We start from the raw sequence: 144,179 nt of genomic DNA, 5'->3' as shown, positions 1-144,179 counted from the left end.
AAGGTAGTGTTGAACACCATTTCCTTGTACGTGCTTTTCGTGGAGAGCGAGTGGGTGAAATCTGTACTTCTTGTCGTTTCACACGCGATTTACTTCACGGCGTTTCCAGTTCGTACTCCCTGTTACCTCTGACAGCTTTTTCTCTTTTTCCTCTTGTACTGGTTTACCTGGGCCTGTTCCCTCAAACAGTGTCCCCTTCTACTGTTGTCCTGTCTCCTCAGACAGCGTACACATCTTCTTTTGGCGGGGGTGTTGCCAACCAAACGCGCTCATTTTTCACGCTCTTTTACCTGGCAGACGGTGAGTCACGCACGTATCTAACTTCTGTGCTTGCCCCGTGTGTAGCCTACCCCTTCAGAGGTCATTCTAGGCTGCGTGTGACACGCATACGTTCATTGTGTTACTGGATGCCACAGCGTAGTGCAGGGTTTTCCATCAGCACACGTGGTCTAGGAGGGGTATTGTGCACGTTCCTTAACTTTTTTGGGGTGCCTGTGCGTTGCGTGACCCGTCATCTTTCCCCAGGGGTGTCATATAGCCTTGCCACTGCACTAGGGTACGAATACCATCTGGTACCCAACCCCTTTGACACCCAATTGCCCAGGACAATTGTGCACACCGACTCCCATACGCACAATACCATCAGTGCCATGGTTGGGAGGCGTGCAAGCCGTAAGGGTGGCAAAGGTGGCCGAGCCACACGTGGTGGCCATGGAGGATCCACTAGGGGACGTGGTTGTGACTTGCAGGGTGCCCCTGCCCCCCCCCCCCAGTCTGGAGGACCAGTCAGGGACACCCATGCCCCCCCCCCCCCAGTTGAGAGTCATGTGGCTGATACCAACCCTGATCAGCCCTTGTCGGACCAGGCCATTGTGGCACCAGACCTGTCCGAGGGTGATCCCATCGCTGACATCCAGGTCAGCAGGTCCACTGCACGTGCACCGGTGCACATTGGTGTCATCAGGGCACGCGCATCTATGCCAGATAGGTCATCTGCTGGCCCCCGTAGCCAGGGTGTGGCTCCATCCACCCCACCTCTCATACACCCTGCCAAGACTGTGTCGGTCCTAGTTCATGCACCTCAGATCAGGCCTGACCCCATCCCACTACCCCCAATGCCTGCACCTACTCCCATGCTGAGTGGGCAATCCCACACACCCAGTACTGAGTCCACCACGGCTCCTGCCCCTAGTGTCCACAGCGGCGTAGGACACTCTGGATCCCCACCCCCTTCCAAGCGCAAGAGGAAGAGTGCACGTCCGGCACAGGCTGATGCCCCAGGCACGGCTGCACAGTCCGGCCCATCAAGGAAGCCAAGCTTCACAGACGCCGAACTGAATGCACTTGTTCAGTATGTGTCAGATCATGATAGGGAAATGGTCATCGTTGCAGGGTCCAAGACCACACATGCCAGACGCCAGGCACACTGGCAGACCATTGCTGACAGAATAAGTGCCCTTGGAGTAGTGAGGCGCACAGCTAGTGATTGCCAGAAGCGCTGGAATGACCTTAAGCGCAGGGCAAAGGATAAGCTGGCCTCAAGTCATGCCGCAACCTTGGTGACTGGAGGTGGGTCCCCAGCACAGGAAATAGAACTCACACCACACGAGTCCGTAGCTGGATCCTACGTCACCGAGGGACAACTCCAAGGTGTGGGAGACCTCCCTGATTACGAGGCATCATCCGGTGAGTGCACATGCATGTGTGTATTATCCATGTGCATGGTGTGTGTGTGAAGCATTCATGTTGGGTGCCTGTCAAGGGGGTGTGTGGCAGAGTTGATAGTGGCACCCATGTGCCTCATCCAGTATGTTCAGTGCAACACCATCTGCCCACAGCACTATCCCTACTGGCAACAGTGCAGATATGGCCCGACACCATGGAAGTTGCCCTTGAATTGTCATTTTGTCACTACATTGTTGCTCATACTCCCCTGTCTATTCATCTGATGTCTTACATACCATTCCTATACTTTCCCCCAGCCATTCAAGTTTCATCTTCACATGCCTGACATGCAATGATACCACATGCTAATGCATCCTCTGTATATAAATGCCAACCAACATGCTGTCATACAGTGGATGTTGCCTTGACATCCACCTCCTACCTGTGGGCTTTGGTACCGTCTTGTTTCGAGCCCCATTCCCTCACACTCCATGCTGCTCTTCATGGTCTATCTTCCATGACTTCTACAGTTCAGACCATCGTGCCCTACTCACGACACCTGCTTGCCAAAAGTCAAATGAGGGCACCCTGCCCTCCAATGCGACCCACCCTATTGCTGACCAGTGCATCTGAGCCTACTCAAAGCTAACTCTCACTGACATCTGCTCATACATGCCTTTGCCTGTCCCATAGACCCTTCACATGGTCCCTGTCCTCTCTCCTTGCTCCTCTTCCACCATCAATGGTGGGACCCGTTGGGGTGTACTCCTGGCCTCCTTCCAATCCTCAGAGGCCACTATTGATGTGCATGGTAATGGGAGCGTCTCAGTCCAAGGCCCTTAGGCCAACCTCAATCTCCTTGAGAAATGCTACCCACATCTCATCAACTTCCTTACCTCTCCTGCTGTCCCCCCTCCTCTCTCCTCATCAATCCTGCACTGCCTCCCTGCACCCTCCCATGAACCTTCTCCGCCTCCCACTCCAACTCCTACACATGCTGCACCTCTGATCTCTAGCACTCCCCGTAAGTCCTACAAGGCTGTCAACCTCCTCCACAATTACACTCCTTTCACTGCGGCTGCATCAGGCATTCCTCCGATATCTGTCACTTACATGAGGTTATGCACCTTGACATCCTTGGTCTCATGGAAACATGTCTGACGGCCAGCTCTGTCTGCATCCTTCACACACTCCTACCTGATGTTCAGGAGACCCTCTCCTTGGCCCGCCACTACTGTGCAGGGGGGGTGTGCCCTTGGCTTCCCTGAGGGTATTCCTGCCACTGTCACTCCTACTTAGACCTACTCCACTCTGGAATGGCTTGTGTGACGTCTCTCTCCACCACACCTTGACATTCTCAAACAGTGCGTACTGTGTCTGGGAAAACTGGTCAAATGTACTACTTCCTTTCTGAGTGTCCTCACCTCTCCTCCTCACTCATGTCCCCAGACACAGAAATCCTCATCCTTGGTGCTGTACGCATCCACCTGCATGCTTGTTGACGCCCCCACGTGACCTTTCTGTGACCTCAGCAACTCCCTCTCACCCTCTAGACTCCCGTCTGTCCCTACTCATTCTGCAGGGCACACTCTTGATGCTCTGATCTCATCTGACTTTCCCCTCTCCGTCCATCTCTGCACTCCTCTCTCCTGGAGTGATCACATTCTCCTCTCCTCCCAGCTCACCCTCACCACCCCACAGGCAAAGCCACCCTCACCACTGTCACACACCTTCTTGGTATTCCGACCCATGAAGTGTGTGTCAGTCGAGGCTCATGCTGCCAAAATCTCCCCCCCATCCAGCTCCCCCTTAGGCTCACTCCCATCCTGACAGGGCCCACTCCATGCTCCACTCCATGTCAGGTACACTGGATGTCTTTGCCACGGTCATGACCACCTGTCTGAAGCCCCATGCCAATGCAGAGTCCTGGCATGACTCGGATCTTGTGAACCCAAACCACAGGTGCCGGGTGGCAGAGAGGGAATGTCCTGCATCATGGCCATCCTCTGGCAAACTGGCCTGCCACATGCTCCAAAGGCAATAGCGCCTCACCCTTTTCACCAAGATGAGATCCCCAATCCAAGGGCACATATCTGCGGCATGTGACAACTCTGCAGGACACATATAAATCTGCAAGGACCTTGCCGAGCCAGATGCAGTGTGTACCTCCCCTGTCCCCTCCGAGCCCACAGCACTGCATGATTGTCTCTGTACCCCTATAGGCCACCCCCCCAGCACTTGTCAGCGCCTAACACCATCTGCCCTTGACGTCAAGTCCTACTTACCTTGTACAGCACTTCCAGCCGCCACTTCCCCTTGCACTTCATTGTGCCACCCACCCCTGCACTTGCGTGACATGAATGACACCAGCACCAGTAGGATTGTTGACTGGCATCCCCTTCTGCCCCACCACCCCTCAGTGCTCCGCTGTACCTTCATACATTTCTGGACCGGTGCTTCACGAATGCAATATGAATCCTTTACAGGTGATGGGGAGGTGGAATCACATTGTTTACTGCATTTTGTTGATGTAGACAAGGCACTGTGCATCGTGGCCAATTTGGACTAGCAGATCCATGTACAACATGTATACTTATTGATGTGACGATGCAATATCATGACCAGAGTGGTTGAAATCCAAAAAAGTAGCCCTCCTCTCCCTCTTCTCTTGGTGGCTATGTCACATGCCATGTGTGTGATGGCATGTGCCTTTGACATGGCAATCACCGGCCAATGTGTGATGGCAGTGCTAGGCAGCATGGTGAGCAGGCGTTGCTCTCCAATCTGTACATTGTATGCCCTGAGCCTCCCCTACAGACCCAGTGATGGTGAATGCATAGGAGGTCTCCCAGTCATGTGGGACATGTGTTGTAGAACTACTGCCTCTGTTGTTCATCAGCCCTTGTTGCATGCCATGGTGCTAATGCCTGTTTCCATTTTTCTCTTTCATGTCTTTGCAGGGGACGAAGCACTTGTTGATGCTGGGGATGTGGTGGTTGAGCCGTCCCAGGAGGGCAACCCGGGCCGACCTACCACAAGTGAGGGACGTGGTGTGTTTGTGGGTGAAAACCCACAAGTGCTGCAGGTCGTGCTGTCGAGGGGTGTCTCTGGGGGTTCCTCCCCCGAGCAGTATTCAGGTGTAGACTCGGAGGATGACACCTATGTGCAGTCGCAGGTGAGTGTTCTTGGGAGAGAATCTCCTCTGTCCGACCCACCTGCAGCCGGGCCATTGCCCTCAATGGGGATGTCAGTGTCGGCAGATCAGCCTCCGGTGGTTACGGATGCAGGGCCACACCACCCAATCTCTGATCCTGTTCCTGGGGCTGCAGATCAGAGAGGGAATGCAGTCCTGCAGCCTGAGGCCTTGCCGGCACAGCAAGGCGCAGTCCGCCTTGCCCCAGGCAGGTGTGGTGCCCGTCAACGTGGTGGCCGTATGCCACCTGGCAATACCGTTTGGGAGCAATCCATCTACGGTATGGCCACCCAACAGGCAGCATCATCCGAGATGATTGCACAGGCCATGGATAGGGTGGCCACTTCCATTGTCCCCCCAGAAAGGCTGATGGAGCGACTGGAGCAGGCTACAGAGTCCATCTGCCAGGCACACAGGGAGGATATGTTGGCGTCCAACATGGACAGGCGGGCGGCACTGGCGACTCTGCGGGAATCACTTTCCATGGAGTCCCAGCGCCACAGGGAAGGCCTGAGGGAAGAACTCCGTCACCTCAGGTCGACCCTGTTAGAGCTTGAGGCTTCATCCCATAGAAGGACAGAGGAGCAGCTGGAGCGTCTGACACGGACGCTCTCGGCCGAGATGCAGGCAACTCGTGCGGAGGTCAGGTCATCCCGGGAGTTACTGCATGGGGACCTCCGCATGATTATAACCCAGAACCAGAACTACCAGACCCGCCTGCTTGCAGCCATGGAGGAGCAAACTCGTGCTTTGCGTGGGCTGCCTCCCATTGTCACACCATCTTCTGAGGCAGCTCCCCCACCTCCAGAGTCAGCTGCAGGGTCTGGCCAGAGCCATAGCGACTCATCTCCCACAGCAGAGTAGCCGTGTGGGCCACAAGCCTATGGGGTGTTTTCGTTTCCCATGATCCACACAGGTGGATTGTGGCGTGCATCCTGTCCTCGGACCTCATAGGTGGCCCCCCCCCCCCCGCCGGCCCTTTCATGGCCATTTTTTCTCATTTTTATTTTTATTTTGCAAGAGTGTTGCCTTGTGTGGGTACCTGGGCATACACTGTATTGTGGCTGGGCACATGCAGGCTTGTCCTGAGTTTGGTTTCGATGCTTGGGTAGCAGACATCCACACCCCTCCTGCTTCCGTTTCCATGGGCTTGCAAAGGGTGTGCCCAAGTGACAGCAAATTACACGGTGACATTGGACTCCCATGAGCTGTTGGCCAGTCCATAGTCAATACTGTGTAGACATTCATAGTGTTCATTGTTGTTGCACCTAACTATGCATGATGGTTTGATATGTGCCTCTACTTACATATGTTGCTCATGTTTTGCAGGTATTTCACACAGATCTTCACAAGGGCATACTCTCTGGAGTCAGACTACATGTCGGTAGATGTGCACTGACACTTTTGCATGGCGCCATCACTGTACATCTGGACGGTGAGGACATACCAGCAGAATCAGGTAATGAGACTACCATTGATTACATGCATTGTGTCTTGTTTGGGTGGGCTTCAGGGTGGGTTGGTGTGTAATTTGATTGAAATTACTCTTACACAGGTGTGTAGTAGTGGCTCCAGGGCGGTTAGCTGCTCAAGTGCGGCTATGTTCCATTTGGGGCACTGCTATTTGTGACACTGGTGTCATGTTGTGATGGCCAGTTTGTTTGCTGTCACATACCATGACATGGTGTCCTCAGTGGCGGGACTGTGAAGGGAATGGGTGACATGGCAATGTTGTCATGTAGTGAATCGCCTGTGGCAATGCATATTTGATTGATGGAGTTGTGTCTTTGCGTTGTGATGCATTGCTGGTGTATGTGTAGCTAGGGGTGCACACATATTGGCACTTCCATGTTAACAATCTCAGGCTGATGTGTATCTGACAGTTTATTGTCAAGTAATTTTCAGACATTGTCAGGTAGTGTCATCATTGATTGTCTGATGGTATGTGCCAGAGCAGTGTGCACTAGCCAGCACTGTGATTCCTAGGTGAAGAAGTTGGCCACCAGTTGCGTACGGGCTGCCTCCCCCCGTGCCCTTTCCCCTCCCATGCGCAGCGGGTGTGCATGTGGTTGTGGATGTGGGGGCACCACCATGTCCACGGGCAGGCCCCGGCGTGTTGCAACGTTGTGCAGGACACATGCTGCCACTATGATCCTGCACACTATTCGGGGAGCATATAACAGCTGCCCGCCAGAACGGTCAAGGGAGCGAAAGCGTGACTTGAGCACTCCGAATGTGCGCTCCACTATGCCCCGTGTTGCAATGTGGGCTGTGTTGTACCTTACCTGGGGTGGCGTGGTGGGGTTCCGGATTGGGGTCATCATGTGGGGGCTGATAGGGTAGGCACTGTCCCCTGCGGAGGTGGTGATGGGTATCATTAGTGGTGTTGTGTCATGACCCAGTATCTGACATGCATGCATGTGCAGTGGCATTCATGCTCACCAAGCAGCCATGTATCTCCATGCTGGCCAGCCTCTAGGTCCCGGCATAGGGTAGACATTCTGTAGATGAAGCTGTCGTGGGTGGACCCTGGATAGTTGGCATATACTGATGTGATTATTCCCTTGGCATTGCATACAACTTGCACGTTGATGGAATGCCAGTGCTTGCGGTTTCTATAGATGTGCTCTGTTGCCCTGGGTGGACGTAGAGCCACATGTGTGCAGTCAATTGCACCAAGCACTTTGGGGAATTGAGCTACACCATAGAATTCCTGGATGCACGTCCGCCTTTCTGCATGAGTCCTGGGGAGATATATGTGCCTGCGGACTGATGGCCGTGCAGTGATGATGTTCAAGACCTGGTGTAGGCAGCGTGACTGCGTGGCCTGTGACACACCACCCACTATGGCACTTGTCCGCTGAAAGGATACAGTGGCCAAGAAGTGCAGTACATTCAGGACCTTCTGCAGGGGGCTGAGTGCTTGGGAGCACAGGGTGGGTGATGTGAGGTCATCCTCCCACTCACTGACCAGGTCCAGTATGATGTGTGCTGGAAACCTGTACCTCCCATACACCTGGTCATCAGGCATCCCGAATAGGCTGGTTCTGGGTGTGAATATTCTGGCCCTGACTCTCCTCCTCCTCCTCCTTTGGTAGCCCACTGCCACTGCTGCTAGGAACGGTATGTTCATCCTGGCATCTGGCTTGTTTATTGAAAAGTGCGCAAATTAATGCCTTGCGCGTGTTGTAGGTGAGCGTGTGAGCCTCGCACCCCTGGAATCGAGTTCCCACTCCAATCGCGTGTGGAAATTCCCATGCAGCAGGCATACAGGTGCGCTGACGTACTTGCTTGTGTAAGTGGCCGCGCACCCCTGAAATACACGTACTTAGGCCAATGGCGTGTACGCGCACTTTTGGCCAATTACACGCGATGAAATACACGTACATAGGCCAATGGCGTGTACGCGCACTTTTGGCCAATTACACGCGATGAAATACACGTACATAGGCCAATGGCGTGTACGCGCACTTTTGGCCAATTACACGCGATGACACTCTGACGTGCAGTATTTCCACGTGTGCTCCGTCTTCACGTGCTGAGTGGGGAACGCCCGTGCGGATCACGTCAGACGCGCTTACGCGATGAGGGACTCTGGTCCAATAGAATCGCGTATGCGTGCTGACGCACTTACGCGCTAAGGGCCTTTCCTCGGATTTCACGCTGACGTGCAGGAATTTCACGTGCCTAATCACTCCGTATCAAGCTGGCCACCCGAAAACACACGGAACACCACGCTCCTGCCCCAAAGGCCGAGTTACTGCCCCCCCAGTGCCCTGAGCAGCCTCCCACGTGCTATCTGCTGCTGCCTGCCTGCCTGCCTGCCTGCTGCCACCGTGCCCTGCCATTTGGTGCCTGCACATCAGCCATCTGCAAGGGTCCAGTTGCTGTGTCCACCCCTGCTGGAACTGAAGACTCCCAACTGGGATTACATCGCTCCACAGCCCAGCCCCAGGACCCAGTTGCCCACCCACACCTGCCTCTGGGGTTGCCATGTCGGGCACTTCTACATCTGGCACCAGTGGCAACCCCAGGCCAGAGGGGCAGAGGGGCACCAGCTTCACTGCCACCGAAGTTGGTGTCCTGGTGGAGCATGTCCTGGGGCAGTATGATGCCCTCTTTGGATCGTCCCGCGCCAGCAAGGAAGGACGGGAGAGGATCTGGGCCGACTGTGTGGTTGCCATCAACGCGGAGGGGGTGGCAACCCGCAACGTCTTGAAGATCAAGAAGCGCTGGGAGGACTTGAGGTCCAGGACCCTTGTGAAGGCCCGGCGCCTCGTGGAGGGGGGCCGGGGCCACATGAGTTCCATCCAGAAGAGGGTCCTGGAACGCGTACGCCCAGCGCTCCACGCCCAGATCCTTGAGAGGGAGACCCGTCTGGAGTTGAGCGGTAAGTGTCCAAGCATCACTGTGTGAGACAGGGCATGTTGCGGTGTGCTGGTTCTATGATACTTGCCTGTATGTGTGCCATGGGCCATGTATGCATGTATGTGTGCTGGGACATCATGGTAATGCATGTGCGACCAGTGATGTGTGACCCACATGGTTGTTGCATGTGTTGAAATGCCTCATGGGGAGCACTATGCAGATTTGGGACATGAGAGCATGCCAGTCTCTGTACCTGGACATGGATGGGGGTGAAGGATGGGTGCTGATGCCAGGTACATATATGGTAGCCATGTCTGTGTGCCTGACCTGCATGTCTGTGACTTGTGCATGCCATGGATGCATGACACATGTGTGTGACAATGCACAGATTCAGTGACGCACCCAACTTACCCTTGTTTTGCCTGTGTTCGGTGTGATTGGGGCCAGATGGATGTGACTGAGGTGAAGTGTGTGCATGTGATATGCATGAGCCATGATGCATGTGAGTTACATATCATTGAATGTTTCAAGAGTCAATTGGACATGCATGGAAATGTGCATGGCATGCACCATGCCTGTTACTGTGTGTGTTTTGCCTGGACTGACCCATGTGTTGTGGAGGGACATGATGGAAGTGTACTTTGACAGGGGTGCTCATCTGCTATTGCTTCCTGTCTAGGGGACCATTGTACAGTAGCCTGATGCGTGTGTCCTTTGTCTCCCTCTACGCAGCGGCTAGTGAAGAAGAGGGCGGAGACGGCGCTGTGGAGCAAGGCGGCGGGGATGCCCCCACGGCTGCAGCGGAAGGGGTGGGTGAGCCCCCACAGGGGCCTGCTACGGCGGGAGACGGTGAGGAGCCATCCAGGTTGGTGGTTTGCACAGAGGAGGAGGAGGCCGACACTGGTGCACACATGGGGCCTGGTGGGAGCATCCCTGCTGGTGCAAGTGGTGCAGTCCAGGGCCAGGGGCAGGAGGCAGCACAGGTCACCGTGTCGCTGTCCCTGACCCTGTGAGTGCACCACCATGCACCAGCAGGGATGCCCCGTCCCAGGCCCGTCCGCAGGTAGAGGGGATGTCCATGTCAACTGACTCCCCTCCACCTGTGGCAGGTCCTGATTGGGGTCGCGATGCGCACGGCTGTGATTCGTGATGCCGTGCGTGCTTCCCGGGAGGAGCACGCACGTCATCACGAAGTGCACCGTGCCGACGTGGCCCAATTGGGATCGGCCATGTTCGGGGGGTTCCTGCATGTGTTGGCCAATCTGACGGCCCTCTCCTCCTCTGTGCAGGCTATCCACCGGTCGTTCTCCTTGCCGTCTTCCGGCCCAGATGCCACCATGGCCCCCTGTGGACCTGCCCCGACCAATGCAGCCAGCTCGGTGGGGATCCCATCCCTGCCGCAGTTGGGAGTCGGAGGTCCAGCAGGGGTGGACGACACAGCAAGTGGACCCCAGCAGATGGAAGATGTGCCGGCATCATCGGGCAGGGCACGTGCACGACGGCGTCGGTGGTTACCATCAGCCTGGATGCCGTCGTGCTGGCAGAGGCAGTGGCGTCGGAGGCAGCAGCGGGCTCGACGTGGGAGGCATCATGGCTCAGGGCCATCAAGATCAGAGGGGCAGGCATCGGCCGGAGGGCAGGGCAACCCTGGCATGGCGGTGTGTTCCGTGTGGGAGGAGTTTGGCCAGCGGATAGGTGCGGAGCGGCAGCGGGCGGAAGAGGAGCGGCTCGCCATGGCCAGGGCGGAGATCTCCATGCATCAGGCATTGAGGCGGGCTGAGTGCCTCGAGGAGGCTCGCAGGGAATTTGGTGAGCACATGGGGTTGTCCCTGCGAGACCTCGGGGCCAGGACTGAGTCCCGCCTCCAGGACATTGACATGGAGTTCGAGGATGCCCTGGCCAGCATCACCAAGTGAGCCGCAGGACTAGCCCGCTGCCTTTGTATATAGTTTTTTAGTTAGTTAGTGCTAGGTTTCCTTTATTTCTTTTTATTATTTTGGACCGCTTGGACAATGGCCACTTTTTTGTACATATTTTTTTAATTAGTTAGTATTAGGTTTCATTAGTGGTGTTGGGCTCATGGACCCTTGAACATTCCTGTATATATTGTTATTTTTTGGGAGATACATTTTTTTAATTTCATATTGTTTACACCATGTCGTAATGGTTTTTCTTTGATTTCATACTACATGTGTTTGCTTTGGTCAAAATCTATTGATTTTTCTATCCTTTGTTTTTTGGTTTCTCATTTTTGTTCCCGGACATGGACCTTTTATTTGCTTTGCCAGATAGTTGTATTAGTTTACTTATTTATTTTTTTAATACATTTTTATATTATCTTACACTTGTGTCATTTTTTCTTTGGTTTCTTACATGTCATTATATGGGTTTTGACATTCACTTGCACCCATTGTGTATGTGTGTGTGGCGGACATGTGTTCTTTTGCATACTTGCCTTTGGGGTTGTGTCATGTGATTGCATTCACTATGTGGGTGCATGCAATCCTTGCCTGGGTGTTTGTGCTGGGTATGCTGGCCATTACTGCCATTATTGTGTATCGTCAGGACCAGGGGCCAGGGGGACATGGGTGGGGGCCTGCTGGCAGGTTCCCCACAGTGCTGGGGGTGGGGGTGGTGGGAGACATGGGTGGGGGCCTGGTGGAGGGTGCCCCTGGTGGATGGGGGGTTGGGGGTGGTGGGAGACATGGGTGGGGGCCTGGTGGAGGGTGTCCCTGGTGGATGGGGGTTGGGGGTGGTGGGAGACATGGGTTGGACATGGGTGGGGGCCTGCTGGCAGGTTCCCCACAGTGCTGGGGGTGGGGGTGGTGGGAGACATGGGTGGGGGCCTGGTGGAGGGTGTCCCTGGTGGATGGGGGTTGGGGGTGGTGGGAGACATGGGTTGGACATGGGTGGGGGCCTGCTGGCAGGTTCCCCACAGTGCTGGGGGTGGGGGTGGTGGGAGACATGGGTGGGGGCCTGGTGGAGGGTGCCCCTGGTGGATGGGGGGTGGGGGGTGGTGGGAGACATGGGTGGGGGCCTGGTGGAGGGTGTCCCTGGTGGATGGGGGTGGTGGGAGACATGGGTTGGACATGGGTGGGGGCCTGCTGGCAGGTTCCCCACAGTGCTGGGGGTGGGGGTGGTGGGAGACATGGGTGGGGGCCTGGTGGAGGGTGTCCCTGGTGGATGGGGGGTGGGGGGGTGGGAGACATGGGTGGGGGCCTGGTGGAGGGTGTCCCTGGTGGATGGGAGTTGGGGGTGGTGGGAGACATGGGTTGGACATGGGTGGGGGCCTGCTGGCAGGTTCCCCACAGTGCTGGGGGTGGGGGTGGTGGGAGACATGGGTGGGGGCCTGGTGGAGGGTGTCCCTGGTGGATGGGGGTTGGGGGTGGTGGGAGACATGGGTTGGACATGGGTGGGGGCCTGCTGGCAGGTTCCCCACAGTGCTGGGGGTGGGGGTGGTGGGAGACATGGGTGGGGGCCTGGTGGAGGGTGTCCCTGGTGGATGGGGGTGGTGGGAGACATGGGTTGGACATGGGTGGGGGCCTGCTGGCAGGTTCCCCACAGTGCTGGGGGTGGGGGTGGTGGGAGACATGGGTGGGGGCCTGGTGGAGGGTGTCCCTGGTGGATGGGGGGTGGGGGGTGGTGGGAGACATGGGTGGGGGCCTGGTGGAGGGTGTCCCTGGTGGATGGGGGTTGGGGGTGGTGGGAGACATGGGTTGGACATGGGTGGGGGCCTGCTGGCAGGTTCCCCACAGTGCTGGGGGTGGGGGTGGTGGGAGACATGGGTGGGGGCCTGGTGGAGGGTGTCCCTGGTGGATGGGGGGTGGGGGGTGGTGGGAGACATGGGTGGGGGCCTGGTGGAGGGTGTCCCTGGTGGATGGGGGTTGGGGGTGGTGGGAGACATGGGTTGGACATGGGTGGGGGCCTGCTGGCAGGTTCCCCACAGTGCTGGGGGTGGGGGTGGTGGGAGACATGGGTGGGGGCCTGGTGGAGGGTGTCCCTGGTGGATGGGGGTTGGGGGTGGTGGGAGACATGGGTTGGACATGGGTGGGGGCCTGCTGGCAGGTTCCCCACAGTGCTGGGGGTGGGGGTGGTGGGAGACATGGGTGGGGGCCTGGTGGAGGGTGTCCCTGGTGGAAGGGGGTTGGGGGTGGTGGGAGACATGGGTTGGACATGGGTGGGGGCCTGCTGGCAGGTTCCCCACAGTGCTGGGGGTGGGGGTGGTGGGAGACATGGGTGGGGGCCTGGTGGAGGGTGTCCCTGGTGGATGGGGGGTGGGGGTGGTGGGAGACATGAGCAGGTGTGCAGGGTAGTTCCCTGTGGTGTGTGCTGCCTGCAGGGGCCGTGGAGGGTGTACAGGTAATGCCTGGGAGCACACAGCCAATTCGCGTGTGGAACTTCCCGCGCACTCCTGCAATCCACGTACCCGGCCATATCGCGTGTGGAACTTCCCGCGCACCCCTGAAATCCACGTAGCCGGCCATTTCGCGTGTGGAACTTCCCGCGCACCCCTGAAATCCACGTAGCCGGCCATATCGCGTGTGGAACTTCCCGCGCACCCCTGAAATCCACGTAGCCGCCCATATCGCGTGTGCAACTTAACGCGCACCCCTGAAATCCACGTAGCCGGCCATATCGCGTGTGGAACTTCCCGCGCACCCCTGAAATCCACGTACCCGGCCATTTCGCGTGTGCAACTTCCCGCGCACCCCTGCAATCCACGTACCCTGCCATATCGCGTGTGGAACTTCCCGCGCACCCCTGCAATCCACGTAGCCGGCCATATCGCGTGTGGAACTTCCCGCGCACCCCTGAAATCCACGTAGCCGGCCATTTCGCGTGTGGAACTTCCCGCGCACCCCTGCAATCCACGTAGCCGGCCATATCGCGTGTGGAACTTCCCGCGCACCCCTGAAATCCACGTAGCCGCCCATATCGCGTGTGCAACTTAACGCGCACCCCTGGAATCCACGTAGCCGGACATATCGCGTGTGCAACTTGCCGCGCACCCCTGTAATCCACGTAGCCGGCCATTTCGCGTGTGGAACTTCCCGCGCACCCCTGCAATCTACGTACCGGGCCATATCGCGTGTGGAACTTCCCGCGCACCCCTGGAATCCACGTAGCCGGCCATATCGCGTGTGGAACTTCCCGCGCACCCCTGCAATCCACGTAGCCGGCCATATCGCGTGTGGAACTTCCCGCGCACCCCTGCAATCCACGTAGCCGGCCATATCGCGTGTGGAACTTCCCGCGCACCCCTGCAATCCACGTACCCTGCCATATCGCGTGTGGAACTTCCCGCGCACCCCTGCAATCCACGTAGCCGGCCATTTCGCGTGTGGAACTTCCCGCGCACCCCTGAAATCCACGTAGCCGGCCATATCGCGTGTGGAACTTCCCGCGCACCCCTGAAATCCACGTGTGCAACTTACCGCGCACCCCGGTATGCACGCACACGTTTATTTTTTCTCTCTGCGCGTGTCTGTGTTTGTGGGTACCCCTTTGTACGTCATTTGTCCTGGAGGGCCACAGTATTGGACATTGATCATGTCTGTATATAGGTGCTATTTGTTGGCGCACCTTTTAGCGCACATTTCTTGCAGGCGCAGAGACGCTACCGCCTGCTTTCTTGTGGCGGTCGTGTTTGTGCCTGTTTGTGCCTGTGCGCTGCTTTGAGCGTGCGCTTTTTTGCCCTATTCTATTCCATGAATACGTGTTGCATGCGAGCGTGTGGGCGTTCCGCGCACTTGCCTCCTAAACTTTCCCCGTGCCGCCCACATTCTTCCCCATTCCGAGTGTTGTGCCCCATTTTATTCCCCATTCCGAGTGTCCCGCCCTGTGTCCCGCCTACTTTAGAGCTGTGCGCTGCGCTCGGAGTGATGGCGCAGTGGCCGTGGCGCACGACGTTGGTTGACCTGTGCGCCGGCCTGCGCTGCGCGTTTTTTCCGCGCACGTCCTCTGCTTTTCTTGCGCAGGGACTTCCATGAATCGACGTGCGCTGGTTTCCCTGCGCTTTGCGCTGATTTTAGGCGCAGCGCACGTATTGGCCCCTCTGCGCCGGGATTTTCGGCGCACATTTATTCCATGAATCGGCCTGTATACCTTTACCTGTCAAAACTATTTTTTGAAACTTTGACTGGACACCACCTTTACAGATTGTGGGCTCTAGGATAGAATAATCTGTGCCGCCAACTCTGGTGTAATGGTGTGGTGGAATATCCAGAAGGGGGGCCAAGTCTGATTAGAGGTTTCTGAAGGGCTGGTAGTGGATGATTTTGTTCTGAAGGATCTCAGGTACCGTATTATGGAGGGTTTGGTGTTTGATGCATATGGCTTTGAAGGTTACTCTTAGGCTAACTGGGAGCCAGTGCAACATTGTGAGTGCAAGGGTGATGTATTCTCTAGGTTAGAGGGCAAGGGGTAGTTTGGCTGCTGTGTTTTGGATACGTTGAATTTTCATAAGCTGGCATGCACAGATGCAGAGATAGAGGGAGTTTGCATAGTCAAGGTGAGAGATTATAATGCCCAGTATTACAAAGACTCTGTGTGTAAGAGCGATAATGGATGATTTGTTTTGGGATGCGCACGTGGAAATGGCAGGTTCTGGATACAAAGTTGATGTGCTTTGAGAGAGATAGGTCTGCGTCCCTGTGTCCATGCATCCAAGGTTGGGGGATCATAGCAGTTTAGTAGCACAGTTGGATCTCTGATTTTCCTTGGAATGAGGATTAGGTGGTTGTTAGTCATCCAATGGTCGATGTCCGACAGACAAGAGGTGAGTTCTGGAGGTGGGAAGGCTTGGATCTTGGGGATTTTTAAAATTATCTGCATCTCGTCTGAGTAGTTGTATCAGGTAAGGTTATGTGAGCCGATGAGTGCTGGTTGTGGGCTTAGATAGAGGTTTAAAAGGAGAGGTGAAAGGGAAGCTCCTTGTGCCGCGCTTTTGTGACTGGACAGGGGGCGGAGGAGAAAGGGGAAGGGGAATGATTTGTGAGTGATTTCAAATAAAAAAGGTGATCCAGTTAAGGGCAACGTCTTTGATGCCTAGGGTGAGAAGCCAGATTTTCAGTATTGTGTGGTCCGTTGTATCAAAGGCCATGGTTAGATCCAGGAGGATGAGTGCGGCACACCGTTCTGAGTTGGCAGGTCATTTTAGCTCATCCCAGATGGAAACCAGAGAAGATTCCATTCCTCAGAGCGGTTGGAACTCTGATTGGGCTGGGTCGAGGAGACTATTGGCTTCTGTAAAAAAGGCCACGTTGCTTCAATGCCGGGCGGGCTATAAGTTTGGCACTGAAGTAGGTATTGGAAATTGGGTGGCAGTTTGATGAGTGAGTGGATCAAGGCAGAGTTTTTGAGAAGTGGTTTTACATGAGAGGTTTTGAAAAACTCTTCACACAGTTATTTACAATGGAGCATGCCATGCTGCCAGCACAGGTGGAAGTAAGGATCTTTTTTAGAAGGGCCAGTGGGCAAGGATCTCCAGGCGAGCACAAGGGTCGGCTAAGTGCTAGTAGGTTGCTGATATTGGTCTGGGAAAGAGGGGTGGAAGAACGGAAAGTAGGTTGGGAGGGCGAGTAAGGGTTTGGGATTGTGGGGAGTTTGTATGTTGATGGAGGGTTCAGAGCTAGTTTTGTGCTTATGGTGCAGTGTTTGTTTGTTTGTTTATTTGTTTATTAATAATGCGTGCCAGACCCAAGGGTATCAGGGCGCAGGTACAAGGATATTTTCAGCTTATGGTTACTTAGTTACATAGTTGCATAGTTGCATAGAAAGCAATATTTACAAAGTTGCATAGATAAGAAAACAGTTTGACTTTAATAGTAAGGAGACTATATACAACAGGGAATTTGCACAGAGCAGGCATAGAGGATAGGGAATGTGTGTTCAGCATGATGTGGGCATGTTGGTAGTGGTCACTGGCATTAGTAGTCCAGGTTAGAGGTCATTTTCTTTGAACCACTTAATGATATTAAATCTAGAGTAGGTTTGGTCTGCCCTCAAAGAGTGGGGGACGGAGTTCCAGAACTGAGCTGCTTTGACTGGGAAACTACTTGCCCCTGCTTTGGTCAGTTTGAATCTTGGGACTGTCAGACAGTTTGTGTTGGTGACTTTGGTAGGTCGGTTGGATGGTTTTCTATTAATTCTTTAGCAGGATTTTGTCACTAGTGGAAAACCAGCTATTCTGCCTCCTTACCTCTGAGATGTGATCTTTCCTAGCTATGCCTAGTGCTGCTCTCAGAGCGTTATTCTGTAGTGTCTGGATTTTTCTAATGATATATTTATTGGCTCCTAGATATAGGGTGTTACAGTAGTCCAATTTGGACAGGATTAATGCTCTAGCCAAAGAGGTGCAGCTGCTTTTGGATTAAAAATGGTTTGGCCGCTCTAATCCATTTACAGGTGTAGGTGGTGGAGGAGGCCATCACATTCACCTGTTTGGCCAGAGTATGGCTGGAGTCCAGGTAAAAGCCTAGTGTTTTAACCTCCTTGGAAACCTTGATGGTGTTACCATCAATGTCAAAGGAGGTGTATTTGTATATACATTTGTTGAGATTAGGCATAGTCCCAAGAATGATGAGGTCAGTTTTGTCATATTTCAGGCATAGACCATGGAGTGCAATCATAATCCCCAGTAAGAGGTATGAGAATCTGGGTATCATCTGCATAGTTAGTGTAGGTGATACTGAGATGATCCAGATCATCAAAAAGGGGCTTAATGAATATATTATACATAGTGGGGGAGACGCAAGAACCTTGAGGGACTCCACATGTGATGGGGATCAGGTCTGCTGCTGCTGTGGGCGAGAAGACTCTCAAGGTCCGGTTGCTTAGAAATGATTGGATCCAGACTATTGAATTTTGAGAGACGTGTGCTGCTGAGTCGAGGTGGTTACATAGGACCTTGTGATCCACCAAATCAAACGTTCCTGAGAGGTCAAATTTCCCTTTGTCTCTCAGCTCGTCTATTTGGGCCTTGGGGTCAATTAGTGCTGTCTCAGTGCCGTATTGTAGCCTTAATCCTGATTGCCAAACTCCTAGAAGCTGGTTCTGCTCAAGGTACTCTGGTATTTGGAGGTAAGCTACCCTGTCTACATTTTTTAGGTGGAATGGTACAGTTGATATAGGCCTATTGTTGGTGGGTACAGATTGATCTAAAGACTGTTTCTTAAGTAGCGGAAGAACCCAGGACTCCTTTAAATTATTTGGAATGATGCCTTTAGTGAAAGAGGCATTCATTAGTTTCGAAATCAAGTGTGCTAAATCTCTAGCCGCATCTTTTATCAGTTGAGCTGGGAATTTGTCTCCCAGACAGTTTGAGGGTTTGAGGGATAGTATGATTTTCTCGTCCTCGAAGATTGAGACTTTAGTGAAATTGAAGCGTAATGCTGGTTTGGGTGGAGCTGATGGCATGCTAGCTTGTGTAGCCGTGATGGGTATGTTTAGTTTTTTATTGGCTGTTTTATCTTGGAGAGTGGAGAGTTTTATCTTTTGTTGGTAAGGGCCTTCTGTATATCGGAGCACCAGGTTTTATCTTTTACACAGTTGTCTGGTATGGGGATTGGATTCTCAAGCTCTTTCAGGATAACAAAGAGTTCCTTTGTGCCTGAATTAGCTTGCTGGGTACTATTGTTGTAAGTTTCCTTTTTAATGTGCCATATTTCCTTTTTGTACTTACTAGAAATATTGATAAGGTGAGCTTTATTTGCCTCGGATGGTGCTTGCCTCCAAGTAACTTTGCTTTTTAGTTTTTGCTTTCTCAGGGTTTTCAGATATGGGGTGAACCAAGCATTCAGATGTGCACTTTGTTTGCTTTTTCTTGCAAGTGCAAGGTTATGAAAGTGAATGGATAGTTCATCACAGAGAGCTTGTGAGTTTGGGGAGGGGTTGTTAGGCAGATGGGGGAGTTGAATTCTCCTAGGATTTTGTGGAGTTCTCTGCATGGATTTTTGGAGTTGAAGATTCTGTTCCCATAATGTTTCCTTTTTGCTTTCTTGATTTTGTCCAAGTAGACCCTGTTCAATCTTGCAAGAACAGTTGTGTTAAGAGGAGAGTGGGTCGTCCTTCAGGCTCACTCTAGGCAATTCTTGAAAGTTTAGAGCTCTTTGAGGCAAGAGTGTAACACTTTTGGTGTGGGGTCCATCATCGGGAGGGGCAACGGAATGGTGTGTAGGGTGTAATAGCTTAGCAGAGCCATTGGTCGGAGAGATCGATGGAGGGGTATCCTTCCTTGCAAGTGAGGTCTGGAAGTGTATGAAGTAGGGAAGTGGCCAGGTCTAGCCTATTTAGCAACAGGGCATATGTGGAAAGTGTTTCTGGTAAACTGTTCAAGCTTTCCTGTGGCTATACCGCCTTCAGTTTCCAGATGGTCAGTAGTATTCACTTTTAAAACCGTATCTGACTCAAATTTTTGAATCCTTCCACAAATTGGCATGTCTTTCATTATGATTACTCAATCACTAGTCTCAATGTCGGGACATCCCAGTAGACATAGCATCAAAATCAAGGGTCTGCTTTCGGCTGTGGTCTCTCACAGGTGTTGACATGTGAAACCCCTTTACTAACCATAGTCTTCATCTCATATTCTCCTAATATCAGGTCATCAGTTTGCCTAAATCAATTGCTCTATGTCCATTGTCTACCCCTCCAATACAGAAGACAAAAAGGTTTATGTTATGACAGGTGTAATGTAGGTCAACATGTATTCATAATGTAATGCTGAAATTTGTGTTCTCAAAGAATCATGTACAGCTCACCCCTAATTTATGCCTGACAGAGGTCATGCCAGAAATCAGTCATATTTACAAAGACAACACATATGCACGCACTTTTATATGTGCAATGAGTAGATTGCACAGGTATAATTGACTATCTTTTTAACGTACTACCTATGTAAAATGTATTTTACTTCTCTAAGTTAGCATAGTGTATCTTTACTGTTGTCATTTCCTGCACCCATCCAGCTATGTCCCGCCTTCTAACTATCCATTACGTTCTGTGCTTACAGTTGTGCCCATATTCTTGTGTAATATTAGGGCATTCTTTTTGGGGAGCTGTTCCTTTATTTTCAGCTAGATCTGGGCAGTATAAGCCCAATGCATACACACTTAAAATGCCACAATGCATATGCATGACTGCTAACTTTTATGACCACGTTTGAAGACCACTTGGTATTGTTAACTTTGTTTTGGTTAATAAGAACAGGTCTTGCTACAGTCATGCTCAGTGTCTCTCCCAGCTATGGCTTCTGAATCTGTATAATGTATCTGTATTGGTGATGTGGGAGCGAAAAGAGGGCGATTCGTTTTGAAGTGTGGCAGTTGCCATGCAATCCAGCTATTCAGACAGTCCTCTGTCGGTGCTCTGCAATCACTGTTTCCTCTGCCATCTTTCACTGTCTCCTAATAATGGACTGCAGTTGCAGGGCAGCCTGTATGTTGGTTTGGACTTCTCTACTGCTCTATACTACTTTCACTTTCCCTTACTCTCAGAGTGATAGGTTGAAGAATCATCTTTGCACTGGTGGTGACAGACATTTTGACAGAGGCCCATGCTTACAGTGGAAATTGCCAACCTAGTACCCGTTGGAACTGTCTAAAGAGCACAGGCAAAGATGACATTGTGTTTTTTTCATTGTGGCTCCTTTGTTTCTATTGAGGCTCCTCTGGTTATTTTTACATTTTAGATATGAAGGAATGGCCATTTTGATCTCCCTGTTAGGCTCTAGGTCACCCAAGAAGTCCACTTGTTGGGAATAGTCGTACTATGTCCCACCCTTAGATAGCCGGCATCTCCTGAACACTCAGATGTTGATGTGAAATCCTATGTCGATGCTGCTGCTCGGGTGATTACCCTGGTGGTGGTAGCTTGCTGAGCTGCAATGTTGCTCCTCCAAATTGGCTGCTGCTTTGAGAATGCGCATTTGTTGCCATTCACAAGCGAGCGGATGGTACTCAGAGAAACTGCAGTAGGGAATTATCTGCGGAATCCTTCGCTTCGAGCAAGAAAGAAAGAGAGAAAGAGAGAAAGAGAGAAAGAGAGAAAGAAAGAAAGAAAGAAAGAAAGAAAGAAAGAAAGAAAGAAAGAAAGAAAGAAAGAAAGAAAGAAAGAAAGAAAGAAAGAAAGAAAGAAAGAAAGAAAGAAAGAAAGAAAGAAAATGGAACGCATGTTTTGATCAGCCAACGGAAACTTTTCACTGGTGCAAGTGCAAAGTTGCATGGTATTAGCCGGTATCAGCACTAGGGCAACGTTTGCCCTATTTCTAAAAACACTTGGAAATATTAGAAAACCATTGCACCGTGACAAATGCAGTCTGGAATGGAATAAGTATTAAGGCAAAATGTGCCCTGTTGCAAAAAAGATATACTTTCACTTTCTTTTTGCACCAGGGCAAAGTTTGCCCCAGTGCTATTAAGGAATAGTATTAGCACATGGAAAAGCGTTACCCCGGTTCTAAACTGCATTAAAAATGTATCTTTTTTTGACTAGAGTAATTTTTGCCTTGGGGCTTATACCATGCCAATCTGCACTTGTCATAGTGCAATGATTTTCTAATGTGTCCCAGTTTTTTAAGAAATGGGGCAAACTTTGCCCTAGTGCTAATACCGTGCAAACTTTGCACTTGCACCGGTGCAATGCTTCTATAATCTGGCCCTGGTTTCATAGCTCTGTGATATGATTGTCAAGTTCAGACAGACTTTTGCTTTCATCTAACAGCATTCTGCAGCCTTGACCTTCTGGGCACAAAGAGGAAGGGGGAGTGCTGCTAGTGCCAGCATCCAAACTGTGGTTTGCTGAAACAGCTAAGACTGGATGGATGTTCTCCTCATGGCACAGGGTCCGTTTGAAAATATGCTTTGTAGAAAAATATATAGTTCACTCAAACTATTCTGTCTAAAGTGCAAATTCCATAAACCCATGGCTCCCTGCAACAAAGGAATATGATAAATTCACAAAATAATTATTTTGAATATCGAATTTCTACAGAAGATAGCAGATCTCCAAAGGTCACCTAGAATACCGTGCATAGTCAATAATCATTTTCGGCTTTAATTATATTGAGATTGAACGTTTTAACACCTCGCGAGATATGAACGTATTCGATGTCGCTAGTGTCAGCTTTTTACAGACTGTGCAATAGAAGACATTAGGGAGCAGAACGATGATTAACCTTAATGACCAACACATAAGTGACTGGCTTTGTGAACATTAAAAAAAAAAAAATCAAAATATGAATATAATGGCATTTTTTAAAACAGATGCAAAAGTTGGTTTAGAACAAAACTAAAAAGAAAAGAACCGTTTGGTGGTAAAACAAGGTTATGACATTATGTTAGGATGTGAAGTGTCACCAGACAAATTCAGACGGAAATCGGAGCAGGTTAAATAACCTTATTAATCTTAGCTCAGTACAGCGAGCTGCACTGGCACTTCATCTATCTCTGCACCCCCAATGACATTATCCCTTTTGCCCCTTTAAGGCGAATGGGCCTCATTACGAGTATGGCGGTAGCCATGCCGCTAAAAGCTACCCCCATACCGGGTACCAGGTCCGGGTCCTGCAAAAGGTAACATAACGGGCCATTCCGACATTGGAGGGCCCGGTAAATTCCTTTTGTGGGACCCGGACCTGGTACATCCCCATTCCCATTTGAGCCCCCAGAGGGCTCAATGGGAATGGGTAGGATGCTAACAACGGCCTGTTAATGCCAGGCCCGTTGTTAGCATCCTGGACTGCTAGCGGGTCCCGCTAAGGACGCCTGGTCTGACCAGGCGTCCCTTAGTGGGACCCACAGCTGTTCTCGTAATAGGGTGGCCCATAATAAACGGTGCCGGTCCATTACCGGCACCGTTCATTACGTGGCTGCCAGAGTCCTAATGAGGCCCATTGTGTCCCTACCCAGTGTATTGCCCTTTTAACATGGACCATGACTGTGTCATGACACAAGCTAATAAAAGGAGCCTCTGCAGACACGTGCACCAGAACGGCTGCAGACTCCCAAAGAGGAATCTCTCTCTCATTCATTAGGCCCCGAGGCCAACAACGTGTGAGCACGGGCCTGCAGGCCATGATGTTGTGGGACTCTCGTGCCAGTACGGTGGCAGAAGTCTGCATTGTCGTTAGCATGGCTTACCCTGCCCCCACTGCAGATGGTGCTGGAGTCCCATAGAACCATGGGCCATGCTGCATGTCCAAAGCAGGCCCCAAGCCCCAAAAACACTGGGCCTCCAGAGTGGGGATGTCCATAGCACCACAGGGGCCTGCTGGATGTCCATATCAGGCCCCCATAACAATGGTGACCAAGAGGAACCATGCAGGGCTACCTGTCCCAGCCGTTCCAGAGTTTGTCTCTCTCTTTATTTTTTTGTTTTGTGGTAGGAGAGGTGCTGTCCCCTCTGGGGGAGAAAAAACAGCATGCAGCATCCATCACCGCAAAAGGAGGAGACAAGCTGTCCCCTGTTGCAGGAGGGTAAGCACCATGCAGCATCTTTCACCGCTAATGTGAGGGAGGAAGAGTGGCAACAAACGACAATGCGGGATCCCTTTCTGTGAGTCTCCGGCAGGCGGTGGAGAGTGCCCAGCAGCTAGCCGGCAGACCCCTCCCCGGTCATGCCCTCTGCAGAGAGGGTGCTTGTGTGGCCAGAGAGAGGGGCAGCCCGCTGGACTGTGGCATTGCCAGAAAGCATCAGTAGACTGCTCCCGCCGATGCAGAATGTGCTGGTTCCAAAAGCACAGCGTCGCCAGGGAGGTGTAGAGTACAGCATCGCTGGGCAGGCGAGGCGTCCTGAAGGGAAAAGAAGAACCGTGGGCCACCCTTGCCACGAAGAGGAAAGACCAGCCCCACTGCACAACGGTGAGGTGAGGTCCTGCCTCGCGGGCCCGGTCCATGCTGAGCCCGACCCTGCCCACAGGCCGACCCTGCACATTGTCAGCAGCAGCAGCCCTTGCATCACCACGAGCCGGGGGAGCGGGGTGAACGAATAGGCCCCCACAGCGCAGTAAAGAGGCAGCATCCGCAGCCCTGAAAGGGAGAGAAAGAGATGTCCCGAGCCGGTCGGTGAATATAGTGAATAGAGGCTGCCCACTTCCATAAGTAAAGTGGGCAGCACTCTGCTGTACTGGAAGCCGCTGTGTACAAAAAGGGGGGGTTTATTGTGCAGGCAGCCGTGTGTCTCCTCCTATTGGGACATACATACATCACTTTGATGCCCCTAGCACCAGACCTCCTCAATCCAGTACATTAAATTAGGTTCTCTTGTCTTGTACTAATGCTCTGACCCTCTATATGCACACATTACAAGTATTCCAATTCACATTCCAAACGCAGCTCCCCGGCCCCGTGACAGCTCCTTTTCTGTCCCACAGGGCCGTTGACGGGCTACAACGACGCTGGCCCTTCTGAGCGTACGCGTCGACTGCACGGTGCTCCTCCGAGCATGCACACCACTCAAGTGCAGCCATTCGCCTCGCTCAGGCTCTCTCGGCAGCTCCCCTCCCAACACACGGGGCCGATGTCAGATATCTATTACGCCGGCCCCGTGTTATTCTACTGCGCATGCGTGCTAAAGCAGCTTCTGCATTTAGACGCATGCCCAGTGCAGCACAACGACGCACAGCTCCATTTTTGACTGCAGAGGTCAGACGGAGCGCCAGATCCCTTCCAACACCCGAACAAAAAGGTAAATGATCTGGCTCCCCTGCTATTCAGTGAACCAGTTATAGTCTGGTTCCCTAGGTTCCATATAGCTAAAACCAGGCACAATTAATGCCGTTTTTCCGATTTTTCTGTTTTTTCTGTCCTACTGTCCAGGCAGACGCTTGCAGCTCCTTTCCGATCCAGCATGCTAGGCTCTCCCCAGCACGCCATTTTTAATCCATACCTTGCATAGCAGCATCAAACCACAATGGGGTTGGTTTGCAGCACCACCTAAAGGTACTTCACACTTCCATTACTTACTCACTCCATGGTTATATCATTGGGCAAATGGAGGGGGGTATTTTGGATTTATAGTTTTTTGTATTTTATGTCATATCAGAGCCACTTTAGAGCTTTGCTTCTCCTCTATCTAGTATATTGTGGCACAAGCCCATGTACTCACAGAGGAGCATTTTATTGCATTTTATTCCATTTCTACTAGCCTCTGGCATCTATCCAGAACCCAGGCCGGTGTAAGGCCACTCTCTGTTTACCTTTTCAAGTCAACTAGACATGTTCTCTTTAGTTTTTATTAAAGAGTCTTGTATCCTTGTGATAGTGACATGTGTATGTACATGCCCTTTAACCACTGTGCATCTTCTACATTTTTGATACTCCACTTTAGTAACTCGAGTTCCCCTTAAATCTTTCACAGGGAACTCCACTCCTTGGCTCCATGAAGAAGGCTGTGACCCACCAAAGCCGAAACGTCCTGGGACTCCTTCACCCTAGTGGTGTGACGGGATCCCCCTTAAATCTTAGTTGAGATTTATTTCAGTGACGTCGATCAACTACTTTTTTGGTCACCCTTTAGCCTGGCTATGATAGACCCTTCCAAGGTCTTTATACATTTTGAGGATTATTAAGGTTACACCAGTTACATGTTTCATTGGGTAAACCTGGTATTAACCCATTGGGTAAAACCGTCTTACAGTTAGAAAAACATAAAAACAGAATGTATTAGTGGCAACATGATGCCTTTATACTACTGTCTTGTTTTGGATCAATGTTAACACAGCACATGCTTGTATGAACTGACTTTATTTTTTGTTTCATGCTTTGCACCTATACTGGTTTGTATTTTGTTGTATGATTTGGGGTGACATATGTGCACCCTTTTGTATGATACTTACAATTCCTTCATAAAATGTTTAAAGAAATAAGGACAGCCACTTAATAAAAGCTGTTCTATTATAAACTAATGATCTAGCACATGTGGATTATTACCGTTGTTTTTCATGTACTGCCATCTTTGGTAACTATATAAATTGTGACACCCAAAGATAGTATACTGTCTCTAAACTTACACTGCAATAAATAAACTGCAGCTATCTTAGACTTCTCCAGTCAGGACAAACCCCCCCTTTTTGTACACATATGTTAATAGCCCTCAGTCCTGAGTCTGGTTTGGGCTCTCCGCCCCGTATATACTGTACTGGAAGCCGCGGCTGCATCAATACCAGACCGCCGCCGGTGAAATATGCAGCTGCATGTGGGAGCTTAAGTGGAATTGCTCCGGGGTCAGAGCGGGAAAAGGGAAACATCCCCAGGCCATCGGCGGTGAAGTTTCCAACAGCTCCACATCGGAGTATGAAGTGAAGGTGGCCCCCCCCCCACCCCTACACTCCTCGGGCTGCCTGGTATTGAATAATGCCAGGATATCAGTGCTTCGTGTGTCGGGCCAAATGGAAAAGAAACAAGGATCTCCATGCTAGTTCCCCTGCAGGTCCCAGACCAGATGTGCCACCCCGAACAGTAATCCCGGCTTTCTGGCGGTGAAAGAAAGAAATACTGCTAGCTGGTGGAGTGAGAATGGACATGCTCCAAGATTCTGAGCTTTTCAACTGGGAAGAAACAGGGATTAAACAACATGGCTGCCAGCAGTTTGTGGCCCCATGCCTGAATGTCCTGGGGTGCTTGGTGGTGAAAGCATTAATTTGCTCCATGGTGGAGAACTATGTGTGCAGGCATAACATCCACCTCGGGCCTCTGGCTGTGAACTGTATACACTTTGATCAGAGCCCTGGAAGAAAATTTGTGCAGTGTTCCAGGGCGATGAAAGCAAAGTAATAAGAAGCCCCACTGCAGAATGTAGATCCTGGTCCGTCAAGGCGGAGAATGGGAATGGGCTCTGTCTCGAGCGAAATGAAGGATCAAGTGCTCCATGCGGGCGCGCCTTTATGATCATGGGCCTCAGGACGGTGGAGTGCATCATTGTGAATGGTCCTGTGTCCTGACACTCTGCCACTGGTCTTGCTGCCTGTCCTGTAAGTAACTACTGCCTGGGGGAGCAGAAGAAGTGGCCCGACACCCTGCCACTGGTGTGCACACCTTCTGCTGCTGAAATAGGTAGTCCCACCACACTGCCACTGATGTGCGCCTGCCGGTACCAAGCCAACAACCTTTTGCCTGGAGAGAGATGTGTGTTTTTCCAGGTGAAGAATGAGGACCGGCCACAGTCAACAGGACTGAGCTACGCTGCCAGTGTATGAACACCAAGTCCAGGCCTTTCTCAGATCGCCAACAATAAGCTCATCCCACATGGCGCCCACTACCCTTCGGTGGAAGTGAGTGCCACAATCAAGAGTGGGTGTCAGATCTGCCTGGACCCCGAGACTAAGTGGGTGAAATAGATCACAAGCTCCATTCAGCATAGGGCGCTCCTCCCCAAACAAGACCAGAAGGACAATATCTATCCCAATGGAGACAATGAAGTACGAGTTAGCACATCCTCGCTCACTTCCTGTCTGTCACAGGCTCATACTGCCAAATTGTCACCTGTATTTTGTGGCTCCAGATTTGTCAGATGGGAGTATTCCCTGTAGAATGGCATGATGACATCTGTGGAGGGGGTCATGCACCCACACGTAACCCTCTAACATTACAACCGTTTTGTCAACAGTGGGCTTCCGAGGGGTGCGAGCTAAATAAACCAGATAGGGATGCATACTGTAACAAATGCTGTGTGTGTGTTTGCAGGCTGAGGACTGCAGCAAAGAAATAAGGACACTGCACATGATCAGAGGTGTTCCTCCTACACTCGATAAATCCTGTGGTAGGACCCCTCACACAGGCTAGTGTGCCCCACACCTGCACAGCGTGCCATGCAAGTAAACAAGTTGGTGGCGTCAAAGTGAAGAAATTGGCGAGGACCTGATATTCTGCCCCCGGTGTCACCCAAACTCCATACCAAGTGGCATCGTCGTCCTGCCATTGGCATGTGCACTGCCAGGCCCGCCATCCATGGACAAGGCCGATGTGGCCCTGAGTGCGATTCTTGCCAGCCCCGAAATCAGACAACACTTGCTCTATCTACAGCATTGACTCCTGCCTGGGGGAAGGACAAGAAGTGGCCCGACACTAGGTCACATATTGTCATCCATGTCTGCCCAACGCAGACCTCAAGCCCACCACCCAGAAGAAGTGCTTGGAGCCAGAGAGGGTTGTAGCCCTACATGAGTGCTTGTGCTCCCTCCAGTTACCCGACAATGAAGAGACACCCCTGACCTTTCGTCATCACGCGGCGCGGCCGGTATGCTTGGCTACCTGCGTCTCGCCAACTGTCCGACATCAAGGGACTAAGCCGATGTGGCCCCTGGCGCCCCCGGGTGAGGCTTTACCAGTTTTTGAACTGTAACATCAACGAACCTGGACCGGTGGGAATGACTATCCTGAATGGACACTGCAACCAAGTGAACTGGTCTCCTGCAATCCTGCAAGGGCCCGGAGAGGATGCACTAACCATGGGCCTCATTACGACTCAGGCGGTAAGGGGTTTACGGCGGCGTAAACAGCGCCGACCCTTACCGCCTGATTCCGAGGTCCCTTAGCGCCATGGAGCTTTTAACACCTGCTTTTAGCAGGTGTTAAAATCCATGGCGCTAAGGGACCTTGATGTTAATTACGCCACCGTAATTTACGGTGGCGTAATTAACGCCTTCCCCACTCCCATTATGCCCTATGGGGCAGAAATGGGAATGGGGAAGGGTAAATGGGGATTGGGGACTTACCGCCCCGCCAACCTCGGAATGGGGCGGTAAGTCCGCCAACCACCATGGCGTAAACGTAGTTTACGCCATGGTGGTAAAGGTACGATCCAGGCGGTAACTTACCGCCTGGGTCGTAATGAGGCCCCATGTGTTTAAATGCCGGAGGCCTGCACAGAAAGCATGTGTTTAAAATGGTCCCAGTTAAATGTATGTGGAGGTGTATTCCCGTAAGTTCGTAGGCATGCGTTAAATGGTGCCAGCATCTAGCAATGGCGTCATTCAGTGGTAGAAGTTCCACTGGCTCCAGGTTAATAAAGGATTTTGAAATATGTTGTCGAACTGTCAACATTTCCACCAGCAGTTCGACAACAGTGACTGTCACTTGCGGAATATGTGTTGATATATGTTGTATGTCTATAACTATGCGATCCCCATGTGTGTAGCAGTGGCACATCCGATTTGTTGTTGATTTTACGATTCTGAAGTCGCCTAAGTAATGTTGTTCTGTAATGGGGGAGGGTATCGTTTATGTTTTAGTAACATGTGTTTGTTTGTTATGGAAAAGGAGGCGTGTGACCCTCCCAAGTGTGTTGCCCCTTTAAGGGGAATGTGTTCCTCTCCTGTGTAGTGCCCTTTTAACATGGGCCATGACTGTGTCATGGATGGCCAAGCTAATAAAAGGAGACTCTGCAGACATGTGCACCAGAATGGCTTGAGACCCCCAAGGAGAAACGAGCAAGTCTGTCTCTCATTCATTAGGCCTGCAGGCCCACACCGTGTGAGCACGGTCCTGCAAGCCAAGATGCCGTGGGACCCTGGTGCCAGTACGGTGGCAGAGGTCTGCATGGTCGTGGGCATGGCTCGCCCTTCCCCACTCCAGATGGTGCTGGTGTCCCTTAGCACCATAGGGCCTGCTGGATATCCAGACCAGTCCCCAACCCCCAAAGTCACTGGACCTCCAGAGTGCTGACGTCCATAGCACCACAGTGGCCTGCTGGATATTCATACCAGGCCCCCACAACAATCCCTGCATCTGTGTCAGCCACAACGGTTCATTTAAGCAATGCACCCTTGGCTGTCACAGGCACAGGAGAGCTGCCCGGATTGTGACTAGAACCAGTGCAGTCAAGGGATACACACGCCACGGAAGTCACCACAACACACCTCCCCCTTAAAATCACAAATTTAATACATAATCTCTCCATTTCCAGGGAACACACCGTAATCTCAAAATCTTCTAAATTCTCTTACTTTCCCTCCCATCATTCCTTGGTGCAGACTCTTCACTGAATTCAGACACAGACCGCAGCAGGTTAAGTAACCTTTATTAATCTTAGCTGCGTACAGCGAGCCGAGCTGACGCTTCATCCGTCTCTGCTCCCCCAACGACTATATCCCTGCGTCAGTGTCAGCCACGAGGGCTGATTGAAACAATGCACTCTTGGCAGCCCGGGGCACAGGAACGCTGGCCAGACCGTGATAGCCGCGCGTGCAAGCAAGGGCTACATGGGCCAGGGAAGTCACCACAACACATTGCAAATTGGATGATAAGTGATACACAACATTTAAAAAACGAACATCTGTAGAAAAAGCATGTTTGGAATGCCAACATTGAAGTACAAATGGTCACTTGACCGTCAACACAATGTAAACAGCGCAATAGTGGGAATGTCAATGTTAAATTACACAATTCCAATTTAAAATATAAGTCATAAAGCACCCTTGAAAAGGTATCCGTATGGGAGTTTGTGGATCGCGTTCTCACCAAAAAAAAGAATGCTACAAAATGGTGGTTACTGGGGTGTCCTCTGTGAAGGGTTGCACCGACCCTTGATAGAAGAATAAAGACGGGGTGATGAGTGTCCCTTGTGAAAGGTCTCCCATTGACCCCAAATTGGAGAATGGTTGCGTGTCATGCATGCCGGAAGAGTGGTGCAAGGAACGCGATCAGAACATTTTAAAAAGATGCTTGTGGGAGCTGAAGCAGTGAACCAGTTAAGGTAAAGGGGTTGAAAAGGGATGGGCAGGGTCTTGTTTCCCAGAAAAGTGTTGCACGGAAACATAACCCCAGTCCCTTCACAATACTCACTTAAAATGATGCAGTAGCTTACATTAATTCTGTATCTGCATACACTACATATCGGCTTCACAATTCAATTCTGTATCTGCATACACTACATATCGGCTTCACAATTCAATTCTGTATCTACATACACGACATACCGACTTGTGAAGTCGATAGTGTGAGATGAAGTGTAATTTGCTGTATGATGGACTTTGTATTGCTTCATTTGTACTGAGGGTTTGTACCACAACTTTGTTGTTTTCACCATGTGGAAACTTCACCATTTTATAGGTAGCCGTAACCTTTACTTGTTTTATGAATGTGTTATTTTTCCACTGATGATATGGAAGCGGTAGGTACTACCTTAAAAACGGTGATGCCTATACACAGTGGGAATGCCAATGTTAGTGTAGAAGCACTCACAACACATTACATTTTCCCTAATAAATAGCACAGAGTACATCACAGTACAAATGAAATCTTAACTCACAGGACACCAGTATTTGACAAGACTCAATGTAATAATGTCCTGGAAGTAAGCTAGCTAATATTTAAAGGGGGTGATGTTAAACAGTAGTGGAGGGTACGTCAAGGAGCTCTTATGCATGGAGAAAACAGCATAAGAAAAGGAATTTATCCCAATAACCGTGACAAATCGAAGAGGGGCAAAACTGGCATGTAGACCAGTTTTCTACACCACCCCGTACAATACCTTATCCACCCATCCATCCCCAGTTTTAGCCTCAGGCATAGTGTGCTTTTGCTGGTCCTGTTTTGCAGTGCTGAGTATTGATGTTCCCTTTTTTTCTTTTTTACCTTGCCATTTGTCAAATTAATTGTTAAGATTGCCTTCTTAAGTTGCCCCCGTAGTGTAGAAGAAGAATTCTACCCTACAATGTAACCCTGTGTCTGGATACAAGTACACCAGCACCAGGGATCAATTGTTTGGAAGAATGGACCAAAAACGCGTGGCAGAAGACTCCCTCGTGTGTGAGCGTTTTCCAGTTGACACAAGGTAAAGCTTTTTTGTGTCGAAATCACAAGGAGCAGAACGACAGCTGTTACAACACACAAGAAACAAGAATCCTTAATACTCACACACAGTGAATCGAAAAGCAGAAACAAACATAAGGACAGACACTCTTACCATGGGATTGATAGCAAGTATTCCATAGACAACCAATGCTCCAGTAAGACCGCCAGGTACAGGGGTGTAGGACTATTCCCGCTGGCACGCGTACGCCTAGGGGTTGGAAGTACAATACCCGACGAAACGAGGACGCTCCGATCTCAGCCCCTGATGGCACCACGGCAGTCTCTAGTCCGTACCGGGGAAGAGGAAAGGAGTAGTGTACCGGCAGTCTAATTCAGGAGCACTGGTCACGTGGATCCCAAGAAACAGGAGGCAATCCTATACAGTCCACGTTGATGACGAGTTATAAACAATGTTGATCAGGCGAGAGGCAATAGCAATCCATAAGGCAGTCCAGGTCCGTATTTGAGGCAATTCACAAAGACAAAACGTGAGGCAAAGCAATCCTGGAGGAGTTCCGAGTCGGCAACGGGAAGTTTAGAGATGATCAAAACGTGATGCAATGGCAATTCCTGGTTGCGGTCCAGTTTGGCAACAAGGAGTAGCGTAGCAGAATGGGTATATTTCTGTGGGTAGGCTGGGAGGATGAAAGGAGCAGGCAGGCCGCAGGTAAGGGGGAGAGCACAGACAGGAGGAGGGAGATCCATGGGGATTCCAATTACGGGAGCCGTAATTTCGAGGAAACTCAAAGTGCAAGGCTGAAGCAGGAAAGCAGGAAGTGAGGCAGAGACAGGGAGGCAAGGGGTCAATAGCAGGCAACAAGACTTGACACAGGATACGTAGCAGACTTCAATTCAAAATCAGAAGCAACGAGTTTTCTGCAGGCTAGCGTTTATCTAGTTGCAGTCACATGACCGGAACTTGTGGCTGACGTTGTGCGGGTCGACGTCCCTGCCCTAATTTCCATGGCAATGGCCAGTGCAACAAAATGGAGGGATCAGGCTTTACCAACTTCTTGCGGCAGTGAAGTTTACAAGGAATACGAAGGGATGATGCAATGTAGACTGTCCCTGTTGTGTCTGAGACGATGGGGACGGTGCTAGCCTAGTTTGCATCCTAGTGATCCCAGACCGATTCCTGACAGTACCCCACCTCAAAGAATGCCTCCCTCTACGGGAACACCAGAAATCTTGTAAAGAGGTCAGAGCATGTATGTTTTCCAAAGGCTCCCAAGTCCGGTCTTCCGGACCATACCCTTTCCAGTCAACAAGAAAGAGACGGATACCACGACGAACCTTGGTGTCCAGAATCTGATGAACCTCATACTCATCCGATCCAAGCCAATAACAGGTAAGGGACGTTTCGGGACCAGTAACTCGAGAACCCCCTTCAACAGGTTTCAGAAGCGAGACATGGAAAACAGGGTGGATATTCCAAGTGGAAGGAAGCTGTAAACGAACAGCTACCGGGTTAATCACTTCAGACACCGTGAAAGGACCAGAGAATCGTGGCAGGAGGGAGCTGCGACCAGGTAGGCGCAAATTCCATGTGGATAACCAGACCTGCATACCTCGGGAGTAAGCTGGAGATGCCAATCCGCATGTCGTTTACTATTCCGTTGGGCCTCCAACAGGTGTTGTCTCACTCGGGAATGCAAGATCGTAAGTGATTGGACACAAGAATTAGCTGCTGGGTTACTGGATCCAGAGGACAAAGGCAATGGCAAGGTACGTGGATGATGTCCATAAAGAGCAATAAATGGGGTGAACCCTGTGGCCGTATGCAAAGAATTATTATACGCAAATTCAGCCAAGGCCAAAAAGGATAACCAAGAACCCTGGTGATGGAGCAGAAGACAACGGAGTTATTGTTCCAGAGTTGCGTTGATTCTCTCAGTTTGCCCGTCAGTCTGAGGGTGATAGGCGCTGGAATACCTGCCTTCAGGGGTCTTGCTAGGTCTGGAAAAGACCCGGGGCTACGCTGATGTCAGAGCTGTCGGGACTGGGGGCTAGCCAGCCGTTTGGCTGTAGCTCCTGAGATTCTATCCGGGGCTACAACCAAAAGACCAGGGGCTATAGCCCTCTTAGCCCCCCCTAGCAATGCCTCTGCCTGCCTTCTATGCCCATGGACAAAGCGATAGTCCTCCAGAAACGCAACGTGAATTGTGACCCCCGATCCGTGACAATGACACTAGGAAGACCGAAACGCTGGAACACATGAGTAATTAACAGGTCAGCTAGGACTGGGGCAGAAGGCAATCCCGAACAAGGTATAAACAAGGCTGACTTCGTTAAGTAATCAACAACAACCCAGATGGTGTTGTGGCCATTGATCTGTGGTAAATCCACAATGAAATCCTTAGATATCATAGTCCATGGCAACCTGGGAACGGGCAAGGGATTCAGCAACCCCATAGGTTTCGCATGAGATGACTTGCCTCCAGCACATACAGCACAAGTCTTCATGTATTGGCTAGTGTCAGACTTCATGGTAGGCCACCAAGTCCATCTGTCTAGTAATTCCATGTTTTTTCTAATCCCTGGGTGTGCAGAAAACTTAGAAACATGGCACCATTTTAATGCCATGCAACGAGTCACGTCGTTGGGAAGAAATATTTTCTCATGAAGATAGGGTAGCGAATTGATGACCACGATACCCTCATCCTTAATGGTCTGTGGGTTTTGCTCTACCCAGTTCTCCAGGAGAGATCTTAACGTTGGGTCGACCGTACACCCACAAATCACCTGATGCGGGAGCAAAAGTGGAGTAGGAACCGGTTTAGATGTATCGGTTCCTGGAATATGTGACAGGGCATCTGCCTTGGAGTTACAAGAACCTGGCCGATAAGTGATCGTGAAATTGAAAGGGGAAAATAACTCATGCCACCGAGCTAATCTGGCAGTGGTACATTTCACTGAGCGAATGGCAACCAGAAGCGATGATCAGTGTATACCTGGACAGGAATTGTGGTACCAAGCAAATGATGCCTCCAGACTGTGAATGTGTCTTTTACGGCCAAACGTTATCGCTCAGTGGTAGTATAATTCTGTTCATGAACGGAGAGTTTCCTGGAATTGTAAGCTACAGGGTGTAGGGCCGTAGAGTCACGACAAGCCTGTGATAAAATGGCTCCTAATGCTGTATCGGAAGCATCCGCCTCGACCACCTATTGCTGAAGTGGGTTGGGATGTTGGAGTACTGGGGCCGTAGTGAAGGCTAATCTGGCTACTGTACGTTGGCACTGTGATTGCTCTTTCATCCTTCTACTAGTCTGCTCTTGGAGCCTCCTTAGGGCACCTCTGGATTCCTTACCCGAGAATTGTTTTCCCGCCATGAACATACATTTTGCTCTCTTTGAACATACAGCTCCTATAGCCCTTATGTGTCTTCACACTTAACATTTATGTTTTGCTCTCTTAGGCACTACTCAATCTTCCTTTATCCATCTGGCCTGAATACTGCAAGGACAGTGAATGCTTTTTTATCTCCTTGGTCTTTATCCACTACCTCTGCCAAGCCACAAATAATTCAGCTTATTCCATATGGCACTATATAATTAGTTAAGTGGCTACACCAAAGACGTTTACCAAGGCTAGTCTGTGCCAAGAGAGGTCCTGATTAATTTGTAGTGGATGTTGGACCATGTGACAATTGTTTCCCCAAAACCGTTGAGGAATGTTTGGATGTGAGCACAGTAAAGTGGAGTGTGGTGAAAGTTGATGTTTTATGCAAGATCCATATTCTTCAAAGAGCTCAAAAGAAGTTTTGTGATGAAGAAAACGCTTGATGCTGGAAAGGGTGCTTCTTTTGGCTGAAGCCGGATACGCTGGTGCCAGAGAAATGCTTCTCGCTCACTATGTTCTCGTTGTCAGTTGCTGAAGATAAGATTTCACAACCAGAAGCGGGTCAAAGGCAGAGTCTGAAAAGGATTTCCCAAGCCTTGGATGACTTTGGCAGATGTTATAAATGAAGAGCTCTGAATGTCTAGAAAATGATCCAGGTGGGAGAATGCCTACAGAAGGCCAAAAATAAATGCACTACTAGTGGGTGACGAGAAACACTTAGATTGGTTTGGCTCCAGTTGGGTATAGCTAATCCATGGAGCGATTTGAAGAGTTGCTTTCCTCTACACGTACAACTTCTTAGGAAGCAGCCCAAAGACAGTGTGGGAATAGGATTTCACAAGCCTTGGCTGAGTTTGGCAGAAGCTATAAATGAAGAACTCTGAATTTCGAGAAAATCATTTCGGTGGGAAAATGCCTACACATGGCCAAATAAGTATGCACAGCTAGCGGGCGACGGGAGACTCCTAGATTATTATGATTGCAAGAGAGTATAGCTAATCCATGGAGTGATTTGAAGAGTTGCTTTTCTTTAAACTCACAGCTTTTTAGGAAGTGCCTGATAATATCTGATGGGACATCAAGCCCCTAAAGTAACTTAGGTCAATATTGTAATTGTAATTGTTTATTTGTAAAGCGCTTATACACAAGTGGTGTGCTTCAAAGCGCTTCAAGGCGGGAAGAGAACAAGGGAATACAGTCGTCATTCTTAGGCCTTGAAGTTACAGAATGATCTAACAAAAAGCTAGCATACTAGGCCAGAGGCATTTCTACTAGCGCAAATGCATGACAGGAAAGAATGAGAGGGTGGGGGGTGGAGAAACACAATCAATAAACTAGACTACTATGCCTAACGACTTGTCAGATAGCGCACCTGCATGACAAGAGTGGGGAGAGAATGAGGGAGAACGGGGAAAGTACACACAGAACAATAAGCTACCGTACTAGGCCTAGTGACATAACAGATTGATTGGTGGTTGGTCATCACTAATGCACCTATGCTCGAGTATATCAGGCACAGCCAAGCTAGGGAGGGGAGACAGAGGGAGGACGGGACAGACAAACATGCTAGACCTAGTACATTCAAGGTCATGCAAGTGCACAGACAGGAAGTGGGAGAAAGCGGGAGGGGACAAGTGGGCCCAGTCGAGTAGGAGCCTGGGTAAGTGCAGAAGGTTGCCACTCTCATGGAATGTATTCCGAGTGCAGTAGTGCCAAGCTGAGTGCAGAGGCCCGGAAGCAAGTGCAGGATAGGAGGGGGATCCTGGGACTTGTGAGACTCTGGAGGGGCACTAGGTGACCAGTCAGAGAACTGAGCAAGTTGGGGAAGAGGTAGAAGGAGGGAAGCAGGAGAGAAGAGAAGGGAGGTTAGCTGAAGAGAGGGAGAGAGAAAGAGGAAGAGAAGTGGATGATCTTGAGGAGTTTCCAGAACTTAAGGAGGTCCGCCTCAGGACAGAGAGAGACAGGGCTTTTCCAGAGGGAGGCACCTGCAGAGGATAAGGATCTACACCCAAATCTCTGTTTCAAAAAATGGCTCACCCGCAGAGAGTTAGAGAAGGCAGAGCGGAGGACTCTAGAAGGAGAGTATTTAAGAAGAGAGCCTTGTAGATAGTACAGACCCCAAACCCAGAAAGCTTTGTGGACTATGCAGAGGGACTTGAACTTGATCCTGGCAGTCATGGGGAGCGAGCGAAGGGATTTCAGCACCAGAGAGGTGAGGTCCCTGAGCTTGAGGCTAAGGATAAGTCTTGCGGTTCTCTTCTGGATTAGGGGTCGGAGAATAGCAGTAGGAAGTTTGAGAAAGAGACTGTTGCAGTAGTCCAGTTTAGAGAGAACTAGGGCTCTCGAGGTGCTAAGCCTCTGAGGGAAGGTGAGAAAAGGTAGAATACCTCTGAGATGGTGCAGCTGATAGTGGGACATTTTGGACATGCCAGAGATGTGAGAAGAGAAGGAGAGAGTAGAGTCGAAGATGACCCCCAGACTTTTTGCTTCACTGGTGGGTGAGGGTGCAGGATTAAGGGAGGCCAGCCATAGTGAAAGTGAGAAAGCGGGAGCAAGGGTCCCAATGAAGATTATCTCTGTCTAACTGGCATTAAGGCAGAGATCATTAGCAGCACAATATTGCTGGTGTTACCCACATATGTTTACTGCACATTCTGTGCTATACTGTAAGTCCAAATCGCAAGTCCTATTTCAGAAATTCAGGGAATTCAGAGCCAATAATGGTACTGCAATTTGCGGTACTGTTATTAGCGCCTCCCCATTCCCATTGAACCCTATGGGGGCTCAAATGGAAATGGGGAATGGCTTTTTCAATGGGGACTTACCGGTCCCGCAAAAGTCGGACTACACCGGTAAGTCCCCATTGAACCATACAGGTGCCAGACCCGTTATTGGAGGCAGTCATGCCGCAAATAGCGCCATGACTACCTCCAATCTCGGATTGAGGCCCTATGACTTGAAAGTAGGTCAGTACCATCCAGTTTCAAACTATCAACATAACACTATTATACAACACAATCTAGAGGATCATAAATGTGTATGCTACAGAAAAAAGTAAAGTGTCATCTTGCCAATGGTGTCTTCCAAATGGTCATTTCTCAGTTCATGAAAGTTTATTCGGAACTTAAAATCCCATCAAACGCACAACATTAAAATCTGCAATATTACAGAAACTGAATAAAATATCAAAATCATCCCTAAAAAATGTAAAATAAGAAATGCGTATACAAGGCGCGGTTACAGGCCATTAACACTCGAACATATGATAATCTAAAAAGTTTCAATTGCTAACGAGTGGGCACATCATGAAAAGGCATTTTTGATGGAGTAAATGCACTGTGCCACGGATACATCCGGGACAGAAAGAAGGAGCCTGAAAACTGCCTGAAAGTGCCTCACGCTCCACGCCCTCAACAATGGGAAAGTAAATCTCTTTCCCAAGGTGTGAAATATAGGGCAGGGAAACAGAAAATGGTGAACATCATGCACATTATACCCAGAGCATGCGCATTTCCGCTCAGTGATACTGTTGTTCAGCAGAGAAAATGCAGGCACATCCTCAAAAACAGGATTGCTTTGAAAGGGGAGAATGATTCCTCTGATTTTTCAACCAGTGAGCATAACATTTCCGTGGAGCTATGAGGATGAAATTTTTATGATACAATTGCATGCTTTGGTTTTGCAGCTGGATATCTCTCCTGGCACTTACTTGATGAGAGATAAAACTGGGTGCAAGCTCCCTCTCTTCAACCTTGCTGGCCGCCATTTCTTCATTTAGGAGGCATGTGTGGCCAAGTTTGCAAAAGGAGGACTTAATGTGATTTAACTATGAGAAGGACCACCACCATGTGAATTCAATGCATCTATCACCAAGGTTCGGGTTAAAGATAACCAGGGGTTTCCCCATAGACGTAACCAGCAATATTGTGCTGCTAATGATCTCTGCCTTAATGCCAGTAAGACAGAGATAATCCTCATAAATAAATAAGTGTGTGCAGAGATATGAGATCCTGTACATAAACTAGGTCAAGTTCCTCATGCAACATTTTTTCGTTTGATAGAGTATGCAGCAAGGCAACCCACTAAGCCCTTGTTTTCTTTAATAAGGGTGAATGGATAATCTTAGCATGCTTCCCCAGAAAATTCAGTAGCTCCGCCCCACGCCCAAACTTGGGCGTGATTGGGAAGCTTGTGATGGTTTGGTAATTCCTGCAAGATTTAGGTTTTGTTGACGTAAGATCAAATGAATTCTGGCATGTCTAAATAACCCTGCAACTTCCTGCATGTTTGGTATGACCACTGGAAGTTAAGGCAGGACTGGTTCAGGTAGTTTTGTCATTTTAATGTTGGGTTTAATTGTTAAATAGGGAAGCGTCATGTCATGAAGCGGTTGTAAAATCTGAATCTGTTGAAGAATGATGATGCTTCTAGGGTTGTATGTCTGATGATGAGACTGGCGGTGCTGGTGGGCCTTTTGGGTACAGATAACAGAGCCTGTTGGGGACCTAGAGGGATGGAATGGGGATTATGGGGACAGTGATTGTGGAGACTAAATTGGGTGAGCAGTGAATTATGCAATACTTCTATTGAGGGTGCAAGGATGTCTCAAGTGTCCCTGAGGAAAATCATATAGGGCAGGTAGAAGGTCCCCAATGCCATTAACCTATTGGGGATCAGATTATTTAAACATACCTGTCTGGCATTCAGCAGCGGAGGGTGAAACAGTGGTCTGGCAAGTGTTCCAAGCAACAGTCAGGTGGATATCTTATCTGCTCCTGTGCACTCTGAATTGCACCCTTTTTGAACCATCTCTTTACTTTACACCAGGAAATGTCTAACATTTCCAATCTGTAATCTCAAACCCATGGAAACATGATGATGTTGCTGGGCACTCAAAAAAGTCTAGATAATAAAAACACCAACATTGTCATGAGGTTGCCCACCACTAAACTGCTTCCCACATGACCTGCTCACAGGGTGGTGGGCTCTACCAGTGCACAAAAGCCAAAGGACAGTGACAGCTAAAATCCCCATCCTTGATGCCTCCTGTTTCAGGCTTCTAGAGGAAAGGGGCGGCCACATCATTGCATGCTAGATGTTGTCTAGGGAATGGCCGCATCCCCAGCTTGGGAGATGGCTATGAGGGCTGCATTGCCTATTCCAACCCTATCCCATCTGAAATACTGAAAACCTAAAGGTAGTGCCCCATCAAGGGCAACTGGCAACCATTTTAATTCATCTAGGGAGTGGGGTTGTGTTATTGTTTTGATGTTGTTCTTTACCCGATTTCCTTAATATAAAATGATTCCCAAAACAGTCCATAGACCACAATAGTGAAAAATAAAAAGAATATACATCACCACACAAAATGATATGTTAGTATTGTATGTTCAATTGCTTTGGTTTTTGAAGCAAGGGAGGAGTTGAGCAGCTGCTTTTAATCTTAAACTTGACTTTGTTCAGAGCAAAAACCCCCACTGCTCCTGTTGTGAAATCCGATCACAGAGGGATGTCCTCCCAGAAACTGCTGTTTCCTCTGCAGCTTGATTGTACTCCGTGCTGAGGCTCCACCAGTCCATTTAGGAAAACAGCACCACAGGCGAGCATCTTTCCAGCCATAGCTGTTTCCCCTCAAGTGTAATTCCATTCCAGACCGAACCCCCCCACGGTTCTAAATGTCAATATATAACCACAATGAAATTACTTTCCAGAAACAGGTGTTGCACTGCAGGTTTGACACTACTCCACACTGGAGACACCGCATCTTCTTGTATGCAGATGCTTCCAGAAAGGAACTGCTTCCCTAGCTAAGCTTGCTCAAAGATAGCAATGCGAGACGTTTATATTTAATGAACAGATCACATATTCATGCTATATGATAGGGATTGTGTGTTCTTTCCAACACCATCATCCGTTCAACTAAGAAAGCTACATCCTGGTTCATGAGAAACTATGAATGTTCTTTTATGGCAGTCACTTTGAACCACACCACATACATATATTCAGTAAAAAAACTTTATTAAAGGGACGTTATGGTTAAGTTGCGCTACTAAAAACCTATGAAATTCAGTAAAAAACATTGTTAAAGGGACGCTATGGTTCCAAGTAAAACCGAAAACCCCCTGAAAATCGCCAGTTATGGTAAGCTAAGCAACCATAACTTGCGCCACCATTGTGCACTGCTAAGACTAACACCCAGGACATCAAAGATGACATCACAAATGTCATTGATGACATCACTGATGACATCACATGTGCATTTACTTTTCATGAAAAGTCTGTACAAGGGATTCTTATTATAATGTTCACCAAAAAGGGTCAGTGATCATTGGAATACATATCATGAGCTAATTAGTGCATTAAGCAATGCATTGATATAAATAGCATTCTATTATGAAGTTCTATCCAGTATACTAAGCTACTCATGTAGAAACACAGGCATTGTGTGCAGCATACATGATGGAGGTGTAATAGTCATAATTTTGCCATGTTGAATAGTGAAATGATAACTGCTTTCTTATTAGAGATTTGCGTACTGTGAAACATGTAATAAGTAGCTAATAAAACCCACTTACTACATAATTGCATTATTATAGACAAAACACAAAGGGCCTCATTACGACTCAGGCGGTAAGGGGTTTACGGCAGCGTAAACAGCGCCGACCCTTACAGCCTGATTCCGAGGTCCCTTAGCGCCATGGCGGATTTAACACCTGCTTTTAGCAGGTGTTAAAATCCATGGCGCTAAGGGACCAGGTTGTTAATTACGCCACCGTAATTTACGGTGGCGTAATTAACGCCTTCCCCACTCCCATTATGCCCTATGGGGCAAAAATGGGAATGGGGAAGGGTAAATGGGGATTGGGGACTTACCGCCCCGCCGACCTCGGAATGGGGCGGTAAGTAAAGGTACAACCCAGGCAGTAACTTACCGCCTGGGTCGTAATGAGGCCCAAAGAGACAACAACACATGCAAATATGAGTATATACAGGGAAAGTGAAGTAAGCAAAAAAGCAGCAGTAGTAGCAGAAAGTGTTCATAACTGATTATCTTTATGCAGAGAAATGATTGCTCTGTTTCAAAGCTGCTACTTACCCTATGTATATGTATCACATGATGTGACTGGCAGCGTAAACAGCGCCGACCCTTACCGCCTGATTCCGAGGTCCCTTAGCGCCATGGCGGATTTAACACCTGCTTTTAGCAGGTGTTAAAATCCATGGCGCTAAGGGACCATGTTGTTAATTACGCCACCGTAATTTACGGTGGCGTAATTAACGCCTTCCCCACTCCCATTATACCCTATGGGGCAAAAATGGGAATGGGGAAGGGTAAATGGGGATTGGGGACTTACCGCCCCGCCGACCTCGGAATGGGGCGGTAAGTAAAGGTACAAAATGAGGCCCAAAGTGACAACAACACATGCAAATATGAGTATATATAGGGAAAGTGAAGTAAGCAAAAAAGCAGCAGTAGTAGCAGAAAGTGTTCATAACCTAACTGATTATCTTTATGCAGAGAAATGATTGCTCTGTTTCAAAGCTGCTACTTACCCTATGTATATGTATCACATGATGTGACTGGACCCTAAGGAAAGTAGTGTGAGTACAATGTATACAAATATGAGCATATACAAGGAAAGAACAGTAATAAAAAAACAACAGAACTATCAGAAAGTGCTGATAACCCTACTGATTATCTTCATGCACAGAAAGGATTGCTGTCTTTCAAGCCTGTGTCTTCCCCTATGTATATGTTTCATATGATGTGACTGGACCCTAAGGGAATTACTGTAAGAACATACTTGAAGGATAAGTCTACAAATATAGTGCCTTTTCAATTTTTAGTTCCTGACTGTTACTGAAGAAAACCATGTGGCCTAAAAATGTCCGCAAAGGAAAAAAGGGGAGCCAGACATTTGATGTTATCAATGATGTCATCAATGACATTTGTGGTGTCATCTTTGATGTCCTGGTGTTAGTCTTAGCAGTGCACGATGGTGGCGCGAGTTATGGTTGCTTAGATTACCATAACTGGCGAATTTCAGGGGGTTTTCGGTTTTACTTGGAACCATAATGTCCTTTTAGCAACGTTTTTTTACTAAATTTCATAGGTTTTTATTAGTGCAACTTAACCATAACGTCCCTTTAAATGGATGAAGGCCATTAGCACCCTAGGTTCCCAAAGCGGTAACCCGGGGTGCTAAGAAAAAATGTTTCTTCCCACACACCGGGACACCTGCGGCGTCCCCGTGTAGGAAGCAAAATCCTTTACCAAGATGGCCACCATGGAAAGGGAAGGCGGGGTTCCATACAGGGCGTGTGTAACACTTGAAACACTTGTGTATAGGCACGTTACAAATACCATATCATATCATATCATATCAGGGCCCCTCTTCGCTTTTCATGGCAGCCTACCGAAGGCAAAAAGAGAACTCTATGACCATATTACCACAAGCACATTTTTCTTCCTTTTGAAATCTATATAATTTCGAATATCTTTACCACAAAGCCAGTCCCAGGAGGACATGGCCACTTTAACCCCATGTTTTGTCCCTCATGGCCATGGCCAGTAGCCAAATTGTCCAGATCATTACCTTATTATATGACCCGGACAATGTGGCCACTGCCCATGGCCGCAGGCTACACCTCAGTCACCAAAGGTATATCACTGTTTTTGTACCTACATTATGACACTGGTCAAAAAATAAAACACGGGCACATTTGCAAAACCATGCTTTCAGGTCCTTCTCAATGCTCCTTGCACAAGTTTGCTGGAAATCCACCCATGTTTTATTTTTCAAAAGTGTCAAATATATGTACAAAAAATCGTCATATAACCTAGCCCCCACTTGACAAAATCCATTCAGACTTTACAAAAACATTTATATCTAGAGCTATAATCTCTTTGCAAACCTTTGTGTAGATTTGCCAAATGGCACCACATTAATAAGCCTCTACAATATTTTGGGACCCCCCTCTAATTTTGCCCCTCTTGACAAAATTCCACCAAACTTCCAAAATCATTTATATCTATCGGTATTATCAGTTTCCCAAATTAAGTGTAGGTTCGTCAAATGGCACATCATTTATAAGCTTTTACATAATTTTGGGACCCCCCCTCTAGTTTTGCCCCTCTTGACAGAATCCCAACAAACTTTGCCAAGAGCAGGTGAAGTAGTTGCGCACGTGCAGGGTTTTCTTTTGCTCGTGTCACTAACTCTGCTGCAGTCTTCACTGATATGAGTTTCTTCCAACGCGTGTGCACAGACTTCTCTGCTGCATGAAGTCTCCTATGCGTGTGCGCTTTGCAAAGTGAACTCTTCTATGCGTGAGTGTGGTCTAGACCGCTACGTGCTTCCTTCAACACGTGTGCGCGGTCTACGCAGCTACGTGTTTTCCAGAATACGTGTGCGTGGTCTTTGCAGCTATGTGATATCTACAGCACATGTGCACAGTCTTCACAGCTACGTGTTTTCTACAGCGCATGCACTCGTTCTCTGCAGCTATGTGTTTTCCACAGCACGTGGGCGCAGTTTTCACTGCTACGTGTTTTCCATTAATGCATGTGCACGGTCATCATTTCTGCGTGTTTTTCTTTAATGCGTGTGCGTGTTCGGATGAGGCGCGTGTGAGCTCGGATTCATCTGTAAGAGTGCACATACGAGTTTGAAAAAGATACACCGATACGTGCTTCATTCAACGCGTGTGCGTGGTCTTCTCAGCTACATGTTATCTACAGCGCGTTTGCGTGGTCTTCACAGATATGTGTTTTCCACAGTGCGTGCCCACGGTCTTCACAGCTATGTGTTTTCTACAGTGCATGTGCACAGTCTTTGCAGCTAAGTGTTTTCCACAGCGTGTGTGTGCAGTTTTCACTGCTACATGTTTTCCGTTAATGCCTGTGCGCGGTCATCATTTCTGCGTGTTTTTCTTCAATGCGTGGGCATGTCGGATGAGACGCGTGTGAGCTCGGATTCATCTCATTTCTGCGTGTTTTTCCTCAACACGTGTGTGTGTTCGGATAAGGCACGTTTGAGCTCGGATTCATCTGTTAAGAGCACGCGTGCAAGTTTGAAAAACATACACTGCTATGTGCTTCCGCCAACACGTGTGCACGGTCTTCTGAGCTACTTGTTATTTACAGCGCGTATGCGTGGTCTTCGCAGCTATGTGTTATCTACATTGCGTGTGTGCGGTCTTCGCAGCTATGTGTTTTCTACAACGTGTGTGTGTGGTCTTTGCAGCTACGTATTATCTACAAGGCGTGTGTGTAAGTTTGAAAAACATACACTGCTATGTGCTTCCGCCAACACGTGTGCACGGTCTTCTGAGCTACTTGTTATTTACAGCGCGTATGCGTGGTCTTCGCAGCTATGTGTTATCTACATTGCGTGTGTGCGGTCTTCGCAGCTATGTGTTTTCTACAACGTGTGTGTGTGTTCTTTGCAGCTACGTATTATCTACAAGGCGTGTGTGCGGTCTTCACTGCTACGAGTTTTGCTTTAACTTCCGTGCGCGTTCATCATTTGTACGTGTTTTCTTCAACGCCTGTCCGTGTTCGGAGGAGGCGCGCATGCGAGTTTGAAAAAGAAAGTCTCTGCGCATTTTGACTGGCGCGGTATATGTCAAGAGCGGGTTAAGTAGTTGTGCGCGTACGCTTTACCACGTGAACTCTATGCATGAGCATGGTCTACACCGCTACATGCTTTCTTCGTGTTCTGATGATTTTAACTTAACACATAATTTTGCTTCTTGCAGCCATATTCCATCCCATCCTCATCACCCCTCACCTCCCCAAAGATTATTTGATAAGTTTGACGAGTGCAATGTTGTGTTTTTTCAATATGTTTTACTGCAATGTCCGATGTCCGCGGACACAGGACACGAATCCAAGATGGCGGGCGTCTCCAAAATTATGATGCACGTCACGCTTCACCCCAGCCAATCAGAGAGCATGTCACATGTCCGCGGACATGACACAAGCCGCTTGGCCAATCCGTGTCCTGACAAAAACACTGCGTGTTTTTCCTCAACACGTGTGTGTGTTCGGATAAGGCACGTTTGAGCTCGGATTCATCTGTTAAGAGCACGCGTGCAAGTTTGAAAAACATACACTGCTATGTGCTTCCGCCAACACGTGTGCACGGTCTTCTGAGCTACTTGTTATTTACAGCGCGTATGCGTGGTCTTCGCAGCTATGTGTTATCTACATTGCGTGTGTTCCATCCCATCCTCATCACCCCTCACCTCCCCAAAGATTATTTGATAAGTTTGACGAGTGCAATGTTGTGTTTTTTCAATATGTTTTACTGCAATGTCCGATGTCCGCGGACACAGGACACGAATCCAAGATGGCGGGCACGTGATGCACGTCACGCTTCACCCCAGCCAATCAGAGAGCATGTCACATGTCCGCGGACATGACACAAGCCGCTTGGCCAATCCGTGTCCTGTCCGCGCAGCGGACAGGGAAGTTTGTCCGCGGAGCGGACATAGATAGCACTCATTTTCTTGCCTTACGTTTGGTCATTTAAAAAACAAACTACTGGATGTATGTACACCAAATTAACAAAAGCACGCTTTCGGGACCAAGCCACTGCTCCTGCCGCAAATTTGCTGAAAATCCATCCAGCGGTTTGGACTATAGGCGTGAGCAAAGTTTTTTCCCATTATGTCTATGGGAAAAACAGAAGTTTTGGGACTCCCCCTAAAATTTTGCCCCCCCCCCGGACCAAACCTCACCAAACTTTCCCAAGAAAATCAGAGTGGGCCATATACTTTTTTTTGCAAAGTTTGGTGGGGATTCGTCCAGGGGGAGCGAAGTTATAAGCCGCCCATAAAGTGCTCTTCCTATGGGATCAGCAACTTAACCATAACTACACAGCCACTAATGTGGCTGTGTAATTATATGTATTGTATAACAAGATCAGTGGCCACTGATACCAACTTTTTATTGTTTTAATGACTGTGTTGTATTACTAATAAAGGTTATGTTTTAAGCACTATATTTGGCATTGAGTGCTTGTGTTTTCTGGAGTTGTCTGGAATAGTTGGTGCCATTCATCCTGTCACTTTCTTCTCTTAACACGGCATTGTTTGCATGCATATACATATATAAATGTTTTTTAAATATATTTTCATCTATAACCAGTTGCTTTTCATTTTCCAGAGAAACCATAACGACTGTAGATTGCAAGCTTCAATTGATGCGCTTCTACTAGAGTTTCTACTTCTTCTAGACACCGCCTTTCCCCCAATGTCGGCCATTAGTTCCGAATTGACCAAACTCCTGCATCGTGATGGGTCAGAGCAGGAGACACACAGGGGGACCTGGCAGGCACAAGATTCCCTAAAGATGCTCCCGCTGGGGGAGTAAGATTCCCCATATTTCATCAGGAATCATCGCTGACAACAAGTGACTCCATGCATTATTGCTTAGGCCAGAGGCACTGTTCCAAATTGAGGTATCTCACTCCTAGTATTCTGTTTATTTTGAGGTAGTAATGATTTTACAAAAAATGTTATTGACCACTTATTAGCGCAATATAAACTACATGGATAGTGCTTGATGCTAAACAATGTTTATTGCACTAGTCTTGTCTTTGTATTAATGCTCAGCCTTCATTTTTCATTGCAATATTGTCATATAGAACCTAAAGAAATTCTATAGAAGCAATGAGAGAACTATGTCTCAGTGACACAGTAGACTCCCAGAAGAGATTGTTTTGCTAAAATGACAATAACATGGACATGTTCTATTGCTGATGTTGCATTTATAAGAGAACATTTTAAAAATGATATCTTGACAGTTAGGTAGAAATTACTTCAAACTGGTTTAAAACCTAACTAGGGGGTACATGGTTGTCCTTTTATAATATGTTTCCGGATAATTAGGTATGCACTAGTGATTTAAAAGAGCCTGCATACTTTGGGGCTTTGAGAATATCATGGGAAGAGCTCTGGGTGGCTCCCTGAGAGCACGCAAGGATCATGATACATTCATTGAAGGGCTGAAGAGAAGGCCTGGAGTATTCAATTCGAATCAGCTTGATGTGATACAATGAGGATTTAGGGCATGATTGTTGGCTCAGGGCACAGTCATGGTGCAAATATTCCTATACTGTAGTGTAGAATAGTAAACAACACAGGTCATGGAATATTTTTGCAAGACTTTTTAGGAGTCAGGAACAGTAATCGTCTCCCTGAAAATAGTTTTCAGGTGAGTCTCTCACATAGATCCACATTTTAGCAGATTCGCCGTAGTTGACAATGAAAGCATTTTTTTTTAAACTTGCGAGTATTCAGTCAACTGTCTCTGTCCTAGTAAGACCCTTCCTGACCAATTCTATCACTCTAGATATGTTAATCTCCTGCAAGTGATCTCAGCATATTTTCCCAGAGACTATTCCTCAGGGAATGGTTATGTCTCCTGAGCAGTTGATATACCTTTTTTTAGCATTCCTTGCTCCCGCTTAATATTTCTAATGGCTAATCTCAATGATCGTTCGGCTAACACAATCGCTTTGTCATATTATTTTAGTTTCCGTTCTAGTTGCTGATAGGCCATTGACGAAGTGATCATAGCAAATTTCTCTTTCAGTCTCGCAGTCCATTCTTCAATGGCTTCTGCGGTTTCAATAACCATATCCTCTCTCTCGAAACTGACTCTGTTCCGGTGACTCCAACTAATTTTATTTCCCCCAGTCTTCAACTCACCACCAACTTTAAAGGTCTTATTCTTGATTTCAGCGGGGGTTTTCATGTGAAGTATTAATGGGAGATGGTTGATGCTGCTATTTGGTAGTACATTAAGGTCATGCACATAAGCAACAACATTATTTGTACAATATATGTAATCCAGGGTAGTTCTCTTTGTACCGCATACCATGTATAGACTCCGGGTATGTCTCCCATGTTTGTTCAATTCAACATCAGAAGATCACATTCACTCAGGATTTTGGACAATTTTTAACTGCTCTAATTGTATCATAGTGCAGCAAGTTAGATTTCGCCTTCACCCATTCATTAGCATCAATCTCACTGGTGTCATGACAGTAAGCATTTTAGTGTCCTGCCATGACTACACAATCACTTTCGACAGCATACCAATACTTTATCAACCTCAGGACATAAACATGGACATCATCAGTGTTACTGTTCTGGGGAGGGGGTGGAGGTGTTATATGTTATTCAAAAGCAATCTTTTGTGTCTCTCACCTGTTTTCAAAAGTAGTTCAACAGCAAAGACAGGTGGCAAATCGATTATATTACTTATTACTGTCTCATAAACCAACCCACCAAAGGGTCTAGCCCTCAAGCATCTAACAGTATTATTCTGCTAAATAACGTAGCTTTCCATGATTAAATAGTCCATTGTCCATCTCTCTTGTAACATTAATACATCATTGGCCTCCAACAGATGTAAGTACATGGATCTAGCAGATGTTGGAAGCCCCTAGTATTCCATGACATGAATGTGATTCAGTCTTGTTTCTGCAACACTTGTGGGATGAATTCCACCAATCAATCTCACCCCTGTTGATCGTCTATCAGTTTCATCACATTCACATCAGTACTTTGTACCTGGTTATTTCGTAAAAGGGGCTCTTTTCCCAAGTGTTTACGTTTCGCTTGGACAACTACTGGAAGGTTGTTATGTATCGTGAAATCAAGTTTGAGGAAATCAGATGAGTATGATCTGATAAGGTCTGCATTTACCCTAGAAGCACAATACAGAAGGAATGTTTTTATGTTGACTTCCTCAAAGATTTCAACACACTCCAAATCATCCCTTAACGGTGGTATCTGTTGAATGGGAATGGAGTAGTGGTTGTGAAATTACTCTTGTGTTTTTAACACCTTTTTGGTTAACAACTGCAGTTATTGTTGTTTACTGATAGGCTAGACTAATTCTAATGTCAAGCCAGAAAAAGTAATAGCCGTGTTTTCATTTTCTCTGTTGCATTCTATTTTGCCTGTTACTATCATTTTTGTCACTATTTTCTAATTCCACTGAGCATACATTGTGTATAGAATTACCCATTGTTTGTGTCTGTGAATTTTAATTGACGTTCATAAATAAATTGACTATTTTTCTATTTATATTTTCTTTTACTATTTTTATTAGTCTATGCATTTGGTTGAATAGTCCAAATAGTGCTTTGCACTAAGTTGCAGAGTGGTTTAACGTTTTGTTCGGTTAGTGCTCGAGAGAACACATGTCAATTTCACTTCACCCCTGGATCAGAACCCTACGCACCAGCACTTTGTGTGTTTTTATTTAGGGTGTACCTAATGTGGAGCTTGTTTCTGGTGTGCAAAGTATTTGCTGTGCCCCTACCTCTTTGTGTGTTAACGGTATCTGTAACAGGACATTGAGGACCACTGATCTAAGGTATTTTCTGTTAGAATACAAATTGGTTGTCACCAGCACATTTGAGTCAACAGGTTCACAATTAATGTTCAAGTCACTAACAGGCTTATTACATCCCTGTGATCTCCCTTTTGCCACTTTTGATTTGTATTTCTGCTCTGGGGCTTATTTCTGAGCTTGTGGCAATTTTCTCTGGTTCTTTTCTGACCAACTTCCCTCCCATACCATTCTCGTGTTGATCCAACTTGTTAAAATGCCAGCCTTGTTCAATTCCCTATTCCTCCTGTTAACATTTTTCTTAGCACTTTTACTCAATGTTAGGGATGTTGCTAGCGGCTCAGTAAGTGCCACTTTTTCATCTGTAGAGTCATTTCACACTTGTTTTTGCTGTGCTTTTAATTGACGCCGATGTTTACAACTCATATATTGGATTCCTTTTGGAGTCATCTCCTATACTTACAGGGACTATTTGCGACTCCATAACTTTGATTCCAGGTCTCAGTTCAGAAATATATTGATAATATATCTTATTAACCTCCAAATCCCAGCACTACAACCCTTGCACCATTAACAAATGCCATCTGAATACTAATGGTGTCATTTTCTGATAATTGTGCAGGTCCTAAATGTATGGTTTGACATTTCTAAGTGCACTGAGGCAACCCATGTTTACGAGTACTGGTTAGACGGAATCTTGACAATACCGCCAGCGATTCAAAACCACAGGAATGGTCGGAGGATTCCTACTTAGATTAGCTTAACGCCCTTCATGCGAGCATCTCTACAGGTTTGGAATACAAAATGCAATGGTTCAAAATGCTGCAGTGCCTTTCATCTTCAAGCTTCCCAAATTTGCTTTGGTTTCTTAAGGAAGTCATCTCTGACAGGAGATCAAACTTTATGTCCCGCTCCATGGAGACCATGTGGAAAAACTATGGAGTGACTTACAAGTTTCAACAACCTATCATCTCCAAACCAATGGGTTGATTGAGAGGTTTAACCATACTATGAAGAGCATGATAGGTGCTTTAGAGGAACCCCTTAGGAGAAAGCAGGATCTTCTACTGCCACGCCTTCTCTTTGCTTATAGAGAAGTCCCTCAAGCAGGGGTGGGTTTTAGCCACTTTGAACTTCTTTATGGTCATCAAGTGTGTGGGAGTGAGGGGTTGTTTCGGCCCCCTCACACATTCAGCACAAAATAACACACTTGCTCACGCATTAGCGAGGGACGCCTCCATTGCCGTTATGCTAACATTAGCATAAGTGGGCTATTGAGGGATACACTTGGCTTCCATTTCGTGTGCCCTTGACTCCATCTTTGGACTAGGCCTCGTTTCAACAATACGAAAAGTCTTCTCTCCCCTCTGCAGCGCCACATACAGCGTGCTCACAGCCTCCACCTTCTCTCCACTGTCTGAAAATTTCACAAATCCCTTTCTCATGGATGCGCCGGGGGTAATTGAAACAAATAACATATGTATCATATCACCCTTCCTCTGTGATCACTGTCCTGTGTGTGAACCGGCTCGAACCATGCTTTGTAGCTCATCCATCTCCAAAAACCTGTTCCTACGCCCTTGCCCCCGCTGTTGGAAAATTACTGCCAATGTAACCCTGTGCCCTCCTAAGGTATTTCTCTTGATGTACCAGATGTGTGACCCTGCTGCGCAGCACACCCTAGAGTGCCCCCAATGAACCCAGACCTCTGTCATAGTATATTGTGCCCTAAAACTAACATATGCCATTACACTTCCCATTTGCCTTGATGTGCTAAGACCTGCCTAGTCACCCAGGTCATCCTGCAGAACAAGACCCTAAGCCCTGTACCTCATAAAAGTCCCAATGAAAGATGCTGTAATCGCATGTATACAATTTATAGGATTTCAAGATATATTCAAAGGTATACTAATGTTTGTTGTTTATTATATGTCTAGTGGTAGTTTCTCATGCCAGCTTAGTTAGTGTCAACTCTATCTCGCCGTGACCTAACCCTCACCCCTCCCGGACACAGGCAGCTGGACCTTGTGACTCTCACCCTCCCGCCAACTGGGCAACCTATCCAGAAGAAGCAGCACCTACAGCGATATATGTGCCATCACTCCTCAGCCAATCCTGCACTGTTGTAGTAACCTATGTCAGTTGCGTCATTTATGACATTGTTTTACTTTATAATTCCTTGTAACTGTATTGTTTGCCAGATCGCTCTCGAGGCAGCAGAGTTCTCTGGATGCCAACTTTATATAAACTTACTAAATCTTGCAACCTATTCTCCTAGTCTCATTTCGCACTGGGGTGTGTTATATTTTATAATTTTGCATCGGTAAGTCAGGGAGTGAGCCTTTACACCAGTCAGAGGTCCTTTCGCCCTGATCAAGGAAGGGTTGGAGAGTGCTCCTTCCCTACAGCCAGTGAGAGTCACGGACTATGTGCTAGGCCTCAGGGAGAGGATGGCACTGATGATGACAGAAGCTTCTCAAAACCAGAATGCTGGTCACGCTCTGGTCAAAGCCAACATGATAGAGTTCACTTCAGACACATTAGTATTGTTTATGGTGCCTACAAGGCAGAGGGCCTTACAAGACAAATGGATTGGACCATTCAAGGTTTTAGGCAAGCTTGAAGAGGTACATTATTTAGCGGACTTGGGCAACCCCAGGGAGGCCCCTCGCGTCTATCACACTAACTGTCTGAAGGTGTATGTTTCCAGACCAGAGCTAGGAGCTATGCTCTTAGCCTCTGATCAAGAGGAGGAGGAGAGTGAGCATGACCCTGATCGCCTCAGGGAACAGACTTTAGATGAGACAATTGAAGGAGTGAAACTCTCTTCAGATTTGACTCTGCAGCAACATGAGGAGGCTTGACTCCTTGGGGCCCGCATGATATTCTCACCGGTGACAGTCCCCTGTCAAAAGCAGGGGATACAAAATGTTGGACCATGTCAGATCTCATATAAAGGAAGAGGTCAAGAAGATTCTTGACCTTGGGGTTATTGAGCCATCTACCAGTACATGGGGTAGTCCAGTTGTACTAGTACCAAAGGCAGGAACCAAAGAGTTGAGATTCTGTGTGGACTATATGGCTCTCAATGCAGTCACCATGAGTTCAGCCAAGTTCCTCAGTACATTTCTCCTAACCTCAGGCTCTTTTTAAATACCTTTGACAGATCATGCCAAGGAAACATCTGCATGCTCCACCCCAGGAGGCTTATACCAGTTTAAGGTTATACCTATTGGATTTAAGAATGCACCTCCTACATTTCAGAGGATGGTAAATCATGTTCGGAATGGGTTAGAGGACTTCTGCATGGCATACATGGATGTCATTGCAGTGTTCGGCCCCACTTGGGAAGAGCATCTTCACCACCTACGATATGGTTCACAGGTGCTGGAACAGGACCATCTTACCATACAGGCTAGTAAATGTCAAATTGGTCAGATTACAGTGGCCTACTTTGGGCATGAGGTAGCAGGAGGTGAAATAAGGCCATTGCCTAGCCAAGTACAAGCTGAACAAGACTGGACCACACCTACTACTCAAACCCAAGTGAGAGCCTTCCTAGGTCTTACTGGGTACTACAGGAAATTCATAGAGAACTCTGGGACCATAGCTTCTCCCTTAAATTTAATCTCCTCACCCACATTCCCCAAGTAGATCAGCTGGAATGAGGAGTGCAATGAGGCCTTTGAAGGACTGAAGGACTGAAGAAAGCCCTTTGTCAAGCACCAATCGTGAGAGCTCCTGATCATAACCAATCCTTCATTTTACAGACAGATGCTTCTAATACAGGGATAGGTGCAGTTATGAGCCAACTGGATGAGAAAGGCAGTGAACACCCTATCTGCTTCATCAGCAGAACGCTGAAGGAACATGAGGCTAGGTGGACAACTATAGAACTTGAATGGTAGATTGGAAGTAGATTTCTCTTTGTCAGTATGTGGTCCCTCAGTCGGACTCTCTCTATGAGGATCTACAAGTTCACTTGAATCTATTGCGGTCGTTGCTCCTATGTAACTTACAGAAATTAGTATTTGGAGCTTTAATAGACTGCAATAGCGATATACAGAGTCTCATAGCAAACCCAATGAAGTCCAATCAGGCACTATTGCGTATGGAATGGATACACACCATAGACCTCATTGCGCAAGCTAGCTTTAGCGGGTTCACTCTCTCCCTTTGATGAAACAATTGGGTTTCTCTCGGGGTACTTGATAAAGTTCCCAGAACCAAAAGGAAGGCTAAACTTCATAAACCTCCTACCTGATGGCTACAAGATCCTCTCGGTGCCCAACTATTCTGGTGGGGGCGTAGCTCTTATCTTCCCTGAGTGGACTCCTGCCTCTGTCATTCCTCCGCAGGCCTACTCCTCTTTTGAAAGCCTCGTCTGCAGGCTCTCTCTCTCGCCTAGCCACTCCCTTACTGTGGCTACTATCTATCGGCCACCTGATCAGGTTTCTTCCTTCCTCTCTGAGTGGGCGGACCTCTCCTCCTCACTCCTGGCCTCAACCACTCAGCTCCTCCTTCTTGGAGACTTCAACATCCATCTATATGCCTACTGTCCCCCCTCTGTACTCTTTTGCAACCTCTGTGACTCTCTCTCACTCATCATTCTCCAGTCTGGCCCCCTTCTTTCCACTCCTCTCTCCTGGAGTGACCACTTTCTGCTATCCTCCCACCTTACCCTCTGTACCCCGCAGGGCAAGCCACCTCCATCACTACCACCCACCTTCTCGGTCATCCGACCCATGAAGCTTGTGTCAGTTGAGGTTTTCGCCACCACCTTCTCACCCCCTCCTCCCTCCCTGGTTGACTCTCACCCTGACACAGCCCTCTACATGCTCCACTTTTCTATATCTGATACTCTGGATATCCTTGCCCCTGTCATGAGAATCCGCCTGAAGCCCAAAATCAAGTGTAACTCCTGGTATGACTCAGACCTCGTCACCCTAAAGCACAAGTGTAGGGTTGCCGAGAGGAAATGGCTTGCTTGAAGTTCATCCTCTGACAAACTGGCCTGCCGCCTGCTGCAAAGGCAGCACCAAGGAGAGAGCTCATATCCAAGCCTGCGTCTCTGCGGCATCTAACAACTCAGCTGAACTCTTTAGAATCTGCAAGGAACTGGCCAATCCTACTGCAGTTTCTACCTACCTCTCCTGTCTCTTCCCAGGCCCTCTGCATGGCACTGGCTTCTCACTTCATTAAAAAAACTCAGGACATCCTGTCCTCACTCTCCTCCTCTCGTCCCCCTCCCGCTATTCCCTGCTATTCCTCTGGCCCTTCTGCACCCACCCCCCTCCCTCCTTCTCTGCCTTTCCCCTTTTCTCTCCAGACAAGGATTCTAGACAAGTCCGATCTATGAAAGTCTTGTCGAAACAGATTCACCCCTGTTCCTCTAAAACTATCAAGGACCACATCGACTCCCTGGCTCCTGCCCTGGCGGATTTCTGCAATCATTTCTTTGCCACTGGAGTCTTCTCTTCCCCCCTGAAGCACTCCCTTGTGCACCCATCTTCTTAAGAAACCCTCTGCCGTCCCCTTCTGCCCGGCTAACTATCGCCCAATCTCCATCACTACCTTCCTGGCAAGCTCCTGGAGAAACTGGCCATCTCCCAGCTCAATCTCCACACTGAATCTGTTGGTTGTTTCATGACCATCTGTCTGGCTTCAGAGCTGCCAGAAGCATGGAAACTGCTGTCCTGAACATCCGTGAAGACCTGTTCACCAACCTCAACACCCTGTGCATTCTTATCTTGCTTGATCTCTCTTCTGCCTTTGACACTGTCAACCATGCCATCCTGCTCAACCATCTCGGTGATAACCTGGGTATTACTGGTCAGGCTCTGGCGTGACTGATTTCTTTCCTCTCCGACCGACCCTCCCAGGTCCAACTTGGGTCCGTCCTCTCTGACATCTTTTTCTCTACCTGTGGTGTCCCCCAGAGATCTAACCTCTCTCCCTGGCTGTTCAACCAATACCTGGCACTCCTTGCCCACCGTATTGCCTTCTCTGTCCCAACTTTCAGTGCTATGCGGATGATACCCAGCTCATTTTCAGGCGACCCTCCGCCTCCCCCTCCTCTCCTTCCCTCATCTCTGTCTTTCTGCCATCCAGGAATGGTGTGCTGCCAACGACCTCTGCCTTAATGCCATTAAGACTGTGATTCTACTCATCGGCAAACCCACTCCATCCTTCCCTGCAGCTCTCTGGCTGGCTTCTCTTGGCCCTCCTCCCTCTCCCACCTGCAAGGCTAAAAACCTGGGTGTCATCTTCGACTCTGCACTCTCCTTCTCTGCTCACATCTCTGACGTCAGAAGTCATACTACCAGCTGCACCTCCTTAGAGGCATTCTTCCTTTCCTCTCCTTCCCCTAGAAGCTCACTGTCTCCAGAGCCCTGGTCCTCTCTAAGCTGGACTACTGTAACAGCCTCTATCTAAATCTGCCTGCCTCCACTCTCCGCTCTCTGCAACTTATCCAGAACAGGACTGCGAGACTTGTCCTTGGCCTCAAGCCCAGGGATTGTATCTCTCCAGGACTGAAATCTCTGCACTGGCTCCCAGTGGCTGCGACGATTAAGTTCAAAACCCTCTGCATTGTACACAAGGCCTTCTGGGGTCTGAGGCCACAATACCTTCAACTCACTCTTCCTAAATATCTTCCTTCTTGAGCTCTTCATTCATCTGCCTCCAACTCCCTCAGGGTCAGTCGCTTCTCCAAGCAATGAGTTGGTGGCAGATCTCTCTCTTCGGCAGGGGCCTCTCTCTGGAACAGCCTTCCTGCCTCCCTGAAACACAAGGAGAACCATCTCCGTTTCCGGAAACACCTCAAAACCTTCCTCTTTGCTTCTGCTTTTTCTCCTCCCCTGCCCTGCTGAATTCCTGACTGAAATTGCACTGGTTACCTGGCCACCCTTTCTGATCTCTGGCCCAGGCCCCGTCAATTGCCAACCTGCACTTCCTCCCTGGTAACCCCTGCACCTGGGGACCATTTTCTGTATCCCTACAGTTTCCCTACCAGCACTTATGTCTGCACTTCCTTGCACTTGCCACTAGCTGGCTGTTTTATTTGTCTTATTTATCTTATTTATTCCACTTTCCCATGTACTGCACTTTCCCCTCTCCCTTCCCTCTGCACACTTTTCCTTTCCCCCATTCCGATACACTTGCGCAATCTGAATGACACCTAGCCTAGTAGGATCATTGTCTGTCCTCCCGTTGTTCCCCCCCTTGCCTCGTCACGCCTTGAAATACTTGAGTATAGGCCTGTTATAAATGCCATATCATATCATATCATATCATATCATATCATATCATATACTATAAGATTCCGTTTGAACTTGGTACATACGGGAGAGGTGTTGTCCCATTGGGGACATGGTAGTGAAGCTAAGAAACTGTATAAAGTCTGTGAGGACCCTCGTAACCAATCTCTTAAGCATCTTATGATGGAATGCGAGGGCACCTGGGAAGTAAGAACAAGGTGTCTTTGACAATCGGTCGAGACTGTGGATCGCCTCCTCTCTGAAATGTTTTGGGACAGGCTCATAACAGGTCAAGAAACAGCTGTGACTAATAATGTATTACGCGTCCTGTAACTGAGTGGGTTCATTCCAAAAGAATACTGCTAAATGGCCCCAATAATTTGAACTTGATAACGGAGGGGAGCTAGGAAATATTTTGTTTCCTTTCATTTCTCTTTTTCTTCTAATGAACTGTTTTATGGAATGTTTATGCTGTTTTACGAACTTGTAATGAGCATGTATTTTATTCTTATACTTTGATTGTTACCTTTTTTTCTGTGTTTTGTATTATACTTGTGAAAAAATGATTTTCGGTTGTAACACACAAATCGAAAAAAATAGAACGTGAATGTTTTGCTTTTGTGTGGGCTCTGAAGAAGTTTAGTCCATACTTGTTTGGTTCTACTTTCATTATTCAGTATGACCACCAACCCCTGAGATGGTTAATGCAGATGAAGGGGAAAAATCCAAAATTGTTGAGATGGTCAATCAGCCTGCAAGGGTGTGATTTTACTATAGAGCATAGGTCAGGGTGTAATCACCAAAATGCTGATGATCTTTCCAGAAATTATGGCTGACTGGAATAAGAGATTCATCCAGGAGTGGATTTAATCTTCCTGTCCCTTAGTCTAGGGGGGGGGGCGAGTGTTAGGGAGAATTTTCATTTCTGTGCTAATTACCTTCAACCTTAGAGAGCCCCAGCTCTTTTGCTGGACTTGGAACATATTAATTTTAACCCTAGAGTGTGTGAGACCTTTTTCTCACTCTCTCATGTGTTTTTATCTGATTTGGATTTTGTGTTTTCACTGTTTTTGGAGTCTGACAAACTCCATAGGCATCTGTTTTTGTATGGTGATACACAGCACCTTCAGTGCAGTGTCACTGAGAAATCCTTTAGATTTTTCTTAAGGTTTAAATAGGTTTTCTTGGGTGAACCACAGTTCCCAGGAACAGTAAAGTGAAATTGACTTGACTTTCCCTTTCTCTTTGTAGATCCAGCACACACAATCTTATGTGAAGTGTTGGGGGGTTACCTAGTATCCCCTTATACTACATTCCCATGTAACATTTGTTATGCTATCCTCACTACTTTAAATGGCTGGTGACAGTTGTTTACTTGTTCCTACCATTGTGCTTTTCTACCACACGCTGAACCCCTCAGCTGCAGTACAGCACCCATGGGTGACCATTTTGTCAAAATGGTCCCTATCTTCTTTTTTCACCATTTTCTGCTTGTGAGGTCTTTTGTGGTTTTCACTCTGTGCATTGAGAGAGATTCATCCCTGAAGCCCGCCCCAGTGTGTCTGGGAGGACAGGATGTGAGGGAGGGTCTTGAAACTCCCATGCCCTTTGTCTCTAGGAATACCTGAATGCAACTAGTCCTGATTGGCTGGCTGTCCTTTCAGGACAGCCACCCTGCTGTGTGTTTGAGAGCCATGGTTGTCCATGAATGGGAACAACCTGCTTAAAAGGCAATGGTTTTGGGACTACCGGCATAGTCAACCACTGTGAGAAACACCCGATGAGAAACTTGCCGCAACCTCCAGGGCCTTTGAATTGCCTGGTGAAGCCCTGCTGCTGTGCTGACCTCCTTTTTGATCTTGACAGAGAAGCTCAGGCTGGCACAACTTCTCCCCTTGGGTTAGTGGAGCCAACTAACCCCGTGACAAACTCCTCCACTGGACCACCATCCCTGAATTGCTGTGCTTTTCTGTTGCTGTGTGAGCCCAATAACAGGGGTCGAGTCTACGTAGTCGACTGCCGTGGAACAAATCCAGATAGAAGCTCCAGGAGACTCCAAAGGACCATCCAGAAGCAGGACCTCCAGATCCAGAGTCCCCTCACCAGAGTGCAGGACTGAGGGAGCAAAGAGAGTCCAGCCGGTGCCTGAGATCCGCATTGGTGCTGTTTGCTGAGTGCTGAAGACGTGATGGGCAGCTGAATCGAAATGAGCCTGTAGCTGCCGACGACCTCCCAAGTACTGCCGCAGGAGCCATCCAGGCACCCTCCCTCTTGTCCCCACGAATGAGGCTCATGAACCAGGGTCTGCACCGGTGTAGCAAGTCTGAATCGAGCGGGACCATTCTTTTTCTAACCAGAGGTACTATTTAGGCTTGGGGTACTTACCTTTTTGCCTTTAGCCACGCTCTTCTCACTTGGGAATTGCATTGGCTTACCTTTTCAAGTTTCCCCCACCAAAGGCCCACGCTCTGGCCTGGCACCATCAGGCTCCATCCCTGAACCTACAACAACACTGGAAGCCGCGACCTGAGGCCACCATCGAGACACAATGGCCGCTGCCCCTGATGGCCCCGATACCTACATGTAAGGTAAGCCCTCCTGGGCTAATTGCAGATTGACCTCTACCTGCTTGCAGATTTTTTTTTAATACCATATATTATTGGTTTTTATGACATACAACTGCTGGTCCTTACCTGACCAGATCATATTAACAACAACAATAACGTTCGATGTAATACGTGCTCACACAGATAGCATATGTTACATAGTGTATCTTATGGTGAGTTCTCCATTGCAGTGTTCATATCCCACAGCCTATGTTGTCGAGATCTTTAGATTTAAAAGTTCATATCGTGTCTTCCCATCGTAGCTTTTTCGGGGAATCCCCTGGCTCTATACACTCTCCTTTCGATGGCAATGCAGATTTGTACATCAGTGATCCATTGGTCTACCTGTGGCAATTCTGCTGCTCCCCAGAGTTGGACTATATTTCTTTTGATTATTGCTGTTGCAGTCATGAAGCATAGCTTTTCATATCTTGACAGGTCTATCTCGCTGTCTGCTCCTAGTAGCAGTAGCTTAGGGTCTCTGGGGATTGTCTGTTGTAGGACTCTCGTAAGGACGTCGCAGCACTGTTGCCAGTATTGACTGATATTTGGGCATTCCCATAGTATGTGAAAGAAGGGTCCCTCCTCTCCACGACAACGTAAACAGTTGGGTTCTGTTATTTTACCCCAGCGATATAGAGCCACTCTCGGGTAATAGATCCTGTGCAATATTTTTAGTTGGACTAGCTGTAGTCTAGTTGATATGGCGATTTCCCGGGGTTACATCAGGATCTGGACCCAGTCTTCTGCCATGATTTCCCCAACCTCATCTTCCCATTTTGTCTTGAGCCGTGTCAGTTCTGGTGTGGCAAAGGAGGTAATAACATTGTACATCACTGTGGTGACTTTTGCCTGAATGTGATCTGTGATCATGTTTCGTTCCAGTGGAGTACTATCTGACATGTTAGAGAGAGCAGGGAGATGCTGTTGTAGTGCATGCCAGAGCTGTGGATAATGGTATCTTCCCACCTCTGGGAGGTTAAAGGACAGGATCAGTTTTTCATAGGGTCTAATAGTACCATTTACTGCGATATCTTCTACTTTGCTTATGCCACCTCACCCACGTAGGCCATTCCGGCAATTTGGCTACCTCGGGGAGGTTCCTATTGTTCCATAGTGGCTGTATTGGTGTGACCCTGCCCTCCCAACCAATAAAAGCGTGCAACTCCCTCCAAATGCGATGTGTCTGTGATGCCATTTTTATTGTTTTTTTTCTGGGTGTTGTAGCATAAAGCTCCAGGAGGGGTGAAGCTCGCACGTGCGGTAGCGTGAATTCTGTATGCTGTGCATCATTTATTCCCGACATTTGGCTGGCCCAGTAGTATGACTGTAGCCTTGGAAAACCAATACCAATACCACCTTCCCATATCGATCTTTGTAGTGTTTAGAGGGCTATTCTTGGGAGTCCACCTCCCCATAGAAGTTTTCTGAATGTGCAGTCTATTTTTTTTGGAACGTCTTCCCAGGTATGTGCAGTGGGGCATTCTGTATAGAAAACGAGTATGTATAGATAACGAGGGAGTGTTAGCATTTTGAACAGTGCTGCTCGGCCTAACAGGGTCAGTGGTAAATACATCCAATGTTGCACATCCCCCACCAAACGGTCTGTAATGGGTTGTAAGTTATTGGGTGTGTAATCATTGAGGTTTCTTGTGATCTTAATACCCTGGTACTGAACGTGGTCGGGGGCTGTCTTATATGGGCAGGGCTCTGGAGCTTCCATGCCTAGTTGGTTTAATGCGAATAATGTGGATTTGGACCATTCACTTTTAGGCCACTAAAGGCCCCATATTTTTGGAGTAACTGTGTCACTACCGCACAAGTCACCTTCGGGTCTCGCATATATATATATCAATAGGTCATCTGCGTATAGTGAAACTTTGTCTTCCCAGTCTGCTCCCCCCGGGATGCTTCTCCATGTGGGTGTATCTCTTAGCAGCTGAGCCAGTGGTTCCATGGCTAGTGCAAAGAGAAGGGCTGATAGGGGGCAGCTTTGCCGCGTCCCTTTTCCCAAGGTGAAGGATCGAGACGTCCAGCCATTCACCCTGACCTCGGCCATCGGTGTATTGTACAGTAGTTGTACCCAGGATAGGAATTGTTCTCGGAATCCCATTTTATGCATGATCTCCCAGAGTGCCTTCCAGTGGATGGAATCAAACAACTTTTCAAAGTCTATTGCGAGGACTCCCAGGGGGATATTCAGGGTCTGGGCACGCTCAATGGTTAAATGTATTCTCCGAATGTTCATTCTTGTAGATCTACCAAGCATGAAACCGCATTGGTCTGGGTGAATCAAAGATAATATGACCTGCTGTAGGCATGTCGCTAGTAATTTGGCCAGTATCTTCGTCTCGGTGTTAATAAGGAAGATCGGTCTATATGAGCTACACTTGTCTAGGGGTTTGTTTGCTTTGGGTATTACAATTTTCGTAGCCTTTCTTAGGTCTGCTGGCAGGCAGCCTGTGGTTCGTACCTGCTTGCAGATTTGATATAAAGATATATTCTGGAGTTATGTTTTCGCTATGACCTGAATTTGTGCTATTTCTGGCTTTTACGAAGGAAACAGCTACATATACATTATTATGCACAAGCCAAGCTGCATTTTCAACTGTGCAGAGGAAAATCCTTAGAAATGGTAGCCACGGCACCCTCATCGAAAGCACTTCCTCCCTGCAGCATGAAGCTGCACTGATTGGCTGGCCTTCTAATCAAACAGGCTAATCCAGGAGCCCGAAAGCAAACACCAGCCCCCACCAAAGGCCCATGCTCAAGGCTCCTGCCTCGAGTCTGTCAGAGCCGGAAGCAGTCCGGAGCAACATTCTGTATCCAAGCACTACCGGTAAGCTGAACACCTTCACCATCCTTTCCCCTCACTCTCAGGCCGGCCTCCCTTGGCCCTCCTCTACCCCCACCTGTGAGCCTAAGAACCTCAGGGTGATCTTTGACTCCACACTTTCCTTCTCCGCCCACATCTCTGATGTCTCTAAACAGTCAAACTTCCTACTGCACCTCCTCAGAGGTACTCTGCCTTTCCTCTCCTTCTCCCAGAAGCTCATGGTCTCCCAAGCTCTGGTTCTCTCTAGGTTGGACTATTGTAACACCATCTTTCTAAATCTACCTGCCTCTACTCTCAGTCCTCTGCAACTAATCCAGAACAGGACTGCGAGACTTGTCCTTGGCCTCAAGCCCTGGGATCATATCTCTCCAGCTCTGTAATCACTCCATTGGTTCCCAGTGGATGCAACAATTAAATTCAAAACCCTCTGCATTGTCCACAAAGCTTTCTGCAGCCTGGGTCCAACATACCTTCACCTATCCCTCCGCAAATACCTCCCCTCTCGAGCTCTTCGCTCCTCTACCCCTAACTCCCTCAGGGTCAGTCGTTTCTCAAAGAAACAAGCAGGGGTAGATCTCTGTCTTTGGCTGGGGTCTCCCCCTGGAACAGCCTCCCTACCACTCTAAAACATGAGGAGAACCATCTCTGGTTCCGGAAGCACCTCAAGGCCTTCCTCATTGCTTCTGCCTTCGCTCCCCCTCTCCCCTGCTTATCTGTTCTCTCTCGGCACCGTGCACCTAGCAACCCTCTGTCCTCCGGGCCCAGGTGCCTGCACACCCTGCCACCCTCCTGCACTACCTCCGGGCCGCCCCTTGCACTGGGGTTTGTATCTGTACCCATACAGCCCCCCTCTTTTTCTTACTGCAATTATCAGACCTACCCTGCCTGCTGCCTTAAACCCAGCACTTGCCAATTACTGGCGGCACTACCACTGTTTGCTGCCTTTACTATTTATTTATTTATTTACTTATAATTATGTATCTGTATCTCCTTTGCCCCGCACTTTCCACTTCTCCCCCTCCATTCACTTTTCCCCCTCCCCCTCTCCCATGCACTTGCGCGTTTTCAATGTCTCTGGGCCTAGGAAGATGGTTGTTTTGTTCGCCTCTGTTCCCCTCCCTTGCCTTGTCCGTGCTCTGAAACACTTGTGTACGAGCGCGATAGAAATAAGATATCAATATCAATGTGCATCCATACATCATTAACAGGGCAAACAATCCAGAATGATTCCTCCCCAATAGTGTTGATCATCAAAGATCTCCTGTTACCCTCTTTGTGATTCTTCTATACAACCTGAACTGCAAACACAGTTTTTCACCCTGCCTAATCAAAATATCTCCATATCACCCTCGCAGTTGACTGCTCTGTGATCACGAGCACCTACCTCACCACATCCGAGCCCTCAGCCGCTCCACTCCCTGGTGCAGATCCTGCTATCCCTGCCCTACTCCCATCCCTAAGCACCATTCCAGACATGCCATATGCGATCCCGCCCTCATAGTACGATCTGACCCTGCAAGATCTACCATACCCAAAGTACATTGCATTGTGCTTGCAAGAACTAAGCCTGAGCATATCTTTATGTGGACATTGGTTGGACATTAGAACCTTAACCATCACACACTCTGCTCAGTAGCTCGCTAGCCTCAACCTATAGCCTACAGTACCCCATCTGGCATTGTGCTGGCATGTAATCCTGTTGTTCTCTGATCACTAGGGGTGCTCTCTGCACACCCCATCCTTCCTTGCTGCGAATGGCTCCCCAGTAACATTCCAGACTACACATTGTTTCACCTGTCATAGCTTACCTTAAATGATTATGTATTCTGCACTCTAGATTCAAGCCAGAGCATAATGTACTCCAAATGATGCATGCATTTTATTCATGCTTCTGTTTGCCTGCTTTTATTTACCTAATGCATATTGTGTCTTGTTGTACTGCACCTGGCCCTCAGTGTCTACCCAGTGTATACCATTAGCCACTTGCCAACCAGCAGTCAAATCATGTTATACCTAGCTCACTACAATCATTCCTAGTGCATACAGTATAATTATCTGTGTAGATATTCAGAGCATGCTGTACGCCGCTCACTTGTAACAACTATTTACTGCGTATATCACCCTATTGCCAATCCATTGGGTAGTGTCTCCTCTACCCTCCATCAGATCCCATACTTGATTGTAGCCACAACCACAACCACTCCCCAGTGAGCTTATGGTACAGACAACTACCATTGACTACAACATGCCCAAATTACTGCCCTGCACGGCAGGCACCTTCACCCAGCTTGGCAATGGCCTGGCCAGGTGTTGCTGCCCCCGACACCACCCACTACCCTGCCCAATGCCTTTTCTACTGACAACCCCCCCATTTTCATCCACAGAAACTCTGCCCTGCAAGCCTCCACAATCTCCATGCCCACAGAAATATCAGGCCACAAACACCCAACCAAACCCACAGGGAACTCTCCTCCTAATAACCCCACAAGCCTCAGAAGGAATACCACCCCCTGCCAAGGACCTGCACGCCATGAGTGTTTTAGGACAAGAATGCCAGTTGCTCTACTCACCACTACCCGCACCATTCTGGGGAGTACCAGGCTATCCCGATTAGCCGCATGAGCAGGACCACACCACACCCACCAGCTTACTAAGAATCTACAACAACCCCCCATCCACACCTTAGGGTGACCAGGGCGACACTCGGTCTAAGGTACAGTCTACCTCCTCCACTTCACAGCAGCATGTCCAAGAACCCACACAGCACAAGAGGTCCCCCCCACATTGCACCATCACCACATCCTCGGAGCCCTATTCACCCAGACCTATGTATAACTCTGACCTCAAAGGCGCCCTCATTAATGCACGTTCCCTAGGAGCGCATGCCATCAACACACACAACCTTATCCTCAACCAACATCTAGACTTTCTAGTAGTCACAGAAACCTGGCTACACCAAGCATCCGGCCCCCTACTGGCCTTGGCCATCCCCCTCAGTGACTACCGTCAGGATACCACTGGAGGAGGAGTAGCTATCATAGCCAAAACCACCCTGCAATTCAGAAACTGTGCATTAGTCCCAGTGGTCGGACATTAATTCCACCTACTCAAACTCACTACTGACCCCAAAACCACCATTAACTTTCTTATCATCTACAGGCCCCCGAATAGTGCCAACCACCGCAAATCTGACATCCCCCTTGAACTGGAGGGCGATGTCAGACTATGAACGTCACTAAATGTATGACTTCCCATTGGCTACACATGCTATTGGACCCCAACTACGTGGTCCCCTACAATTGGTTGGCTCTAACCCCCCGTCAATAGTTTTCCTACCTACTTTAGCAGCACGCAGACTGAACAACCAGGTGCAGATAAGCTTGTCTTGATACCAGCTTCCCACCAATTAAAATATCATCCATCATCACCTCAATGGTCCAGTATCAATTAGTACTTTGAAATTGGCCTTGAGTTTGAACTGTGTTCTCTGAAAGTTTTTAACGAGTATGGGCACTATCCGGCTTCCGTGCGTAGGTGTGATCATCTTGCTCGTTCAACTGTCTTCCATCACGTGACTGGACATCATGAATTGAGCCTTTTTGTGCATTTGATTGTATTATTCAGTAGTCCTCGGACGTCTTTTGTTTTTACTTGACCTTATTGAATAGGAGTTTCTGTTCTTTCACATTAATTGTACCAATGTCAGCCAACTCAAGTTTGATAAGACTTTGGCTTTCTTGGCTCAGTCATCTCCTTAGCTGAGCTTTTATTCTTTTTAATTCAATTGCTTTTCTCAACTGTGACACTAGAATGAGGCCTTCCTTGTTCTTCAGTACTGCTTTATACATAGTGGAAACATCCATCCTTTATTTGTCCATATGTATCTATGAGGTATATGTGTATTTGTTGGCGCTTGACACAATCAAACGATTTTAAAAGCATGTGGATAGCTTCATGATAACTTTGCTGCTTGTGTTACAGTACATATGTACACGTTTAAACTAACTAAGTTTCTTCATCAAGTTTGTGGCATAAGTTTTGTTATCTTGATCCCAAGATGTCACTTATCCTTAGTACTTCTTTGTTCTTTATAAATCGTCTGCTTCTCTGGTCTGGTTATCTTTCTATATGGGTGTCGATTAAACTTTGTACGACGTCACCATTCATCCTGGTCATTCAGTTTCTTTGCTTCTTCAAGAATCTCATTCAAATGGCCATCATATTGTCTTGGATGCAAGTATGGTTTTCTCAATGGGTACTTTACTTCCCATTTTCTCTTGGGTATAGGTATTCTTATGGGTACTGCACAGATCCCACACTCTTCTCTTTTCTGGTTTAACTTTTCAGCATAGGTCACACATTTTGGTTCATACGCTTCAGGTAATGTAGGCGGGGCAGGTGGAGTGGGGGTACTTAGCTCTACACCCTCCTTATCACCCCCCCTCAGGATCAACACTACATTCATCATTTTAGGTGACATTTAACTCGGATTCAAAGACAAACTTGACAATAAAGCTACTGCTTTCAATACAGCCCTCCAAGAAATGCATTTCACTCAAATGCTCAACTCCCTACCCACTTCAAAGGAAGAATCCTGGACTGGATTCTGACCTTAAATGTCCTGGTAGGACCACTACTTAATAAGATTCAACATACTGACTTCCAGTTCCCAGAGCACCTCGCAACCCCCACCAGATTAGTTTGTGTTGAGAAACACCTGAAAACTCACAGAAGAGTACCCATTCTAACCGACTACAATGTGTCCAACACAATGCCATACACCAATCCTGATAGAATCTCCTCCATCTATCACAATTGTCTGAATTCAACCATTAACACAGTAGCCCTGCTCATGATCAAAATACCCCGCCCTACCAAAAGCTGCAACTTCTTTTTCAACAAAGAGCTTATCACTCTCTGATGAAACAAAAGAGCGCTAGAGCACTTACATAAAAAAGTCTTGAACTATGGACACGATAAATTCATATCTGGCAGCCAATAAAAACTACAAAACAGCTGTCACTACCCACAAAGCTGACTCTCTGATCTCCTGCATAAACAACGCTGCTTCTAACAGTAAATCATTATTCTCTATTCTTAGAGAATTGGAAGCGCCAATCCCCTCCACCATCCCCATTAACTCAAGCAAAGCTTGGTGTACCACTATCCAAAATCGCTATATTACAAGACAAAATACTATTGAAAAGGAAATGATTGGTCGGTAAAAGTATGCCCTCCCTGGCAACCCTCAACATGGCCAATAAAACAGCTCCCCAATTCAATTTCACAACTGTCTCCCAAGAACTAGTTCTGAATATGATCCTTACGCTGAAGCCGACTAACTGCAAAGGTGTTAGCTTTCCAGCTCGACTTGTCAAACTCTGTGCATCCACTCTAGCCCCCATCATCACAAAGTTCATCAATGCCTCTTTCAATACTAACTCAGTCCCTGCTAGCATCAAAGAAGCATGGGTACCCCAGTCCTGAAAAAAACCCTTCCTGTACCCCGTTACTCCCACCAACTATAGACCATTACTATGGATCCCTTCCTGCTATAAATAATCGACAAAATTGTCTACTCTCAAGTCCAACAATATCCAGAAAGCCACCAGCTGCTATGAGCCAGACAGTCAGGCTTCCTGCCCAAGCACAGCAAAGAAATGGCCCTACTCAGACCCTCCAGTTTATAGCGATTTTGCGATCCCGCAAAATGCAGCGAAAACAGCCGTTTTGCGCAAAATGTCGCGAAAACAGCCGTTTTGTGCAAAAACATTTTTTTTAAATAAAAATTACATTTGCAAAAACTGTTTAAAAAAAATACTCAGAGTGCCAGGTTCTCAAAACTTCTTTTTACGCAAAAAATGAAATGCGCCAACACATCTCATCACTTGCGCCCAAAAAGAGCAGCCCAATCCAAAAGGGACACCTGAATGGGCACATTTTATATGCGTGCCCATTCAGATGGCCTTTTTTACCTCCTTGAGCAAATCGGGGGGCGTTTCTGGCAATTTAAAAGTGCATCCCATATTTCCAAGCAAGATGCACTTTTAAATGTGCAGAAATTGTAGGCAACCCTACGTGCACGGGATGTGGGGGTGCCACTGCATGACAGGGTCTTTCCTGAAAGGTACATTTTGGGTTGTTGGCTGAAGTGCCAATCAACTTGCGGCGAAATTGAATACGGTCAATTCCGCCGCAAATAATTACACTTCGGTCAAACAACCCAGAACCCTATTCAAGGCAGCTGGCCAGCGCAAAATTTGCGCTACAGCTCAAGCCTGTCGAAATGTGCCAGTCACCTTTGAGAATAAGGTGATCTGCTCATTTCCAAAAATGGGCTGTCTAAAAATAGCATATCCTAGGCTCTATTTTTAAATGCCCCATTTTTTGAGGATCTGGGTCAAAATCTATATTTAAAAAAAAATGGTCACACTATGAGAGGGAACGGAGAGAGAGGGAGAGAGTGATGGGTGAGATGTGAAGTGATAGGCAAGAAAGCAGAGGGAGAGCAGTGGGTCAGAGGAGGAAGCATTGCACAGGAGAACAGAGGAAGCAGTGATGCGGTGGGCCAGAATTCTGAGAGTGAGCGGAGGTACAGAAATTAGAGGGAGCATGTGATCAGTGAGCCAGAAAGCGGAGAGGAAGCGGTTAGCCGAAAGAGACAGTGAGTTGCAGATTGGGAAAAAGGACGAGGGAAGAGTGCGATAGAATGGGAGAAAGGATGCAAGATGCAGAAGCAGCACAAAAGAATGAAGGACTGGAATTGCGGGAGGAATTGAGAATGTAAGGTGTGAGTTGGGAGTATGATTTGGGGTGTGGCAGGGGCTGAGGAGTGCAAATTGTGACTTGACAGTGACATAGCATGTGAGTATTTGTATGACAGACGTTCAGGAATGCAAGTTGTGATGGGGAGTGGGTGAGATGTCTGATGTGTGTTGGTGAGAGGTGTGTTTTCTTTTTAGCCAGAGTGTGCTATTTTGCATCAGAGTTTGTTTGTACTCTGCCGCACCTCCAGCGACTGTGAACTACACTTCCCAAGCAGAATTGTAGTTTCACGTCGCGCATATCTTCCCGACCCCGGCGCGAACGTGCCTGCGCACACGGGTCCAGCCTAGTCTGCACTAGTCCACGTCTGGACGCGTCGCGCAGTGCTGTATTACTTGCTGGTTGCTCCTTGTAATGTTCTGTAAATCATGGGACTTCAAGAGGCCCTTGCTGCTATTGAGGCAGCTAAAGGTATGTTATATAAACAAAAAGCTATTACTGATCACATGCATAGCAAAGTTAAGAGTATAGAGGCAGTGTTAGCTGACATAAGAAGTATGTCTACACTAACAGATGCTGGCTCACCTCTGTTTGTTGGGATTACACCCACATCAGAACCTGACGTAAATACTCTACATACTCCTACTCTGGTTGTATTGACTAGCATCATTATGCCTCCTCACTTACCTCCTCCATTAACCATAGATACTACCCCAGCATCTATAGAAGATTTAGGGTCTAAAACTAAACACGTTAAACCTGTTGCCCATGATCATTTCATTAAAATACTACTCATTAATACTAGATCCTTGCTAAAACATGCTATAGAGATTGCTACCCATATTGAGGAGTAGGATATAGATATATGTGCGATTACTGAGACATGGGCACACTCAGCTGCTGGTCCATCGCTCAACCTAGCCATTCCTGTGGGATATCATATGATTAGATGCGATAGAAAAGATGGTAAGGGAGGGGGGGTTGCCATTATACATAAGCTAATCCGTAACATTTGGGAAAGTAGCGCATTTACAATGGATGGTGTGGACTCCTTATGCATAAAAACCAGTTTGAGTGCAGGGAGCACCTTGAATATTCTTCTGTTATATAAACCACCTCTTATAACGCATGACTTTGTTAAAAATCTCTCAAGGTTCTTACTTACCACGATTTAAGCAAACACTAAATATTTGATTTTAGGAGACTTCAATCTATGGTATAACCATATGGAAGATAAAATTGCCCTTGAAATGCAAAAAACTCTGCATGAATTAGGCTTTACACAACGTATCCAAGAGCCTACACATTGTTTGGGCCACATCCTAGACTGGGTAGTTAGTCATGAAACCAGTATTGATAACATACTGGTCTCACCATGTCCCTGGCCTTATCACTTCTTTGTGAATTTCAATGTTCTTATTGTCTTCCCTATTAAACCTAAAACTCAGATTCCTGTTAGAATATCATATCGAAACTTAAAGAACATCATAAAGATCAAAGTGGAATCAATTCTTAATACTATAGTTGATCCGATAATGGACACTTCGGAAAACCTAGAAAAAAGGATCTCTTACAACTTAGAATGTGTTGCTAACACCCTGGCACCTATGAAAATGAAAACGCCTAAAGCTGATAATAGACATAATTCATGGTTTACACCAGAGCTTCAGTCCCTGAAATGAATAACCACGCAATCTTACTATTTGTGGAAAAAGCATAATACTCCATTGGCTCTTAACAAATACAAAGCCATTATTGGCACCTACAAAAAGGCTATTCTTAAAGCCAAATCTAGTTGTTTTAATGACCGCATTCAAAATGCACAGCACAATACAAAGGAGCTCTTCCGCATCCTGAAAGAACAGGAAAGAACTGACCACTCTACGCCAGTTAGAACTATTGCAGACGATGCTACCTGGTGCAATGTCATGCAACAAGACATGCACAAAAAATTATGCATGATTAAGGAAGACATATTGGAGAAAAGTATTAATTTAAACTGTTCCGATGCCACATTCATTGATCGGCAATATCAAAGATCACCAACTATTCCTATAGTATTCCTACTATATACTATTATTTAGTGCCCATAACAGACAAGGACTTAGAAATTATCATCACCGAATTAAAAGCCACAAAAAATAAGAACGACATCCATACTACCATGATAATTAAGACATGTGTCCCTTCTTTAATTTCTTCTATTTGTCAATTTGTAAATACCTCCATATCCACCGGTTCTGTCCCTCAGGAACTTAAGCAATCATGGGTCATGCCAATCCTGAAGAAACCAGGGCTTTCAGTTGATATGCCAAATAATTATTGACCTATCACAAATACAGCGTTCCTACTCAAGATTCTTAACCGTGTTCATTCAAGTTTCAGAACACCTAAAGGCACATCCCATCTTAAATGACCATCAGTCTGCATTTCGGGTTGGCTACGGCACTGAGACTTCATTACTTGAACTCAAATCTAAATTGATGGTCCGTATGGACAAGAGGGAAGCATCTCTGCTTATGCTGCTCGACCTTACTGCGGCTTTCGACCTGGTGGATCATGACATCATGGCCACCAGGTTGTGCGAAGTGGCTAATTTTTCACCTTTGGCCTGCAAATGGGTATTGTCTTTCCTTAATAATCGAGACAGTAGAGTCTTCTGCGGCAATGCGGAATCGGAACCTATTGTAACAACTTGTGGTGTCCCAAAGGGTGCTTGTACAACTCCCTGCTTCTACAATATATTTACAGCCCCCTTGTTTGCAATGCTCGATTCCGAGAATATAATTTTTACTAATTATGTGGATGACACGCAATGTGTCATCCCGCTTACTGGCTATCACAGGGAAGATGAATTAGCTATTAACAGGGTCTTCACTCTCATTGAGGCCTGGATGATCCATAACAAATTAACATTGAATAAATCTAAAACGGAACTACTTGTTACAGGCTCACCACATACCATTAACAGAATGGGGCCAAAGTATGAGAACTTCCAATTTGGAGGAGAATCTATTAAACCCCTAAAAAAGGTGTCAGCAGTCTTGTATCCTCATGTGCATATTACATCAAATTGTTAGCCTAAGGCCATTGATCTCACAGGAGAACGCTGAGACTATTGCAAGAGCAATAGTAGGTTCTAAAATAGACTACTGCTCTAGCCTACTCATGGGTATCAGTAAATCTGATTGTAATAGGCTGCAGGTATGCGAAAATGGGGCTATCAGAGCTGTTATGAATCTTAAATTTAGAGACCATGTCACACCGGCAAGACGTGAGCTACATTGGTTGCCAGTGACCTCTAGATTCCTATTCCGAACTCTGACTATTGTACATAAGTGCAGATCAGGAAACATGCCCGGATACCTACAATAGTTGCTATCCACAAAAAACAATGTGCGAATACTAAGGTCGAATAATCAGCACTCTTTGGCTGAACCAATGTGTCACACTGTCAGAGCAGCTAATTCAGCCTTTTTCTTCAATGGACCTAGGGCTTGGAATTCTCTTCCTCTAAATATGAGATCCATTGACTCCCTTGAATTGTTTAAGAAGAGCCTAAAGACATACTTGTTCAACTAATTGATTCTGAGACAGCTATAAACTCTCTTCTCCACAATGGCTCTGCATCCCGGACTCTTCTTCGTTGTCTGTGTCTTGTAGAGCCCTCACGCCCTCGGGTTCATGGCTGCGCTATATAAATGTATTAAAGTAAAGTAAAGTAAAGTAAAGTGTGGGTGTTTGGGGGATTGGAGAACATAGAAGGGGAATATTTTCAGCATTACAACTGATAATGATCAATTTCATTAATACTATTAAACAGGCATGCACATTAAACCAAACATTTAGCCAAATCAAACACTGTTCTGCCAAGCCAGAGACATCTGGGACTCTTCCTATTCATTTAATCCAAAAGATACATAATAATGATACCATGGCTCTCTTGTAGCCTTGCACTCTGCCTCTTTCCTGCAATGTGGCAATCTTACACCCTCCAGTTAATAAAAAATGACCCATAACACTCCTGCTATAAATAAAGGTTTGTGCCACAAAATTTGCCATTTCATGCCGCAAAATTTGCCATTTCATGCCGCAAAATCATGTAAGGTCTGCCTACTGGACCTCAAAATCCAGATGGATCTCATAAGATACTCTGGGAAACTGTGCATCCTCCTAATACTAGACCTGTCTACCGCTTTTGATTTGGTGGACCATACAAACTATGGAATGCCCTGTCATAAAATGTCAACTTCTCCACAGATGCTACCCATGGGTCAAGTCATTCCTGTCGGAACGTACTTCCAGAGTCTCCATTTGCAAAGAGTCTGCCAACCCTATTCCAGTGCCTCTAGGAGTCCATCAAGGCTGGTGCCTAACCCCTACTTTATATAACCCCTATTCCAAACTCCTCTTCGCAGCATTCAATGCCATGGGAGTCAGCTACACGAACTTCGCTGACGATACCCAGATCCTCATCCCCATCACAGTGACTATAAACAGGACACCACAGCCATTAATAAGATATATGCCATCATACAAAACAAGATGGCCACAAACAGTCTATGCCTCAATGACACTAAAACTGAGATCCTCATTGTTGGCTCCCCCACCCAATTAAAAACCCTTCACTCTGACTATGCAACCATAACCATTGACAGAACACCCATCACAGTTCTCAAACAGGTCAAAACCATGGGCATCTACTTAAACTCTAACCTTACCACGGCCAGACACATTAGCGCACTTGAATCCTCCACTGCCTACACAGACAAACTCATTGCACTCAGCTGCCAATTTCTCAGCCCACAAAACTGCCTCACCCTAGTGAGAGCCCTAATACTTTCAAAACTGGACTATTGCAACATCCTCCTGATAGATATTACAAACACTAATCTGACCAAAATGCAATTGCACCAAAACAAAGCCTTAAAGGCTGCCTATGGGATAAAAAGTAGAGACCATATCTCTCATATCAGGAGAGAAGCCCACTGGCTTCCCATCCAAGCCAGAATCCATTTCAAAGCCCTCATCCTCACACACAAATGTATCACCAAAGATGCCCCTACATACCTCAACAATAGCGTCACCCAAAAAAAGTCCACCAGACACCTCAGATCGGGTTCTAGCACACACCTATTCATCCCAAGATTCAAGACAGCCAGGGCTGGGGGTGCCAGCTTCCCAGTAGCAGCGCCCAAGATTTGGAACGCCCTGCCCATGCACATCAGAAACAAGCCCTCCTACCAGCACTTTAAGAGCCTCATCAAAACATGGCTATTCAGCGAATTCTAATCAGTCTCACTATACCATGTAAGGTTCGATCGCTATTGTGTCTTTGCTTGTCACGAGCTAAATGTATTGTTTACTGACTAATGCTGTCTGTATTGTAACATCCTCTGTATTGTAACATCCTCTGTAACCAGATAAGCACATTTATGTAACCTACACCATGATACCCCTGGGTTGGGGTGTGTAATACATGTTATAAATAAATAAATACAAAATAAATGCTGAGAAATTGTTCTAACCTTTTTTCTTCCCCAACCGTTTCCTTTCTGCAACCTCAGAATCTGCAAAGTATTCTAGTGTGAGATATAAATGCCATTACTGTCATTGTGATTGAAGTCACCTCAGGGTGTAGCAATTGTGTGCGAAGCAAATCCAAATATTATCCACTAACTTGTCTGGATTGTGAAAAGTAATTTTAAGGTATATCTGAATTGTTACAACAAACTGCTTTTGTTAAGGAATGCTTATTTAAAACAGATATTAAATAAATAAATGACTATTTATAACTGAAAACTTGAGTGTAAGTGTTACTTGGCTACTTGTATTTACGGATTTCATTTGTACAGCTCTACAGCTCACGTTTACCCCTCTTGATCTAGGCTTGGCTGCTTGGTCACACTACCAACTTGTTTAGTACAGACCTATACCAAGATGTGGTTTACCTAATACCAAGCAGATAAGTCTTGGTTAGTCTGACACAGTGTGACTGCACCAATTCTTACCTAAAAATTCAACCCTTTCAAATACAGAGTTTACCTGTGTAACAACAGGTGCTCTTTAACTCACAGATTGAACGTGTATCAATGTGTTGCTTTAATGTGAAATGGCATGCCAGTATTTATCCCCAGCCTTTTAGGCATTTGGTTGTCCCATCATTCTTGCACATTGTGCAAGGTGCAAAGGCTAGCGCTTTAGGTGAAGGACTTTGCCATCAGGTATTTTTTGAAGTCCGTTCGCCACTCACATAATTAATTGACAGCAACATGTGGGATCAGTGACATTGAGCACAGAAAATTACACAGTTTCAGTCCATGCTTGAGTGTATTGTCATGTAGCACACTGCAAGTCACTAGGATCTTGCACACTTGTACAGTGTCATATATCAGAACACCGCTCCTCGTTTGTTAGTTATTACGACCAGGACTTAAATATCCCAAACATGTGCTTAATGGGATTACGGGCGTCCATGTGGACTGCTCTGTTACACTGCTACTTTCTGGCCAGTGGATCCTTCGAAAAGGAAACGTCCACACTCTGGCCAATGGGTCTTGGACAGAGATGGGCAAAAGTCTCCTCCGGCGGGCGGTACCCACTTTTACATCTTGGTGATAGTGTCAATTTTGTATCAAGGTTCAATGTGGACATATGTAACAGTAATATGTATGCGCTTAATAACTACCTGAAGCCACCATAATAACCACCCTCACATTGCCAGAAAATTGTTGAGCAGTGATTTATACATTTTGATGGATTGACCTGGGTATTTGCATTTGTATTTTGTTTATTTGTATAGCGCTTACAGTTACAATTATATTCAGTTACGGATATTTACACAATGATACAAATGCATTACATTTTACATATACATTTAACTACAGTAGATTTTTACAATAGTGTTCCACAGGATGTATAACAGAGGTAGGTTGTTATGTACGAAGTATCTGGTATAGGAGATAGTGGTCCTGTGCTAATAGCCAAGTGTTGGCTTTGCTTCTGAAGGAGTGAAACAATGATTCGGTTCTGAGTGTGTTAGGTAGAGAGTTCCAGACGCTTGAGGCAAGCACCGGGAGGCTGCTGCCTCCAGCTTTGTGAAGCTTGAACCTTGGTAATAGGAGGCAATGTGCTTGGGCCGCTCTATCAGAGGTGTTCCGTGTGAATCGATTAGACCGGTATTTCGGTGCCTGATTGGCAAGACATTTATGCGTAAGTGACAGTGATTTGTGAGTAATTCTTTGGGTGACAGACAGCCAGTGTAAGCTACGCCTAGTGTCGGAGTTATGATGTGTTCTGGGAATGTTCAGTGCTGACCTGATGGAATTGTTTACTATTACTTGTAATTTGTTTATGTTCCTTTGGCTGGTCCCTAGAAAGTAGTTGAGTTTCAACAGGATAAGGGTTCTAGTTAGGGTGGTGCAGTTGGCAGTAGTAAGAAACTGTCGGCAGGCGGTGATGAGTTTACATGTGTAGGCCGTTGAGGAGATTATGGTGTTAGTTTATCTTGTTAAAGATAGGGTAGAATCTAGGTATATACCAAGGATTTTAGTGTCATTGGATACCTTAATGGTGTTGCCATCAATGACAAATGAGTTGGAGGCAGCATCTAGTTTATTGAGTCTTGGTTGAGAACCAAAGAGGAATAGCTCTGTCTTATCATCGTTAAGGCAGAGCCTGTGTTGGGCCATCCAAGCCTGAATGACCAGATAGACATTGTTTAGTGCTTTGGTGTCAGCTTTGTGGTCTCCAGTGATGGGAATGAGTATTTGGGTGTCATCTGCATAGTTAGTGTAGATGACACCCAAATGGTCAAGAATGTTGAAGAGGGGCTTCGTAAACACATTATAAAGTGTAGGTGATACACATGATCCTTGAGGGCACCCCACACAGAACTGGTGATGGTTCAGGGGAGGCCGACGGGGAGAAGACCCTCATTGATCCATTCTCCAGGAAGGATCTGATCCAGGTGGTGGCTTTGTCAGAGAAATGAGCTGCAGATTTGAGATGGTTGCAAAGTATTTGGTGGCTGACCAGGTCAAATGCCACCAATAAATCGAGCAGTAGGAGGAGGGCCAGCTTGCCGTTATCTTTAAGGTCTTCGATTTGGGTGTTTAGATCTATTAAGGATGTTTCGGTTCCATGCCTTGGTCAGAAGCTTGATTGTCTAAGGCCAAGGAGGTTATTGGTATTCTAGATAGTCCTGGACCTGCAGATAAGAAACTTTGTCCAGGATTTTGAGTCTGAAGGGAACGGTGGTGATGGGCCTGTAATTAGTGGCGGTGCTCGGGTCTAATGACGTTTTTTTGAGTAAGGGGAGAACCCAGGCATCTTTGAGGTTGTTAGGCACGATGCCAGTGTTGAATGAGGCATTTATTAGGGCAGTGATGAATGGTGCTAGTTCATGAGTATCCTCCTTAATGATGGTGGCTGGACATGTGTCGCCCTAGCAGTTACATGGTTTAAGATTAAGAATGATATTGTCTACCTCTTTGATGGAGAGTGGTGAGAAATTAAATGGTTTGTGGGTGTATTGAGGGAGGTCAGAAGCTCTGATAGGTGTACTATGATCTGACTTTACTAACGGGCTGCTTCTTTTGCTGTTAATCTTGTTTTGGAGCATGGTGATTTTATCTAGTAGTGCTTTTTGTATATTAGAACACCATGTGCTATCTTTAACACAGGTATCATGGGCACTGATGGAGATTCTAGTTCTTTAAGTATCTTAAAGAGCTCTTTAGTACTCGACTTGGCTTGTGAGATCCAATTGTTATAAGTGTCTTTTTTGGCTTGGAGGATTGCCTCTTTGTAGTTAAGGGATACTAGTTTGAGGCTTCTTTTATTAGAAGCTGAAGGTAGGCTTTTCCATCGGGCCTCTGCATTTATTTTTTCCTTGCGTAGTATTCTGAGATGTGGTGTGAACCAAGAGTTAAGGTGTGCACATGGTTTTGATTTCCATAGTTTATGTGGGGAAATGGAATTAATGGGTTTAAGTATAGTTTGATTGTAAATATCAACTAACGCCATTGGGTTAGCATATGACTCAGTGGCATTGTTGAGAGTGGGTAATATCAATGGGAACAGTTTCTCACTAGTCCCTTTGGTTTCTCGTGCTGACAGGCGGTGCGATGTCCAGTTTGACTCCATCGTTGTCAGATTTAAAATGAAATGTTATCATATGATTATCTGACCAGGCACAGGGGGTGCTGGAGCCTATATTGATGCTGCAGTTGAGATCTGCAAGCCAATGAATGGTCCCTCCTTTGATGTGGGTGGGTTCTTGGATACGATGGGTGAAGCCCAGTTGTAGATGCGATTTACATTCAGGACAAGGTTTCTTGCATCACAAACCATTTCGGAAGTAATTGAATGTCAGTTCTCGTATTCTAGGGAAGGTGTCTGTTGGCCGGAGCAATGCCACAGAATCCCTGGATAGATCTTGCCCTGACAGGCATCATTGGAAATGGGGACATATAGGTTAACAGAAGACAAAATCGCTTGGAGGGCCTGCTGGAATGGCAACAACTGTGAGGCCAGCAATAGCCCTACTGTAATGCCACTGGTGCTCTGAAAAAAACTAAATGTTGTGAAGGAAGCCCACTGTCTCCACATTAAGGCTCATCCTGGCTCTTCCATGTACACATATACTAGAATCCTTCTGGCATTTCCAATGGGGGCACAAATAGCAAAATGATTTTGAGAATGGCAACACATTGTAGGGTCTGCTACACACAGTATGCAGCAAGTTCATCTTGCTATGCAATCTTCTCACTTTATAACCAGGTTTAGAATTGCTTTATACACACAGGTGAACCAAAACCTCAAATCTTTGGCTGACCTGTCACCAGCAAGCACTCTCTGCCAACCGAGATTTGCTAATTTCTCAAAAATAGAGGTTGCAAGATTTGGTGGAGATGTCACACTCTTCAGCGAACCTGTCACCTAAAGCCGATATCCCAATCTCAGGAAAAGGGACATCAAAAAACAGAGTTGATCAAATACAGCACACTTCCTGACACTCTCAGAGAGCCCAGTCCGTAACCCTATGCTGAATATTCCACTTTCAGACAGCCCACTCCCTGACTCTGCAATGAATCATCCACTCTCAGACAGCCCACTCCCTGACTCTGCGCTGAATCTTCCACTCTCAGACAGCCCACTCCCTGACTCTGCGATGAATCTTCCACTCTCAGACAGCCCACTCCCTGACTCTGCAATGAATCATCCACTCTCAGACAGCCCACTCCCTGACTCTGCGCTGAATCTTCCACTCTCAGACAGCCCACTCCCTGACTCTGCGATGAATCTTCCACTCTCAGACAGCCCACTCCCTGACTCTGCAATGAATCATCTACTCTCAGACAGCCCACTCCCTGACTCTGCGCTGAATCTTCCACTCTCAGACAGTACACTCCCTGAATCTGTGCTGAATCTTCCACTCTCAGAGACCCAGAAGGTAACCCTATGCTGAATCTTCCACTCTCAGACAGCCCACTCCCTGACTCTGCGATGAATCTTCCACTCTCAGACAGCCCACTCCCTGACTCTGCGATGAATCTTCCACTCTCAGACAGCCCACTCCCTGACTCTGCGATGAATCTTCGACTCTCAGACAGCCCACTCCCTGACTCTGCGATTAATCTTCCACTCTCAGACAGCCCACTACCCGACTCTTTGATGAATCATCCACTCTAAGACAGCCCACTCCCTGACTCTGCGCTGAATCCTCCACTCTCAGGCAGCCCACTCCCTGACTCTGTGATGAATCTTCCACTCTCAGACAGCCCACTCCCTGACCCTGTGCTGAATCTTCCACTCTCTGACAGCCCACTCCCTGACTCTGCACTGAATCCTCCACTCTCAGACAGCCCACTCCCTGACTCTGTGATGAATCTTCCACTCTCAGACAGCCCACTCCCTGACCCTGTGCTGAATCTTCCACTCTCTGACAGCCCACTCCCTGACTCTGCACTGAATCCTCCACTCTCAGACAGCCCACTCCCTGACTCTGTGATGAATCTTCCACTCTCAGACAGCCCACTCCCTGACTCTGTGCTAAATCTCCCACTCTCAGACAGTCCACTCCCTGACTCTGTGCTGAATCTTCCACTCTCAGACAGCCCACTCCCTGACTCTGCAATGAATTTTCCACTCTCGGTGAGATGCAACTTGAATTAGAAAAGGTAAAGGGTAGAGGAAATCTGTTAAGATCATATACAGAATATTGCACAGTGCTTCAATATGAGTCCCACTAGATTACCCAATGTTCAACTTCGAAGGAGGAGGTATTAAAAACTATACATGTCTATGAGTGGAGACCCACGGCTGTGCAGATCTGTATAGCTGGGGTCTACCAGCTGTTTCCCATCAGTACAGAACGCTCACACAATCACTTGGTCATGCTAAAGAAAGAGAAAAATATGCTTGGTTATTCATATAGAGAATGATGTTTATAAGTGTATATTAAGTGAGCTATTAATCCAGTGCCCCATTGCCTGATTGTAGCTAGCCCAGACAGCCCACTCCCTGACTCTATGATCAATCTTCCACTCTCAGACAGCCCACTCCCTGACTCTATGATCAATCTTCCACTCTCAGACAGCCCACTCTCTGATGCTCTGCTGAATCTTCCACTCTCAGACAGCCCACTCCCTGACTCTACGCTGAATCTTTCACTTTCAGGCAGCCCACTCCCTGACTCTGCACTGAATCCTCCACTCTCAGACAGCCCACTCGCTGACTCTGCACTGAATCCTCCACTCTCAGGCAGCCCACTCCCTGACTCTGCGCTGAATCTTCCACTCTCAGACAGTCCAACCCTTGACTCTGCTCTGAATCTTCCACTCTCAGACAGCCCACTCCCTGACTCTGCGCTGAATATTCCACTCTCAGACAGTCCAACCCTTGACTCTGCTCTGAATCTTCCACTCTCAGGCAGCCCACTCCCTGACTCTGCGCTGAATCTTCCACTCTCAGACAGTCCACTCCCTGACTCTGCGCTGAATTTTCCACTCTCAGACAGCACACTCCCTGACTCTGCGCTGAATATTCCACTCTCAGACAGCCCACTCCCTGACTCTGCGCTGAATATTCCACTCTCAGACAGTCCAACCCTTGACTCTGCTCTGAATCTTCCACTCTCAGGCAGCCCACTCCCTGACTCTTCACTGAATCTTCCACTCTCAGACAGGCCACTCCCTGACTCTGCGCTGAATTTTCCACTCTCAGACAGCCCACTCCCTGACTCTGCGCTGAATATTCCACTCTCAGACAGTCCAACCCTTGACTCTGCTCTGAATCTTCCACTCTCAGGCAGCCCACTCCCTGACTCTGCACTGAATCTTCCACTCTCAGACAGTCCACTCCCTGACTCTGCGCTGAATTTTCCACTCTCAGACAGCCCACTCCCTGACTCTGCGCTGAATATTCCACTCTCAGACAGTCCACTCCCTGACTGTGCGCTGAATTTTCCACTCTCAGACAGCCCACTCCCTGACTCTGCATTGAATATTCCACTCTCAGACAGTCCAACCCTTGACTCTGCTCTGAATCTTCCACTCTCAGACAGCCCACTCCCTGACTCTGCGCTGAATCCTCCACTCTCAGGCAGCCCACTCCCTGACTCTGCGCTGAATTTTCCACTCTCAGACAGCCCACTCCCTGACTCTGCGCTGAATATTCCACTCTCAGACAGCCCACTCCCTGACTCTGCGCTGAATATTCCACTCTCAGACAGTCCAACCCTTGACTCTGCTCTGAATCTTCCACTCTCAGGCAGCCCACTCCCTGACTCTGCACTGAATATTCCACTCTCAGGCAGCCCACTCCCTGACTCTGCGCTGAATCTTCCACTCTCAGACAGTCCACTCCCTGACTCTGCGCTGAATTTTCCACTCTCAGACAGCCCACTCCCTGACTCTGCGCTGAATATTCCACTCTCAGACAGTCCAACCCTTGACTCTGCTCTGAATCTTCCACTCTCAGGCAGCCCACTCCCTGACTCTGCACTGAATATTCGACTCTCAGGCAGCCCACTCCCTGACTGTGCGCTGAATTTTCCACTCTCAGACAGCCCACTCCCTGACTCTGCATTGAATATTCCACTCTCAGACAGTCCAACCCTTGACTCTGCTCTGAATCTTCCACTCTCAGACAGCCCACTCCCTGACTCTGCGCTGAATCCTCCACTCTCAGGCAGCCCACTCCCTGACTCTGCGCTGAATTTTCCACTCTCAGACAGTCCACTCCCTGACTCTGCGCTGAATCTTCCACTCTCAGGCAGCCCACTCCCTGACTCTGCGCTGAATATTCCACTCTCAGACAGTCCAACCCTTGACTCTGCTCTGAATCTTCCACTCTCAGGCAGCCCACTCCCTGACTCTGCACTGAATCTTCCACTCTCAGACAGTCCACTCCCTGACTCTGCGCTGAATTTTCCACTCTCAGACAGCCCACTCCCTGACTCTGCGCTGAATATTCCACTCTCAGACAGCCCACTCCCTGACTCTGCGCTGAATCTTCCACTCTCAGACAGTCCACTCCCTGACTCTTTGCTGAATCTTCCACTCTCAGACAGCCCACTCCCTGACTCTGCGCTGAATCTTCCACTCTCAGACAGTCTACTCCCTGACTCTTTGCTGAATCTTCCACTCTCAGACAGCCCAATCCCTGACTCTGCTATGAATCTTCCACTTTGAGACAGCCCACATTGCGGACTCTGCTGAATCATCCACTCTCAGACAGCCCACTCTCTGACTCTGTGCTAAATCTTCCACTCTCGGACAGTCCACTCCCTGACTCTGCAATGAATTTTCCACTCTCGGTGAGATGCAACTTGAATTAGATAAGGTAATGGGTAGAGGAAATCTGTTAAGATCATATACAGAATATTGCACAGTGCTTGAATATGAGTCCCAATAGATTATCCACTGTTCAACTTCGAAGGAGGATGTATTAAAAACTGTACATGTCTCTGAGTGGAGACCCAGGGATGTGCAGATCTGTATAGCTGGGGTCTACCAGCTGTTTCCCATCAGTACAGAACGCTCACACAATCACTTGGTCATGCTAAAGAAAGAGAAACATATGCTTGGTTAATCATATAGAGAATGATGTTTATAAGTGTATATTAAGTGAGCTATTAATCCAATGCCCCATTGCCTGGTTGTAGCTATACATATATTTTAGCCATATTCAGTGTCTGGGGGTTGGTGGTCATTTGCCTTTTATCTATTATCACCTACTGAATTGTAAGTCACTAGATTGTGCTGAGGTAGTGACACATTGTGCGGTCGTACAATTGCCCTCATTATAAAATTGCTGGTAGAGCCGCAAGGATACCAGCAAATGTTGTTACCGTTTCTAGCACCCGGTATAGCGGCTTTGCTGCTGGATCACAGGTGCCGCAAGGACGGTGTTAATCCCCATTCATGGAGCCCCATAGGATTCCATGCAGGGATTTGCATTCATTACGGGTACCGGCAATGCCGGTGCTCGTAACTATGGCTTTTATTGCCAGTAGGGTGCCTGACTTACATCCAGCTCTTAGCTGGAGGTAATGCAGGTGCTCCACCTGCACATCTATAGTCGACTGGTCCAGTAAAGTGCTGGTAGCCATGAATACCAGCATTTTTTTACCTGACTGGCCAACTTAGAATGAGGCCCAATTTTGTGTTCATGCATATAGTGTACACATATTCAGGTCCATCTACTTGTCAGTATTACCCCCGGTTCAGACCTTCCTATCATCTTTTCTCCCACTTTGTATGTTTTGTGCTTGACTTCATTAATTGTAGTTTTCTCAATTTTAGAAAAATGTAGGCTTGGGGTTATAACTCTGAAAGGGATAATGTCTATTGTGACATGCCTCTCTGGTTGCAGTCTAAAATGTACAAAAGATGTCATCATTTTACTAAGCTTTATTTGCAAAAATAATTCGGGACATTTTTGGGCAGTCGTTAATCAACTAGAAACACATAAAAATAGCACCCAATGTTATTTAGTCCCAGAAGCTAAGTGGATCGAATACCTTTCACACCACTTTAAGAATCCATCTACTAAAACGCTAGTCAAGTGTGTGGATGCTTCCTGGGTAATGAATTTTGATGAATCTGACATGGCAGAGATAATAACTAAATCTTCTTCATCTAAAGCAGCTGGCCCAAATGGGCTAGCATACCAGGTCCTAACAAATAATGTGAATCTATGGTCTAGGCTGCTAAATTGGCTTTTCAAGGATATTTTGAAGAGACAAATGTTCCCTCCATCTTGGAAAGTAGCCATAGTCATCCTTTTTTTCAAGGGGGTGGTGGAATTGGCTGAATGCAGCAAACTATTGCCCTATCGCCTTCCTTGATATTGAAAGTAAGCTCTTTATGAAACTGCTGTTGAAAGAACTGGAGCAATGGGTTGAGAGACTCTGCAACAAAGCCTTTAGAGAAAAAGCTGAATCAACAAATGGTAAATCATGGACATTCTATAATCACTGGTGTAATGTACTGGAGAAAATTGGGATGCCAGCTTTCCTGATTGAAAGGGCTCCTATCTCGCAAGAGTTAAAGAGAGTCGCTAAATCAAAGCTCGAAACACTCTTCTTGGAAACTTTGATTCTAAAATCAACAAACCTGACATCTTTCCAGGCTATATTATTTTCAAGTGTGACCCTAATCCAGAATTCTATCTTAAATCCATGTTTCCAAGCAGACACAGAGCTTTATACGTCCAATGTAGGTTTAGGCCCTGATTCATTGAATTTTTTCTGCCATAAATCAGGACATTGTGCGCCACACCGCGTGCCTGACCCCGTTTGTCCAATCATGGAATCGACTGTGTGGGACTTTTTCTTACTTTCCAGGGACTTCTCGCAGTCTAGACACCTCCTTGAGAGCGGCCAATTGCCTTGCGCAAGATACTCGTAGAGCCTGGGCATGGCCTGAGCATAGACCGGAGTAGGGAGCAGAACAAGCAAAATTGGGTAGAACAAAGCAAAATGTGGGGGTTATAAAGGACGGCGTGCAGGCAGTCGGTTGCACGCCCACAGCTGCGCATAACCTAGCATACTCAGGAACGGTTTATGAGGGTTTGCACGCATATGTACTGGGAAATTACAATTTGTACGATATGTGGTACGCATGTTGAGTGGGTGATGGGAATAGTTACGGGGGACCCTACCCACCCCCGCCAGAGTTCTGGTCTGGTTGTAGGGGTTCACAGGTAGTTTTTGTAGGGTGATTTGCATCACGCGCAAGGAGTGCGCAATGGTCTGTATCCATGGCTGGATTGACTCTGTGTGTGGGCGTTTCACGACTTACGCATAGGGTTACTTTGCATGAAAAATTCCATGACTACGCACAGCGTGCAGATTTTCTTCTGCACGATGGGCTGCGCAGGGGCATGCACAGGTTTTGCGGGATCTATGCACACTTTTCCTTGAATCGATCCCACAATATTTTCCCAGTTGCAGCATTCGCCCACAAATAGACAAAGGATTCTAACAATCTTTGCCCTGCCTGCCTCTTGGAAATTGAAACAGACTGACACTTTCTCTTTCTTTTCCCAGCAGACTCTAAGCCCAGGAGATCCTGGCTGTATCCTATCTTTTCCTAATATATACCAACTTGCACGCTAGATGCATATGCCATGTGCAGATCTACAGTGAACAAAGACATAGTTTTCGCTGTTTTTAGTTTTCTACATAGAGCCTGGTGCATTCAATCAAAAATAATTTCATGCCTTATCGCCTAGCTGAGAAAGTCCTTCAAGCATTGTAGCTGTAAACGTTGATGCTCAATTAGAATGTGTCTCTTTTTGACTCAAGTATTCTCCCTCTTTTATCCAGTCATATTAAGGGGAATGTATTACCCCACCCTCTTCTTAAATTGTAATATATGCTTTGTAACCGCGCACAATATGAACTTTATGTCTCACAATTACAGCATCGAAATGTATCACACTTTTATGGGCAATACCTGAAATTATTATTATTATTATTTATTTATTTTTTAAATGGAATTGAAATGTGGTCATTAATGTGGAGATGAAATTGATTCTATATACTATTCTTTTTCTCCTCAGTTATCCAGTTGCAAGATGACCTGCCTACTACATTGTCCATGGCACAAGACCGCTTATTTTACATCAACTTGCGGTTGGCTCAGGCAAAATCGTCTCTGCGGATTGTGCAAGTTCCACTTAGCGCCTCACCATGGAGAGGAGGGAGAGGTGCTCATATCAGCAGAGGAAAAAAAATAATATTCAATCAGAAGTCATTTGATGAGAGAAGGTGTCACGTGAAATAGTGCATCACATATGGGCGAAGATCCGTTCACACTGCTCTGGGATCATACAATTACTGCACTTTTTTTACTGCAACAACCGAAAATGTTGATTTTCAACATCTACCATTTCAACCCATATATATGTGGGGGGATGGGTACAGTATATAATGAGCGGAGTGGCGGCGAGTGGCAGTCCTGCAGGTTACTGAGAAAGCAGAGTCTGTCCTCCCTGCCTCGCATTGTTGGAGGAGGAGCTTTTCACTAATCTACCTACAAGAACCTCTGCGGGACGCGGACGCGGAGTGGCGGTGAGTGGCAGTCCTGCAGTCATGGCTGTCGTGGCTGTCGTGGCTGCGGGAGTTGCGTTTGCCGCCAACTCCCCCCCAATTGAGGAAAAGCGCAGGTTGCGCGGTACACGTCCTAACTAGGACTCCGACGAACCGCTGCCTTTGGATTTGCCAAACATCAAAAGAATTGTAGTTGTGAAAAGCCCAAAAGGGAAACGAGGAAGACCCACCAAGCATGATATGCTTAAATCCCCAAATGACATTTTAACTGAAATTCACCCTAATTCTCCACCGGCAACTGTCTTGACCTCGGCCGTGGCCAAAAACGAGTTAAGGAAGATTTTCGAATCTCCTTTAAGAACAACGACAAACTCATGCATTTCAAATATGGAAACGCCAACAACAACCATGACGAACTTGGGAAACTCCCACTCTTTGCCCCGCTTACCTGGCGCTCCCGGAGGGGGGACCGGGTTGGCGTCGTCTGGTGTTGTGGTTCCCGGTTCGGCTGGTTCGACCGTCGGAGGCCCTGGTCCGTCGGAGATCTCGGGAAGTGCTGTGCACACGACACCGGCCGCAGTCGTGGGGAACGGCGGGAGTCGGCCACTGGAGGGCGATGCGGTGGAAGCGGGGGAGGGGCTGGTAGTGGAGGACCCATCCCCCCTAGTTGCCGTGCAGGCACAGATCCACGGCTGCATGGGAGTCGAGCAGACGGAGCTGCCGGGGGTGTGCCCGGTACTGTCCGGGGGCGGGGAGGAGTCGGGCCAGTCGAGAGAGGCGGGCCAGGGAGACGGCGTGGACGCTGGGCTTCCGAGATCAGTAACCCCTACTGAAACTGACTTGGCGGCCCCATGCAACGCAAAGAGAAGACCAAGGACATCCGTCCCTGCACCACAGAGCAGAATAAACATTTTTCGAGGAAAGAAACACCTCATAAGGAAGGGACGACCATTGACAAATCAGATCCTCAAAGAAAGTACTGGCAGAGAGACTGAAGCCTTGAACATGAAAAAGGGGAAAGAGAACGAAAACCCCCCTTCTCAGCCGTCTTTAATGAGCTTCTTCAAATGCATTAGTGTCGGCCGCTTCTCCCCTAATGTTGAAATAACTGATTTGGAAATATTGGAAACCATCAACGATTATCCGCCCTTATCAAAACATAGGAGGTTGGAACGACAAGCGGCATTTGATCCGCCATCAACTTCTCAAAGCTTGCTAGCCCCGGAAGCTTTGCCAAAAGAGTCAATCAACTTGGGGGCAAAGGAGCAACAGATCTCCTCGAACATGAAGAAATTGCAGGACAGAAGGAATATAGTCCTGCCCATACAAGAGCAGGAAAGTGAAACATCGCCTTTAGCGGCAGAGAAAACGCAAAACATGGAACAAGTTTGTGAATCCCAAAAAGAGCCCAAAACATTAGCAACTAGCTCTAAATGTGACAGAGACCGGAGACAAACTGACGAGGATGTCCCCTCCTCAGCGATAACGAAACAACCTCCAGAGCCTGCTCTTAAAACCATTGATCCCAGTTCAATAGATGGGCAAGCATCCAACAACTCCCTACCTACCAGACCACCCAGTAGGAAATCGGTGCCATTAAACCCGTTGGAAAAGGGGATGGCTGGAGCAATTGCAAGAGAGACTATCAGGTACCCTCCCATACTTGACTCTCCACCCATAATGGTCCCAACCACATGTCGCCCAGGGCACATAAGATGTGAAGGCCTGGAAGAGGGACCGGTTGGCATGCATCAGCGACCCCTACATAGAGGCCTCTCACTAGATAATTCTTTGAACACTCTGCAACAAAAACCATTGAGTACGACAAACCCTCTCTTTCTTACACCAAGGAAGATACCCGCCCAGGGCCAACCGCCAGCAAAGGAGACCCCGACGAAAAAGCCCGACATTACTACCATCATGTCAGCCATTACAATCGCACTAGCTCCTTTCATAAAACTCTATGAGTCCATGAATGATACCTTAAAGGACCACACGTCACTTCAGGCCACGATACTCACAAAATTGACGTATTTGGAAGGTTATGTAATGGCCCCGACTGACCGGCAAAAACAGCTTGAAGAAAATCTTCACTGCAATTTACCTACTCGGTCTCCAGCTGTGTTACCACTTTTATTGAATGACGTTTGTCCGGCAGACAAATTAGCAAACGATAAGGCCCATGAACTAATGTCACAAATTGATCTAACTACCGCAAGTCATCGAACTTTATCCTGTAAGACAAAGACTCCACTAATAGCAAAAAAATGTGTAACAGCAGCAGAAAACTGTAGAAGCACAGAAGTTCTTCTAATTATAGACGAAAACAACATTCCACAATCTGCCACTACGGATCAGCCATTTAAGATCTTTACAAAAAAGACTCCTGACCTAGCAAAAGCATCATTAACAGAGAAGAAATTCCCTGGAACAAAATAGCCTCAGGTTCCCACAACGGGCACAAAGAAGAAACTGTCTGATCCTCAGCCACTAAGATTGGGACCGCAGGAAAGCAATTCTCCCAAGCAGCTCTCAGGTAAAAGCCCAAAATCCAGTTACACACTCACCGAAGTCAGTGGATGAATTTATGGGAAACGAAAGCCTAATGAATTTATCTCAACACTTAGAAGATCCTGGACGGCTGGCCCCTCTAGGCGAGCCTTATCTCTCACAAGTTCAAAAAGTGACTTTTGGAGTTTCCCCCGACAGCCCAACAATGACCTCTTTCAACACAACAGGGTCCAAAGCCCTGAAGTTTTCTTGACGCTTGAAGAACGTCGTAAAAAAACTATAAGAACAGAGGCGGCTGAAAAAGAAGGAGTAAGAACGAAGAATAAGCCTTGCAATGCCCAACAGTCCCCTGTTAAGCTGTGCGTCTCTGGAGCGCTGCGTACCTGGGGTTTCAGTTGCTGGTCTCACTGGTGACGCCAGACTGGTAGTTTCCAAACCGAATGTAGATATCGCAACGCTAGGAAGCGACCCCGACCCAACCCTAATGGAACAGGGATGGATTGGAATCACCTCCCAACGCCACTGGCACACCTCCCTGTGGATTACAGTGACGTCGGGACAGTGCAAGCACTGACAGGGAGGTGACTAGGTTGAGCTGGTGCGGTCCGGTAGAAAGCCACAACTGGAGGACGAGAGGTCTTCAGCACGATCCACCAAGGCAGTTGATAATCCGGAGGGCTGGCACCCAGAGCCAAAGTGACAAGAAGTTCAAGGCAAACAAGGAGGTCAGGAAGAGAGAATGGACCCAGGAACAGGGAGACCCAAAGAGAGGGAGAAGGCCAAGATGGGAATCCCCCCCAACCTCCTAAGAGCCACGGAGCCAAGGGAGCTAATCCCAAAGGAATTGGACCCAGGGAAGGGAGAGGAACTGGCGGGTAGCAGGAGTAAGGCAGCCCGGAGTTGGGAAAAAGAAACAGGAACCAAGGAGCAGGGACCTGATGCGAGGCACCAAGCGACGGTAAGTGGGGACAAACCGCGTTAAGACGAGAACAGTAGAGGGCTGGACGCTATTTACAGCGTCCAGCACGAAAGCGAGGCGTGGACCGCTAGCGGGACAGCGCATGCGCGATGGCCGAGCGGGCACCGGAACGAGGCTTGGAACACAAGCTTGCCTGCCCGTTCCTGGTTACCCGCGGGGCTTGCGCACGCAAGCGAGCGCTGACCCGCTGCCCACAGCCACGCTTCCCAAGCTGGTAACAGGGGTAGAACCGCCACGTCCGGGAACGGATGCGGCGAGACGGCCAGGTAAGTGTCCTAACACCATACCCCCCTCCGGAAAGGCCGGAAGAACCTGGCTTCCAAGGAAAATGGGCATAGAACTCCCTAACCAAACGAGGGGCGTGAACGCTCCCAACAGGCTCCCAAGTGCGATCACTGGCAGGATAGCCCTTCCAGTCAATCAAATACTGCAATTTACCCCTGAAGAGACGGGAATCGCAAATCTCCTGCACCTCAAATTCAGGGAGACCACCCACATCAATAGCAGCGGGCCGGGGGCAGGCACGATGGAAGGGATCAGGAAGACAAGCTTTCAAAAGAGACACATGAAAAACAGGATGGACCCTCCAGGATTCAGGCAACTTGAGTTCAAAAGCCACCAAAGAAATCCTCCTGACAATCGGAAAGGGACCCAAATACTTGGGGGCTAGTTTCAAGGGTATGTTACGTGCGGGCAAATGTCTGGAGGATAACCACACTAGATCACCCACCCGGAACGGTGGCTCAGGGCTCTGGCGTTTATCGGCCTGTCTCTTCATGGCCTCACGTGCCTTGGCCAGGGTACCAGCCGCTCGACGCTGTAGATCCTGGATCTCGGTAACAAGGTGATCCGCCGAAGGAACATTACTTGGTAGCACCGGAGTGAAAGGCAGCAGTCTGGGATGAAGGCCAAAAGTACAAAAAAAAGGACTTAGTCCAGTTGCAGAATGAACCGCATTGTTGTACGCAACTTCGGCCATGTCGAGATGCGACATCCAATTGGTCTGGGAGGCATTGGCAAAACAACGGAGGTACTGCTCCAACGTTTGGTTCGTCCTTTCTGTCAGTCCGTTGGTCTGGGGATGGTATCCAGAACTGAGAGCCCTCCGGATGCCCAGATGCTGGCACAATCGACCCCAAAAGGAAGAGACGAACTGGGAACCACGGTCGGAGATAACCTTAACAGGCAATCCGTGCAGGCGATATACACAGTGTAAAAAGGCACGCGCCACTAGGGCAGCCGTGGGAAGTCCAGGGAAGGGTATGAAGTGGGCCATCTTGGTGAAACAGTCAATGACGACCATAATGCAGGTATGTCCTTCGGAGGGCGGAAGGTCGACAATGAAATCAGTGGCAATTGTATGCCAAGGAAAAGGTGGTGTTTCCACAGGATGTAAAAGACCCACAGCCTTCAGGCGCAGAACCTTGACCTGGGCACAGATGGGACAGCATTCCACATATCGTCTGACTTGCAGGGTCCATTTAGGCCACCAAAAATGCCGGGAAACGAGCTCCTGCGTAGACCGTATACCACGGTGACCCCCAATCTTGGAATCGTGAAAACTCTGTAGGATTGTCTTGCAAAGCTCATCCGTGGGTAGGTACAACTTGTTCTGGAAAAAGAGCAATCCGTCCTTCTCCCTAAGCTGGCGACGTCTTACCAATGTATCCCGAGAAGAGTCCGACGAAGTGGCTTGTACCACCCTCTGCAGGAACGACGGCACGGCCAGTAGGAAATGCTTAGGAGCGATTACAGGCAGGTCCCGTCCCTCATGTTGCACATCAGCAGCCAAAGAACGGGAAAGAGCATCCGCCTTCACGTTACAGTTACTGGGTACATAGGTGATACGGAAATCATACTGTGAGAAGAAAAAGGCCAATCGTGCTTGGCGGGAGGTCCGACACTGTAAGGAATGTAGAAATTGCAGGTTTCGATGATCAGTGCGTACCTCAACTGGAAAACGTCCTCCAAGAAGGTGATGGCACCATTCCTCAAAGGCGGTTTTGATGGCCAGTAGTTCTTTTTCGATAATGGGGTAGTTCCGTTCACTAGCCGTGAGTTTTCTGGAATAGTAGGCCACAGGAAACTCCATTCCAACGCTCGGATCCATCTGAAGCAGAACGGCTCCCACAGCAAAATCCGAAGAGTCGGCTTCCACGATGAACGGCTGGTCTTCTTGGGGATGGTGTAAGATAGGCGCGGAGCTAAAGGCGTTCCTTAGTTGCTCAAAAGAGGCGGCAGCATCGTGCCCCCAAACAAAGGTTTTCCTACTGCTGGTCAAACAGGTTAGAGGTGCAGACAGCAGTGAGAAAGACGGAATGAATCTCCGATAGAAATTAATGAAACCAAGAAATCGTTGAAGAGAATTCCTGTCGCTGGGAACCTTCCATCCTAGGATAGCACGAACCTTGGCTGGATCCATGTGTATACCCGACGCACTGATCACATACCCAAGAAATTCGATATGGTCCTGATGAAAATGACATTTCTCAAGCTTAGCGTAAAGGTTATTCACATGTAGCCGCCGGAGTACCTCCTTTACTTGGACAATGTGCTCTTCGAGATTTCTTGAAAACACTAATATGTCATCCAGGTATACCCAGACTGAGGTCCCCATTAAGTCGGAGAATATGTGATCCATTAAACGCTGGAAGGCAGCAGGGGCATTACATAGCCCGAAAGGCATAACTCTGTATTCGTAGTGCCCGCTTGGGGTCTTGAAGGCCGTCTTCCACTCGTCCCCGGCCTTTATTCGTATCAAATGGTAGGCTCCACGGAGGTCAAACTTGGAAAACATCCTTGACTCACGTAAAGATTCCAGGATGGATCGAATCAAGGGAAGCGGGTATCTGTCCTTTCGTGTAATGTCGTTTAGTTGGCGATAATCAACACACGGGCGCAGGGTGCCCTCCTTTTTCTTTACGAAGAACAGCGGGAATCCTGCCGGGGAATTAGAAGGGGCAATATACCCTTTCTGAAGACATTCATCGAGATACTCCTGCAAGACCTCCTTTTCTTGAGCGGTCAAGGAGTACACCTTGCCGTGTGGAATCACAGCGTCTGGCAACAGGTCGATGGCACAATCGAAAGGTCTATGAGGTGGTAAGGGTATGTCCTTAGGATCAGAGAAAACCTCATGAAAGCCAGCATATACAGAAGGAACAGAAGAAACAGAGAGTAAGCGTGGCACACCAACCCCTTCAGTCTGGGTGGCGACTGATGATTGCGTTGGAGAAGAACCGACATGGCAACAGTCCTGCACACAACGCTCAGAGCTGAAAACCAAGGTCCGAGTCTGCCAGTTGATGTTGGGGTTATGATGTAACAACCACGGCAGCCCTAAGATGATCGGATAAGAGGGAGTCTTGATGATATCCAAAGAGATCTGTTCATGATGTTCTTCAATCCATAATCCTAGTGACTCGGAATGTTGATGGACCGGACCCGAAGACAACGGGGTACCGTCAATAACTTCCACCACTGAAGCGCAGTTCTTTTCGATCAAAGTGATACCATTCCTGATGGCAAAATCTGCGTCCATATAATTTCCAGAGGCTCCGCAATCCAATAATCCAAGCACCCCTATGGGTTCTCTTCCTGACCAAGAGACCCGGAGCGTTAAGACCATAAGCACGACTGATTGCATGGGTTGCCGAACCAGTACCATATCGGGAAGGACTGTAGAAGGAGAGGGGCCCATCGTCGCCTTACCCCTGGACGACAGGCCATTCAGTTTTCCGACCTTCGGAGCGGCCTTGATGGGCAAGCACTGAGATAATGACCAGAGGCCCCACAGTACAGGCACAACCGTAGGTCACGCCTACGTTTCTTCTCGGCATCAGATAGGGGGCCTCTAACCGCTCCTAGTTGCATTGGTTCGGGGTTTGGTTCAGACGAGGTAGATGCTTTGGTTGGTACTGGGACGAATCTTGAAACCGTCCTTTCTGAACGGCGCCTCTCACCCCTTCTCTCCGATAACCTGTGATCAATCCGCATCACTTGTTCTTGTAATGCTTGCAGGGTTTCGGGTTCTGGTATATGGAGGAGTTCATCCTTATATTCATCTCTCAACCCCCTACGAAAAAGGGTCTTTTGAGTAATCTCAGGCCATAGTGAATCGGTGGCCAGCTGGCGAAAACGGCTGATGTAGGCGATTATATCACTGGATCCTTGCTTCAGGTCCATGAGCTGATTTTGCGCAGCAGCGGCAAGGTTGGGAGACCGGAATACTTCCAGAAAAGCCTTCTCAAAGGCCACAAAGTCTTCCAGGACTGGACTCTCGGCAGCCACCAAAGGAGTGGCCCAGGCCAAAGCGTTTCCGGTGAGATTTCCCAAAACGTACCCAATCTTAGCCTTATCTTGGTTAAAATGTGTAGGACGGCACAAAAAATGTATCCTACAATGATTGCAGAATTCAGCTACCCGTCTGGGGTCTCCGTCGAAATTTATCGGGGTGGTCTGAGCAATCACAGACTCTGCGGAGGTACCGGGGTGAGTCCCTTGAGCTACCAGCTGACGTAAGGCCACATTTTCCTGATGCAGTACGGTCATCTCGGCGCGTAGGGCCCTGATCTCATTCCTCAATTCTTCGGAGTCTTCCATTACAGAACCAGAGCTGGTTGTTAGGCGTCTTAATCTGTTAAGCTGTGCGTCTCTGGAGCGCTGCGTACCTGGGGTTTCAGTTGCTGGTCTCACTGGTGACGCCAGACTGGTAGTTTCCAAACCGAATGTAGATATCGCAACGCTAGGAAGCGACCCCGACCCAACCCTAATGGAACAGGGATGGATTGGAATCACCTCCCAACGCCACTGGCACACCTCCCTGTGGATTACAGTGACGTCGGGACAGTGCAAGCACTGACAGGGAGGTGACTAGGTTGAGCTGGTGCGGTCCGGTAGAAAGCCACAACTGGAGGACGAGAGGTCTTCAGCACGATCCACCAAGGCAGTTGATAATCCGGAGGGCTGGCACCCAGAGCCAAAGTGACAAGAAGTTCAAGGCAAACAAGGAGGTCAGGAAGAGAGAATGGACCCAGGAACAGGGAGACCCAAAGAGAGGGAGAAGGCCAAGATGGGAATCCCCCCCAACCTCCTAAGAGCCACGGAGCCAAGGGAGCTAATCCCAAAGGAATTGGACCCAGGGAAGGGAGAGGAACTGGCGGGTAGCAGGAGTAAGGCAGCCCGGAGTCGGGAAAAAGAAACAGGAACCAAGGAGCAGGGACCTGATGCGAGGCACCAAGCGACGGTAAGTGGGGACAAACTGCGTTAAGACGCGAACAGTAGAGGGCTGGACGCTATTTACAGCGTCCAGCACGAAAGCGAGGCGTGGACCGCTAGCGGGACAGCGCATGCGCGATGGCCGAGCGGGCACCGGAACGAGGCTTGGAACACAAGCTTGCCTGCCCGTTCCTGGTTACCCGCGGGGCTTGCGCACGCAAGCGAGCGCCAACCCGCTGCCCACAGCCACGCTTCCCAAGCTGGTAACAGGGGTAGAACCGCCACGTCCGGGAACGGATGCGGCGAGACGGCCAGGTAAGTGTCCTAACATCCCCAGAAAAAAGACAACGATCGCCTATGCTGTAATGTCCAACGAAGAAAGCTTGATGGTCAAATTACAGTACTGAATCGCCTAGACATTCATCGAAGCAACGAAAAAAGCCAAGGAATTCGCCATCTAATTCACATACGCAAAAGTCCCATGCTCCAGACCATCGATACCACTTGCAGACGGAAAAATATCATAAAGATCAAAAACTAAAAACGGAATGGCGATATCAATTAAAGCTGGAACAAATTAAAGGAAACTTTGATGACATAATTCGGAATAGGAGATCACTGCTAACTTTGCTCCACTATGTTCGCAGCTTGAGAGTAATAACAACTGACGACCTGAAGATTGTGGACACTAGCCATAAAAAGGGCAGAGCACAAACTTACCTCTACATTTCATCGGAAACGATAAAAAATCTTTTGATTAAAGAAGCCGACGAGTTGCTCCGACTAGGATACGATCTTACCATCCCGAAAGAAAGCAGAAAATTGTCCAAATTAGAGAACGTGGAACGGCAAACCTCAGAGTTCCCATGACCTCGGTGTTAGGGAGAATTCTCTGTTTAGGCTGAATTTCCTAACCTAGTGAGTCCCCCAGCAGCTTTGCTGGATTTCTGGAGTTTGTTTTTTCCATCCTGCCAAGTGTGAGACTCTTTTCTCCCACTCTTGGACATGTATGTGTGTGAAATTCCTTTCAAATGTCAATGTGTTCGATGGGCTATGGGGTCTTTTACTCCATAGGGTCTCATATGTTTTTCTATGTGTGTTACACCGCACCCTACGTGCCGTAACACGGGGGCGTCCTAGCGGACCCCCACCATAGACTCCATACCCGGGGACTGACTACTGTCTCCCAGGGCATGTAAAGTCACCATTGGCTTTACTAGACCTAAATTTACTAACAGGACTAGTACAAACCATCTTATTGTGGACGTACTAGTAGGGGTAATTCGATTACTCCTAGACCTGTTACTCGAGGGGGCACTGTCCCGTCCCCCCTCGTCGAGTTTTGGCTGGTGGCAGTGGAAACTACTTGTTATGTTCGACCCCGAGCATAACCCTATGGGATTCGTCCCATTGTTGGAGATTACTCCTTTTTCTCGTTAATCTCTAACGTACCACCGATCTACTCATCGTAAATAAGTTTATCGGATGGTATCTTCTGCCAGAACTCGGTTTGTAAAATGGCGTCTGTGTTCGTCTCTGTGACTCCTAAACCAAAGGTTGAGCCCTTTGTTCCACTTTTGGCGGGCCTCTGTACAGAGACCCTCCAAGAAGGTGCCATTCTGTCTGGGTTACCTCAGGGGTGTGGGAGGGGGTTTAGGCACCCTGGACCGAGTTGCCTTGCCAACTCAGGTCGCACTCTGGAGTGATTGGCCCAAGTGGTGAGCGTTCCCGCTCACCACTTAGCATGTGTTGATTGACAGCTAGGCTGATTGAATGGGGGTTTTCTGCATAAAAGCAGGGCTTTTGGGACTGGATCTTCAGAAGTCGCCACAGGACCTAATAATCCGACGAGGGTAACGCTGAGCCGACCTGCACGACGACATCTCCGGTGGAGCCCTGCGGAACCGACTCACCACTTCCCGACGACAGAGGAGATCTCCCTGCCAGAGAGTCTCTTCCCCTGACTGGTGGGAACAACCAGTCCCCTTTGCTTTTTATTCGCCTCAGGACGCGGTGGTCGAATTGCCCGTGCAGAAGCATCTCGGCAACCGGATAGCCACTACCCCTGAACTGCGACCAAAAGGTGGTGCCTTGTGACGGAGCACTCCGCGGCTGGTCTCTTCCCTGGTGGTGCACCGGACTTCATTTTCTTCGACGACGAGATCATCTCTACTCTTGGCAAAGACCCGACGTGCATCCAACACCAGGAACAACTGCCCCCGCCGGAGCTGCCCTCCACAACAAGGTACCATGTCCGCCTGGCTTCCCTTTCGATCGGCTCGAGTGAGGTGTCTTAATCCTCTCCGTTCCGTTGGGTCGCCTCCAAGCTTTTATCATTCGTTGTTCTGAACTGGTTCAATCCACCGATAACAATTTGCAATACAGACTTGAATGCATCTCCACTAGAGACTTTTTGGGACATCGCGCCTTGATTCTCTCTGAGTGGGCCTGGCCTCTGAACTTTACGATCTATTGTGATTCTTGCCTTCCTGCCTTGCATTTTATCCGATAGGAGCGAACTGTGTTGATTTAGTAACCTGCCTATCTTTTTCTCTCCCTTCCTACCTAATATTCGAGTGTCATCTAGGTTGAGGTATACACCTCTGTCTGAAAATAAGTGGTACCAGTAGAACCTAGAGTTGTCGATATTGCTAGGGGGATTGATCATCTACTCCGTAGAGTAATTGTGTTTGATTTGTTTGCCGTGATTTGCCGTAGTGTTTTTCATAGACATTTTGTTTTTCATAGACATAAATAAATACCTTAATATCTTTACACTAAGCCTCGTTGCATGTTTGCTTGTCTTGCTGTGAAGAATTGCCCTATTTTGTATACTCCACATACTGCTCAACTTTTATTGAGAGAAGTCTGACTGCTCAGCCACAGCTACCACGTGAATCTGTGTGGTGCAGACTGCAACCAAGTGGGTTCACCGCCAACGCCTGTAGTCCTAAATCTTTTGCAGTGGTCCCAGAGGGAACTGCACAGGTTTCCGCCCAACACTCGGCATAGACAGCATGAACCACCAACAACCTCAAAGAGTCCCATGATAAAAAGTGAAAAGCCTTGTTTAAAAACAAATAAGACAACTACGCAACGATTGGCTGAAACGGTGCCACTTCCTTCTGGTTTGGGGAAAACTATTAGACAAGAAGTGCAACATGGTTCCCGGGATGAAAAGTTAAATCCAAACTCTACGTCTGTTTCGAGTCTCTGGGCCTGGCTGCCAAAAGCTCTTATAGCAAAAAAATCCTCATAGCAACACAGGCCCCCTCTAGAGGTCAGTGAGGAGCGGCGATCACCTACTGCAACTAACTTAAGACTTGGTTCATGGAACACCAGAGGCTTCCACCATCTAACTGTTTCAGGAGACATAAATTTGGGCGATTTTGACATCCTGTGTGTACAGGAAACTTGGCTCACCAAACCACTGAGACTAGACGGTTATGAAATAACTCTATCCCCGGCGAAAAAGAGCATTAAAGGCCGTCCATCATCTGGTCTATTGACAGCAATTCGTATAGGCCATGGATTAAAGCTGAAAAAATACTAACGGCAAACCAGTCTTTACTAACTGTGCTCCTAACATGGACACATAAGCAAGCCACTGACGACGAAATGCAAACATCGCAGGTGGCAATCATAAACACCTACTGGAATCTGGCCAAAACAGAAGCTGGAATTTACATGAAGGAAATGGAAGCGGCCATTGATGAAATTCTGGCTATTTATCAAATATCCTACCTGTTAATCTGCGGAGATTTAAATTCAACTACTCCCTCGCAAAAACTTAAATGAAACCATACGCCAGCGGATCAGAGAGGAAGGTTATGGCAGAATTTAATGAACTCTAGAGAATTACACAATCTCGAGCTGGTCTTCCCTAATTCGGATCGCATCGCAACATGGTCAAACGGAATGATGGAATCAACTATTGATCATATATTTACCTCGAGAGCCTTTTTGGATCTGATTTCAACCTTCGAGATAATTAAAACAAAATCCAGCGAGCATAACCTGTTGACAGTTACTTGGAAAACCTTGACCGATCCTGTGGAGATCTTGGATTTTCAATTGGAAGCGAATAGGCAAGGAAACAGACTCCGTCTCTCAGCAGAAAACATCAAGGAGCTGACGGATAATTACAAAATTCTCGAACTTGAAAACCAGTCCAATAAGACCGACTATGGAACTTTACTTACATTGTACAAGAAGCCCTGAACTAAGATCTATTCATCACCAAAGTCAATAAACCATAGTTACGATATCCAGGTAGTCGAAAAGCGACGGATCTATCGGAAAACCGTAAGAAATGCATCAAAACAAACTTCCGCTAACGCTGAAATTCTAAAGCGTGATGCAAAAATCGCTTACCGTTCATGGCTGCGAACTCACCGACTGAACATGCACCAACAAGACGCTGAGGCAATTATCAAATCTATCTGTTCAAAGAACTCAAAAGAATTCTGGTCCCTGTTAAATGCCACATCATCGACGTCTTCCAGAAGTATCCAAAATACAATAGGAGAAAGTGCATGGAGAAAACACATAGAAAAAACCTTCAAATCTCCTCTTGATAGACAACCAACCAACTCTGTGAAAAGTGTTAACATGTGGGACAGATTGGATGACAAAGATGAAATTCTCAAACTAATAACGTTGTTGAAAAATTCGAGAGCTCTGGGTCCGGAGGGCATTACCAACACTGACCTGAAAGCTCACCCGGCTGCTTGGACAACATTTCTCAGTGAAGTCTTTGCAAGATGCTCGGATTCCAGAACGATACCTGTTTCGTGGACGTCGGCTATCATAGTGCCCATCTACAAAAAAGGAGACCCGAACAATCCCGCAAACTATCGGCCAATAGCCTTATTGGACCCAATTGGAAAGGTTTACGGTTCTCTACTTCTGAAACAATTTCAAACTTGGGCCAATGAGGCTCCGTGTAATGACCATTTTCAATCTGGATTTAAGAAGAACATGGGAGCCACAGTCAACATCTTGTCGTTGAGCCTTCTCAAAAGTAGAACGATGGAAGGAGGTCCTGGGCTATATCTGGCGTTTATCGATTTTACTCAAGCTTTTGACAGAGTCGATAGATTACTTCTATGGAAAAAACTTAAAGCGTGGGCATGTCCAAAAGAAATCTTGGACCCCATTAAAGCCCTCCATACGAACACCACGGTCGGAATTCGATTAAATTGTAAAGGATCCCTCTCTACAGCTATCGCGACAAACATAGGAGTTAAACAAGGATGTCCCCTGCGCCTTCAATTTTTCTGGCATATATTGGAGATTATCAGCTAACAGAATCTTCGGTAAGATCTTTTCCACCAAAATTGGGGGCGCAAAAAATAAGTAGACTCCTATATGCGGATGATTTTATCCTGATAGATCAGACTTCAGTGGGCTTGCAACGCCAGTTGGATAACCTCGACTCCTATGTGACAGCAAATAATCTGGAAGTAAACAAGGAAAAGACAAAAATCCTTGTTTTTGAAAGAACAGTGAAGAAATCAGATAACAACAAATGGTACTACCGCTCGTCTCCGATTGAAAAGGTTCAGAGCTTCAAATATCTAGTCGTGATATTGGACAGTACAAAAGAAGAACTAGCCATGCAGGAAGCGCTTCATTCAAAAATGAGGAAACTAGCTACAAAAGGCAAAGCAATCGATAGAAAATTTGGACGATGCTCGATGATCCCAGCTTTGAATTTTTATAAATCTAAACTAGTGCCTTCTGTAACATACGGAGTGGAGGCTATGTTACAACTTCCTACCACTATCTGGCACAAACTCGAAGTCTACTACTGGAGAACCGTCCTGGGATTGCCCTCCTCTATGCCTGTTGCCCCAATCCGTAGGGAGCTGAGCTTGCTGTCCCTGTTAGGGTCAGTAAACTCTAGCTCTCTAAAACTGTACAGAAAATGTCTGATACGAACGAGTCCCACCTTGTTTAAACTAATAAAGATGGAACTGGACCTGGGCACCAATAAATCGCTACAGATTTGGAAAGAAAGGATGCTGACACTACTTAAATCAATCAAGAGGGACGAAGAGGAATTGCGGTCAAACCCATCGAGGATTCTAAGAAAACTGAAAGATCTTGACTGGATTCAGACATTGGACAAAGCCTCAGAAAACAAATTAATGCTTCATCTGCCTCCAAATATAAAAAAATTGAATGACCTCCAGGGTTACGTAAAACAATTCCCAAACAGGCAAGCAAGAAACTGCCTTCTAAGAGCTATGTTAAATCTGCTTCCAACAAACGAGATTAAATTTATTAGAGGCTTATCAGTTACTAGCGACAGGAGACTTTTTAAAAAGCCAAGCGAAAAGGAAACAGTAAGGCACCTTCTCCTCAATTGCACAGAAATTGGGAAAGTTAGGTCTAGCTACATGCAATATTTTGCGTCTGATCTATCGCTTGAATCTGAACTATGCTGGTGGTCAAGGATGATTAGTGGATGCCTTGAGCAAACTAGAAACCAACTCAGCATAAAATGGCAAATTTAAAGGGCCACTAGTTGGCTGAAGATTCTAGTGAATTCGAACAAAAACATTTAAATCTTAAAACATAGTAGATAACTCGACACATTGACAAAAGAAAAAGTTTTGTAAAAATCATTTGTTTGATTAAAACAAAAAAAACAAAAAATAAATTTAAAAAAAAATAAATAAATAATGAGTGTAGAAGGGATTTAGGTAGGGCTGCAGGGGTCTCCCCGCATATATTCAGTGAAAATGGGGTAACAAAATCAATAATAATAATCAACATTTTCAGTTGTCGCAGTAATCATATAGATCCCTCTGATTCCATCCAATGCCTTCAGGAAATAGGGTGTCAGGAGAAGCAGGCTGTAAACTCCCACCCATCGGGGTCCCTAGGACACATGATGTAGGCTGCTGTCCCAAACAGAACACCCATCATTAACCAGCAGCAGGATGCCAGAACGGGTCCAGCGAGGCCACGTGCCACATTACAAGCTTGTCGGTCTGGCAACAACGGTACCGGTAAGCTTGCCGGTACCATTGTTACCGGACCAGCAAACTACAAATTCTGCTCGCGGGTGCCTTTCTGCCTGTCAGGTCTGACCAATGGTACTCAAATGTGAATGTGGAGTAATAATTACCGGCACCCGGCAATGGGGATTTACTGGGTCCGCCGGGGCTGTAATGCCCTGGTAAGTCCCCATCGCCGGATGCTGGTAAATTCATGACTCTGGCGGCAGCCGTGCCGGTATTTACCCACATGGCTACCGCCGGACTCATAATGAGGCCCCAAGAGTCCATGTCTGAGAGGGCAGAAAAAGCAGGGTTTTGAAAAAATAATAGTAACACCGGTAAGAGTAACTGTGAACAACTTCCTAAATAAGGACAGTGACGAGGAAGGCGGACGTGGAGCTAATGTGTTATTAGCACCGATGAACCTGTGAATGTACTAATTAGTCCAGCACCTGTGCCAAAATGCCTGTCAGCACTGCAATTCATACTCTCTGCCCCTCTCCAAACCGTGGTGTGCATCCACGAGTCTCGCTGCCCGATTCCATCAATGGCCACGGTGTGGAGCAATTTGGCACTGGTACAAGAAAAGGTGGCACTGAGGTTTGCACTGATCGACTGGTTCAAAATGAATTCTTTGCCCTGGAGAGTCAATTATAAAGCCATTTGTTTGCAATTGTGTGTGGCTCCAAATCTTAATGCAAACCCTTGCGACACTTGTGCAAAATTGCTCAAAAGTTCCACTGCACAACTGGGGCAAAGTATGCCTTCTAATCTGAGCGATAACACATAGGTCAACAATGGTGGACAGCTTTGCACTGGGGCTGGGCAGAATAGACCTTATGTTTGTACTGGACAACCAGTATCATTTGTCTTTTTGGGGTAGGACAGAATTACTTGTCACCAGTGATTTATCTGATCCGACCCATAGTATGCAGAAGCAGCGTTGACCCATTAAAATATAATAAGCAGAGGCGTGGCTTGGCAGTCCGGGGCTAGGGGGTCTATGGCCCCGGGTCTTTTTGGTTGTAGCTCCGGATAGAAGCTCAGGGGCTACAACCAAAAGGCCAGATAACCCCGAGTCCTGACAGTCCTGACATTAGCGTAGCCCCGGATCTTTTCCAGACCTAGCAACACCGCTGATAATAAGACAAATAACAGCATAACAATCATACCATTCAGAAACTGAAATACAAATGTGTGGACACTGGGCTATTCTCCAGCAACATGTTCCTCGTGGAAAGGTTTTCAGTGTGTATTACATTCTGTCTTGCCAGCACGTCGACACTGTTTCTTTTTCTGGGTTCTCTCACATTGTGTTTTAAAAATGTGCTGCCTTCAACCATTTCAGTAATCTTTCACAGCCAAACGAAGTGCACATCACTTCCCCTGAGGTATTTCTAGTGACCATTAGGTGTCACTATAAGAACATGGCTTGCGACATTACCCTAGAGATTTAAAATACAATCATACACGCATTTTCACTTGTATTTTGCAAGGGCATAGCAGAGTAGTTGAGTGAACCAGATGTGTGAATGCTTGGCAAATACAGCTGTGAACATTGTCAGTGTTCTCGATAGGAAGGCGGAAGTGGCTGCCGGGGAAATTATATTTGCGCTGCTGACTGTTTAGTCGAAATGCCCTCCTACCGCCATCCACAAGGGCAACCCTACATATGGAACCTCTTGCTGCTCTGCTAAAGGAAGAGAACGGCGATTTATATATCCACATAAGCATCTCCTGGTAGACGACCCTGAAACCGATTGACTGTTCATGGCCTGCCTTGCTGGTTTACACTGACATAACACGGCAGGGGCCAGATTACAGATACGGTGTGCCGGTGTTCCGTAGGAGAACCTGGGAATAAGGCCTCTTCGTAAGCTGTTCCCACATCCCGGGTCAGGGAGGACCCGGTTAAGCAGCATGTATCAGAAGGGCGATAGTCTGCCTATGTGACAGCATTCCTCCAGTCTTCCAATGGATACAAATCTACAAACGGACCCAAAGACAAGCAAAGGTGTACCAATATCCAAAACGCCCTTGCAAATAAAGTGAAAACACTACAATCCAAAATTACCCTAAAAAAAGCCTCGCTCCCTATCAGCGAAATTCCCAGTACGCCCACACCCACGACTACTCCCAATCTTAGCTTAACACCTTTCAAATTCGCTAAAGTCTCTATTCATGAAACTAAAAATTAATTGCCTCACTAAAACCCTCAAACTGCAATGGTGATTGCTGCCCGGCCCAGATAATCAAGGATGCCGCTAGAGACCTTGCCCCCTTCATCACTAAACTCATCAATGCCACCTTCTCATCTAGCACCGTCCAAAGCAGTTCAAAAGAGTCCTGGGTTCTCCCCCTGCTAAAAAAACAAACCCTGGACCCCTCCGAACCCACTAACTATAGGCCCATCACCACGGTCCCCTTCCTCCTGAAGATAATCGACAGAGTGGCCTATCTCCAAATTCAAAAATACCTGGAGACTAACCAACTCCTTGGTACTCGTCAATCTGGCTTCAGACCTCAGCAGGGCACTGAGACAGCACTTATAGATCTCAAAGCCCAAATTGATGAACTTAACGATAAAGGAAACGCAGCTATGCTACTCCTCCTTGATCTGTCGGCAGCTTTTGACCTAGTGGATCACGCAGTACTTTGCAAACACCTAGCGTCAGCCGCCCACTTCTCAAGTGAATCTGTAGCCTGGGTTCAATCCTTTCTCGACAATAGAAGTATGCGAGTCTTCTCCACCTTAGACTCTGCAGACCCTATCAAGACAACATGTGGTGTCCCACAGGGCTCCTGTGTCTCGCCAACGATGAACAATATCTTTACTAAACCTCTATTCGACAAATTGGACAGACTGGGTGTCACTTACACAAATTATGCAGATGACACGCAGATCCTCATCCCCCTTTCGGGCAATTTCGCTACGGATACAGCTTTAGTAAATAAAATGTACACCCTCATTCAGGCATGGATGGCAACCTATGGCCTCTGCCTGAACAACGAAAAAACAGATATCCTCCTTCTAGGCTCACCTAACAACTTAAAAAAACTCGATTCCAACTACAGTTCTTTCAATATCGACGGCAACATAATCCCCGTCGCCAAAGAGGTGAAGACCTTTGGTTTCTGCTTGGACTCCACCTTGTCCTTAAAGAAACAAGTGAACTCCCTGGCCTCATCCACTGCCTACACTGGCAAACTCATTAAAGAATGCAAACACTTCCTCTTACCAGCTAGCTGCATTATCCTAGCCAATGCACTGATCCTCTCTAAACTGGATTACTGCAACACACTTAATGCAGGCACTTACAAATACATCATCAATAAACTCCAAACCCTGCAAAACAACGCGCTGAGAACGGCCTTGAACCTCCCAGTCAGAGAGCACATTTCAAATGCACGCAGAAACTACAATTGGCTAAAAATCAGCGATAGGATCACCTTCAAAATTGTCACACCAACAATCAAATGCCTGAACAATGCTGCCCCCCCATACCTCAGGGACAGAATAATAAGAAAAACCTCTTCACGGCCAACCAGAACAGCCAACTCTTTCTGCCTCCAAACCCCAAGATTCCAACTAAAAAAAACAAGCAGCTCAGTACTGGAATGCCTTACCAGTTGAAATAAGACGGGATCAGTCCTACACCAGCTTCAGGCACCATACCCGCACCTGGCTCCGTCGCAATGACCTTTGAAACTTGAGACCTTGTGTATTGTGCACTGATACCATATGCACCTCTCCACCCTATCATGTAAAACGTACATAATGCATCTCCTGTTTATAATATGTACCTATATGTAAAGTAAAGATTGTATATAATGTAATTACTGTATATAACATATACAACATATAATACCAACATGTGATAACACTGTAACCGGTAACCTGTAACCAAGTTCTAAGTATTCTAAGTATTCTTGTTACTCTGTGCGCCCAGCTACCCATGGGTTTTCTGGCGCCCTATAAATAAACAACCAACCAACCAACCATCCTCCCATATTTGCCCCGCTCTACTGAGGCCTGCTTCATACCAGTGTTGAAAATGCAGCGGGTCTACTATTAGATTACTTTATGGGGGGGTTGCAAGATGCAGTTGAGGGGTGAAGACCATGACGAGAGCTTCCGCTCTCTTTCCATTTTATCCAAAAGCCCTCTATATTAGGATGTTTCAACACCCTACTTGGAATCTCTTTCTGGGGAACCCAAAGCCATTCCCCTAATGAAACCCGGGGGAATATATCTTGTTGTCCATTTTCACCCATTGTTTCTTAGAGCCCGGGTCCAGATGGTCTATCATTATGCATAGCTGTGCTGCCTGGTAATACAGGTATAAGTCTGGGAAGCATACCCCCACTTTAACCCCTTGCTAATAGGAGCACCCTATATGATATCCGGGGTCTTGCACCCACCCACAGGAATTTCAAAAGCCTCCTTTTAACCATATCTAGAAAGGTTGGCGGGACAATAATCGGGAGCATTTGGAAGAGATAAAGACATCCTTGTGTATCTCTACCCCTAGATATCTGAACCCTTCAACTTGTATGCAGAACCCCAGGCCGTCAACATGTTCCTTATCCACGAGGTCCCATTGTCCCCTCCAGTATGCTACTGACTTTTCCTGGTTTATTTTAAAGCCCGATAATTCGCCACACCTGGCCAGACCCTGCAACAAGCTTGGAAGAGAAGTCTGTGGATTTGTTAAGTACAGGATGGCATCATCCGCAAAGAGGCTTAATTTATATTCGTCCTCCCCTATCTTGACCCCTGTGATATCCCTATTTGCTTTGACTTCTGCCGCTCAGGCTTCCATGGCTAGAGCATACAGGAGAGGTGACAGGGGTCAACCCTGTCTAGTGCTCCTTCGCAGCGGGACCATCCTCAACTCTTTCACATTGACCTTGGCCCTAGGTGTCGAGTACAGGGCAGTGAGCCAGCCCTTCCATTTCATACCCATCCCAACTGCTTACTTGACTCCCTTCGGGAAGCTCCAACAGACGTGATCAAATGCCTTTTTGGCATCGAGGGATAACACAAAGACTTCCTCTTTCTTTGCCACCGGGGAATGTAATACATTGAGGGTTTCATGGAGGTTGTCCGATCCTTGTAAATTCAAAATAAAGCCCATCTCTCGTCGGCGTGGATCAGTCTAGTGAGGTGATATTCCAACCTGTATGCCAACACTCTAGCACACCTCTTGACATCTGCGTTCAGTTATGAAATAGGTCTATAGGCCTGTCACTGCATAGGGTCTCTTCCAGGAGAACCACAATTCTGGCTTCAAGAAATATGGGTGGAATCTCCCTTTCGCTGCCAAGATATGCTGGAATTCTTTGTAGAAATCAGCCATATAGCCATCTTTCCCAGAGGGCCTTCCCTACTTTTAGTAGTCCTATGGCTAAAGACACTTCCTTTGCAGTGATGTCAGCTTCCAGCTGGGCCATATCTGATGCTATTAACATGGGTACAGCGAGAATGTCCAGACATTCACAAATCCTACAGTCCTCTGGCTGAAGAGCCTGTTTGTAGAGCGTCTCGTAATAGTCTGCAAAACACCCCAGGATCTCCTCCTTTTTACCAGCTAGTGTCTCATTAACCTTCCTGATTATTTCCACTCTCCTTTCTCTCCTATTTCCCGCACCCTGTTACCCAGTAATGTCTCCACCCAGTCTCCTTTTTCATAGTACCTTTGCTTGGTGTATCACACCTTCTTGACCACCTCCCCTTTCAGGGTCGTATTGTAATGCCAGTCTATCCCCATCATTCCGTTCAGCCGTTCCTCTCTGTCACACCCCTTCCTGTTCATCTGGGCTCTGTACCTCGGAGCATGGTCGACACTCAATCCCCTCTCTCTCTTTTTTCCTCACCCCCCACAGTACCCTCACTGTGGCTTTGGCTGCCTCCCACTCTATATTCGGCTGTACTTCCCCTGTGCCATTGATATAGAAACAACTATGGATTTCCTTTCTGAGAAATTTCATAAAAAGTGGGTCTCTAAGGAGCATGTCATTGCAGCACCATCCAGGAGCACCCGTCTTCTTTTATCGCTCAACCACAACTGCAGTGACCATCTCGTGGTCTGACAAGTAACAGTCACCACCCTATGTGATGCCACCCCACTGTCCTGTTCCTGTGGCACTAATAGGAGATCTATTAAGGTATGTGTGTGATGTGGTGGTGAGAAAAAGGTTTATCCACCTGCTTGAGGTTTCTTCGATCTCCAGACATCCAGCCAATAATGGTCTTCCAACAGGTGTGCAAAATCCCTGTTTTCGTTCCCTATCAAACTTTCCTCTCCTCTCTTTGTGGACCACCCTGGGAACAAACATCATGTTAAAGTCCCCCCCTCATAGTGTGGGCCCTTCCCCCCAATCCTCGAGTACCATGAATACTTTCTTAAAGAATGGGATCTAGCCAACGCCATCCAATCGCCCGAGAAACCTCCCCCCAAAATCCCTCTTGACCTGCAACTCTTTAAATTGAAAATACTTCAGTAGGAAAATTCCAACTCCCTCATTCTTGTGGTCATTGTTTGAAGCCAAGTACATTGATCCGATTTCCTCCTTCAGTGGTATTCCATTCCCTGTTTAAAGTGGGTGTCCTGCAGAAATAGCAAACACAAGCCTACCTTATGGAACATATTATACATTAATGAGCACTTCTTAGGGGAATGGAGCCCCTTGACATTTAGGGTAGCTACCTTCAATTCATCCACACCCTTGCCTTGCAAACTTCCTTTTCCTACACACCTTTGGCAGATTAAGAGCCAGCTTTTTGAAAGCAAATAATTTGCATGAGAAACCCCTCTCTGTCTCCCCATCCCCCACTTGCCCCTCATCTTCCCCATCAACAGTAAAACATATAGCAAACTATAACCAATCAGGGCAACAAATCTTGTCAAATCGAGACACCCAGAAATATCCAGGTCACTAGGTAGCATGGAGTACAATGTCCAGCCATTCCTGTCAGATGAGAATATGTCAATTACCTGTCCTTCAGTATTAAGAATTTCCCCAAGACTTTGCTTCTTCTATCATCTCAGATTGAAGGTTGTGGGACCTGGGACATTTTGGGTCCCCTGGAGTGTCCTTCCATCTGTGGCCCTTCAGCTGGGCAAATGAAATCTTGAAACTCTCCTGCAGCTAGCATTGACTGTCCTGTTCTGTAAGGACCCCTCTTTATGCAGCTCTTGGAGGAGTTTGCCCGCCTCTTCACCTTGGCTTAGCATGTAGTGATCTTCGTTATGCTTAAAGGGCAATCCAAATGGGAATCTCCAGTGGTATCACATTCCTTTTTCCTGGAGCCACCTCATCAAGGGTATGCACTTCCACCTTTCATCAAGAGTATACGAGGAGAGGTCCTAGAAGATTTTAACCAAGGCACCTTCACAGTTCCACTTCCCACCCTACCATGCACTTTCCCCCTCCATCTCCCCCTCTCCCACGCACTTGCTTGTTCTCATTGTCACTGGCATATTAAGATTGTTATTTTGTTCTCCCCTGTTCTCCTCCCTTGACTTGTCGCGCTGTGAAACACTGTACTAGCACGATAGAAATAAAATATCAATATCAATTCTATCATATCTACTTCTCAGGCTATCTTTAGTATGTCTTTGTTGTCCCTGTAGTGATTGCACTACGCCACTACCGATTGGGGGCCTTCTCCTGATCCGGCATGTGGGATGGATCAACCCACTCATCCAAGACCTGCAACATCACTGTGCATTGCTGGCAGCAGAAACATCAGAATGGCCACTGGAAAGCATGCTGCTCGCCAGAAATCACCAGAAAATGCGCAGTGAAAACCTGCAAAATAGGCTGCCATCCACTTTTGCCTATCTTAGTGAGCACAGGAGACCACTGCCCAAAACCACGATTGAGCTATCCACCAAGTAGCCTGAAACCACTTGGAAATAGCAATGCTGATTGCCAAAAGAAACACAGAGCTGTTTGGGAATCCGTTTTCTTGATTGTCAAAAATGTGCTAAAATCATGGCTCACAAAGCACCTAAAAGATCCAAATTCTTTGTTGTTGGGTGTTCCACATTACTCTACTGCAAGAATCCACATCAATACAATGTCAGCAAGAATCATATGTTCTCAGAACAAGATCCCTTTTAAGGATACTGATGGAAAGACAGCTGTCAAAATGGGTGAATACCGGTACTCACCACTACCAGAAGCCGGCGTTTTAAAATCATATTCTTTGTAAACTTGAACATGGAACGCCAAACTATGCCAAAGAAATACTGGCTATCAGAAGCCTAAGGGGTAGAGACAATTTAAAACTATATTCTGAAATGGCTTGAAGGAAGCAATTGTTTAATGTATGTATTAAAAATGTGGGTTATATTGTAAGAAAAGACACATTGTAAACATTGGTTGCAGAGTTAAAAAGTTTCCCACACTGGGATCAAACAGTTTCCACACCTTATCCCTGGACAAAGGAGATTCCCTCTGCCCCAGGCTAAGAGATTGACAAACTGGTGTGAACAGGAACTAGCCAAGGCACACTGGCCTGCTGCTCTTGGTAAAGACAATGGATTTTTTGGGATGAATAGGAATATGCTGATTTGGGTGTGACTGGTGAACAACTGCTCTGAGAGAGAGAGGACATGTGACCCCTGAGTCAAGCCATTGTGGATTCAGATGGCCCAGCAAATATATGTTTTATAAAATTGCTTATAACAAAGTGTACCAAGCTGACACAAATGTATAACTTTCAGACGGTTAAAATGAAAAATGCACTCACAGTTTGAGACTAAGCTGAACTCTGTGTGATGTTCTGAGACCAAACCCCGGAATTCATTAATATTGCAACTGTAGTGTTTTTGCTATGAACATAAGAATTTACAGAAATGTGCCCAGAGAGGATATGTATGTTTGCGTAAAATTTGCTGCAGAACTAATATTGGGAAATCCACCAAAAGCACGAAATGTTGTCATTTCTGAACCCAAGCTCATAGGAACATGGGACTTGAACGGAGACATGCCTTAATTAATCTGTGATGTGTATATGTATTATGAATAACTTGTGTATCTGGGAAATATGTTTTTGGGTAAAATTGATTTTCTCTGTAAAAGCAAAGGGGAGGGATTTCAGTTAAGCCACAAGAGCGCCAGGGGACCACTCCGGTGGTGATAGTGCGCAGTACAAATGTCCTTTAACATTAACATTAACATAAACATGACACCGGGTGACACGCTGATCCTTTCTCCAGTCAGGGGACAGGGAATCCTCTAACCTATCAAATCCTTAGGGGGGTTGGGCATAGAGAATCAGCCTACCCACCCACTTTGGAAACACATAAAAAGAGACTGCTTAGGACAGATAAGGGACACTCTTTCCACTCTTCAACTGATTTCTTGGGAAGCACTCTGCTGGAAGACTCCAGAATCCAGATAGATCCAGGGATCAGACTCTAGAACCAAACTCTAGAACCCAAACTCCAGAATCTTGAAGCAGAGAGGCCTAAACGAAAAGCTGAATCCTTTTCAGCAGGCTTCAGAATCTTTTGCAACCTGATTCTAACCCCTAAACTTCCCAGGGGCATCTCAAAATCCAACAGCTGGGCTGAGCTGTTTCGCTTCTTGCTAAGAACCCTGTGCTAGAACCAAGATCCAGACCCAGAGAGAGCAGTGCTGTATCCAGAACCCGTCAGACCCAAACCAGAGGCCGTGCTGTGAACAGATCCCAGTGCCTGAGACCGTCCGGTGGCGAGTGAAGCCAAACCCATGACCAGATCTTTGACGAGGCCCGCTCCATTCTAAAGCCTAGGAGTAAGTATCTAGTCTAGAACTCTAGATAGCCAAACTCTTAGTTTAAAGTAATGCTATTCCATCCATTTCAACCTGTTTAGAACTGCATTATAGAATCATGTGTCCATCCTGTTGATTCCAAAGCTGTAAAGCGCAATCTGTAAGTTAGAAATCTTGACTTTATTTCTGAAAATCTACCTTCACAAAAACCTCTGTAACTTTTGAACCGCACGTCCTATAACCGAAATTTGTCATTTTAAAGCTAAGATCCTAAGCTTTCCAACAAACCCAAAACGACATTCCAATTCATTATAGTTTTTCCGTAATCGCGATTTACGCACACAGAGAGATTGCCGCGAATTGCAATTTAGCTCAATTTCAACACGTTAAAATAGCTGTTTCTTGCTTTCCACTGCTGAATTTCGTTTTCAATCTGATAATCATTCATGAATCATTGCTAGTGTTGACCTGAACCAATCCAAAGTAACTCTCACTAGTGCTGAATATCCTTTATTGAATAAAAATCAGTTTAGCATATTTTCCTTTTCATGACAATCACATTCAAAAGTATTTTGCCTGTTTTAAAATCATTCCTGTGTGTCTCTAAGCTTGCTGGGGGGACTGGGATTGAGCTGCATTATTGAGTGTATCCCTGAAACCTGTGTGCCCTCATTTCCATCTCTTCATATTGCATACTGGGGGGAGAGAGTAGTCAAAGGAGAAAAAGTGATTATCTTGTCTTTTGATGGAAACCATATCAAGTTTATAAACTTTCACACGGAACCTCTGGTAACCCATCTCCACCACCTCCGGACACTCCGCCCTCGCAAACCGGCACTCCATAAAGCACCCCCTTACATGACACACCAATTTGGTCTGCTCCACCCCAGGCACACCGCTCCGTAGATGCAGTGTGACAGTGTGTGGAAGGTGGTGTCGAAGCCTGATAGTCGTGTGAAGACGTTTCTGGGGGAGAATCCGATGGTGATTGCTGGATGGGTGAAGGCGGCTGTGGGGAATGTCACTCGGGTGCTAGTGGTGGCTGGGGGCCAGTTGTTGGTGGAGGAGACGGATGCTGGTAGTAAGGCTAAGATTCTGCAGGTGCGTTTTCTGGGTAGGCATGCGGTGCAAGTGTTTGACCAAAGTGGTGTGTCATGTATTATGGAGGGTGCTTTATGGAGTGCCGGTGTCTGTGAATATGTCGGATGTTGGGCCTTGGGAAGAGCAGTTTGAGGTTCCGTTTTCTATGGTGGAGTTGGATGGCGCGATTCGGAAGGGGAAGTGGTCTAGTCCACGGGTGGATGGGGTCATGTATGTATTTTCAGAAAAGTTGCCAGTGGAATGTAAGTTGGAGGTGTTGGCTCTGTTCAATGAGATCTGGAAGAGTGGAGTTTTGCCGAGGTTGTGGAAGAGAGCGATTGTGGTGGAGATTTTGAAGGGTGGCAATGTCCCTACAGAGTGTAAGTCGTATAGGCCGATTGCGCTGACTGTTGTGCTGTGTAAGGTTATGGAACGGATGGTGGTTGAGCGATTGGGGTTTTACTTGGCGTCGAATGGGTGTTTGAGGGATTTTCAGAGTGGGTTCAGGAGGAATCGGTCGGTGGCAGATCCATGAGTGAGGTTGGTGACTGGTGTGGAGGAGGCGTTGTGTGATGGGGAGCTGATGGGGGCATTCTTTTTGGATTTGGAGAAGGCGTATGATATGGTGTGGAGGAGTGGGTTGTTGGTGAGACTATTGGAGATGGGTGTGAAGGGGAGGATGTTTCGGTGGATTAGGGCATTTTTGGCTGATAGGACCTTTCAGGTGAGAGTGAGGGGGGTGATGTCTGAGGTTTGGAAGATGGAGAAAGGGACGCTGCAGGGGAGTGTGATTAGTGGAATGTTGTTTAATGTGATGGTGGATGGGTTGATTCGGGCTCTGGCGGGTATCGGGTGTCAGGTGGATTTCTTCGCAGATGATGGTGTGGTATGGGTAAGAGGGAGGAGTTTGTTGTTGGTGCAGAGTCGGCTGCAAGCTGCGATAGTGCGAATGGAGGAGTGGTGTGGGGAATGCAGCTTTTTCGGTGTCTGTGGATAAAAGTGTGAGTATGGTTTTCTCGAGGAGAAGAGTGCAGCAGGAGTTGGACTTGGTTTTGAAAGGTGTGTGGGTGAAGAGCGTGGAAGAGTTTCGGTACTTGGGGGTGATTTTGGATAGGAAGTTGAACTGGAATTTGCAGGTGGATGGTGTGGTGGATAAGTGTAAACATAGGTTGAATTTGTTGCGGGCGGTGTCTGGGAAAGAGTGGGGTGCGCAGCAGAAGTGTTTACGAATGTTGTATAAGGGGTTGATTTTGAGTGTGATGGATTTTGGATGTCAGGTGGCAGTGGGTTTCACGGTGAGTCAGAAGCTGCAGTTGGATAGGGTGCAGGCGAGGGCATTGAGGGTGTGTTCAGGTGTGATGAGGTCCTCTCCAGTGAATGCGGTTCAGGTGCTTGTGGGGGAGATGCTGTTGGGGTTGAGGAGGGATGCGTTGAATATGAGGTGGTGGGTGAAGTGCAGTGTGAAGAGTGTGGCTCATCCGGGGGGTGAATGTTTGCTGTATAATTGGAGGTTTGACTATTATAGGGACCGGTGGAGGAGGAAGGGGGCACTTTGGGGTTTCACATGTGGGAGAGGGGGATGCAGTGGGGTGTGGGCGAGTTGTTGGCTGTGACGGGTACGGATTTGGTGAGATGGCTGATGTGGATGATGGGGTCTCCAAAGATGTGTTTGGAGTTGGCGAGTGTGGTGTCGAAGAAGCAGGGTTTGCGGGGTAAGATCAAGGCTTTGGGTCAGGTGTATGTGGCAGGGAAGGAAGGGTGTAAGGTGTTCACGGATGGTTCGAAGGATCCTGTGTCTGGTTGAGTGGTTTTGGCGTTTTATCTGGAAAGCACTGAGGAGTATAAAGTGAGGCGACTGACGAATGACGTGTCGATTTGTACGGCTGAGTTGGTGGTGATTGCATTGGCGATTGATAGGGTGTGCGAGTTGGGGTTTGAGAAGGTGGTGGTGTTTTCGGATTCATTGAGTGGGTTGCAGGCGATTGTGGCAGGAGATGCTGATAGGAAGGATGTGATTTTGGACATCAGGAGGAAGATTAATCTGTGTGTGCGTGGGGGGATGGATCTGGAGTTGGCGTGGGTCCCCAGTCACAGTGGCATTTTGGGTAATGAGTTGGTGGATTTGGCGGCGGGTGCGGGTATGAGGAGAGAAGCGGTTGATGTGAGGATACTTTTGAGTGTGGATGAGGTGAAGGCTGTGGTGGTGAAGCGGGTTATGGATGAGTGGCAGGAGAGGTGGGAGAGTGAGGTGAAGGGCAGGTGGATGTTTGGTGTTCGTGAGAAAGTGTCTGTGAAGGTGGATGCAGGGAAACTGGAATGGAAGAGGAGGGAGGAGGTGATGCTGAACCGGTTGAGGATAGGGCATGTGGGGCTGAATGATAGTCTGTTTCGAGTGGGGAAGCGTGAGTCGAGCGACTTTGCGGTGTGTGAGGTGCCTGAGACTGTGGGACATTTTTTGCTTGCGTGTGAGAGGCATGTTGAGGAGAGAGAGTTGATGAGGGTTCGGTTGTCTGCGCTGGGAGTGGCTGAACTGAGTGGGAAGGCTTTGCTGGGAGGAGTCAGGGTGAGAGGCAGGGAGAGGAGCAGTGTGCTGCTACATTTTGTGGGGCAGACAGGGTGGTGGGAGGAGTTATGAGAATGTGAGGGCTGTGTGTAAGATTGGTGGGGTAGGTGCACATCATCCTTTTGGATGGGGAAGCGCCTGCGTGGGTCTGACCACGCATTCGATAATTTGAAAGAAAAGAAAGAAATATCAAGTTTATTTCTGAGTTGCATTCTTTCCCATCTTGCATTTCCTGGAATCACATGAAGTATTCTCTGCTACAGTATCCTTCATATTCATACTCCTAAGTGATTAAAGAGATTGTTGATTTTATTATATTACCCCTTGATGATTACCGCCCATATTCATAAGTGTGCTATTCAGATATTATTTTGTTCATAAAAGTGTGATATATATATATTGTTTAATTCTTCAAATAAACCTTTTAATTTGCAAAACAATCCTACTTCTTGGCTCAGTGAGGTCGGGTAGATCCAAAGAGAGGGGCGTTATATAAGGGTTCATCATCCAGATTTAAAGAACTTTGACATAAAAATAAATAAATAAGGGCTTCCATTGGGCATCCCAGACTAGGCATTGACTTAGTTGGAGTGCTGCATTGAAGTCACTTACAGGCACCTCTTTGGACCCTGTCAAACCTGATTTCCCTTTCATGTTTCGAGCCCAGCAGCTTATGTACCACTCTTCTCAAAAAGTCATCCAAGTCTTGGAGTGATTCAGCATCCTTGCCTGGGAGCCCCCATATTGTACAGTTGTTTCCCCTCCCTCTATTCTCCATATGGTCCAAATTGCTCCTGGCTTCCCTTTCCTTACTTTCTAGATCCTTGAGTCTCGCTTCCATCCTGACCTCAGCAATATCCACTGTGCACTGATAGTGTTCTATTGCTTCAACTCTGTCTTCCACTTTCATGATACGCTCAGTGAGAGCTCTGATTGGCAGCTGCAACTCTGCTCGAAACACTTTCAAATCCAGTAATACGGTGGCGCGGATATCTTGTTATATGCCTCTGAGGCCCCCCCATGTCACTCGTGCCATCCTTGGCCTTCTTCATTCCTCTCTCCCATGGATTGATGGTCCAGTATTTCCTGTCATGCCTCCTACCCGGAGTTGCGGTGTCCCAAGCTTGTGAAGACGTGATACTGTCTCTGGGTTCACCTACGATTGCAGGGCCTCACTTATGCACCAAGCCCACCTCCCACCACCTTCCTCTAGGCGTTTCTCTGCTTCTATTACTGGCATAAGGCTCGTGCGCCCAGCACCAGATCCTCTTGGATGGGGCCAATCTCCAATCAGCCCACGGCCCATTGAGGGCAGTGTGCCGATCTCTCACTCCCCAATGAGGTTCCACTGCAACTCGCAGTACCCCCTGCCATGTGCTCCACTCCTGATATTGTATCTTCGGGGCGGCGCTGTCTCCCTATATCGCACAGACTCCTGTTGCACTGAGGGCCCTATTCTCATCCAGGTGTCAAGTACCGAAAAGGACGTTAAAAGACTTAATGACCTTTTCGGTACTGAAGACCTATTCTGAAGATGGCGCATTCTTCCGAAGTCAGAAGGAATGCGCCACTTTCGGAATACATGTGGCGGTTGCTAGGATGGGTTGGAAACCAACCTAGCAACCGCCACATTTGTAAACTGGCTTTTTGGAAGACTATTTTTGTGGCACTCCCCCAGTTTAATATGTGCGCTAAACTAGCGCATATATACGGTACCCTTTTGGTGCCGTTAAACTGGCAATGCCACAAGAAGCCTTGTTTGGTGTAAATGAAAGTGTTCATATACACTGCACGGGTGTATATGAACACTTTCATTTAAAGCGAGCAGCTTCAACGTTGCAGCCTGCAACGTGCTCTACGAGGACGCCCAGGCCCACTTGAATATACTAGTGGAAGCTGGGAGCCCTCTTTTGGTGCAGCGAATCGTGCTGTTTAGCACCTTCACTGCGCCAAGTTGAGAATAGGGGCCTGAGTGTTATAATCTTGAGTGTTTCAACACCCTTCCTACTGTGCGCATTATGTGAGCACTTTGCCCAAGGAGCAGCGTGTCTCCCTCTCCGGACCTTAGCTAGCCCAGCAGTGGGGACCACCACATGCCATGCTCTTACTGCAGATTCATGGGTGCCAGGTCAGCACCCAGCAGCTCTGTAGCCATGCTCCTTCCCAGATACTGCCCCTGCTTTCTGCAACTCCTCTTCTCATTCGGGCTCCACGCCTCCAGGAAGCTTGGGGAACACTTTTCATAGCACACTTGAGGTGAATTAATTATTTTAACTACGGCTGGATGTGGAGCTCTGCATTCATGCAGACATCATTCCCTGTGCCCCCTAGTCGTCTCCTAAATCACTGTCTTTCAATAAAACTGTCTCTCACTTAGAATACATCCAATTCAAACAATGAGACTATTGGTGTTAAAAGTGGCAATTGCATACACGTGACGATTAATGTTAGCACTTACATGCTGGTCCCTTGTATGCACTTGTTCATGATATGATAGGTTATTTATAACGCGCTTAATACCCAGAGGTTTCTAAACGCGGACCCGGGGATCAAACCTGTGTTTGTCTATCGTGAGCTGTATTTCTGGCCAAAGCTTTGTCTCCATTCCCACTACTGTATTGAGTCACTTTTACACCGGCTTTGGCAACCCTTGCTTCTTGCTTGGTCTTCTTGCTTTCAAGGTGAGCACATTGCTGTTGAGCTATCCTCCCGAGACAAAATGTTGAGCTATCCTCATGTTTACAAAACAGAGTGCAAAAGGAAAGAGAACAATACAGATAGTATCACTTTTACTCTTTCAATGTTTTCTCCATTTTGAAAAAATAACGCTAATTGTATGTTATAGAGGTCATTTAAAATGGATTCCTATGTAATCCATATGTTTTTAGTCTGTGCTAAATGCAGGCAGATTCCACAGGAATCAATTAGTTTATCCCTGCATGACACTTTCATGCAGGTGTAAAACCAGCTGTTTTTGGAGGTGGATTGAGAATTAGGAGGAGAAAATGGATTTCACCTCCTATCTTCCACTCCAGCTGCAAAAGACTGTTAAAATGTCCCAGAGAAATCAAGCATGTGTGAAGACTAGCATAAACCTTTTACACCTCGTTTTCACACGTTTGATATCACTTCTGCTTTTAAAATGGGCCCCGGCTTTCTACACTAAGATAGCTGATAGCAGTTTGCATGGTAGTACTGTGGGTTACAAAAGAGCAGGAATCATCTTCAACAGTGTTAGTGCTAGAAACCCAAGCTACTCCTCACTGATGAGGCCCAACAAGGACGAAACATGTTTGCGGATGCTTGTGGTCTCGTGCAGAAGGGATGTGACCTAGCAGTTCGGGCTGGACTGCCCCTTTTGGGGTGGGAACATGCCTGATTTGCATATGGTCTTTCCCCTTCTGTAATGGCTTGGCAGGTGATGCGCGATGGTCTGGACGGTATGCCCAGAGCAATGCCAGTGGTTAAGAATCATTCTAAACCTTCCAGGCATCACCTCTTTGTTTTTACACATAGTGACCCACCATATTCTCTCAGCTTAAAAAGAATGATTTAGATGATATGACACCGCCAGGAACGCATTATTGGTTCAGTAAGTAGATATTATCCTTTTAGTTTTACTCTTCTTTGATGCTTAATGTGACAACATGATTTCTGCTCTGCAAGAGTACAAGGGTGAGCACTAGTGAAGCCACTTAGCACTAACAGGTCTAAAAACCAACAGTGATCCCAATCGTTAAGGTAACTAGAACCAGTTAAGAGATTTATCTCCTTCATCTCTTGTGTCAACGTTGGCCTAGTGAAGGCTATACTCTCAAGAGGGATGTGACTGTGGTCAAGTAGTAACCCATACAGCAAATTATATCAGTACACAATGAAGGGTATGTCCAATTAAGGTTCTATACAAATGTATGTATTTTAAATAAACACACCATCTGCAAGAATAACTAAATAGTGGAACAATGTACAAAACCCGCCCCTGTGGAGAGAACAGAGAAAATTTAAAGAAAGTGGGATGCAGCAGATTGGGTATGAATACACTGGTGAAAGGCCATTCAGCAACCACAATGTTCTTTAACAAGGACACTTCTTTCAAAGGAAAAAGTGAACAAGTAACCTAACCAGTCCCTAGCTCTTAAAATAGACCAGAGGCTTTATAGGAGTTAATAGTACCCTTTTGCAGTTCTTTTTCAGGTCAATAGCAAAGAACCAGTCTTTGAGCTGTTGTGAGAGTGGAACAAACCCAGCTAAGGTGCAGAAAGTCATGTTGGCGAGCTAGCATTAGACTGAATGCAGTGGCTCAGAATGGGTCGACGGCGATGTTCAAGCAATCCAGCTGAGAGCGGTCACCAGGATCGATTTGGAGTAGAGCAAGCTTGAGACATGTAGCAACTGCTGGTTAGGGTTGATGTGTGATGAGTGATGAGCCGGATGTTCTGATCTTTGGCTCATTGAAGCAGCAGTTTATGGTCCAGTCATTCAGTAACTGTTGGTCAGAGTCAATGAAGGACACTCCAGCAGTTTGTGTTGAGTCTGGAGATGAGCAATCAATCCAAGGCAAGCAGGTGACAGGCTCTGCAAGGACACAATGCAGCATCAAGCTGGTTTGAAGTTTCAAGCACTGTGATTCTAAAGTTTGGTTGAGTGAGAAAGGCAGCACAACCAGGTCATTCTAGTTCAATAGCAGTGAAAGCGGTTTGATTGCGGTTTAACCTGTTCAATTAGTTAGAACAAGGTCATTTGAAGACCCACTCCAGTGGCTCCAGGAGAGGATGACTCCTTTCAGGGTGTGCTCTTTAAGCTATTTCAGCTGTTTGAGGGGTATGCCAGAGGTTGTGGAGGTTACTACGAGCTCACCCATTAAGCTCCCCAGGGCCCATCAACCCTGCACCCAGTACAAGCACAGGACTCAGCCAAGGGCAAGTTAGACTTGTTGTTTATTACAAAAACAAACAGGGATCATACAGGATATTCAAAAGTACTCCAGAGTCACCATCCCAACAAACATGTCACCCGGTTTTGATGCAGAATGTCTTCAGCACCTGGGCCCTCCCCCAAAAAATCAATCACCCATTTTTGTGGATAACCTTGGGCCAAATATTCTATAAATATGTGGTAGGAGAACGTGCTTGGAATCTGTTGGACCTTCTAATAAATTGAACAAATTGGCTTTGGAAAGTATCAGGCTGAAGATCAGAGGGAAGCATGGAAGAAATGTAATAAAAACAGTCACACTTTCACGATGAATGTGTGCAGAAAGAAAAATAACAGACCGTGTACCCTCACTCTGGATGTGTAGGAAGTCCTTGCCTAACACTGCGGCCCACGAGCGAGTAACCTTTGGGTGTCTTCTACTAAGCAGTGCTGCTCCCAAATTGTCTCTTTGCTCTGGTTGTTGAAGATCGTTGGCCCTGTCAATGTCATTGCCAGTTGAAGCCACAGTTTGTAGGCCTTGATGTCACTGATATGGTTAAAGACACTCTTTCCCATGAGTTTGACTGCTCTTTCAGTCACTTTCTTCAAGGTACGGGGAACAATGAACCTGGGTGCGTCCCAACGTCTGCTAAAGTTTCTAAGGAGAACTTTGTCACCGGGCTATACAGGTGGTGGCATAAGTAAGTCCTCTAGGCTGTTGACACTGTCGCTTTCCTTGCAGACTTCAGGCCCCCGTGGTTTCGTTGTATCTGGCGAGAGATAAAAGAGGCACTAGCAATCAAGGAAGTCACATATTCATACATTTCCTGACCCAATAAATTTGCTCCACTCTCAATGTCATTTACTATTTTAGTGGGAGGAGCCAAGGGGAGTCGCATGCACCGTCCTGTCACCACCTCTGTGGGGTTAAATGGTGGTCGGACCCGGATGTTGTGCAGATCGAACAGTGCTAAGGGTAAACAATGCAACCAACTCTTGTTGAGACCCACCCCATTCGCTTGGGCGTGATAAGCACAGGAACATTTGTGTTGGATGCCCAGTAGGGTTGTAATGTGCTGGAACATCTCAATGGCGAGGTGAGGGCCATTGTCAGGCAGCAGGACCTCACACACACCCCATCGTGTGAATACTTCCCGGACCAGGAATTTCACCGCTCTAAGGGCGTCAGGATGAGAAGAAGGTCCTGCTTTGATCAAATAGGAAAATGGACACACAACCACTATCATGTAGCGGTAACATTGGTAGATTTGGATCATGTCAACATAGTCGATGTGGAGATGTTGGAATGGACCAACTGGGTGAGGTATGGCGCCTCTCACTACCCTCAATGTGTGACCTGCAGTAAACTGCTTACATGTCAAACAGTACCACGTGTTTCGCCAAGTTAGGACAGAACCATGTTTCTCCAATATGTAGGCAAGCACTTCCTTCCCTGTATGGGTTAGATAATGTAATTGCGTCAGTGCTGTGTGCAACAATGCAAGTGGCATAACCACTTTCCCTCTGTTCCTTCTCCTCCCTGGGTGCAGCTCCCTGCAACTCCATAATTTGTGTTGCTGTTAATATGTTATACCCCTCCTTGAGTATCATTGTTCTTGCATAATCGCATGTGTGTGACAAAGCCTCCATTTGTAAAATGTCCCCAAAATATGGGGCACATTTTGCTTCCGCATCTGCTGCTTCATTTCCTCTTGAGATGTCCTCCCCTTTTGTGTGTGCTTGGCATTTCACAATTGCTAGTTGACCAGGGACATGTATGACGTCTACCAATCTTCCCAGTAGAAGGGCAGGCTGTACTGGTGACACATCAGCATGTCTGAAGCCCCCCTCTTCCAATGTAATAGCTCAGAATGCACTTTGGATGTCATGTAAGGTGAATCTGAATAAATCATCACTGCTGTGCTATAATGCCAATATTAAGTCCACTCCACTATTTCAGCTGCCTGAATAATGTGATGGCAGTTGTGCGCTTGTCACTACCTCACTTGTCCCTTCCTCTCTGTCTCACTACTGCTGTCCCAGTATGTCTTTCCTCATTCATCTGATTGATTGTGGAAGACCTATCAATGGAAAGCACATCTCCCCCCTCAAGTGCATCCTTGTATACCTTGCAAGTGTCCCTGAACTCTTCTAGGGTTGCTGTGCAGTCTTGTGCCTAGTCACTTCCCCGAGAACGTCTGTGAAAAATGTCAATGGGTTAACAAGTGTGCATCTCACTATCTTGAGAGCTGGGTTAGATAGTATCACTTTATATCCTGAGGCCCTATGGGTTGTCAGTGTGCTCTTTGGTCTTTCCAGTATTGCGAAGAGAGCCTGCTCCATGTAAAGAGTGGTGCTGCATCCCATGGTAATACTCGCTGATTTGCTGATTTGTCCATGATGAATGCGGCTGCAGCCAAAGCCTATTTGCATGGATAGTGTCCTCTCATTACTGGGTCTAACTTCCCACTGTAATAGGCTAGTGGATTGTGCCCCAGGCTGGTCTTCTGTGTCAGTACTGCTGTCACGACTACTCCATCAGAGTGTGTACTATCAAAAATAATTACTTTTGATAGTCTGGGATCCCTAACACTTGACTGTGTATATTGCTTCCTTCAGCTCTTTAAATGCCTGAGTCATTTCTGTTGTCCATCGTATTATCTTCTCCCCTTTCTGTGCTTCCTTTAGTGCACCCAATAGAGGCCTGGTGTATGTGCTGTAATGAAAGACCCATACCCTGCAGTAATTACATAGCCTCAGAAACTGCTGCATTTCTCTAACTGTTGTGGGTTTTGCTTTTCTGCTTATTGCCTCTGCCATCTCTGGTGTCACTTGTAGGCCATTTTGGGAGATCATCTGTACAATGAATAGTATTTGTGTCTGGCAATACTGTAGTTTGGCTTTGTCCACCTTGTATCCCTTGTCTGCTAACACTGTCATCATGTGTACTGAGTAATTTCTACACTGTTCTTCTCTCTTGCTGCAGATCAGTATTTCATTTACATATTGTATGACTGTGCTCTTCATCTGTACATTTCCTAAGTCCATCTGGAGGACCCTATTGAATATGCAAGGTGATTCACAGTACCCTTGAGGAAATCTTGTATGTCTCCACTTCTTATTTTGATATAGAAAGAAGTTATGTCCCTAGAGTCTGGGTGCAGTGGTATAGAAAAGAAATCATTCTTCAATTCTATAACCGTGAAATAGGCAGCTTTCATGGGAATGCCTCACAATAAATGTTGCTGTGTTTGGAACTAAAGGATATTCTGCTTCTACAATATGGTTAAGGTGGCACACATCCTGTATAAAACACCATGACCTCCCTGCCACCTTGCCCTGCTTCACTAGTGCTGCAATGGTGTCATAGATGTCCTTATATGCCTACCTTCAGAGTGTGTATTGTTTAACTTGTGATATAATTGCTCCTGGTTTCAGCATTATCTTCACTGCTCCTATCCCTGTCAGAAGCCCCACATCATAGGGACTCATTGTCCATAAAATGCTGGGTACCCTTGCCAAATCCTCCTTGAGAAAGGTCGGGGGTGCTTTCAGTACCATTGCCCTTCTCTGTGGTACTTCTCTGTAATGCATTTACACCCAATATGTGATGCACATTTTGAAGACCATCTCGTGGTCTGACCGGTTGTCTCTGAATAGTTCTTCTTCTGTGACTGTGGTCAACCTGTACCCCTCAGCTATGGTGATCACTGCTCACCACGGTGACCCTGTGTCATCTGTACCATGCACTGCTATCCACTCATCTCTCACAATCACTGCCTCTAGTTCTAGTGGCACTATCATCCCTTCTTTCTCATCTAGTGGGATCTGTGGCCTGAATAAGTACTGATTTGGAAGGTGCCACATTTTCCCCTGAATCCCTGAAAGCCATGCTATACTCATTTGAGTCCCATATTGGAACAGCTCCTCGTCCACTGGCATACCCCTCTGTAGCTTTCGTCCACAATAAGCCTGAATGATTTCCAACACATTGAGAATGTGTATCCCTGGGGTGGAACACACTATCCACTTATCAGTTAATGAGATGGTCATGTTGAGTCTCCTCGTAATGTCTCTCCCCAGTATATTTACAGGTGTCTACAAGGATAGATCATGCTCCCCTATAGAAAGTGCAATATCATCTGTAAAAGGAACCACTTCTGTTGCCCCAGAGAATCCTTGAGCATTCATGGTATCACCTGACATACTATATTTCCTTTCCCGGATGCAGGATTTTGTCGTCCATGTGTCTACAAGAAAGGAAAAAGTCTTGTCAGCTATCATATGTTCCTGCGCAGGGTTGGGTGTAATCGATAGGATGGAACACAAAGTTTGCCAGTGGCCAATCCTGTTGTGGACATAAGGACATCCTGTTCCACATAAATGGGTTGCTTCCCACCACAGTGACGCCCCAAGTTCCTAATGGGGGTCGTTTTCATGGTGTCTGTTCATGCCACTGTCCTGTCATTTGGCTGTGCACTGTTTTGCATCTGCAGGATCTGCTGTGCTGTGTACACATGCTGTGCTTTACCCTGCATCTGTAACATATGTGGTGCCTGCAAATACTGCTGCATATGTGCTTGCATTTGCAGTGCCTGTGCCATGGCCTGGTGTGTCTGCGGGTATGCGTTGATGCTTGTCCTTGTTGTGCGTCTGGTCCTGTGGGTAATACTTGTCCTTTCCCCCCTGATATATTGGCTACTACTGCATCCCCCAATTCTGTTGTGCCATTCCTCTACTCCTGAACACTCTTGAGATATGACCTATCTGTCTGCACACCCAGCACTGAGTTGGATCTCTCCCCTACCCTTGTAATGCCCCAGCAAATCCCCCTGGGCCCTGCTGTGGTTTCTGCCCATACCCATGAAACCCTCACAGGAATTCCCATTGTTGTAATGTATCTGGGGCCCGTACCCACATCCCCTAGGTGACCCCCCTCTTCCTCAAAACCCATGTTGTGCATTCCCCCGCCCCATGAACCCTCCCGCTGCGAGCAGCGGTGCTTACTACGTCGGTGGGCCCCTTGTCCTCCCGTGCTCAGCAATACTGGCCATTCTATGGCATATTTAGATAGCTTTTTCTGTACCAACTTTGCCTCCTCTTGCTTCCTTTCATCACGCTTTTCCTCATGTTTTCTTGAAGTAGCCTACAATGCCATACTATCGTGAGCTGTATTTCTGGCCAAAGCTTTGCCTCCATTCCCACTACTGTATTGAGTCACTTTTACACCGGCTTTGGCAACCCTTGGCATAGTATATGGTAGAATAAAGCTACTGTTTTATCCCAAGGGTCTTGCATTTCAAGGCTCCAAAGCTCTTGAATCATCTGAATATAATGTAAGGGGTCTTGGTCTGCCCCCGTTTTGCATGCCATAATCACACTAATGTCTGCCGTGTCTGGGTACTGTGTCCTTAGAGCTTGCCAGAGACTGCTTGGAAGTTTACAAATGGTGCGCCATTGTGCGCCATGTCCTGGGTGGTTACTCCTGGGTACCCCACACTTTTCCACATGTCATCAGCGGCTTCCCCAAGGATCGTCACTAGTAGCACCTTTAGATCCCCCACGGCTAATTTCTATTTCACTGTCATTCTTTCCATTTTGTATGTCCATTTCCCTGCACAGCGGTGCACGAGGGTAGCCCACACCTCAAGTTCTCCTTATCTATGTGCTTCCATGGTATATATTGAGGTTGCCCGCTGCCTTTTCCAGTAAGGGCAGTTGTGTGAACTCGATCTCCCCATTCACTCCTCGTATCAATTGAATCTGCCTATCTGATCCAACAGCGTCTTTAATGTCAGTACATGCTATGACCGTCTCCCCCTTCTACCATCATGTATATATCACTGCAAATATCGGTCACAAAGCTCATCCTCCTAGAGGTTGTGCCTTTGCTGGGCTTCCCTCCAAAGTCGATCAAGTCCTGACTACCCCTTGCCCCTCAGGACCACATGTGTTTCCTGTCTGATAAAGTGGCATTCCGGTCCTGTGTGACTCAGTTTGCCTATATCCTCCCATTTTGTCATCTCCCGTGTCCATTGTCCACTTTGTCCTTATATCTCTGATCGCACGCTCCTCCTCCATGTGTTTGCGCTCTCTGACGAGTCACTCTAGTTGCCATTTTCTCTGTTCTCTCTTCACTAAAACTGGCTTTACCTACTCGTCCTCTTCTCTTCGTCTTTTGATCTCTTCTAACTCCCTCCTCCTACTCTCTCAATGCTCCCACTGTTTCTCTTCCTCTCTTTGCGAGAGAGCTACGCGCTCTCTCGCATCTCTCTTCTGCTTCCTTTTCTCTTCTGTCCACTTCTTCCATTACCTCCACCCAGTCTCTCGCTTCGCTGCTCCACTTGAGGCCCTTCATTTCTTTGATTGCCCCTGCTGCTTCTACCATTGTCTTCCCATCCAATTTTAGGAGTATCTGCCCTGACACCCATTCATCGAGGCTATGCCCTCTAGCCCTTCCTTAGTGCCTGTCTGTGCCTCTCTGCATGCGTTCTTTTCATCATCTGTCCTTCCAGTCCCCTTCTCCCCCTACTCGCACAGTGGCAGGTTCTGGTTAAGAGTCATCCCAAAAGTGCTCTGGGAGTGGGTAGAAAGTAGAGCTTGTCTCTGCCTTAGACTGCAACTTCTTCACCTCAGTGGTTGGGAGCTTCAGAAAGATCAACTTCCCCAAACGAGGTCCAAGTGAATTCTTCCAGAGGTCCAAGGGCGAGTCAGTGAATGAGTGGGAGACCACACCTTTTTATTAAAGCAAAGGTTTTGTGGTGATTTTAACTAAAGCAAGCCTGCTTTAGACGTTCAAATCTGTCCTTGCGACAAGCACGTTTTGGCTGCGTTGTGTTAAAGGAAGTGGAGGGGACATGAAGGAAGAGCGATAAAGAAAGAAAACCAGATGATGGGATCTTTCTCCAGCTGATGTGAGCTGCTTCTGTCTACCCTAACACTGCCCCACTCCCTTGTCAATTGAATCAAATGCCCTTTTGGTATGCATTCCCCTGCTGTGAGGCTAGTCCTTTTTGGATTGGTGTGTCCTATGATTCCAGTTTCCCAGGCCAGCTTCTGCTGGGTGGCTGGATCCCTGTTGAGAGATGTTGCCGAACCTCACAAAGGATGAAAGAAGAAGCATAGCCATCCAGTCTCCTGCACTATCACTTGGCAGGGCCAGGCTGTGACCGGAATACACATAACTCTCCCACAGCTGAGCTGGGTTCAGCGTGCAGACAGTTGTATGATATCAAATTGTCATGGCTTTAATAAGTATGAGAGAGGCTAGCCACCCTACCCTAAACTCTGATATTGCGTATATGTACAGTTTTCAATTGCCACCAGGATAGTAACTTTCATAGTTATGCAGTTTGGGAACAGTGTTGCATATCTTAACTGTGGCCTCTATGCTGAGATGACATGGCAGCATCTGTTCAATGAGCAACTATGAACCCCAAACCTGATCTATGCCACTAAAGAAGAAGCTGCTTCAGCTTCTGGCATAGAGCTTATGAAAGGGAGATATTTTTCGCAGATTACCCGTTCAGAGATGTACTTATCCACATCATTGTATTAATTTAAAAAAAATTAAAAAGCCAGGGTTTCTACAATGTTGCTAGATAGCAATCATTTACACTTACAAACAGGATAAAGTAATTGTGTTAACTGCATTAGCTCAAAAGGGACACAAAGCATCCAAACAGAAGTTAAAATGATGCCAAATAAGTGTCCAATATATTAAATATACTCATAACAACCACGGTAGTACCAAGGTGCTCATTTCTATTAAAGCAGGCTATTTTTGCCATGGGTATGAAGTTATGCAGCAAGGTTTAAACCATTGCAAGTTGTAATGAAACTACAAACACCAGATCCATTACCTTGCTCAGCAGAGGCTGAGCAGGCTTTGAGCGAAGTAATACACTCCTGACATAAGGTTGCCCAAATACAACAAACACTTCATGTTGTATTGGCATGAAAGAAATTGATTTTTATTAAGTGTTCTCATTCAGAAAAATGGTGACAACATAATCCACTCGTATACCACATCACAGCACTTTGCAAAGAAGTTGCAGGTTTCCCCCCTTGCCTTAGGTTGGACGCTGCAGCTGCACTGGCAGCAGAACAATCTGCATGTGTTAAAGGTTGCCTACTTGAAGTTGCAGAACAGAATGGTATAATTGTGCTGTTTGTGTAAGCAAAAACCCAGCACCATTCACTTTCTCACTAAAAAGAAAACATGAAATGTTGTTCCTGAACTTGATGATATTACTTTGACATGTTGCCCTGCTTTAAATCCTGCATCGCTATTACCTAGACCAATTGACGGTGAGTGTCACGATTATGTAACTATTGCCGATTGACTTGCACAAACCAGAAAGGACCTCCTTGTAAATAACCGTGATTTCACATATTTTGTTCATGGATCATGTTTTCTTGATAACATCAAATGTTGATTCCAGCAAATGTTGTCTGTTGTTCCCAAACTGTAGAAGGGTGTGTCCACTACCAAAATGTGTGATTTGCCCAGGATGAAGAATTGAAAGATCTGTTGTGATCATGCATGTTAGCTAAAAACAGTGTGAATGTGTGATAAGATTAATGAGTCAGGCACAGACCTTGTGATTGTAAAACTCTCTGTTACTTCCTGAATCAAGGTCCATGCTCAATAAATATCCTAATAATAATACAGTCATTTATGTATGTATTTGTTCATTTATAAAGAGCACAAAGAAAAAAAACGGGCCATTGATGCGCTGTTACAAGTACCAGTTACATTTGGCCGTTTGGCAGTACATAATTTACAGGCAGAGATTAGCAATTACATACATGTGAAGGATAAAGAACAATGGAAAGTAACATGCATGAGCAAAGGTAAGCAGATCAGACAATAATCAGTTACCATCGGGAGTAATGGAAGGAGGAACAGGCAAGACATGGGATCTTCTAATTAATTAAACAGGCAGGTTTTAAGGGCCCTGTGGAACACCCAATAAGATTTTTTAGCTCTCAGCGCATGATGGGTGTTCCATTCTTTAGCTACAATGGATGGAAAGCTGGAACCTCCCAGTCTGGCACGTTTAATTTTAGGCTGGCCAGTCAATGGGAATATAGTGTTCTAGTGGGCATAGACAAGAGGGTCTTAGAGATTTCCTGGGGCAGGTAGGGCAGGACGGACCTGGAAATGCATTTGTAGTTGGTCGAGAGGGCCTCGAACATAATTCTCTTTGGATTGGGAGGCAATGTGTGACTCTACGGATTACGGGCGGCCAAATTGCGTTCCATTTTAGGAATGTTTAGTGGAGCTCAAAGGGCATTATTTTGGATTGTCTGAAGTTTCTGTATGTTGTGTGCAGACCTGCCGGAAAAGAGTACATTGCAGTACTTTATCCTAGGACCTAAAACAGCATGTGCAATTGTTAGGCAGCTATCTGTGGATACAAAGGGTCTAGCAGCACTTGTCAATTTGGTTGTGTAAGTTGCTGATGAGGAAATAGCATTTACTTGGAGAATCAGTGACAAAGTGGCATCGAAGTATACCCCTAATGTTTCACTGCAGGGGAGACTGAAATTTAGGTACCGTTGATGTTGAACACTGAGTAACTGGGGTCAAGTTTAGTTTTTTTAGCACAGTTGGGGGTCCAAAAAGAAGGAGCTCAGTCTTCTCGTCATTCAGACAGAGGCCATGTGTTGCGCAGGATGTACTCAGGGTTTCAGCATCATTGGAATATTTTCCCAATAAGGCCAGAAGAATGTGCGTGTCATTAACATAGTTGGTGCAGGCTATGCCAAGAGTCCAGGAGGTCAAAAAGTGGTTTGGTAAATATGTTAGAGAGCGTGGGAGAGATGCAGGATCCTCTTGGGACTCTGCAATTAATTGGGACTGGTGGCACGCTCATGTTTTCCGTGAAGACTCTCATTGCTCTACCTTGTAAGAAGGATACAATCCAAGTCATGGCTTCAGGTGGTAATGAAGTGGAGGTGGTCAAATGGTGGCAGAGGATTTTGTGGTCGACTAGGTCAAAGGCTGAGGATAGGTCTAGTAGGAGTAGCAGGTCAGCTTTCCCTTCATCCCTGATCTCATCAATCTGGTTTTTAAGGTCTAGGAATGCTGTATCCAAGCCGTGTCCTGAAGAGAAGCTGGACTGTAGAACTCCTAAAATGTGGTCCGTTTCCAGGTGGTGCTGAATTTGGACATACGCTATTCTGTCCAGAATTTCTAGTAAGAAAGGGACTGTGGTGATCGGCCGGTAGGTGTTAGGGAGGGTGGGGTCAAGATAAGTTTTTTTTAGTAGGGGAGGACCCAGGCTTCCTTAATGCTGGATGGGACTGTTCCTGCCTCAAAGGAATTAATTAAGGCTGTGATGAAAGGTTTAGGAGCTTCAGCACAGTCTTTGACAACTGTGGCCGGGCAGACATCACCTTTGCATCTTGATGGTTTGAGACTCTTTAAGATGTGTGATTTTTCCAGTTCAGTGATTTTTTGGAAGCGGAACAGAGGGACACTGAGGCTATTAATCGTTTGAGGGCTTTTGTCGGCACTAGCTTGTTGCAAATGCTTCAGAGACAATGCTTTGGTGAGAATTATTTTGTGCAGGGTGTCTGTTTTTAGTGACATAGCATTTTGAATATTGGTACACCATGCTTTGTCTTTCAAAATGAGGGAGCGTTGGGTGTAAGGTGTTTCTAGTTCCTTGAGAATGATGAATCATTCTCTAGTTTCAGATTTGGCATTGGCAATTTTGGCCTTAACAGTGGTAGGTTTGGCGTGAATTATGGCTTTTTTGTGCACTTTAGCTGCCTTCATGACTTCTCGTTTTAGTGCGTCTGAGTGAGTGTATTTCCAGGATGCATCAGCAAGCCATTTTTTGGCTCAGAGTTCAAGAAGGTCGGCGGTGAAACAGGAGCAGATGTGTCCTGCAGGTTTGGCTTTTTTGATTCCAAGGGGGCGACGGTATCAACTGCAGTTGTTAGGGTTGTGATATAGAGTTCTGTCAGGGTATTAGAATCTTGTGAGAAAAGGTGCTCTTGTTGAGGGCAGCTAGGTATGGTAGGATGCAATCCTTGGTGAGTTTATGAGAGCGGTGTACTCAGTAGAGCCTACAGATACAGCAGAGCGCTCACTGCACTCACCATCCACAATTATCTTGGGCAGTGGAGAGGCAAAATGGTTTTATCAAAAATAGACAGACTAAATTATCTTCTAAAACCGGTATCTAATGTCTAGATGCTCTACCACTGATACTTATTAGTAGTCAAGGCGCTGTTAATGGAAAGAGGATTAAGGCTGCATGGACTATTAATGGGTAAATCAATGCAGCTTACTTCATCAGTACAATTAAAACCTAGCAGGAAAAGTAAGCAGATGAGGTTTGTCCAATGCTGGATCCTGGTTATTTATTGTGTGTCTAAGAGCACCAGGGAAAACGTGAAAGGAAAATGTCCATGCACTGCATAAGACTAATATAACTGTTACGGTAAAATGATTTCGTGTGTGGGTGCGTGCAGACCACTATAAGTGGGCTGGCACACCCAAGGATGAAGAGCCAGTTGGTATAATTTAGTATTCTCCTGGTGTTTCTTTAACTCTTGAAAAGTGACTTGAGACTTTGTGTAATGCAAACAAAATTAGAACAGTTAGGCAATCTAAACAAAGAGGCCATAACAGCCGACGTGAGGAATTTGCCTTTGTGACAGAAATAAATATAATGGCATGGCATTGAGAAAATTGCAAATTTCTTGGTTCTTGGGACTGTGCATTGTGCCTTATTTGTTTTATTTGATTTACAGCAAAATGCAAATTAGAACAGGTTGTTTCCCCATGCTATGCTCTCCAAAACTGTATCTCAGATGAAGACTATAAAATAAACCTATCAGTCACTAATGTCAATCCACAAAGGTTCCAGCAGTTAACCGCCCGTCCTTGCTATTGTCACCAACCAAATGAGTCCGAGTTCAAAAAGTCTTCGTGACCTAAAACCTTTTGTATGACTTACCTTCTCCAGTATTGTGCTAATCATTTGCATGTTTCAGAGAATAGAAGGTTTTATGAAAGGTTAACAAGATGGTAAGCAAGCAGAATATTTCAGGTAAGTGTTATGGATTCAACACGGTACATAAAGGAGATACAAGACTTACAGTTCCCTCCCAGAAGCTGTAGGCATGGTGGCTGGCCTTGTTTTTGTAGACATTGAACAGGACTGAGAACATGTCAACAGATTAGTTTGCCTTTTTAGTAAAGTAATCTGTTATCACAAAATAATACCAGCAGAGACGGTATACTCTGACAGACCTTATATATATTGTATGCATGTGTATTTAGAAAATGATGTGTCTTCTTCAGCAATACAATACTCCATCTCTCATGTTATGAATGCAACCAAGTTCAACTGTCTTACTACTACAGCAGACCAGGCGCTCTGGCACAAGAAACCCAGTAAACTAGGTATGCAGGGAGATTGGATATCTATCCTGAATATCACCTTGGTTACTAACAGGTTCACATTAACTTGATTTCCCTTCCAGGTACATTCCAAGTACCTAAACTCTCCCAAAGGTGCAGGCTTTGTCTGGCTCCACAGCATGCTTAATTCATCACGAGGGCTCCAGAGAGTGGAAGAGAGATCATTCTTCACTTGCAGACTGAAGTGTGTACAAGAGGCAATCACCTGATAATATTTTGTTTCTGATTGAAAAAGCGACTGGCATTATAACTATAAACAATTGTTCAATCTTAATGCCAATGTCAAAGAGCTTTGAATAATTCCTGCACTGATCACTGTCACCAAGTATCTGCTGACAAACTTGATCTGGACGGTAATTGTGACTGGCAAAGAAATGGGATGCCTCTTATTGTGATATTGGTTTTATTAAAGCAAACATTTCACATTTCATCATGTTACAATATAGAAAAGAAGGTGTGAAAAGACAAAATAAATGTGCACATTCGTATATACATTCTATAATTAATTATTCAGATTAAAATCTTACCAGAACCTATGAAATTTCTTCCAATCTCCTGAGTGTCTCCACCAAAAAGTCATATATGTGTGTGACACTAATTCTGACTCAGGGAACTCAAGGAAGAGTCTGGATTCCTATTGAACTATATCATTAGTGACTGCTATGGAGGTAAAGAATGTTAAGCTGTCATTGACCACAATACTCCTTTCAAGCTTGTAGGCAGGGGCGTTGCTAGGGGGGGGGGCTAAGGGGGCTATAGTACCTGATCTTTTGGTTGTAGTCCCGGATAGAATCTCAGGAGCTACAGCCAAAAGACTAGCTAGCCCCCAGTCCCAACAGTTCCGACATCAGCGTAGCCCCGGTTCTTTTCCAGACCTAGCAACTCCCCTGCTTGTAGGACAATCAAAGGGTATTGGGCCCCTAAAAGTTGGACAATTCCTGATGCATGGGCATGATGTATATGGAACTGGATCATCCACAGGGATTTATGGCAAATCAGTACTGCTGGGCAGCCCACTAGATGTGTGCGTAGCACCTCAGAGATAATGACGGATGGCTGGTTAGGTATAACAACAGATGAGAAGTTGTGGTCCCATGAACCACCTCAGATTCTGTAGATCTCAACAATGAAGCCTGGTCAGAATAAAAGAGTAGACGTTTGCATATGTAAGTAGGGGGTGGCTCATGGATTTTCATTAGCCCCAAGCTCCCCTGTGTTTGTTTTTACAGTACTCCTTCCCAAGGGATACCCTTTACAGTACAGACATATGGACCCATACCGTGTATTGACCATCTAAAAGAAAAATGTTGGCGATTCGTACCTTAAATTCCAATGATTTGTCAGCTCTTCTGCCTCATTGTTGCATGAATCTGTTAGATATTTCACCCAAATATGCATTATGAGACATGCCCCAATATGGGGCACATCAATTACATACAGACATTAAAAATATTCTTTATATGTGTAGCTAGCTGCTGACCATCTTCCTCACCCCACACGCTGTCTTATCTGCATTTGCATTTCAAGTGGGGGTGTTTACCAGCAGTATCAGCTACCAAAGTAAACTGATGTGGGGTTTTGCATTTTTTGTGGGGTGGCCTTTAATAAGATAGTTTTAAACATGTTCATATTATTTGTGTATGTGTATCCCATGTGTAGGTCTTGACCCCATACCACACAGGAAACCAATAAATGGCATTAAGGAAAAGTGTCTAGGGTAATTGGCTGTCAGTGTGTTCTGTGTGGAATACACATGAGTTTCAGTTTAAATGTCACAGGTTCAATATCTGGGCTTCCTATGTTTGACAGGGATTCCTGCTTTGCAGCTATGAATGTAGATATATGTTCCCCAGTAACAGCCTGGCAGGCTAGAAGGGGCCAGTGCTGGAGTGTTCAAGAAGCTGAGAGTGGTGATCATTGGGGTGTGATCGCTAGAAAGGGATCATAAATGAGTCAGAGCACAGAGAATTCTGGAGTGAGAGAGAAGAGGCGTTCCATGCCTTTACTTTTGACACCGCTGCACCAATAATGAGGAGGCAAAGGGATGAGGAAAGAGCCGGTCCAGCCGACTTTGCATGGCAATGACTTAGCCATTGGACCTACACCAATGGGGAGAGGAAGACCAAATCCAAACAGATGTAAGTGGCTATGGAAGCTTTGCCGCAACAGAATTGGTCGAGGGAGAATTTGCCAAATGTTTCTGGACGTATTGCATTGTAAATGTATGAAGAGGGGTGGGGGTGGTGAGGGGTATCCCCCACTTACATTTGTGTTGAAATCTCCCAAACAAAAAAAAAAGCGAAATCTCCCTCGACCAATTGTTTTCAAGGAAAACCTATTTCAAGCACTGTCATAGAACCTATTTCAGGAACTGTTGGAACAATACATGCTTCTTCCAATACTTCTTATCAATAGCCAAAGGTGGTAAAGGTGCTATTCTAAAAGTGAAAGAAAACAATCTCACATTGTTCATACTTGACCTCTTTGTAATCCAATGCTTTTGCAAAGCGTTAACCTGACTCTGGTTGTGGACCTTTACAGTCTATTCAACCTAATGCATAACTTATTCTTGAATAAAACCAGTGGGAGTAATTAACTGACTGAACAATGTTCCTTCCTTGTGCATGTATTATTATGAAGACATTTGTTAAAGTCAGTAAAATTAATTTAATCTAATAAACCTCTTTTAGATTGAACAATAACATAAATGCAAAAGGCTTTTCTCATAGAATTAGTATGTGCGGCTATGAGAAATGTACACGGAATTTAAAACAGTTTACCATGGCGATTTAATTAAATGTTATGATGAAATTCACTATTGCAAATTATTTTGAATGTAACTCTTCAAAATTAAAAGTTTTGTAGGTTCTGGTGCAAGAATGTCTGATTGCAAGCACCATGCATAAAAATAAGGCTGTGCCAACAAAGAAAGGGCCCAAATTCTCAAAAATGAAATCAAATAAATAAAGCACAGAAGGCGCATATTTTAACGCAGTGTTATTTTAGACCCAGCCATCAGCTGTTCGTGATTGAAAGAACAACAATCGGCTGACGGCGAACAGCAAGATACTCATGAGTGGACTGGGAACCAAAAGAGGCCCTGGTATTTGTTTTCAAAGTGGCCCCATATTACACATTTTCAGCAAGCCCAACTCTTTTCCTATTGGGAAATGTGAAAATACCACACAAAAGAGGACCAGGGTGCAGCGGCCTACCGGGAAATCTCCACAGTTCCTTATAGGCCAGACCACCCCTGAAGATACTACAACAGAGATTGAACGCGACGCGGTACATGAAAATAGTAAGTGCTTGCATTTGTGTCTTTCTTGTTAAATAATTAAACCTGAATAGGATGATACTTTGGGGTCGATTCATGGAGCAAACGTGCGCCGAAAATCCCAGCGCAAGCAGGCGCAAGGTGGCGCAAGTGTGAGAAACCCAGCGCACGCGCACGCGTGCGATTCAAGGAAGACGCTGCGCGTGTTTCCGGCGTCCGTGTGCCAAATCCTGCCATGGCGCACGCGGGCACACACAGCGTGCGCTACGCGCACAGCAAAAGTACACATAGCGCGGCACACACAACCAAAGTGGGCGGAACAGTGGGCGTAAACACGCGGAATGGGGAATAACGCGTGAAAAAGAAGGCGTAACTGGGGAAGTACTGCAGGGAACTACACGGAACGCCCACACGCACACGAACAACCTGTATTCATGGATTCGAATACGTGAAACCCGCGCACGGCAAAAGACGCACACAGGCGTCAACGCGTCCGCAAAACGAAGGCAGGCGGAAGCGTCCCTGCGCACAGTATAAATGTGCGTGCAAACAACAAACACGTATATACAGCTACGATGAATGCCCCATTTGTCGCAGCACTGATCGTGGGACACCGCAGGAGGAGGAGAATAGCCAGGGCACGCATTTTCGCACCACGGACAAGCCTTTTTTGGGATGCCTGACAACCAGGTCTACGGCAGGTATAGGTTTCCACCCCATATCATCCTAGACCTGGTCAGGGAGTGGGAAGATGACCTTACATCCCCCACCCTTTGCTCCCAAGCATTGAGCCCCTTGGAGAAGGTGCTCAATGTCCTGCATTTCTTGGCCACTGGGTCATTTTAGCGGACTACTGCCATAGTGGGGGGGTCTCACAGGCCATGCAGTCACGCTGCCTACACCAGGTACTGGCAATCATGACAGCGCGCCCCTCAGTCCGCAGGCACATATACATGCCCAGAAAACCCGCAGAAAGGCAGGCCGTTGTCCTGGATTTTTACAGGGTGGCCCACTTCCCCAAAGTGCTTGGTGGCATAGATTGCACCCATGTGGCCCTACGTCCACCTAGGGACACTGAGCACATCTACCAAAACCGCAAGCACTGTCATTCCATCAATGTACAGGTGGTATGCGATGCAAAGGGAATCATCACCTCTGTCTATGCAAACTACCCTGGCTCCACCCATGACAGTTTCATATACAGAATGTCCGCTCTCAGCCGGGCCCTGGAAGCTGGGCAGCATGGCGACACATTGCTCCTAGGTGAGTACAAATGCCCTTGCACATGCATGCATGTCACACACACACACAAATACACAAACCCCAATAATCACAACCCTTTACACCTCCCCAGGGGACAGTGCCTACCCTCTGAGAAACCACATGATGACGCCAATCCGGAACCCCACCACACCACCCCAGGTAAGATACAACGCCGCCCATATTGCAACCAGGGCCATAGTGGAGTGCACATTCGGAGTGCTCAAGTCACGTTTCCGCTCCCTTGACCGCTCTGGCGGGCAGCTACTCTATGCACCCCCAGTATTGTGCAGGATCATTGTGGCAGGGCGTACCGGTGGACATGGTGGTGCCCCCACATCCCCAACCACAGGCACAGGTGCTGCCCATGGGAGGGAACAGGGAACGTGGCGAGGAAGCCCGGACCCAGCTTGTGGCCACATTTTTCACCTAAACTCCCCCTTCACCTTCCCCAGGTCGAGCCGACCCGGGGCCTTCCTTATTTGGGCATGTACTTTCCCGCGAAACACAGATGCTTTCGCGGGCTTCTACAGGCCTTGTGTGTGCCTCCAGGATGTGGGCTGGGATGTCTGGTCCCAATACACATCCTGGGTGCCAGAGAGTCTAGTGTGGTGTGAATGCCTGGGACCACCGTGGTCCGTGATAGGTTTGCTGTGTTGTGGCCCCCCTGTGCTGCTCACCTTGCCTGGAGTTCCTTGGAACACGTCAGCAGTTCTAGGATGTATGTCTGCAATCCCTGTGCCTCTGCTTGCGCACACATGTGCATGTGGGCACCAACAAACGTGTCCAGAATCCAGACGTCCAATGGGCCATGTCTGCTGGCAAAGGTGGTCTGGAGGCTCATCCCCCTGCAGAAAGGGCAGGAAACACATGATTAATGCTTTAAAGTCATCTGTGTGTGTCTCTTCAGGCATCTCATTACTGGACCATGTCAGAGACGTACATCAGAAATCACACCATCAGTCCGTCTTTCACATCCAAAGTGTGGAACACACTATCTACGGCATGAATTGTAACAAGCACGTGTACAGTAAAGATAAGAAACATACTACACAATGCATAGCAATGAATGTACACATTAATCATGAAACACCTCATCTAGCAAAAGCCGAACAGTGGTCAATAACACCGCAATCATCCCCACTAGGGGTGTTAACACAAGTTACACAGCACCAGACATGCCACAGATATGACAGTCCAAATCCCTTGTGTAATAGGCTGTCACACCGAACCATCCTTGCGAGCCCATGGATAAGGGAGGCAGGAGTGGCATATGTGAGTCAAGGACCCCAAGCAGCAAACACATACACAAGACAAGCCTGAAGGGCCCAGCTGGAACAGACAGTGGATGCTTCAAAAGCCACAAAGCACCACACCGTCACATGAAAGCACAATAGACTAGCAATTTTAAACTATATTAACGAATTACACTAACTATGAAAAACCTACATTACCTAATTAAACTAACTATCAAACAGAAACTTAACTAACTAAACTAAAAGAAAAATCAAAAATGGCCACATATGACCCGGGGAGGAGGGGAGGCACCCAGGAGGGGGGAGGTACAAGGTGCTGCTCAACACCCACATGCGATGATGCTGAGCCAAAAAAAAAACCTCCATGGGCTCAAAGCCTGCACAGCCCGACCTATGTGGGAGATAGATGGTCGTCCGAGTCTGGCTCATCCTGGAAAGGAGGATGTGGCACAGTAGCCTGGCCACGCCTAGCCGCAGCTTGCCCCTCGTCGGCAGCAAGTCTGCCGGATGGCTGAGCCTGGTTCTGTGCGGCGATGTGACGTAGGTCTGCATGCAGAACCTCACGTGATACATGTGCTTCCTCTTGCAAGGTAGCACGTGTAACACAGAGTTCCTGCGGCAAGGCCTGGCTGGACAACCGCTGCACCTCCCGGCAAGCCTGTAGCTCAGCCGAGATGGTACGCTCAAGCTGTGCAAACCTCTCCTCTGCCCGCTGCCTCTGGGACATCATAAGGACACCCAGAGTGGATTTGAGGGAAGCATACTCCTCCCTCAGGGCATCTATGTGCGCCTCTGCATGAGCAGCAATTGCTTTTCGCAGAGACGACATTTCAGCCTGGCGTGCCTGTCTGAGGCCGCCATGCCCAGCCTGAGTGAGCGGGCCGTGGACCGTGCCGCCTGCTGCTTGAGAAGCACCTGCCTAGCAGGGGGGAGCTTAGATCGGGCCACACGCTCCATGCTCTCAGCGATGTTCTCCATTGCTGCCCCCTGCCGTTCTGAATTGGCAGTCATGTCTTGCTCCCACTCAGTATACTACGGTTGCATGCAGCGACCGCGTTGCTGGGCTTGACCCCTGCGGGACCCAAGGACCGGGTGTCCTCGCTGTGTTGGCACCGCCCGCAGCTGCACGACTACATGCCCCCGTTGACGTGATGTCCCAGGCACATCAGTGACTGGTGTGGAGGGTGACCCTGCGTCCCGATCCACCACGGGTGGAGGAAACAAGACTGTCTGATCCCTCAGTGCAGGTGTCGCGGACAGAGGAGTGTCCACATCAGAATCACTCACCCCTGACACATGGACTTGATGCTCATCCAACTCGACATGGACGTCAGAGTCGTCATCAGGGCTGGACTCATAGGCAGCCAGAGACAAGATGGACTGTAGCACTTGGGGGTTTTCGTGTTCTACCACCCCACGATCCCCACTTGTGCCGGGTTGATGTAGTGGTAACAACCCTGTGTCTGGCATGACAACACCATCCTCCACCTCCATTGCGTCATCACCTGAAAAATAGAGAGAAAAAAGGTCACTACACATGTAAGAAGCACACAACACACACACACACCGACAACAAACACATCAGGCACACATGTGACACACAACATAGAACCTGGCATGCATGCTGGGTCAACTTTGAATTGCTCTGTGATCAGACCTGTTGAAAGGTGGCAGTTTGCATGGAAGTGGGTCTATGCAGTGCAGAAAATGTGTATGTCACTCACTACCTACATGTACAAGGACTCCATGTTGTGTCAGGAAATGTGAAGGCAGTGCAAGGTCAAATTCAGGCATCACGTGCACTGTGCATTCAATGTGTAGCATATCTACAAGCAAGTACAAAAGCAGGGATGCCTAGCATGGTATCAAAAGGCTGACCATAGACCTGTGTATTGACAGGCAGTGTTTTGACTGGCATCAACAGCTTAATGTGATTCAAGTGACAACACTGCAAATGATGATGGGACAGTAAGCAGGACACATGATGAAAACTCTGGAGGCCGCCCACGTGTGAAGAAGACACTACAACAGTCGGACATAGTCATTGGCCATTAAACAGGCTGAGGCCTGTGAGCCACACAGATTGCCAAACCCTAAACATGTGTGCAACGGAGTACTGAGCCACAGTTGACATGGGAAGGCTGATGAGATGCCATGCAATGTATGTCACCCAGGACTTGTATTACAGTGATCATCCAGTCAAGGACACATAGGGGCATGCGTGCAATGCACATGGAGCATGAATGGGCACTCATGTCCCTGGACATCTGACCTATGCACAGTACAAGTGAGATACCCTGCATCAAGTACTAAGGCTGTACCACACGGCATATGTCTGGCAGATTGTATGCTGGAAGTTAGCATGTACACAGGACGCATGAACAGGAAAGTACACAATGGCAAGATTGAAGCAGACCAGTGCAAAGGTAGAACTGGGGTGCAGAGTGGCGAAGGAGGGGCAAGGGAGCATGCCTACATGGAGTACCCGCATGCAGGCAGAGGACACATGCACGTCAGTCATGCAATGACATTGTGCCTGGACTGAGAGGAAGGTCACCCCACGCCACATGCAGAAGGGCCAGTGAGCTGGAACATGGACCGGAGGGGCATACTTGTAACCAGCATGTGAGTAGGGTGCAATAGTGGTGATGCGGACAGTCCCCGTCTGCTCCACATGTCCAGCATCCAGCAGAGCAGACATGCATCACGGAAGCATTGCATTACTTACACATCAGAACCATATACACGTCACATGTAGTGGCAATCATGCACAACACATCCCACAAGTGAAACGCACACGTCCTCAACAAACACGCATCAACACTCACTGGACTGGGCATCGAAGTCCAGCAACTCTCCCACTCCTTTGACCAATTCAGGTGGTATGAACTCCGCAACGAGTGATTCATGCGGAGTGAGCTCTTCCTCCTCTGGTGCAGGCCCACCGCCAGTCACCAGAGTCAAGTTGTAATTTGAGGCACGCTTAGCCTTAGCGCTGCGTTTGAGGTCATTCCAACGCTTTTTGCACTCTTGCGCCGTGCGCACCTCATGGCCGAATGAACTGACATGTTCCGCAACATGCTTCCAGTGGGTGTCACGGTGGGCAGCCGTAGTCTGACTATTGGCACCCACTACCATGTCACGGCTGTGGCCCCGCACGTAGTCCACGAGGAAGTCCAGTTCCTGCTTGCAGAAAGGCTTCTTCCTCGACGTGCAGGAGGTCGTGGCTGTGTGTGGGGTCCCAGCCTGTGCTGCAGGTGCAACCTTCCTCCTCTTGGACTGTGGCGCAGACCCTGGCTGGCTAATGCCGCCCTGACCAGTATGGCCAGTGGGTTCGGTGGATTGAGCCAAGGGAGTGGCAGGTGGAGGGACGACCAAAGGCCTGACTTGTGTCAGTGGCAGCTGGGTGCCCTCTAATGGACCCTGCGCAGCAACCTCAGCTGTGGCAGGGTAATTGACCGCAACGGTCCTGGTTGGCAGACTCACAACCGGGGTGTTGTTGGGTGCATCTGCCCCTGCACTTGCCAACACCCGGCTGTTCAGGGCAGCAGATGACATAAATGCCCCAGGGACACGTGTCTTGGTCTGAGCAGCCCGGCCTGCCCCTATGGTTTCCCTCCTGGCCTGTTGGAGATCTACCAAGGGCTCCTCAAGTGCCAACGCAGCCTGCGCTGGCAGACCCTGAGCCTGGGTGGCTGTGTCCACAGCTGCACCTGCAGCTACCACTACCCTTGGGCCCGTGGCAGTCGATGGAATGGACTGCCGGGTCACACGGGTGCCAGTGCCAGATGCAGAAGCTGCATCCCCCGGAACCACAGGGGGTGGTGGCATGACTGCACCAACACATGGCACAACATTGTGCTCAAGTGGCGCACCCCTGCCTCTTCCCCCTCTGTGGCCACCCTGGACACCCTGGAGTCCCCCTACTCCCTGGTCACCACGGCCACGTCCCCGACCACGCCCGCCACGAGGAGTACGCCCAGCTGAGGTGCCCCTCACCTTTGGTGTCCTCCCAACCATGGCACAGATGTAGTAGTGCCGGCACAGATGGAGTAGTGCCAATGGGAGGTGTACACCACAATTGACCTGGGCAATTGGGGTGAAGGGGGTGGGAAGCAAGATGTTAACAGACTCCCTGC

This window comes from Ambystoma mexicanum, chromosome 5q (assembly GCF_040938575.1).
Source record: "Ambystoma mexicanum isolate Mex_15411 chromosome 5q, UKY_AmexF1_1, whole genome shotgun sequence".
Lineage (NCBI taxonomy): Eukaryota > Metazoa > Chordata > Amphibia > Caudata > Ambystomatidae > Ambystoma > Ambystoma mexicanum.
The sequence above is the reverse complement of the archived record's forward strand: the minus strand, read 5'-3'. Positions refer to the sequence as shown.